Source organism: Triticum aestivum, chromosome 3A, assembly GCF_018294505.1.
Source record: "Triticum aestivum cultivar Chinese Spring chromosome 3A, IWGSC CS RefSeq v2.1, whole genome shotgun sequence".
NCBI classification, from domain to species: domain Eukaryota; kingdom Viridiplantae; phylum Streptophyta; class Magnoliopsida; order Poales; family Poaceae; genus Triticum; species Triticum aestivum.
The window spans coordinates 53,957,911-54,102,089 of record NC_057800.1 but is presented as its reverse complement, the minus strand read 5'-3'; the positions used below and the strand labels follow the sequence as shown (position 1 = coordinate 54,102,089).

General features: G+C 44.5%; 1 pseudogene; it reads right to left on the bottom strand.

The window, feature by feature from the left end:
- Positions 1–64,382: 64,382 nt before the first annotated feature.
- Positions 64,383–67,423, bottom strand: LOC123060213 (cytochrome P450 84A1-like; annotated as a pseudogene).
- Between the last annotated feature and the right edge of the window lie 76,756 nt (positions 67,424–144,179).

Here is a 144,179-nt window from a genome sequence, read left to right as displayed (position 1 = left end):
TCTCGGGCAATGAACTATGGAAGCAAGTTCTGAAACAATAGTTCATCACTAAACCAAGGAGAGGATGAAGAGGTGGCTTATGGAGTTGGCAACAACTCATCGAGATTACTAAAAGGATGGATTCCGACAATTATGTGAACAAGGGGATAACATTGTCAGATCAAGTGATATAATGATGTATGCTCGAGGAAAGCATACACAACCGATCATTGGTTGAAAATTGCACCCGAAATATGGGCATAGGTAGTACGATCAATGTTAGAATGGTGATTCGATATCCAATACACAAAGAATGTAAATATCATTCATTAACTTACAAGCAATAGGGTTGCTAGAAGTTTTGACTTCACACATCATAGTTAAATGGCTGGTATCCCGGTTAGAAACAACACAGGGACCAAGATAAGAACGGAGATGGTGAGAAGTATTACTATATCAATAATTCTTAAGAGGTGGTGAAATTCTCACGACATTCTTGACATAAAAGATGGTAATACTCCAATGAAAAGAACAAATGCTGGATAGAAGGATCTCAAGGTATAACACGAAACACGAACAAGTTTGTGTTGAACGGAAGGCAATAAAGTGGTCGATGATAACACGAATCATCCAGGGGCAAGGATGGTATTTCCATCATGACTTTGATTGATATCCTGGAAGAGCTCAGAATGCTGATGATGATCACGACAAATTTGCCGAGAGATTTCATGAAGATGTAATAGATCAGCGATGGCATCAAGTCAAAGGAATGATGAACCAAAAAATTATTGGGACCAAGGGTACGTCACAAACTCGAAATCAATCTTGTTGTTCAAGGCGAAATGATACGACAAGGAAGATCGACGTAAGGTTAGCTCATCATCGAAAATTGTGCTCCGGGAAGAAGGAGCAGGTAGCACAGCAAAATTTAGCACAATAATGATATAGCCGATCAGGCTAGGAATACTTGAAGAATTATTAAACTCGTAAGCAATGATAATTACTCAGAGTTATTGAATCGGAGTGCGGAATCGATTCACTTATCAGTGCTCTTGAGTGAAATAACTCAGAACCAGGGGAAATCTGAAATCGGTGAGAAGCAATACTCGATGAAGCCTCATAGGAAGCAACACAATTCTTTGATATTCTTGAGATACTGGAGGGTATTATTCGAAGGAGGATTGACATAGGGGTTGCGGGGATGTATGGTCTGCAGAAGACAAGTGTTTTCACTTATTTGAGAAATGGAATCAAGTGGAAAATATGGCCGGAACCACGATTGCCAAGGATCAATTCACAGATACCAGATGATATTATACCAAGGAAATAGTTATTATTACAAGAAGCTTCCATGATAGGATCTACATCATGTCCATGGGCATGAACACAAGTTCAAGGTCGACTCCCACTTCTTCATTGTATAACCTTCCATTCACCTCTCGCTTTTCAGAAATGACATTAGTTGTTGAAAGTTTTATCTAGTGCAATACCAGATAAGTATGACCCGGGAAATCTTTCGGGTTCACACAGATTAAGGAAGGCATAGGTTCAACCCATCGGGGCATCGTAGGAACATATACCACAACTTCAGGAGTAAATAATACAAGCTCGAAAGTAGAGCATGGTTGACAAGGCAGAGGATACAATTTACCAACGGCATTATATACCTGTGGAAAGGCTCACAAGGTTATTGAATATTAAGGACGATGTCAGATGAAATCCAATAATGGATCTGATGATCCACAACGGAGCTGATGTGAGTATCGGTACTCTACCAGAAGAAGAAAGAATGCAAGGGGATCAGATGATAGAAACAACTGACTAACTCAAAGCTCAATTGCACAGGAATTATGATTCCAAGTCAAGGGATCAGAAGCAATGCTCTGATTAGGGATGGATAAGTTGAATAGTCTTAGAGGTACAATCGTCGGCAATTTGATTGGTCGAGAACCAACTCATGTTTAAAATGACGTCTGAGCCAGAAGGATGAATTCTAGGATCCGACTGAGGATTGCAAGCATTCGCAACTTATTGAATCAATGGACTCAAAATGATAGTGACAAAGGATGCCAATAAGATTGCTTATGGGGTTAACCATAATGCAGTAAGCGAGGATTTCAAGAGCAATAAGCTGTTGAGGATTTTTGGAAGATCGAATAATATTTCGAAGACCTTTCTGAAACACATGAACAACTAGGGATGAGCGATACTTGGTAAGTGTGAAGAATTATCCATAGGGGTATTGAGGTGGGAAGGAACCGCAAGGCAGTAGGCACAAAGTAATCTTGGAACAACAACGAGTATTTCAGGGTATCTTGTAATAACAAGAGCAACTGGGACTAATGTAAGAATGGAAAGTGCATGCAGTTATCTATAAGGATAGAACAGTGGTAGGGAATTTGCAAAGGAGGTGGGTACAAGTGTCTCTGGAGAACATCGTAGAGTAACCTCGGAATCTTCTGGTGCAGCAGACGATCATCGGTAATAAGGTGCTCTCCGGGTGAAGGTGATCACGAGATCCTAATGTTAGATTTAGCAAAATTCATTTAACCCGAAGAGAAGAGAGAACAGAATCCCAGAGTAAAGACGAGGAATAAAGGATCCTAATACCACCCAATGGCGATGTGGGCCCGTAAGCCGCACATCCATGTTAGTAAAAACTTTTTCAATGACTAGACTCAACTTCGGTCAAGGAGTTTGGAAGGGGGATTCCTACAGGCAGTCGGCTCTGATACCAACTTGTGACGCCCCCGATTTGACTATACACTAATCATACATGCAAACGTGTACGATCAAGATCAGGGACTCACGGGAAGATATCACAACACAATTGTACAAATAAAATAAGTCATACAAGCATCATATTACAAGCCAAGGGCCTCGAGGGCTCGAATACAAGAGCTCGATCATAGATGAGTCAGCGGAAGCAACAATATCTGAGTACAGACATAAGTTAAACAAGTTTGCCTTAAGAAGATAACAAAAACTGGGATACAGGTCGAAAGTGGCGCAAGCCTCCTGCCTGGGATCCTCCTAAACTACTCCTGGTCGTCGTCAACGGGCTGCACGTAGTAGTAGGCACCTCCAATGTAGTAGGGGTCATCGTCGACAGTGGCGTCTGGCTCCTGGGATCCATCGTCTGGTCGCAGCAATCGAGTATAGAAAAGGGGCAAAAGGGGGACCAAAGCAACCGTGAGTACTCATCCAAAGTACCCGCAAGAAAGGAGCTACACTACATATGTATGCATTGGTATCAAATGGAAACGGGGGTATCATATGTGGACTGAACTGCAGAATGCCGGAATAAGAGGGGGATAGCTAGTCCTTTCGAAGACTATGCTTCTGGTAACCTCCATGTTGCAACAGAAGAAGAGAGTAGATGGTAAGTTCACCCAGTAACATCGCATAGCATAATCCTAACCGATGATCCTCCCCTTGTCGCCCTGTGAGAGAGTGATCACCGGTTGTATCTGGCACTTGGAAGGGTATGTTTTATTAAGTATCCGGTTCTAGTTTTCATAAGGTCAAGGTACAACTCCAAGTCGTCTTGTTACCGAAGATCACGGCTATTCAAATAGATTTACTTCCCTGCAGAGGTGCACCACATTTCCCAACACGCTCGATCCCCTTTGTCCGGACACACTTTCCTGGTCATGCCCGGCCTCGGAAGATCAACACGTCGCAGCCCTACCTAGGCACAACAGAGAGGTCGGCATGCCAGTCTAAATCCTATGGTGCAAGGGTCTGGGCCCATCACCCATTGCACAGCTGCACGTTGCGTACGCGGCCGGTGAGCAGACCTAGCAACCTCCATTACAAAGGAAGTTGCGTTACGCGGTCCAACCCGGCACGCGCTGCTCAGTCGCTGACATCACGAAGGCTTCAACTGATACCACGACGCCGAGTGCCCATAACTGTCCCTGCGTAGTTGGTTAGTGCGTATAGGCCAGTAGCCAGACTCAGATCAAATACCCAGATCTCGTTAAGCGTGTTATTTTGAAGTAACCGCGAACGTCGACCAAGGCCAGACCCACCTCTCTCCTAGGTGGTCTCAACCTGCCCTGTCGCTCCGCCTCAAAGTAACAGTCGGGGGCCATCGGGAACCTAGGCCCACCACTACCTGGGTGGAACCACCTGCCCGTTCAGCCCCCACATCAGAATCACTTGCGGGTACTCAACGAGCTGACCCGACTTTTGTCACCACCTGTATAGCATGTATATATATGTATGTATATACTCGTGATCACCTCCCGAGTGATCACGGCCCGATAGTATAGCATGGCAAACGGGCAAGAATGTAGGGCCACTGATGAAGTACTAGCAACCTATCTTAAGCATGTAGGATTGCAGGTAAGGTATCAACAGTTGTAGCGACAATGACAGGCTATGCATCAGGATAGGATTAACGGAAAGCAGTAACATGCTACACTACTCTAATGCAAGCAATAGGGAGAAGAGTGGGCGATATCTGGTGATCAAGGGGGGGCTTGCCTGGTTGCTCTGGCAAGAGAGAGGGGTCGTCTCCGATGTAGTCGAACACACAAACAACGGCAGCGGTCTCGGAGTCTACCAGAAAGAAGTAACGGAGGGGGAACACAATAAATAACAGAGCATTCAAATGTAACACAAAGCAAGATGCGACAATATGTTGTGTTAGGGGTGACCTAACGTAGGGATAGGCGATATCGGCGAAGGGGGGAAACATCCAGGAAAGTATTCCCGGTGTTTCACGTTTTCGAACAGATGAATCGGAGGGGGGAAATTGCATGTTCGCTACGCTAGAGATGCGTGGGGGACGAACGGGCTGCGTATCCGGATTCATCTCGTCGTTCTGAGCAACTTTCATGTACAAAGTTTTTCCATCCGAGCTACGGTTTATTTTATGTTGATTTTAAAATATTTAAATCATTTTTAGAATTTATTTAATTTTTAAATCAACATTATCCAGAATAGTGATTGCTGACGTCATCATGACATCATCAGTTGACCTGGTCAACCTGACAGGTGGGTCCCACCTGTCAGTGACCCATTTTAATTAAACACATTAATTAACATTAATCAGGATTAATTAGGGGTGGGCCTCACTATAATTGACTAATTAGTTAATTAATTAATTAGGTTAATTAGTTTAGTTAATTGATTAGTTTAATTAATCAAAATTAATTAAGTTAATCAATTAATTAATATTTTTATTTATTATTTATTTTAATTTTTAAATATATTTTTTTAGTAAAAATCGTTTTCGTTCACAGGGGGTGGGGCCCCCTAGTGAGTGGCCCAGAGGGCCACTGCGGGGCGGTTGCTAGCGGATGCTGGGGCGCAGCCCGATTGGCGCAGCGGGCGCGCGGGCGCCAGACAGGGCGGTGTGGGGCGCCGGCGGCCACGGCGTCGGCCAGGAGGCTGGAGTGGCGCACGGAAGAGGCGGCCATCGCAGCGAGGGGCTGCAGCAGAGGGAGCAAGGTGGCGCGGGGTGGCGCACAGGTTGGCCGGGGGCGGTACGACGCAGGGAGGCAGCGTGAGGGGGACAGCAGCGGGCGAGTGCCGGAGCGGGGAGAGCAGGGTGGTGAGGCGCAGACGGGGTACGCCGTGCGCGGCGCGGTTCAGACGAGCAGGGGGGTCGTGGCCGGGGTGTGCCCAAGGCACGACGGGCGCGCGTGGACTCTGACAGGGGGCTGCGCTGGCGAGCGGGGCTCGCGGAGGCGAGGCGCGCGTGCCTGGACGCGGCACGCGGCGAGCGAGAGCAGCGCGGTGAGCAAGGCAACAGCGGGGAGGCGCAGGCGCGGCGAGTGCGGTGCTGGCGTCGGGGGCGAGCGGAGGCTAGGGGCGCGCGAGTGCAAGCGGAGGTCGCCGGGGCGATGCGTGCGCGGGCGTGCACGGGGTGCGGCGAGCACGTGGGAGATAGGGAAGAGAGAGGAGGGGCGCATGCTCACGGTGGCCGTAGGGGAGTGGCAGTGGGGTGCGGGAGGAGGACGGAGACGACCGGGCGACGGGGAGGCGAGCGGCTGCGGCGTGTTGTCGAGGAGGAAGACGGCGAGGTTTAATGGGGAGGCTCCGGCGATGGCGTGGTGGCTCCAGGGCGAGGTGCGACGGCGGCGGGGCCGGGTGACGTGCGGCGTCAAGCACCGAGGGCGACGGGGTCGGGCAGCAGCGGCGACGAGCGGTGGGTGACGAGGCGAGGGACGAAGGAGCACAGCGGTGGCGTGCGGGTGAGCCCCGATCCCGATTGGATCGGGGGAGAGGGAGAGTGGGGGCGTTTCATGGGGGAGAGAGTGGGTGAGGTTAGGGTTGGGGTTGGGGGCTGAGGCCTAAGTAGGCCAAGGGTGTGGGCCGGCCAGCTGGGCCATTCGGCCCAGTGGAGGGGGGGGGGGCTTTTCATTTTCTTTTTGTTTTCTATTTTGTATTTTCCTTTTCTTTTATTTAATTTTCTATTTTATTTTAAGTTCCTTTTTATTTCAGTTTTATAAAAATAAACACTAGCACCTAAAATTGTATTCAGAAATATACTACTGCCACCTTAATTCTCAACCCAAAATAAAATAGTTTAATATTTTATAAAATCAACAAGCATTTATTTATTTGTTTTAACTACTGTTTTAATTATCTTAGAGCCTTTAAACATTTTATCGAAGTTTGGTTTCTCCACCATAATTACCTATGCATTATTTGGTTCACTCCGAACATTTAAATTTTAATATTTGAAAACTTTTATTGTTTGCTCGATTTTGAATTTGAATTTGAATCGGTTTCGAACTAACGCGAGATTGACAATAGTAATCGAAGTGACGTGACATCATTGGCCTAGGGTTGCTGTAGTTTAATCATCCGGGCATCACAAAGACCATCACCACGGCCTCTCCCACCACCACGGCCAAGACCGTCACCACGGCCTAGGCCTTCACCACAGCCAAGACCGTCACTACGGCCTAGGCCTTCACCACGGCCTAGGCCATCACCACGGCCTAGGCCTTCACCACGGCCAAGTCCATCCCCACGGCCTAGGCCATCACCACGGCCAAGCCTATCACCACGACCTCTACCACCACCACGGCCTCTACCACCACCACGCCCAAGACCATCACCATGGCCTCTTATAAGACCTACTTGACTCCCTCTTTGTTGCCTAGTTCCTCGTTGGCTTGTTTGACTTGGTTGGCTATCATTTGCTTGGCTTGTGCTTGCATCATTTTTCTTTGATCTTTTTCTTGGTTTGGGACAAGTTCTTGTGTTGTGTCCCCGATGACTGCAGTCCCCACAACGGGATTGCTCACGAGGCTCTTGGAATTGACCGGTGCCGTAGTCTCCACCGCCACCACGGCCCCATTCGTCCATGTCACCTCTAAGACGCTTTGTCTTACGTCTTCCCCATCTAACAACTTTCAATTCCGGGTCCGGCCATAGTTGAACTCCATGATACTCCGGCCATTGTGATTGGTCCAAGTATGGCTGAAACTGGGGAGCCCAGGTATTCTTTACCGTCATGATTGAGAACTCGGACTCCCTCACGGTAAGAGGGTGATTGACGTCCACATTCCTAACACGGGATGCGTTTAATAAGTGCCAGCATGGGAGATGAAGCAACGATGGCCTCATGCAGCTACAATCACACCGTGTTAGGGAGACCTTGAAAGCGCGGCCTCCGTGTTGGTAGCCATCGTTTGAGGTTCCTCTAGGCTCTTTCACCTCATACTTCCACTCGTTGTCATCATATAGTACAACTTCTTGGGAGTCTGCCTTTCGTGATTGAAAGTACAACCATTCTTCAACCTTTGGTGGGAAATAGTACTTGTGCTTATCCTTGTTCTCACCAGCAATCTTCTTATCCGTCTCCATTGAGTACTTTAAAAAGTATCCATTCATCTTGTCAAATGTGTATTGAACTATTGTTGTCACGGGTAATGCGTGTACACCCTTGAGCACCTTATTGAAGCATTCTGCCATATTGCTTGTCATTTGACCGTACCTTCGGCCATCTTCATCGAAAGCACGTGCCCACATATTCCTTTCGACAATGTTCTTATTGAGAAATTCAAGACCACCGGGGTCAAGTTTCTTGTGTCTGAGCAATGCATTGAACAATGTGGCAAACCGCTTGTTGGTGAAAGCGAGACAACAATCTTGAAGATCATCGGCCAACTCTTTGATACCACATGCCCTATAGAAGTTTGCACAAAAGTGCCTCATACACCATCGATGGTGCAACTTTGTATGTCCGGGAATGTCAACCACCACCGCGTTTAGAATTCCTGGATGGCGATCCGATATGACACAAATTTCCCTTTTAGTCGGTAATACCCTTGTTCTCAATTGACGTAAGAACCACTCCCAGTTATCATTGTGATCCACCTCGACCAAAGCGAAACCCAAAGGCAACACCCGGTTATTGGCATCACTTGCTATTGCAACCAATAAAGTGCCCTTGTATTGTCTGGTCAAGAATGTGCCATCAATGGCGATGACGGGCCGACAATGCTCAAAAGCCCTCACACATTGCTCAAAGGCCCAAAATGCACGGCCAAATACTCGGACGGTCCTCCCGTTATGAATCAATGTTTGGTGCCCATGAGGCTCAACCACGTGAACCATGCCTGGGTCTGTGGCGGCCATTGATACGTCCATTTTGCATCATGCTTTTATATCAATATTTATTGCATTATGGGCTGTTATTACACATCATGTCACAATACTTATGCCTATTCTCTCTTATTTTACAAGGTTTACATAAAGAGGGAGAATGCCGACAGCTGGGATTCTGGGCTGGAAAAGGAGCAAATATTAGAGACCAATTCTTCACAGCTCCAAAAGTCCTAAAACTTCACGAAAGATGTTTTCCAAATATATAAAAAATACTGAGAGCAAGAACTTCACCAGGGGGCCACACCCTGCCCACGAGGGTGGGGGGCGCGCCCTACCCCCTGGGCGCGCCCCCTACCTCGTGGGCCCCCTGGTGGCCCTCTGGTGGCCATCTTCTGCTATATGGAGTCTTTCGATGGGAAAAAAATCATAAGCCATCTTCTCGGACGAAACTCCGCCGCCACGAGGCGGAACCTTGGCGGAACCAATCTAGGGCTCTGGCGGAGATGTTCTGCCGGGGAAAGTTCCCTCCCGGAGGGGGAAATCATCGCCATCGTCATCACCAACGCTCCTCTCATCGGGAGAGGGCAATCTCCATCAACATCTTCATCAGCACCATCTCATCTCAAAACCCTAGTTCATCTCTTGTATCCAATTCTTGTCTCCAAGTCCGGGATTGGTGCTAGTAGGTTGCTAGTAGTGTTAATTACTCCTTGTAGTTGATGCTAGTTGGTTTACTTGGTGGAAGATCATATGTTTATATCCTATATGCATATTAATACCCCTTTGATTATGAACATGTTTATGCTTTGTGAGTAGTTACTTTTGTTCCTGAGGACATGGGAGAAGTCTTGCTATTAGTAGTCATGTGAATTTGGTATTCGTTCGATATTTTGATGAGATGTATGTTGTCTCTCCTCTAGTGGTGTTATGTGAACGTCGACTACATAACACTTCACCATTATTTGGGCCTAGAGGAAGGCATTGGGAAGTAATAAGTAGATGATGGGTTGCTAGAGTGACAAAAGCTTAAACCCTAGTTTATGCGTTGCTTCGTAAGGGGCTGATTTGGATCCATATGTTTCATGTTATGGTTAGGTTTACCTTAATACTTTTGTTGTAGTTGCGGATGCTTGCAATAGAGGTTAATCATAAGTGGGATGCTTGTCCAAGTAAGGGCAGTACCCAAGCACCGGTCCAACCACATACCAAATTATCAAAGTACCGAACGCGAATCATATGAACATGATGAAAACTAGCTTGACGATATTCCCATGTGTCCTTGGGAGCGCTTTAAATCATATAAGAGTTTGTCCAGGCTTGTCCTTTGCTACAAAAAGGAATGGGCCACCTTGCTGCACCTTATTGACTTTTGTTACTTGTTGCTCGTTACAAATTATCTTATCACAAAACTATCTGTTACCACTTATTTCAGTACTTGCAGAGAATACCTTGCTGGAAACCGCTTATCATTTCCTTCTACTCCTCGTTGGGTTCGACACTCTTACTTATCGAAAGGACTACGATAGATCCCTTATACTTGTGGGTCATCAAGACTCTTTTCTGGCGCCGTTGCCGGGGAGTGAAGCGCCTTTGGTAGGTGGAATTTTGTAAGGAAAAATTTATATAGTGTGCTGAAATTTACTGTCACTTGTTACCATGGAAGGTAATCCTCTGAGGGGCTTGTTCGGGGTATCTTCACCCTGACCAGTAGAGCAAAGAGTTTCTCCTCAACCTACTGAACCTACTGAAAATGAAAATGAAAATGCTTGCTTTGAAGTTCTTCCAGGTATGATAAAAAAACTGCTAGCTAATCCTTTTTTAGGAGATGGAACAAAACATCCTGATGAACATCTGATATATGTGGATGAAGTTTGTGGATTATTTAAGCTTGCTGGTGTACCCGGAGATGTTGTTAAGAAGAAGGTCTTCCCTTTATCTTTGAGGGGAGATGCATCGACATGGTATAGGCTATGTGATGATATGAGGTCTTGGAATTACAAACGATTGAAAATGGAATTTCATCAGAAGTTTTATCCTATGCATCTTGTTCATCATGATCGCAATTATATATATAATTTTTGGCCTCGCGAAGGAGAAAGCATCGCTCAAGCTTAAATCAATGCTATATTCATGCGCCAATCATGAGCTCTCAAGAGAAATGATTATTCAACAAATTTATGCTCGGCTTTCTGGTAACAATCGCACCATGCTTGATACTTCTTGTGTTGGCTCTTTTATGATGAAGACTATTGAATTCAAATGGGATTTATTGGAAAGAATTAAACGCAACTCTGAAGATTGGGACCTCGACAATGGTAAGGAGTCAGGTGTGACACCTAGTTTTGATTTTGTTAAATCTTTTATGGATGCCGATACTTTTCGTAAATGTAGCACTAAATATGGACTTGACTCTGAGATAGTAGCTTCTTTTTGTGAATCTTTTGCTGCCTATGTTGATCTCCCCAAGGAGAAGTGGTTCAAATATCATCCTCCCATAGAAGTAAAAGTAGCTGCACCTATTAAAGTTGAAGAAAAGACTATCGCCTATAATGATCCTATTGTTCCTACTTCTTATGTTGAGAAACCACCTTTCCCTGTTAGGATAAAGGATCATGCTAAAGCTTCAACTGTAGTTCGTAAAAGCAATATTAAAACATATACACCTCCTGAGCAAGTTAAAGTTGAACCTAATATTGCTATTGTTAAAAATCTCTTGTCTGATAATATAGATGGGCATGTTATTTATTTCTGTGATGAAACTGCTAGAATTGCTAAACCCCGTGATAAAGATAAACCTAGACCTGTGGTAGGCATGCCTGTTATTTCTGTTAAAATAGGAGATCATTGTTATCATGGCTTATGTGATATGGGTGCTAGTGCTAGTGCAATACCTTATTCTCTATACCAAGAAGTTATGCATGATATTGCACTTGCTGAGATGGAATATATTGATGTCACAATTAAACTTGCCAACAGAGATACTATTTCACCGATGGGAATTGTTAGAGATGTTGAAGTCTTGTGTGGGAAAACTAAATATCCTGCTGATTTTCTTGTTCTTGGTTCCCCACAAGATAGCTTTTGTCCCATTATATTTGGTAGACCCTTCTTGAACACTGTTAATGCTACCATAGATTGCAAAAGAGATGTTGTTACTATTGGTTTAGATGATATGGCTCATGAATTTAATTTTTCTAAATTTAGTAGACAACACCGTGAAGAAGAATTACCTAGTAAGGATGAAATTATTGGTCTTGCTTCTATTGCCGTACCTCCTAGTGATCCTTTAGAACAATATTTGCTAGACCATGAAAATGATATGTTTATGAATGAAAGAAGGGAATTAGATGAAGTATTCTTTAAACAGGAGCCTATTCTGAAAAACAATTTACCTGTTGAAATCCTAGGGGATCCTCCTCCACCCAAGGGTGATCTCGTGTTTGAGCTTAAATCGTTACCTGATACTCTTAAATATGCTTATCTTGATGAGAAAAAGATATATCCTGTTATTATTAGGGCTAACCTTTCAGAGCATGAGGAAGAGAGATTATTGAAAACTCTGAAGAAGCACCGCACTGCTATTGGGTATACTCTTGATGATCTTGAGGGCATTAGTCCCACTCTATGTCAACATAAAATTAATTTGGAAGAAGATGCTAAACCAGTTCGTGATTACCAATGCCGGCTAGATCCTAAAATGAAAGAAGTGGTAAGAAAGGAGATACTAAAGCTCCTTGAGGCAGGTATAATTTATCCCGTTGCTGATAGTCAATGGGTAAGCCATGTCCATTGTGTCCCTAAGAAGGGAGGTATTACTGTTGTTCCTAATGATAAAGATGAATCGATTCCTCAAAGAATTATTATAGGTTATAGGATGGTAATTGATTTCCACAAATTAAATAAGGCTACTAAAAAAGATCATTACCCCTTACCTTTTATCGATCAAATGCTAGAAAGATTGTCCAAACATACACATTTTTGCTTTCTAGATGGTTACTCTGGTTTCTCTCAAATACCCGTGTCAGCCAAAAATCAATAAAAGACTACTTTTACATGCCCTTTTGGTACTTTTGCTTATAGACGTATGCCTTTTGGTTTATGTAATGCACATGCTACCTTTCAAAGATGTATGATGGCTATATTCTCTGACTTTTCTGAAAAGATTTGTGAGGTTTTCATGGACGACTTTTCCGTCTATGGATCTTCTTTTGATGATTGCTTGAGCAACCTTGATCGAGTTTTGCAGAGATGTGAAGAAACTAATCTTGTCTTGAATTGGGAAAAGTGTCACTTTATGGTTAATGAAGGTATTGTCTTGGGGCATAAAGTTTCTGAAAGAGGTATCGAAGTTGATAAAGCCAAGGTTGATGCTATTGAAAAGATGCCATGTCCCAAGGACATCAAAGGTATAAGAAGTTTCCTTGGTCATGCCGGTTTTTATAGGAGGTTCATTAAGGACTTCTCGAAAATTTCTCGGCCTCTTACTAATTTATTACAAAAAGATATACCATTTGTTTTTTATGATGATTGTGTAGAAGCATTTGAAATACTTAAGAAAGCATTGATCTCTGCACCTATTGTTCAGCCACCTGATTGGAATTTACCCTTTGAAATAATGTGTGATGCTAGTGATTATGTTGTAGGTGCTGTTCTAGGACAAAGAGTTGATAAGAAATTAAATGTTATTCAATATGCTAGTAAAACCCTAGACAATGCTCAAAGAAATTATGCTACTACTGAAAAAGAATTCTTAGCGGTTGTATTTGCTTGTGATAAGTTCATGCCTTATATTGTTGATTCTAAAGTAACTATTCACACTGATCATGCTGCTATTAAATATCTTATGGAAAAGAAAGATGCTAAACCTAGACTTATTAGATGGGTTCTCTTGCTACAAGAATTTGATTTGCATATTGTGATAGAAAAGGAGCTGAGAACCCCGTTGCAGACAACTTGTCTAGGTTAGAAAATGTGCTTGATGACCCACTTCCTATTGATGATAGCTTTCCTGATGAGCAACTAAATGTCATAAATGCTTCTCATACTGCTCCATGGTATGATGATTATGCTAATTGCATTGTTGCTAAGTTTATACCACCTAGTTTCACATACCAGCAAAAGAAAAAGTTCTTCTATGATTTGAGGCATTACTTTTGGGATGACCCACATCTTTATAAAGAAGGAGTAGATGGTGTTATTAGACGTTGTGTACCTAAGCATGAACATGAATAGATCATACACAAGTGTCACTCCGAAGCTTATGGAGGACACCATGATGGAGATAGAACTGCACATAAGGTACTGCAATTTGGTTTTTATTGGCCTACTCTCTTCAAGGATGCCCGTAAGGTTGTCTTATCTTGTGATGAATGTCAAAGAATTGGTAATATTAGTAGATGTCAAGAAATGCATATGAATTATGCACTTGTTATTGAACCATTTGATGTTTGGGGCTTTGACTATATGGGACCTTTTCCTTCCTCTAATGGTTATACACATATTTTAGTTGCTGTTGATTATGTTACTAAGTGGGTAGAAGCTATGCCAACTAGTAGTGCTGATCATAACACTTCCATTAAAATGCTTAAAAAGTTAATTTTTTCAAGATTTGGAGTCCCTATATATTTAATGACTGATGGTGGTTCACATTTTATTCATGGTGCGTTCGGTAAAATGCTTGCTAAATATGATGTTAATCATAGAATTGCATCTCCTTATCACCCTCAGTCTAGTGGTCAAGTAGAATTGAGTAATAGAGAACTCAAATTAATTTTGCAAAAGACTGTTAATAGGTCTAGAAAGAATTGGTCCAAGAAACTTGATGATGCATTATGGGCCTATAGAACCGCATATAAAAATCCTATGGGCATGTCTCCGTATAAAATGGTCTATGGAAAAGCATGTCACTTACCTCTCGAACTAGAACACGAGGCTTATTGGGCTATTAAAGAACTTAATTATGATTTTAAACTTGCCGGTGAGAAGAGGTTATTTGATATTAGCTCACTTGATGAATGGAGAACCCAAGCCTACGAAAATGCCAAGTTGTTTAAAGAAAAAGTTAAAAGATGGCATGAAAAAAGGATACAAAAGCGTGAGTTTAATGTAGGTGATTATGTATTGCTATACAACTCTCATTTAAGATTTTTTGTAGGAAAACTTCTCCCTAAATGGGAAGGTCCTTACGTTATCGAGGAGGTCTACCGTTCCGGTGCCATAAAAATCAACAACTTCGAAGGCACAAATCCGAAGGTGGTGAACGGTCAAAGAATCAAACACTATATCTCCGGTAATCCCATAAATGTTGAAACCAATGTTATTGAAACCGTAACCCCGGAGGAATACATAAGGGACACTTTTCGGAATGTTTCAGACTCCAAAAAGGAATAGGTATGTGGTACGGTAAGTAAACCGACTCCAATACTGTTTTAAGGCAATATTTCTCTGTTTTGGAATATTTAGAAAAATAGAAAAATAAGCAGCAGTTCGGGAAGGACACGAGGGCTCCACGAGGGTGGAGGGCACGCCCTACCCTACTGGGCGCACCCCCTACCTCGTGGGCACCTCGTGTGCTCTCCGGACTCCGTTTTCGTACACGACACGTATTTTGGTCGGTAAAAATTCATTATATAGTCTCCCAGAGGTTGACTCCCGTATCACGCAATTATCTCTTGTTTGTGTTTCGAGCTGTTGCTGCTGCAGATTAGAGCAGGATGTCTTCGCAAGAGTCAGTCGGGGAGAGCCGGGTGTCTCATCCGGCACCGAGATCAACAGCAAACGATCATGTTGACCCCTTTGGGCCAGCAACGGAGGAAGAGATGGAGGCTGATTTGAAGAGGATAGATGCCATGGAAGAGGATCAAGAAGTCACTTCCCGCCTCCAAGCTGGATTCACAATGGGAGAACTGCAGAGCTCAGCTATTCCAAACTCGGTTATCCCTTCCAATGTTAGATTTCTTTCTTATGAGAATATGAAAAAGAGTGTCACTGGTTCTCCCGCAGCTATGCATCACCCTTGGGATCTGTGATAGAAGGTGTACCCAACAGTTTCCTTTGGGTATCCTATGAATACACATTTCTCCGATTTGGGTTCGAGCTTATCAGGTTGAAGCTTTTTCACATAAGCATCGCAGCCCCAAACTTTAAGAAACGACAACTTTGGTTTCTTGCCAAACCATAGTTCATAAGGCGTCGTCTCAACGGATTTTGATGGTGCCCTATTTAACGTGAATGCGGCCGTCTCTAAAGCATATCCCCAAAATGATAGCGGTAAATCTGTAAGAGACATCATAGATCGCACCATATCTAGTAAAGTACGATTACGACGTTCGGACACACCATTACGCTGTGGTGTTCCGGGGGGCGTGAGTTGCGAAACTATTCCACAGTTTTTCAAATGTACACCAAACTCGTAACTCAAATATTCTCCTCCACGATCAGATCGTAGAAACTTTATTTTCTTGTTACGATGATTTTCAACTTCACTCTGAAATTCTTTGAACTTTTCAAATGTTTCAGACTTATGCTTCATTAAGTAGATATATCCATATCTGCTCAAATCATCTGTGAAGGTGAGAAAATAACGATATCCGCCACGAGCCTCAATATTCATCGGACCACATACATCGGTATGTATGATTTCCAACAAATCTGTTGCTCTCTCCATAGTACCGGAGAACGGTGTTTTAGTCATCTTGCCCATGAGGCACGGTTCGCAAGTACAAAGTGATTCATAATCAAGTGGTTCCAAAAGTCCATTAGTATGGAGTTTCTTCATGCGTTTTACACCGATATGACCTAAACGACAGTGCCACAAATAAGTTGCACTTTCATTATCAACTCTGTATCTTTTGGTTTCAACATTATGAATATGTGTATTACTACTATCGAGATTTAGTAAGAATAGACCACTCTTCAAGGGTGCATGACCATAAAAGATATTACTCATATAAATAGAACAACCATTATTCTCTGATTTAAATGAATAACCGTCTCGCATTAAACAAGATCCAGATATAATGTTCATGCTCAACGCTGGCACCAAATAACAATTATTTAGGTCTAATATTAATCCCGAAGGTAGATGTAGAGGTAGCGTGCCGACCGCGATCACATCGACTTTGGAACCGTTTCCCACGCGCATCGTCACCTCGTCCTTTGCCAGTGCCCGCTTATTCTGTAGTCCCTGTTTCGAGTTGCAAATATTAGCAACAGAACCAGTATCAAATACCCAGGTGCTACTGCGAGCATTGGTAAGGTACACATCAATAACATGTATATCACATATACCTTTGTTCACCTTGCCATCCTTCTTATCCGCCAAATACTTGGGGCAGTTCCGCTTCCAGTGACCAGTCTGCTTGCAGTAGAAGCACTCAGTTTCAGGCTTAGGTCTAGACTTGGGTTTCTTCTCTTGAGCAGCAACTTGCTTGCCGTTCTTTTTGAAGTTCCCCTTTTTCTTCCCTTTGCCCTTTTTCTTGAAACTAGTGGTCTTGTTAACCATCAACACTTGATGCTCCTTCTTGATTTCTACCTCCGCAGCTTTTAGCATTGCGAAGAGCTCGGGAATAGTCTTGTTCATCCCTTGCATATTATAGTTCATCACGAAGCTCTTGTAGCTTGGTGGCAGTGATTGGAGAATTCTGTCAATGACGCAATCATCTGGAAGATTAACTCCCAATTGAATCAAGTGATTATTATACCCAGACATTTTGAGTATATGCTCACTGACAGAACTGTTCTCTTCCATCTTGCAGCTATAGAACTTATTGGAGACTTCATATCTCTCAATCCGGGCATTTGCTTGAAATATTAACTTCAACTCCTGGAACATCTCATATGCTCCATGACGTTCAAAACGTCGTTGAAGTCCCGATTCTAAGCCGTAAAGCATGGCACACTGAACTATCGAGTAGTCATCAGCTTTGCTCTGCCAGACATTCATAACATCTGGCGTTGCTCCAGCAGCAGGCCTGGCACCCAGCGGTGCTTCCAGGACGTAATTATTCTGTGCAGCAATGAGGATAATCCTCAAGTTACGGACCCAGTCCGTGTAATTGCTACCATCATCTTTCAACTTTGCTTTCTCAAGGAACGCATTAAAATTTAACGGAACAACAGCACGAGCCATCTATCTACAATCAACATAAACAAGCAAGATACTATTAGGGACTAAGTTCATGATAAATTTTAAGTTCAATTAATCATATTATTAAAGAACTCCCACTTAGATAGACATCCCTCTAATCCTCTAAGTGATCACGTGATCCAAATCAACTAAACCATGTCCGATCATCACGTGAGATGGAGTAGTTTCATCGGTGAACATCATTATGTTGATCATATCTACTATATGATTCACGCTCGACCTTTCGGTCTCCGTGTTCCGAGGCCATATCTGCATATGCTAGGCTCGTCAAGTTTAACCTGAGTATTCTGCGTGCGCAACTGTTTTGCACCCGTTGTATTTGAACGTAGAGCCTATCACACCCGATCATCACGTGGTGTCTCAGCACGAAGAACTTTTGCAACGGTGCATACTCAGGGAGAACACTTCTTGATAATTTAGTGAGAGATCATCTTATAATGCTACCGTCAATCAAAGCAAGATAAGATGCATAAAAAGATAAACATCACATGCAATCAATATAAGTGATATGATATGGCCATCATTATCTTGTGCTTGTGATCTCCATCTCCGAAGCACCGTCATGATCACCATCGTCACCGGCGCGACACCTTGATCTCCATCGTAGCATCGTTGTCGTCTCGCCAATCTTATGCTTCCACGACTATCACTACCGTTTAGTAATAAAGTAAAGCATTACATCGCGATTGCATTGCATACAATAAAGCGACAACCATATGGCTCCTGCCAGTTGCCGATAACTTGGTTACAAAACATGATCATCTCATACAATAAAATTCAGCATCATGCCTTGACCATATCACATCACAACATGCCCTACAAAAACAAGTTAGACGTCCTCTACTTTGTTGTTGCATGTTTTACGTGGCTGCTACGGGCTTAAGTAAGAACCAATCTCATCTACGCATCAAAACCACAACGATAGTTTGTCAAATAGACTCCGTTTTAACCTTCGCAAGGACCGGGCGTAGCCATACTTGGTTCAACTAAAGTTGGAGAGGCAGTCGCCCGCAAGCCATCTCTGTGCAAAGCACGTCGAGGGAACTGGTCTCGCGTAAGCGTACGCGTAAGGTTGGTCCGGGTCGTCTCGTCCAACAATACCGCTGAACCAAAATATGACATGCTGGTAGGCAGTATGACTTGTATCGTCCACAACTCACTTGTGTTCTACTCGTGCATATAACATCAACATCATTAACCTAGGCTCGGATGCCACTGCCCCTGCCTCCGTATATAAAGGAGGAGAGGAGGGGAGGCTGGCCGGCCAAAGAGGGAGGCGCAGGAGAGTCCTACTCCCTCTGGGAGTAGGATTCCTCCCCCCAATCCTAGTCCAACTAGGATTCCTCGGAGGGGAAGGGAGAGAGGGGGGCCGGCCACCTTCTCCTAGTCCTAATAGGACTAGGGGAGGGGAAAGAGGCGCAGCCACCTTGGGCTGCCCCTTTCTCCTTTCCACTAAGGCCCATGATGGCCCATATGGCTCCCGGGGGGTTCCGGTAACCTCCTGGTAACCCGGTAAAATCCCGATTTCACCCGGAACACTTCCAATGTCCAAACATAGGCTTCCAATATATCAATCTTTACGTCTCGACCATTTCGAGACTCCTCGTCATGTCCGTGATCACATCCGGGACTCCGAACAACCTTCGGTACATCAAAATGCATAAACTCATAATATAACTGTCATCGTAACCTTAAGCGTGCGGACCCTACGGGTTCGAGAACAATGTAGACATGACCGAGACATGTCTCTGGTCAATAACCAATAGCGGGACCTGGATGCCCATATTGGCTCCTACATATTCTACGAAGATCTTTATCGGTCAGACCGCATAACAACATACGTTGTTCCCTTTGTCATCGGTATGTTACTTGCCCGAGATTCGATCGTCGGTATCCAATACCTAGTTCAATCTCGTTAACGGCAAGTCTCTTTACTCGTTCCGTAATACATCATCTCACAACTAACATATTAGTTGTAATGCTTGCAAGGCTTATGTGATGTGTATTACCGAGAGGGCCCAGAGATACCTCTCCGACAATCGGAGTGACAAATCCTAATCTCGAAATACGCCAACCCAACATCGACCATTGGAGACACCTGTAGTACTCCTTTATAATCACCCATTTACGTTGTGACGTTTGGTAGTACCCAAAGTGTTCCTCCGGTAAACGGGAGTTGCATAATCTCATAGTCGTAGGAACATGTATAAGTCATGAAGAAAGCAATAGCAACATACTAAACGATCAGGTGCTAAGCTAATGGAATGGGTCATGTCAATCAGATCATTCTACTAATGATGTGACCTCGTTAATCAAATAACAACTCATTGTTCATGTTTAGGAAACATAACCATCTTTGATTAACGAGCTAGTCAAGTAGAGGCATACTAGTGACACTCTGTTTGTCTATGTATTCACACATGTATTATGTTTCCGGAAAATACAATTCTAGCATGAATAATAAACATTTATCATGATTATAAGGAAATAAATAATAACTTTATTATTGCCTGTAGGGCATATTTCCTTCAGTCTCCCACTTGCACTAGAGTCAATAATCTAGATTACACTGTAATGAATCTAACACCCATGGAGCTTTTGTGCTGATCATGTTTTGCTCGTGGAAGAGGCTTAGTCAACGGGTCTGCAATATTCAGATCCGTATGTATCTTGCAAATCTCTATGTCTCCCACCTGGACTAGATCCCGGATGGAGTTGAAGCGTCTCTTGATGTGTTTGGTCCTTTTGTGAAATCTGGATTCCTTTGCCAAGGCAATTGCACCAGTATTGTCACAAAAGATTTTCATTGGACCCGATGCACTAGGTATGACACCTAGATCGGATATGAACTCCTTCATCCAGACTCCTTCATTTGCTGCTTCCGAAGCAGCTATGTATTCCGCTTCACATGTAGATCCCGCTACGACGCTTTGTTTAGAACTGCACCAACTGACAGCTCCACCGTTTAATGTAAACACGTATCCGGTTTGCGATTTAGAATCGTCCGGATCAGTGTCAAAGCTTGCATCAACGTAACCTTTTACGATGAGCTCTTTGTCACTTCCATATACGAGAAACATATCCTTAGTCCTTTTCAGGTATTTCAGGATGTTCTTGACCGCTGTCCAGTGATCCATTCCTGGATTACTTTGGTACCTCCCTGCTAAACTTATAGCAAGGCACACATCAGGTCTGGTACACAGCATTGCATACATGATAGAGCCTATGGCTGATGCATAGGGAACATCTTTCATATTCTCTCTATCTTCTGCAGTGGTCGGGCATTGAGTCTTACTCAATTTCACACCTTGTAACACAGGCAAGAACCCTTTCTTTGCTTGATCCATTTTGAATTTCTTCAAAATTTTGTCAAGGTATGTGCTTTCTGAAAGTCCAATTAAGCGTCTTGATCTGTCTCTATAGATCTTAATGCCTAATATGTAAGCAGCTTCACCGAGGTCTTTCATTGAAAAACTTTTATTCAAGTATCCCTTTATGCTATCCAGAAATTCTATATCATTTCCAATCAGTAATATGTCATCCACATATAATATCAGAAATGCTACAGAGCTCCCACTCACTTTCTTGTAAATACAGGCTTCTCCAAAAGTCTGTATAAAACCAAATGCTTTGATCACACTATCAAAACGTTTATTCCAACTCCGAGAGGCTTGCACCAGTCCATAAATGGATCGCTGGAGCTTGCACACTTTGTTAGCTCCCTTTGGATCGACAAAACCTTCTGGTTGCATCATATACAACTCTTCTTCCAGGAATCCATTCAGGAATGCAGTTTTGACATCCATTTGCCAAATTTCATAATCATAAAATGCGGCAATTGCTAACATGATTCGGACGGACTTAAGCATCGCTACGGGTGAGAAGGTCTCATCGTAGTCAATTCCTTGAACTTGCCGAAAACCTTTTGCGACAAGTCGAGCTTTGTAGACAGTAACATTACCATCAGCGTCAGTCTTCTTCTTAAAGATCCATTTATTCTCAATCGCTTGCCGATCATCGGGCAAGTCAACCAAAGTCCATACTTTGTTCTCGTACATGGATCCCATCTCAGATTTCATGGCTTCTAGCCACTTTGCGGAATCTGGGCTCACCATCGCTTCTTCATAGTTCGTAGGTTCATCATGATCTAGTAGCATGACCTCCAGAACAGGATTACCGTACCACTCTGGTGCGGATCTTACTCTGGTTGATCTACGAAGTTCAGTAGTATCTTGATCTGAAGTTTCATGATCATTATCATTGGCTTCCTCACTAACTGGTGTAGGTGTCACTGAAACAGTTTTCTGTGATGAACTACTTTCCAGTAAGGGAGCAGGTACAGTTACCTCGTCAAGTTCTACTTTCCTCCCACTCACTTCTTTCGAGAGAAACTCCTTCTCTAGAAATGATCCATTCTTAGCAACAAATGTTTTGCCTTCGGATCTGTGATAGAAGGTGTACCCAACAGTTTCCTTTGGGTATCCTATGAATACACATTTCTCCGATTTGGGTTCGAGCTTATCAGGTTGAAGCTTTTTCACATAAGCATCGCAGCCCCAAACTTTAAGAAACGACAACTTTGGTTTCTTGCCAAACCATAGTTCATAAGGCGTCGTCTCAACGGATTTTGATGGTGCCCTATTTAACGTGAATGCGGCCGTCTCTAAAGCATATCCCCAAAATGATAGCGGTAAATCTGTAAGAGACATCATAGATCGCACCATATCTAGTAAAGTACGATTACGACGTTCGGACACACCATTACGCTGTGGTGTTCCGGGGGGCGTGAGTTGCGAAACTATTCCACAGTTTTTCAAATGTACACCAAACTCGTAACTCAAATATTCTCCTCCACGATCAGATCGTAGAAACTTTATTTTCTTGTTACGATGATTTTCAACTTCACTCTGAAATTCTTTGAACTTTTCAAATGTTTCAGACTTATGCTTCATTAAGTAGATATATCCATATCTGCTCAAATCATCTGTGAAGGTGAGAAAATAACGATATCCGCCACGAGCCTCAATATTCATCGGACCACATACATCGGTATGTATGATTTCCAACAAATCTGTTGCTCTCTCCATAGTACCGGAGAACGGTGTTTTAGTCATCTTGCCCATGAGGCACGGTTCGCAAGTACCAAGTGATTCATAATCAAGTGGTTCCAAAAGTCCATTAGTATGGAGTTTCTTCATGCGTTTTACACCGATATGACCTAAACGACAGTGCCACAAATAAGTTGCACTTTCATTATCAACTCTGTATCTTTTGGTTTCAACATTATGAATATGTGTATTACTACTATCGAGATTTAGTAAGAATAGACCACTCTTCAAGGGTGCATGACCATAAAAGATATTACTCATATAAATAGAACAACCATTATTCTCTGATTTAAATGAATAACCGTCTCGCATTAAACAAGATCCAGATATAATGTTCATGCTCAACGCTGGCACCAAATAACAATTATTTAGGTCTAATATTAATCCCGAAGGTAGATGTAGAGGTAGCGTGCCGACCGCGATCACATCGACTTTGGAACCGTTTCCCACGCGCATCGTCACCTCGTCCTTTGCCAGTGCCCGCTTATTCTGTAGTCCCTGTTTCGAGTTGCAAATATTAGCAACAGAACCAGTATCAAATACCCAGGTGCTACTGCGAGCATTGGTAAGGTACACATCAATAACATGTATATCACATATACCTTTGTTCACCTTGCCATCCTTCTTATCCGCCAAATACTTGGGGCAGTTCCGCTTCCAGTGACCAGTCTGCTTGCAGTAGAAGCACTCAGTTTCAGGCTTAGGTCTAGACTTGGGTTTCTTCTCTTGAGCAGCAACTTGCTTGCCGTTCTTTTTGAAGTTCCCCTTTTTCTTCCCTTTGCCCTTTTTCTTGAAACTAGTGGTCTTGTTAACCATCAACACTTGATGCTCCTTCTTGATTTCTACCTCCGCAGCTTTTAGCATTGCGAAGAGCTCGGGAATAGTCTTGTTCATCCCTTGCATATTATAGTTCATCACGAAGCTCTTGTAGCTTGGTGGCAGTGATTGGAGAATTCTGTCAATGACGCAATCATCTGGAAGATTAACTCCCAATTGAATCAAGTGATTATTATACCCAGACATTTTGAGTATATGCTCACTGACAGAACTGTTCTCTTCCATCTTGCAGCTATAGAACTTATTGGAGACTTCATATCTCTCAATCCGGGCATTTGCTTGAAATATTAACTTCAACTCCTGGAACATCTCATATGCTCCATGACGTTCAAAACGTCGTTGAAGTCCCGATTCTAAGCCGTAAAGCATGGCACACTGAACTATCGAGTAGTCATCAGCTTTGCTCTGCCAGACGTTCATAACATCTGGCGTTGCTCCAGCAGCAGGCCTGGCACCCAGCGGTGCTTCCAGGACGTAATTCTTCTGTGCAGCAATGAGGATAATCCTCAAGTTACGGACCCAGTCCGTGTAATTGCTACCATCATCTTTCAACTTTGCTTTCTCAAGGAACGCATTAAAATTTAACGGAACAACAGCACGAGCCATCTATCTACAATCAACATAAACAAGCAAGATACTATCAGGGACTAAGTTCATGATAAATTTTAAGTTCAATTAATCATATTATTAAAGAACTCCCACTTAGATAGACATCCCTCTAATCCTCTAAGTGATCACGTGATCCAAATCAACTAAACCATGTCCGATCATCACGTGAGATGGAGTAGTTTCATCGGTGAACATCATTATGTTGATCATATCTACTATATGATTCACGCTCGACCTTTCGGTCTCCGTGTTCCGAGGCCATATCTGCATATGCTAGGCTCGTCAAGTTTAACCTGAGTATTCTGCGTGCGCAACTGTTTTGCACCCGTTGTATTTGAACGTAGAGCCTATCACACCCGATCATCACGTGGTGTCTCAGCACGAAGAACTTTTGCAACGGTGCATACTCAGGGAGAACACTTCTTGATAATTTAGTGAGAGATCATCTTATAATGCTACCGTCAATCAAAGCAAGATAAGATGCATAAAAAGATAAACATCACATGCAATCAATATAAGTGATATGATATGGCCATCATTATCTTGTGCTTGTGATCTCCATCTCCGAAGCACCGTCATGATCACCATCGTCACCGGCGCGACACCTTGATCTCCATCGTAGCATCGTTGTCGTCTCGCCAATCTTATGCTTCCACGACTATCACTACCGTTTAGTAATAAAGTAAAGCATTACATCGCGATTGCATTGCATACAATAAAGCGACAACCATATGGCTCCTGCCAGTTGCCGATAACTTGGTTACAAAACATGATCATCTCATACAATAAAATTCAGCATCATGCCTTGACCATATCACATCACAACATGCCCTGCAAAAACAAGTTAGACGTCCTCTACTTTGTTGTTGCATGTTTTACGTGGCTGCTACGGGCTTAAGTAAGAACCAATCTCACCTACGCATCAAAACCACAACGATAGTTTGTCAAATAGACTCCGTTTTAACCTTCGCAAGGACCGGGCGTAGCCATACTTGGTTCAACTAAAGTTGGAGAGGCAGTCGCCCGCAAGCCATCTCTGTGCAAAGCACGTCGAGGGAACCGGTCTCGCGTAAGCGTACGCGTAAGGTTGGTCCGGGTCGTCTCGTCCAACAATACCGCTGAACCAAAATATGACATGCTGGTAGGCAGTATGACTTGTATCGTCCACAACTCACTTGTGTTCTACTCGTGCATATAACATCAACATCATTAACCTAGGCTCGGATGCCACTGTTGGGTTTCGTAGTAATTTCAAAAATTTTCCTACGCGCACACAGGATCATGTGATGCATAGCAACGAGAGGAGAGTGTTGTCTACGTACCCAACGCAGACCGACTGCGGAAGCAATGACACGACGTAGAGGAAGTAGTCGTACGTCTTCACGATCCAACCGATCAAGCACCGAAACTACGGCACCTCCGAGTTCGAGCACACGTTCAGCTCGATGACGATCCCCGGACTCCGATCCAGCAAAGTGTCGGGGAAGAGTTTCGTCAGCACGACGGCGTGGTGACGATCTTGATGAACTACAGCAGCAGGGCTTCGCCTAAACTCCGCTACAGTATTATCGAGGAATATGGTGGCAGGAGGCACCGCACACGGCTAAGGAATCGATCACGTGGATCAACTTGTGTGTTTAGAGGTGCCCCTGCCTCCGTATATAAAGGAGGAGAGGAGGGGAGGCTAGCCGGCCAAAGAGGGAGGCGCAGGAGAGTCCTACTCCCTCTGGGAGTAGGATTCCTCCCCCCAATCCTAGTCCAACTAGGATTCCTCGGAGGGGAAGGGAGAGAGGGGGGCCGGCCACCTTCTCCTAGTCCTAATAGGACTAGGGGAGGGGAAAGAGGCGCAGCCACCTTGGGCTGCCCCTTTCTCCTTTCCACTAAGGCCCATGATGGCCCATATGGCTCCCGGGGGGTTCCGGTAACCTCCCGGTAACCCGGTAAAATCCCGATTTCACCCGGAACACTTCCGATGTCCAAACATAGGCTTCCAATATATCAATCTTTACGTCTCGACCATTTCGAGACTCCTCGTCATGTCCGTGATCACATCCGGGACTCCGAACAACCTTCGGTACATCAAAATGCATAAACTCATAATATAACTGTCATCGTAACCTTAAGCGTGCGGACCCTACGGGTTCGAGAACAATGTAGACATGACCGAGACATGTCTCTGGTCAATAACCAATAGCGGGACCTGGATGCCCATATTGGCTCCTACATATTCTACGAAGATCTTTATCGGTCAGACCGCATAACAACATACGTTGTTCCCTTTGTCATCGGTATGTTACTTGCCCGAGATTCGATCGTCGGTATCCAATACCTAGTTCAATCTCGTTAACGGCAAGTCTCTTTACTCGTTCCGTAATACATCATCTCACAACTAACATATTAGTTGTAATGCTTGCAAGGCTTATGTGATGTGTATTACCGAGAGGGCCCAGAGATACCTCTCCGACAATCGGAGTGACAAATCCTAATCTCGAAATACGCCAACCCAACATCGACCATTGGAGACACCTGTAGTACTCCTTTATAATCACCCATTTACGTTGTGACGTTTGGTAGTACCCAAAGTGTTCCTCCGGTAAACGGGAGTTGCATAATCTCATAGTCGTAGGAACATGTATAAGTCATGAAGAAAGCAATAGCAACATACTAAACGATCAGGTGCTAAGCTAATGGAATGGGTCATGTCAATCAGATCATTCTACTAATGATGTGACCTCGTTAATCAAATAACAACTCATTGTTCATGGTTAGGAAACATAACCATCTTTGATTAACGAGCTAGTCAAGTAGAGGCATACTAGTGACACTCTGTTTGTCTATGTATTCACACATGTATTATGTTTCCGGAAAATACAATTCTAGCATGAATAATAAACATTTATCATGATTATAAGGAAATAAATAATAACTTTATTATTGCCTCTAGGGCATATTTCCTTCAGAGAACCCCGTTGCAGACAACTTGTCTAGGTTAGAAAATGTGCTTGATGACCCACTTCCTATTGATGATAGCTTTCCTGATGAGCAACTAAATGTCATAAATGCTTCTCATACTGCTCCATGGTATGATGATTATGCTAATTACATTGTTGCTAAGTTTATACCACCTAGTTTCACATACCAGCAAAAGAAAAAGTTCTTCTATGATTTGAGGCATTACTTTTGGGATGACCCACATCTTTATAAAGAAGGAGTAGATGGTGTTATTAGACGTTGTGTACCTAAGCATGAACATGAATAGATCATACGCAAGTGTCACTCCGAAGCTTATGGAGGACACCATGATGGAGATAGAACTGCACATAAGGTACTGCAATTTGGTTTTTATTGGCCTACTCTCTTCAAGGATGCCCGTAAGGTTGTCTTATCTTGTGATGAATGTCAAAGAATTGGTAATATTAGTAGATGTCAAGAAATGCATATGAATTATGCACTTGTTATTGAACCATTTGATGTTTGGGGCTTTGACTATATGGGACCTTTTCCTTCCTCTAATGGTTATACACATATTTTAGTTGCTGTTGATTATGTTACTAAGTGGGTAGAAGCTATGCCAACTAGTAGTGCTGATCATAACACTTCCATTAAAATGCTTAAAAAGTTAATTTTTCAAGATTTGGAGTCCCTATATATTTAATGACTGATGGTGGTTCACATTTTATTCATGGTGCGTTCGGTAAAATGCTTGCTAAATATGATGTTAATCATAGAATTGCATCTCCTTATCACCCTCAGTCTAGTGGTCAAGTAGAATTGAGTAATAGAGAACTCAAATTAATTTTGCAAAAGACTGTTAATAGGTCTAGAAAGAATTGGTCCAAGAAACTTGATGATGCATTATGGGCCTATAGAACCGCATATAAAAATCCTATGGGCATGTCTCCGTATAAAATGGTCTATGGAAAAGCATGTCACTTACCTCTCGAACTAGAACACGAGGCTTATTGGGCTATTAAAGAACTTAATTATGATTTTAAACTTGCCGGTGAGAAGAGGTTATTTGATATTAGCTCACTTGATGAATGGAGAACCCAAGCCTACGAAAATGCCAAGTTGTTTAAAGAAAAAGTTAAAAGATGGCATGAAAAAAGGATACAAAAGCGTGAGTTTAATGTAGGTGATTATGTATTGCTATACAACTCTCATTTAAGATTTTTTGTAGGAAAACTTCTCTCTAAATGGGAAGGTCCTTACGTTATCGAGGAGGTCTACCGTTCCGGTGCCATAAAAATCAACAACTTCGAAGGCACAAATCCGAAGGTGGTGAACGGTCAAAGAATCAAACACTATATCTCAGGTAATCCCATAAATGTTGAAACCAATGTTATTGAAACCGTAACCCCGGAGGAATACATAAGGGACACTTTTCGGAATGTTTCAGACTCCGAAAAGGAATAGGTATGTGGTACGGTAAGTAAACCGACTCCAAAACTGTTTTAAGGCAATATTTCTCCGTTTTGGAATATTTAGAAAAATAGAAAAATAAGCAGGCAGTCCGGGAAGGACACGAGGGCTCCACGAGGGTGGAGGGCGCGCCCTACCCTACTGGGCGCGCCCCCTACCTCGTGGGCACCTCGTGTGCTCTCCGGACTCCGTTTTCGTACACGACACGTATTTTGGTCGGTAAAAATTCATTATATAGTCTCCCAGAGGTTTTGACTCCCGTATCACGCAATTATCTCTTGTTTGTGTTTCGAGTTGTTGCTGCTGCAGATTAGAGCAGGATGTCTTCGCAAGAGTCAGTCGGGGAGAGCCGGGTGTCTCATCCGGCACCGAGATCAACAGCAAACGATCATGTTGACCCCTTTGGGCCAGCAACGGAGGAAGAGATGGAGGCTGATTTGAAGAGGATAGATGCCATGGAAGAGGATCAAGAAGTCACTTCCCGCCTCCAAGCTGGATTCACAATGGGAGAACTGCAGAGCTCAGCTATTCCAAACTCGGTTATCCCTTCCAATGTTAGATTTCTTTCTTATGAGAATATGAAAAAGAGTGTCACTGGTTCTCCCGCAGCTATGCATCACCCTTGGGTGCAGGGAGCTTTGGCTGTTACAGGAAAACTCTGAAAGGAAATAATGGACCTCAAGCAGCAAGTCAATAAGCTTGAGAGATAAGCCTTACGCCATCAACAAAAACCATCATCTTCTCCACCAAAAAGAGAATTGATATCTGGTATGGGCACTCCCCTTGGCAACTGCCAAGCTTGGGGGAGTGCCCCGTATCGTATCACCATCACTTTATCTTTACCATTTTTCTTAGTTTGATACCTTTGGGATATCTTGATCTAGTAGAATAAAAGTTTATGATGATCTAGTTTGAGTTTTGGCTTATGATCCCTCTATGTAATCGAGTCCAGTGAGCTATATAATAAAAGATTAGTGTTGAGTCAAGGACTTGATTATTTTCCATGATCCAAGTGAATAAAAGAAAAGAAAAGAAATAAAAAGGGGAACAAGAGATCATATGGATCTAATGGAGAGTAATGAGCTCACATAAAAAGCATGATGAATAAAGTTGTTGAAGGTGACAAACATAGTTTTGGTCATCGTTGCAATTAATAGGAAGTAATAAAGAAAGAGAGGTCTTCACATATAAATATACTATCTTGGACATCTTTTATGATTGTGAGCACTCATTAAAATATGACATGCTAAAGAGTTGACGTTGGACAAGGAAGACAACGTAATGGGTTATGTTTTCTTACATCTGAGATGAATTATATTGTCTTGGATCTTCCAACATGATGAGCTTGCCTTTCCCCTCATGCTAGCCAAATTCATCGCACCAAGTAGAGATACTACTTGTGCTTCCAAATACCCTTAAACCAGTTTTGCCATGAGAGTCCACCATATCTACCTATGGATTGAGTAAGATCCATCAAGTAAGTTGTCATCGGTGCAAGCAATAAAAATTGCTCTCTAAATATGTATGGATTGATTGGTGTGGAGGAAATAAGCTTTATACGATCGTGTGATATGGAAGTAATAAAAGCGACAGACTGCATAATAAAGGTCCATATCACAAGTGGCAATATAAAGTGATGTTCTTTCGCATTAAGATTTTGTGCATCCAACCATAAAAGCGCATGACAACCTCTACTACCCTCTGCGAAGGGCCTATCTTTTACTTTCATCTCCTACATTGCATAAGAGTCATGGTGATTTTCACCCTTCCTTTTTAACATTTATCCTTTGGCAAGCACAGTATGTTGGAAAGATCCTGGTATATATGGCTAATTGGATGTGAGTTTTCATGAACTATTATTGTTGACATTACCCTTGAGGTAAAACGTTGGGAGGCAAAACTATAAGCCCCTATCTTTCTCTGTGTCCGATTAAAACTCCATAACCCATAAGTATTGCTGGAGTGTCAGCAATTGTGAAAGACTATATGATAGTTGAGTATGTGGACTTGCTGAAAAGCTCTTATATATTGACTCTTTCCTATGTTATGATAAATTGCAATTGCTCCAATGACTGAGATTGTAGTTTGTTAGTTTTCAATGATGTTTACGCTTCATACTTGAAATTGTGATTGAATTATTACTCTAGCATAAGAATCATATGACAAGAATTATATAAGTTGTTGTTCTAAGAATGATCATGATGCCCTCATGTCCGTATTTTATTTTTATCGACACCTCTATCTCTAAACATGTGGACATATTTTTCGATTTCGGCTTTTCGCTTGAGGACAAGCGAGGTCTAAGCTTGGGGGAGTTGATACGTCCATTTTGCATCATGCTTTTATATCAATATTTATTGCATTATGGGCTGTTATTACACATTATGTCACAATACTTATGCCTATTCTCTCTTATTTTACAAGGTTTACATAAAGAGGGAGAATGCCGGCAGCTGGGATTCTGGGCTGGAAAAGGAGCAAATATTATAGACCTATTCTGCACAGCTCCTGTCGTGGTTCCAAGTCTGACAGTAGTGTAGGGGGGTAAGTATGGAGAGGCAAGATCTTAGCTATGGAGAAGTTGTAAGCACGCAAGGTTTACGAGTTCAGGCCCTTCTCAGAGGAAGTAATAGCCCTACGTCTTGGAGTCCGGAGGCGGTCGACTGGATTATGCGTGTATGAATTACAGGGGTGCGAACCCTTTACACTGAGGAGGGGGGTGGCTTATATAGAGTCCGCCAGACCCCTCTGACCCTCAGTTATGCAGGGTTTTAAGTACATTAAGGTCGGGCGTTACTGGTAACGCCCCTAATAAAGTGCTATGATGACCATAAAAGCTACTTAATGACCGACCGTTAGCGTGCGGAGTGACTTTAGGTCTCCTGGCCGTCGGGTGGTTGGATCTTGGTCGAGTGGTTGCTTCTTGGTCGAGTGTCTTCGAGTCCGTCGAGTGAAACACCGCCAAGTCGATTGAAATGTGATTTCTTCTGGAGGCGTCCTTGGGTAGGTCAGTTTGGACAGGTCCATGGCCCTACCCTAGGTACATAGCTTCATCATTAGCCCCCGAATGGATCGAGGTTTGAGTGGGAAAGGGTTTGAGCACATCTCCGACTCATTTTTCATGTCGTGAACATACCTTGTTTCGGATCAATGGACCAGAGTGATGACAACAACTTTCTTTCCAGTCGCCTTGATCCATTCTTAGGTTTTGTCGAGTGAGTTCTTATACTTGAAGAGTTCTGAGTGACGGTGTGGAGGAGATCTTCGGTCCGACGAGTTGTTCTGCAGCCCGCGGATTTCGTGGGATCCAAATTTCGAGAAGTGCGCGGGATGGGAGAGGCCGCAGTAAACGGATGGGATAGCGCGGAGTCGCCTCGATCCCCATGCCACCTTTTTCGCCATGTATCGCGCGCGCGATCGCCACGGGATTTGGCGGGGCCGTCCGGGCCTACCAGTCAGCCACTCGGAAGCAGCCTCATATAAGGTGTTGGGCCGGGGCTCTGTTCCGCATGCCACCATTCTCTCTCTGTTTTCTCCCGATTTCTCCGCCACCCTTGCTCCCGTCTCGTCGCCGGATCTCCGCTCGAGCTCGAACTGCCACCATGGGAAAGGACAAGACGGCAGCGTTGGAACGCGCGAAGAAGGCAACCACGAAGACGAAGGGCAAGCGGACCAACCGGGGCGGATCCTCGTCGAGGTCCGGCCTGCCGGCGGGATGGATCCAGGGCGACTGGATCCGCTCGGCAATCACGCAGGACGACCTCGACGACCTGGTGGAAGGGGGATTTATCCCCCACAAGTCGGCTCGGCTCCCGGGAGATGAAACTGAGCCGCAACCCAGAGAGGGTGAGTGCATCCTCTTAGCAACTCACATAGATCATGGGTTCTCGCTGCCTCCCCACCCTTTCTTCCGGGTTTTTTTGAACTTCTTTGGGGCTCAGCTCCACCATTTTACTCCGAATACCATAGTCTATCTGGCCGCTTTCGAATCTATGTGCGAAAACTTCTTGGGCTGTCGACCGCACTGGGGGCTCTTCAAACATATCTTCACTTGCCGTTCCCAGTCGGTCAAAAAGACCAAGTCGAGTGACGAGAGGACTCGGGTGATCCAGATATGCGATGGTCTGGGGATCCAGATGAGGAGCAAAAGTGCCTTCCCAGCGATGATCCTTCCCGACTCAGTCCGGGGCTGGCAGTCGACTTGGTTTTACTGCAAGGATCAGCCGACCCCTGGCTAGTCGACTGGGCTTCCTCCTTTCTCCTTGGCTCGAGTGGAGAAGCCTGCTCCCCTGAAGATAGTTCCAGAAGAGAAGGCGCAGGTCAAGGAGCTGGTCGAACGGGTCGTCCAGCTCGTCCGCGACGGAGTGACCGGGATGGATCTGCTGGAGGTCTTTCTCGGTCGACGCATCCAACCCCTTCAGGTGCGCGATCATCCGATGTGGATGTATTCTGGGCTCGAAGATACCACTCGGATCCACCCGGAGGAGGTCAGTGAGGATACCTTGGAGAGCTGGTTGAGAGGAATCACTGGCAACAAAGACAACCCTCGGGGATCCAGGAGGGTGATTCCATTCGACAACTCGCGTCAGCCGGAGCAGGTATGTTTCTGTAAGTAACTTTCCGACTCTCCATGTGATGTCCCGTTTGCGGTCGACTGAATGTCTTTTGATTGTTATTTTTTCAGGCCCTCATTGAAATGTACTCGATTCCCAATGGAGAGCAAGGGCAAGACTTGGAAGGTGAGGCGAGCGGCGGCGACAGTAGCGAGTGGACTTATGATGGTGAAGAGGATGGAGAAAGTGAAGACTCAAGCGACGAAGAAGAAGTTGAGTCGCCTCCTCGCAGGGAGAGGCGATCCAAACTTGCCCAAGAACGACCGGGCGTCCGTGAAAAGGCGACTGCTCAAGCTGGTCAATCTTTGAAGTGTCCTCGGATCTCTTCACCAACCCCGACCGAGAAAGCGCCCAAGCACCCCAAAGTTGCGGAGCCAAAAATTCGGAAGGCGTTGCCGAAGATTAAGATTGACATCCCCGTCGCTTCTGCGTAAGTGTCTTCCTCTGTATACACTCGACGCTCAGCATCGTTTGTTTTTCTTGTTTTAACCGGGCGAACTTTGGAACCATCAGCGCTACCACTTCTAGGACCTCAGCTTACAGGGACGATGATGAGGTGATGGAGGATGCGGTCACTTCTAATCTGGGTATGATTTCTGCCATACTGTCTTTGTTCGGTCGACTCAACTGCAATGTGCATCATTGGGTGACGTGATTTTGGCAATTGAACTTTGCATAGCTCCCAACATTATTGACCTCCCCAATGATAATGAAGAGCCCGAGAGGTCTTTGACGAGGAAGAATAGGCAAGATCCTGCAAGCGAGGCGCTACAGTCGACGCCAAGGGCGGAACCAGTCGTTCAGGACACTGGCGACGCCAATCGGGGTTCTGTTACCTTCGTCGTGCCACTGTCGAGTGCCTTGCCTTCTTCGTCGACTGCTCAGGCCCCTGTCGACCCACCTTCAGTTTTTGTGACCCATCATGTCCCAGAAGACGAAGTGAATGCTGCCAAGGAAGCTATACGTCAGGCGGGCGTCATGATGGAGAAGATGAAGATGGTGTGGGACGCTAGTTAGGCTGCCTACGACGCCAGCTCGGCTCTCCAAAGCAACATTCAGGTTAGTTGGTCGCCGCTTGTTCTGTTAGGATATGATATCTGAAGACTCTTTCCGAAAATCTTTGCATCTGTACACCCACTGGGTGCGTCGATTGAAATTTTTGAACCGGTGGGGGCACGCTGAGTGCACCCACTGGGTGTAGTCCCCGAGACTACGGTGGACTGCTGGCAGTCGACTGTAGTCGTTGTATTTTTTCGAATGTATAAACCAAACTGGTGGTTTGTCTCTTCCACTCGGTCTGGTTGAGTGGGATCAGAACCGGTGGGGGCACGTAAAGTGCACCCACTGGGTGTAGTCCCCGAGATTACGGTGAACTGTTGGCAGTCGACTGTAGTCTGAGTTCTACTTTCTCTTTTTTTTACTTCCTGGACTCGACTTCGGCGGGCCGGTCGAGTGGGATCAGAACCGGTGGGGGCACGCAAAGTGCACCCACTGGGTGTAGTCCCCGAGACTATGGTGGACTGCGGGCAGTCGACCGTGGTCTTAGTATTTATTGCCTTTGTTGTTTTTCGCTGTAAAATAACTTCTCCTCTTTGATTGCAGAAAACTTGTGATCTGGGAGCTCGCTTTGCTGATTTGGAGAAATAGCAGATCCAACTGAACCTTGACTTGGAGCTGGCCAAGACAGAGCTGCAAAAGGCTAAGGATGGTGCCAATGGTAAGACGAGTTTGTCGACTGGTTTGCCTTGGGCTTGAGTACCCTTCTGCTCTTTCTGAATCAAGCACCATTTCTTTGCAGAAAAGCTGAGAGAAGCTCTGGCAAAGAAGGACCAGGATCTGGCTGCTGCCCGAAAGGAAGCTGACGACAGAGTCGCTCTGGCCGAACAGAAGCTGGCTTCGGTCGGCCAGTTGGAAGAAGAGAATACCAGGCTGAAGTCTGCTCTGAATGACTCCAACAAGGAGTGCTCGCGCTGGAAGAAGGCGAATCTCGTTCAGGGTGAGAAAATGGAAAGCATTGCTCGCAGGAGGGATGATCTGGAGAGCTATCTGAGAAGTCTTGCCAAGAAGTTGTTCATCAAGCTTGAAGGTGCACATTCTGTTCCGACTGATTTTTTTTGTGTCGACTCAGTGTACGAAAATTGACTTATCCTTGGATCGTGAATGCAGAGTTTTGCCAGAACTTTGAAGAGGAGACTGGGCGGATCGAACCAGGTTTGGATCCAATCAACTCTCCCGTGAAAGATGAAACTGCCATGAATCTGCTCCGACTGGAATCTCGCATCGACGGTGCCGTGGACTACTTGGCTCGACTGAAGGTCGCCATGTCACGGATCGACCCGGCACTTTGGCCAGAGGCCACACTCCAAAACGATCTTGAGTCTCTGATGACTCGACTTAACGGAATCCCTGACCGAGTGCAGGAGTGGAAGAAGTCTTCTGCTCGGTGTGGCGCTGATGTGGCTCTGTCTTTGGTTCGTGTCCACTGCAAGGAGGTGCGACAAGATAAGTTGGCCGCAATCAAGGTTGCCAACACCCAAAAGCACGACTTTCGAACTTTTATGGAGACTTTCATTGCTGCCGCCACTCGGATTGCCGATGGCGTCGACCTGGACGAGTTCGTCGAGCCTGCCAGCCCTCCTCCTGCGGAGTGAACAAACTTTTATGCCCCACCTTAAATTTGCCTCGGAATGCCGAGTGCTTTTTGTAACCGTTAAACTCTTTCGGGCTGAATGCCTGAGCACTTTGACCTGTGGTCCGGACCCTTTAGGATTTATCTGAACTCGGTTTATCGTTGAATATCTTTATGAATCCCTCGTCGAGTGGAAATAGTTCTTCTTTCGAGACAAATTTTTTGTACTTGTGGCGCGGCTCCGAAGGGGAAGGTAGCAGTCGACCTGCACCTCGTTACTGCAGAGCAGGATGGAGTGCACATTGTATTTGTGGCGAAGCTCTCCAAGGAGGAGGTGGCCGTCGATCTGCAGCTTGTTACTGCAGAGCGGGATGTGTTTCGTACTTAGGCGAGTACCCGGCCGCAGCTAAGTCTTCAAACTAGAAAACTTAGGCAAGTACCGGACTGCAGCTAAGCCCCCGAGTGGGAGGACTGCTCTCTACTCGGTAGGATTTTTCAAACTTAGGCGAGTGCCTTACTGCAGCTAAGTCCTCAAGCGAGAGAACTTAGGCGAGTACTGGACTGCAGCTGAGCCTCCGAGTGGGAGGGCTGCTCTCCACTCGATAGGATTTTTTGTTTTTCAAACTTAGGCGAGTGCCTAACTGCAGCTGAGTCCTCAAGAGAGAGAACTTAGGCGAGTACTGGACTGCAGCTAAACCCCCGAGTGGGTGGGCTGCTCTCCACTCGGTAGGATTTTTTGTTTTTCAAACTTAGGCGAGTGCCTGACTGCAGCTGAGTCCTCAAGAGAGAGAACTTAGGCGAGTACTGGACTGCAGCTAAGCCCCCGAGTGGGAGGGATGCTGTCCACTCGGTTGGATTTTTTCAAACTTAGGCGAGTGCCTGACTGCAGCTAAGTCCTCAAGAGAGAGAACTTAGGCGAGTATTGGACTGCAGCTAAGCCCCCGAGTGGGAGGGCTGCTCTCCACTCGATAGGATTTTTTCAAACTTAGGCGAGTGCCTGACTGCAGCTAAGTCCTCAAGCGAGAGAACTTAGGCGAGTACTGGACTGCAGCTAAGCCCCCGAGTGGGAGGGCTGCTCTCCACTCGGTAGGATTTTTTCAAACTTAGGCGAGTGCCTGACTGCAGCTAAGTCCTCAAGCGAGAGAACTTAGGCGAGTACTGGACTGCAGCTAAGCCTCCGAGCGGGAGGGCTGCTCTCCACTCGGTAGGATTTTTTCAAACTTAGGCGAGTGCCTGACTGCAGCTAAGTCCTCAAGCGAGAGAACTTAGGCGAGTATTGGACTGTAGCTAAGCCCCCGAGTGGGAGGGCTGCTCTCCACTCGGTAGGATTTTTTCAAACTTAGGCGAGTGCCTGACTGCAGCTGAGTCCTCAAGAGAGAGAACTTAGGCGAGTACTGGACTGCAGCTAAGCCCCCGAGTGGGAGGGATGCTGTCCACTCGGTTGGATTTTTTCAAACTTAGGCGAGTGCCTGACTGCAGCTAAGTCCTCAAGAGAGAGAACTTAGGCGAGTATTGGACTGCAGCTAAGCCCCCGAGTGGGAGGGCTGCTCTCCACTCGGTAGGATTTTTTTCAAACTTAGGCGAGTGCCTGACTGCAGCTAAGTCCTCAAGCGAGAGAACTTAGGCGAGTACTGGACTGCAGCTAAGCCCCCGAGTGGGAGGGCTGCTCTCCACTCGGTAGGATTTTTTTCAAACTTAGGCGCAGCGGATTCGCAGCTAAGACTCTGAGTGGGAGGCTGGCTCGCCACTCGGTAGGAAATCGTTTTTATAAACTTAGGCGAAGCGGATTCGCAACTAAGACTCCGAGTGGGAGGCTGGCTCGCCACTCGGTAGGAAATCATTTTTATAAACTTAGGCGAAGCGGATTCGTAGCTAAGCCACCCACTGGGGGATTTCTTACATAAACAAAAACAATAATAATCACTGGGAAAATTATAATGCTCTTCTCTTTGATAAATAAACTACAGGAGTTTTTTCCTATTACATCTTATCTGAATGATAACTCAAGTATAAAAGGGGCGGAGTAGCTCTGCATTCCAGGCTCGTGGCTCATCAATCTGGCGATCGACATTGTAGAGGTGGTATGCTCCATTGTGGAGGACTCTGGTGACTATGAAGGGGCCTTCCCAAGTAGGAGCGAGCTTGTGTGGTTTCTGCTGATCCACTCGGAGGACTAAGTCTCCTTCTTGGAAGGCTCGGCTCTTCACGTTTCTGGCATGGAATCGACGCATGTCTTGCTGATAGATGGTCGATCGAATCAAGGCCATTTCTCTTTCTTCTTCTAGAAGGTCGACTGCATCCTGCCGGGCTTGTTCTGCTTCATCTTCAGAGTAGAGCTCGACTCGGGGAGCATTGTGAAACAGGTCACTCGGTAAGACTGCCTCGGCTCCGTAGACCAGAAAGAATGGGGTTCTTCCGGTCGATCGATTCGGGGTTGTTCTTAATCCCCAAAGGACTGATGGAAGCTCGTCGACCCATGCACCTGTTGCGTGCTTGAGATCGCGCATCAATCGGGGTTTCAGTCCTTTGAGAATCAGGCGTTCGCCCTTTCTGCTTGCCCATTCGACTGGGGGTGAGCGACCGAAGCATAGTCGACTCGAGTGCCCTAAGAGGCGCAAAAGGCCCTGAATTTGTCGGAATCGAAGTTTGACCCGTTGTCGGTGATGATGCTGTGTGGAACTCCATATCTGAATATCAACTCTCTGATGAAACTGATAGCGGTGCAAGCATCAAGATTCTTGATAGGCTTGGCTTCAATCCATTTGGTGAACTTGTCGACTGCTACCAGCACATGAGTGAAGCCACTCCTGCCTGGTCTCAGTGGTCCAACCATGTACAACCCCCAAACAGCGAAGGGCCAGACGAGTGGAATGGTTTTTAGGGCTGACGCGGGCTTGTGTGGCATATTGGAGTAATACTGACATCCTTCACATTTGTCGACTATCTCTTTTGCCATCTCATTGGCTCTTGGCCAGTAGAACCCCGCTCGGTATGCTTTAGCCACAATGGTCTGAGAGGACGCATGATGACCACAGGTCCCCGAGTGGATATCGTTAAGGATCATCTGACCTTCTTCTGGTGTGATACACTTCTGGCCGACCCAAGTCGCGCTTTCTCTATATAACTGTCCCTTTATGACTGTAAAGGCCTTGGATCGACAGACGATCTGTCGAGCCTCTTCTTCGTCTTCTGGGAGTTCTTTCCTTAGGATGTACGTGATGTACGGTTCTGTCCAGACGGGAGTGATAACCAAGACTTCCATGATCAGGTCGACCACAGCTGGAACTTCAACTTCACTCGGATCCATGGCGCTTTTTGGCTGCGGGGCATCTTCAGTGAAGGGATCCTCCTGGATTGATGGTGTGTGGATGTGTTCCAAAAACGCATTGCTGGGAATGGCTTCTCTTTTGGAACCTATTTTTGCCAGATCATCAGCTGCTTGATTTTTCAGTCAGGGTATGTGATGAAGCTCTAACCCCTCGAATTTCTTCTCCAGCTTTCTCACTGCATTGCAATAACCAGTCATGGCTGGACTTCTGACGTCCCATTCCTTCATCACTTGATTAACCACCAAATCTGAGTCGCCATAGACCATGAGGCGACGGACGCCGAGTGAAATGGCCATGCGCAACCCATATAAAAGTGCTTCGTATTCTGCCTCGTTGTTAGAGGAATCAAAGTGGATTTGAAGAACATATCTGAGTTTATCTCCTCTGGGGGAGACCAACACCACTCCGGCGCCAGAACCATTTAGCATCTTGGAACCGTCTAAGAACATGGTCCAATGCTCCGAGTGAACCTGAGTCGGCAGTTGCTGTTCAATCCACTCGGCGACGAAATCCGCGATTGCCTGGGACTTGATAGCTTTCTTTGCCTCAAACTTGATATCTAGAGGAAGGAGTTCAATCGCCCATTTTGCTACTCGACCAGTTGCGTCCCTGTTATGCAAGATCTCTGACAACGGAGCGTCGCTGACGACTATAACGGAATGATCAGAGAAGTAGTGGGAAACTTTCTTTGTGGTCATATAAATCCCATATACGAGCTTCTGATAATGAGGATATCTTTGCTTTGATGGGGTCAAGACTTCAGAAATATAATACACTGGGCGCTGAACTTTGAAGGTTTTCTCTTCTTCTTCCCGCTCGAGCGTAAGTACCGTACTGACGACTTGTCCTGTGGCTGCAATGTAAAGCAGCAAAGGCTCCTTGCTGATTGGGGCAGCAAGCACCGGCTGGGTGGAGAGCAGAGCTTTGAGCTCTGCGAACGCTGCGTCAGCTTCAGGAGTCCACTCAAACTTGTCAGACTTCTTCATCAATTGGTAAAGAGACAATGCCTTTTCACCGAGACGAGATATGAATCGACTTAGGGCGGCCAAGCAACCAGTAAGCTTCTGAACATCGTGCACTCGCACAGGACTTTTCATTCGGAGTATAGTACCGACTCTTTCTGGATTGGCGTCGATTCCCCGTTCGGAAATGAGAAAACCGAGTAACTTTCCGCCAGGAACCCCGAATGTGCATTTTGATGGATTAAGCTTGATATCAAACCTTCTGAGGTTGGCAAAGATTTCAGCAAGGTCAGTCAGCAGGTCGGAACCTTTCCGTGACTTGACCACAATATCATCCATGTACGCCTCCACATTCCGACTGATTTGGGTGAGCAAACACTTCTGAATCATCCTCATGAATGTGGCTCCGACATTCTTGAGGCCGAATGCCATGGTAACATAACAGAAGCGCCCGAATGGAGTGATGAAAGCTGTTTTGATCTCGTCAGGTCCATACAGACGAATCTGATGGTACCCGGAATAGGCGTCTAAAAAAGACAGTCGCTCACATCCCGCAGTCGAGTCAACTATCTGGTCGATGCGGGGGAGAGGAAAATGATCTTTCGGGCAGGCCCGATTGATATGTTTAAAGTCAATGCACATGCGAAGTGACTTGTCCTTCTTGGGGACCATGACAACATTGGCGAGCCACTCGGAGTGGTAGATTTCTTGGATGAACTCCGCCGCTAAGAGCCGAGCCACCTCTTCGCCAATGGCCTTTCTCTTCTGGACGGCGGACCGTCGGAGATGTTCCTTGACAGGTTTTACTTTTGAGTCGACTCTTAGGCGGTGCTCAGCCAGCTCCCTGGGAACACCCGGCATGTCAGAGGGCTTCCATGCAAAAATGTCCCAGTTCTCACGGAGGAACTGGATGAGCGCTTCTTCCTATTTGGAGTCGAGTGTTGTCGAGATATGAGTTGGAGCAGCGTTGGGGTCGGTCAGGTGGATGTGAGCTGTCTTCGTATCACCAGTCGACTGAAAAGCTGACTCTGTAGCGGGCTTCTTGGCTCGCAACAAATCACTTGGGTCTGCAGTCTTCTGGTATTCCTGCAACTCCACCACTGCCATCTGAGCATCAGCGATCTTCGAACCTTTCTGAAAACATTCTTCTACTTTCTTCCGATTGCCCGTAATAGCCATCACACCTTTGGGGCCAGGCATCTTCAATTTGAGGTACACGTAACATGGTCGGGCCATGAAGCGTGCATAAGCCGGCCTCCCCAAAATACACGTAACATGGTCGGGCCATGTCAACTTTTCTTTGCGGTAATTTTTGGAATCACCGAAAACCACATCAAGAGCGATCTGGCCGAGTGATTCAGCCTTCTTCCCAGGAATGACTCCATGGAAACTCATGTTGCTGGCACTGAGTCTGGACATCGGATGCCCATCCCTTTCAACGTCTCAGCATACAATATGTTCAAACCACTGCCACCATCCATCAGGACTTTGGTCAGTCGAGTGCCTTCAACAACTGGGTCGACCACCAAAGCTTGCCTCCCAGGGGTGGCGATGTGCGTTGGGTGGTCGGACTGGTCGAATGTTATGGCAGTCTGAGACCATTTCAGGTAACTAGGTGTCGCCGGAGCGACCATATTCACCTCTCGGTTAATAACTTTCAGTCGACTTTTACTTTCAACATCGGCAAAAATCATCAGAGTGGAATTGACCTGAGGGTATCCGTCGTCACTGTCATCTTTGTCCTTGACCTTGTCCGACTCCTTTTCCTTACCTTTGGGCTACTTGCCCTGGAACTGCTGGATCAAGAGTCGACACTGTCGAGTGGTATGTTTTGGGTAAATGAAATTACCCTCTTCATCTTTCTTTGTGTCGACGAGACATGGTAAGTCCAACACATCATTTCCGTCCTGGTCTTTAACCTTTTTGGGGTTCCAAGGTCCTTTAGGTTTCCCTTTAAACTTTCCTTGGATTAAAGCCAAGGCTTCCCCAGGAGCCGCTAGCTCGGCTTTCCGCTTCTGTTTCCGATTGGAATTTCCTCCGGTTTCTTGGGCGACTGACTTGAGCTTGCCACTCCTGAGTCGATCCTCATCTTCACCATTAGCTTACTTGGTGGCAATCTCCATCATCCGATTCAGGAACATATCTCCGGTTCAACCGAATTTCAAATTCAGTTCTCTGTACTTGACGCCTTCCTTGAAGGCACAAACTGCTTGGTGGTCAGGCACATTCTCCACCGAGTGATGTAACGTGATCCACCTCTGGATGTAATTCCTCAAAGTTTCATTCGGCTTCTACACGCAAGACCGCAGTTCCGTCAGCCCTGCCGGTCGCTTGCATGTGCCTTCAAATGTGGTGATGAACACTCGGGAGAGATCTTCCCAAGTGTAAATACTGCTAGGTGCTAACTGGTTCAACCACGCTCTGGCCGAGCCCTCCAACATGAGAGGCAGGTGCTTCATGGCCACTTCATCATTGCCGCCGCCAATCTGGACGGCCACTCGGTAGTCCTCAAGCCAAGTATCAGGCTTGGACTCGCCAGTGAACTTACTGACTCCAGTCGCCAACCTGAAGTTGGGAGGAATCACAGCGGCCCTGATGGCTCTACTAAAGCACTCTGGTCCCGAAACATGTACTCTGCTGCTGGTAGGTGCATCTCTGTCGTGACCTTCTCGGTGAGCCTTGTTCTTGTCGACCAAACCTTGGACGAGAATGGATCTCGCATCAAAGCCTAGCCCTCTGGGGTCGACTGGAATCCTTCGCCCACCACCATGAGGGCACCTGTCATCCTGCTGGCGAGGCACATACGACCCGCTCCTCGGGGGAGGCGTGGGCACTTGACGTCGACCGTCATGATCGACTCGGTGATCATACTGCTCATGGTTCCCATACTGGTCATGCCGGTCTCCACGTCCCTCACGCCTCGGGGGCGATCTCGGGCTGTGAGCCGACTGGACTGTGTCCGCGGCAACGGATCTGCTGTGCATCCTGTTCCGCGACTAAGAAACAGCGGAATTCTGGTCTCCTGCTGCCCGGAGTAACGCTCTGATCTGCAGCAAGCCTCTGCCAACCTCCGACTGGGAAGGCTGAATCGACTCTGTTATACGGGCCGCAGATGCTAAATTCTGAATCGGAGTTCGATATACCTGCGGGGGCGGGAAGAGCTGACGTCGACTGGATTCGGGAACCCGTTGTCGCGCATGCTCGTCGAGTGCTTGCTGGAGGTTCTCCAGTCGAGTGCGCTCGGCCAAGTTTGCCAGGCGCGCGTCTTCCAAGGCGCGAGCCTCGGGGGTTTCTCCAACGATAGGAGTGTGTAGTGCATCCACTTTCCGGTGGCGAAGTTCTTCTCTCTGCAGCGACGTGAGAGGCTCGGGAAGATACTCCTCATGGGGACGCGACGGGTCGCCTCCACCCGCGCCTCCGTCGGTACGAGGAAAACCGGGAGGACTGGGCGGTCCATCGACCATCAGAACCTCCGCCGCCAGATCGCTGCTGTCGCACTCGGATGCGGTCTCTGCGGAGCCAGTCGACAGGTCGAACAGGCCGTAGAGGGATTCATCGGGCTCGATCTCCGCGACTTGCGGGGTGGCCGACTGACGTGCCACCGCGTGTCTCACCCACCGCTGAAGTCTCGACCGACCGGAGCGCTTGCGCCGGCGGGAAACGGGGAGGGAGGACAACACAGGAGCCGACCGGTAGGGGGTCGACGGTTGCCGTAGGAGAACGCTGCGGACGCACGCGCTAAAGTGCGTTGCCCCGCGAACAGGGAGTGCGTCCACGTCGAGCGGAGCCACCTGGAGCCAAGCAAAGTCGTCGACGATGAACGTGAGCGCACCAAGACGGATCTCGCGGCCCTCCACCAAAACTCCGCCGAAAACCATGATGATTCGGGTCGGAAAAGCTCGCAACTCCTCCAACAAACGCTAAAACACCGGCCCCATGGTGGGCGCCAACTGTCGTGGTTCCAAGTCTGACAGTAGTGTAGGGGGTAAGTATGGAGAGGCAAGATCTTAGCTATGGAGAAGTTGTAAGCACGCAAGGTTTACGAGTTCAGGCCCTTCTCGGAGGAAGTAATAGCCCTACGTCTCGGAGCCTGGAGGCGGTCGACTGGATTATGCGTGTATGAATTACAGGGGTGCGAACCCTTTACACTGAGGAGGGGGGTGGCTTATATAGAGTCCGCCAGACCCCTCCGGCCCTCAGTTATGCAGGGTTTTAAGTACATTAAGGTCGGGCGTTACTGGTAACGCCCCTAATAAAGTGCTATGATGACCATAAAAGCTACTTAATGACCGACCGTTAGCATGCGGAGTGACTTTAGGTCTCCTGGCCGTTGGGTGGTTGGATCTTGGTCGAGTGGTTGCTTCTTGGTCGAGTGTCTTCGAGTCCGTCGAGTGAAACACCGCCAGGTCGATTGAAATGTGATTTCTTCTGGAGGCGTCCTTGGGTAGGTCAGTTTGGACAGGTCCATGGCCCTACCCTAGGTACATAGCTTCATCAGCTCCAAAAGTCCTAAAACTTCACGGAAGATGTTTTCCAAATATATAAAAAACTGAGAGCAAGCACTTCACCAGGGGGCCACGCCCTACCCACGAGGGTGGGGGGCGCGCCCTACCCCTGGGCGCGCCCCCTACCTCGTGGGCCCCCTGGTGGCCCTCTGGTGGCCATCTTCTGCTATATGGAGTCTTTCGATGGGGAAAAAATCATAAGCCATCTTCTCGGACGAAACTCCGCTGCCACAAGGCGGAACCTTGGTGGAACCAATCTAGGGCTCCGGCGGAGCTGTTCTACCAGGGGAACTTCCCTCCCAGAGGGGGAAATCATCGCCATCGTCATCACCAATGCTCCTCTCATCGGGAGAGGGCAATCTCCATCAACATTTTCATCAGCACCATCTCATCTCAAAACCCTAGTTCATCTCTTGTATCCAATTCTTGTCTCCAAGTCCGGGATTGGTGCTAGTAGGTTGATAGTAGTGTTAATTACTCCTTGTAGTTGATGCTAGTTGGTTTACTTGGTGGAAGATCATATGTTCAGATCCTATATGCATATTAATACCCCTCTGATTATGAACATGTTTATGCTTTGTGAGTAGTTACTTTTGTTCCTGAGGACATGGGAGAAGTCTTGCTATTAGTAGTCATGTGAATTTGGTATTCGTTCGATATTTTGATGAGATGTATGCTGTCTCTCCTCTAGTGGTGTTATGTGAACGTCGACTACATGAAACTTCACCATTATTTGGGCCTAGAGGAAGGCATTGGGAAGTAATAAGTAGATGATGGGTTGCTAGAGTGACAGAATCTTAAACCCTAGTTTATGTGTTGCTTCGTAAGGGGCCGATTTGGATCCATATGTTTCATGCTATGGTTAGGTTTACCTTAATACTTTTGTTGTAGTTGCAGATGCTTGCAATAGAGGTTAATCATAAGTGCGATGCTTGTCCAAGTAAGGGCAGTACCTAAGCACCGGTCCACCCACATACCAAATTATCAAAGTACCGAACACGAATCATATGAACGTGATGAAAACTAGCTTGACGATATTCCCATGTGTCCTCGGGAGCGCTTTACATCATATGAGAGTTTGTCCAGGCTTGTCCTTTGCTACAAAAAGGATTGGGCCACCTTGATGCACCTTATTTACTTTTGTTACTTGTTGCTCGTTAAAAATTATCTTATCACAAAACTATCTGTTACCACTTATTTCAGTACTTGCAGAGAATACCTTGCTGGAAACCGCTTATCATTTCCTTCTGCTCCTTGTTGGGTTCGACACTCTTACTTATCGAAAGGACTACGATAGATCCCCTATACTTGTGGGTCATCAGCCATAGCTAACAACAACCTAGGGAGTCGGTTGTATGCTTCCTCCCAATTGCCATACAATATCTTGAATGGGGCTTGCTTCGCCTTCCATGCCTTGCCGTACTTTACCTTGTAATGAAAGATGACTTTCACAAGGTCAATGACACTCTTGATGCTCATTATTGGAAGTGTGGATATTTGGTTGGATAACCTATAAGCAATGAACTCGTACATGAGTTGTCTGTGTTGTTGGTACACAAGCTCGCTGAGGGAGTCCTAGATTAGGGGGTGTTCGGGTAGCCAGACTATACCTTCAGCCGGACTCCTGGACTATGAAGATACAAGATTGAAGACTTCGTCCCGTGTCCGGATGGGACTTTCCTTGGCATGGAAGGCAAGCTTGGCGATGCGGATATTCAAGATCTCCTACCATTGTAACCGACTCTATGTAACCATAACCCTATCCGGTGTCTATATAAACCGGAGGGTTGTAGTCCGTAGGCAATCAACTCCATATACAACAATCATACCATAGGCTAGCTTCTAGGGTTTAGCCTCCTTGATCTCGTGGTAGATCTACTCTTGTACTACCATATCATCAATATTAATCAAGAAGGACGTAGGGTTTTACCTCCATCAAGAAGGCCCGAACCTGGGTAAAACATCGTGTTCCCTGCCTCCTGTTACCATCCGGCCTAGACGCACAGTTCGGGACCCACTACCCAAGATCCGCCGGTTTTGAAACCGACATTGGTGCTTTCATTGAGAGTTCCTCTGTGCCGTCACAATCAGGAAGGATGCCTCCTCCCGTCTTTAAAGACGGCGCCGCTGCTAAGGGAGCCTTGGTTGTTGGCCAAACCCTCCGGCTAGGTGGTTTCCTCATGACCTCCTGTTCGGCTGTTGCGCCGACGGTGACCTCTCGGGTCATCAAAAGCAACCTACACATCAGCTCGGAGCTCGTCGAGCAGCTAGATCCAATGGAGCTCTCTTCCGTAAACGAGCTCTTGGATCGCATCGCCGCCCTGGGGGTCGCTACGGATTACGACCAGGTTGGGCTTAAACCCGATCTAAGAGAAATTAACTCTCCCCAAGTCACCCACCACGTTGCCGTGGTAGAGACGCAGTGCGGCGACCCTTCATCTATTTTAAGGACTAGCTACATCTGAATTCCCGACCCCTCCAAGCCGGATACCGCGGAGGGGGAGATGTAACTCAAGACCCGAGCTTAGGATCAGGCAATAGGCCAGATTCACTGGACAACATCCAAGAATCCGAACTTCAGAGTTCGGAAACTCTTCGGCCTTCGAATCTTGGATTGGGTGAGGTTTCAGATTGAACGACACCTGCCCACCCGATCATAAGCGATCTCTCCCAAATCAGGCAGAGGCCAGAGGAAACAGTACATCATTACTGGGCCAGATTCCTCCTGGTTATGAACAGGATAAAGGATTGCCGTAGAAAGACGCAATCTCAATTTTCTGCAGTAATTGCACGGACAAGGGAATCCTTAACGCCGTAAGTCGTCGTGATATTACACGCTTCGCTGACTTGGCGTCCATAGTACAAAAATACTGTGCGATGGAAAGCGCCTGGAAAACCGAAATAAATTTTTGGGATAATCCGGCCTTGAATAGTAATCCCGTCCGAACTAAGAGGGTGCATCATCACAGGACACCCGGGATAAACACCAAAAAGCCAAAACCCTCTACAGGGCATGGAACCGTACTGGAAAGATGGCTTGATGGACCCTATAGAATTCACAGTACAGAGGACGCCACACCAACTCACAGCCTTAGAGCATGTTGGATACTCCGGCAGGTGGCCAAAATCGGCGAGGACCTCTTAATTCCGGAGGCCGCAGAAAGCCAGCCCAAGGACACCAGTACCGTTCTCACAGTCTTCGAGACTTTCGCATCAAACAATGTGCGAAAAAGAACACTCCGCAGCCTCGCCGAAGTCTATCAAGTTGCAACAATAAATCCATGGAGCGACACTGCCATTACCTTCAACGCAAGTGATGAACCTAGATTCCGAACAGCCCGAGCACCAGCCGCATTGGTCCTCAGTCCCATAGTGGACGGCTTTCGCCTCACCAAGGTGCTCATGGATGGAGGCAGCGGACTGAACCTCATTTATGAGGAAACCCTTCAAAAAATGGAAATAGACTGGAACCGCGTCGAGCGAAGCAGCACAACCTTTAGAGGAATAATCCCCAGTCGGGAAGCGCGCTGCACAGGAAAAATCACACTAGATGTGGTGTTCGGCACGCCAGATAATTACAGGTCCGAAGAAGTCACGTTTCAGGTGGCCCCGTTTAAGAGCGGATATCACGCTTTACTAGGGCGGGAAGCATTCACAATCTTCCAAGCAATACCCCATTACGGGTACATGAAGCTTAAGATGCCCGGGCCGAATGGAATTATCACTCTAGCTAGTGATCCGGACATAGCACTCCGCGCCGAAAACAAGACGGCCGCATTAGCCCTTGAGGCGCTATCCGAAGCCTTAGCGGCCGAGGAACTGACTGCGCTGCGCTCCACGGTTAACAGGGATGATGTGATACTCGATAAGAGATCCAAATCCACAACCTTCAAGCCAGCTGACGAAATAGTCAAATTCCAGGTCCATCCAACGGACCCCAATAAAACAGCTTCCATCGGGGCACGACTGAACCCTGATGCAGACGCCGCACTGCGAGAGTTCCTACGAGAGAACTGGGACATCTTCGCCTGGCACCCTTCAGACATGCCAGGGATCCCACGCAGGCTGGCCGAACACAGCTTAAATATCCTAAAAGGATTTAAACCTGTCAAACAAGCCCTTCGGCGTTTTTCCGAACCCAAGAGACAGGCTATGGGAGAGGAGCTAGCCAAGCTATTAGAGGCCGGATTCATCAGAGACATAAAACATCCGGACTGGCTAGCAAACCTGGTGATGGTACCAAAGAAGGACAAATCCTGGCGCCTGTGTGTCGATTTTAAAGACCTTAACAAGGCTTGCCCAAAGGATCCCTTCCCCCTCCCCCGTATCGATCAAATTATCGATGCCACCGCAGGACACGATTTGTTGTGTTTCCTCGACGCATACTCCGGTTACCATCAAATCAAGATGGCAGAATCAGACCAAGCTGCAACAGCATTCATCACACCATACGGCCCATTCTGCTTCAACACAATGCCCTTCGGGCTGAAAAACGCCGGCGCAACATATCAGCGCATGATCCAGACATGTCTGGCAAACCAGATCGGCAAAACAGTGGAGGCGTATGTGGATGATGTGGTCGTCAAATCAAGACATGTCGAATCCCTAGTAAACGACTTGAGGCTTACATTCGATAACCTCCGAAAATATGACATCAAGCTCAACCCAGAAAAATGCGTCTTCGGCGTTCCAGCCGGAAAGCTCTTGGGCTTCATTGTATCCGGTAGAGGAATTGAAGCAAACCCAGCCAAGATCCGAGCTTTGTCACAATTGGATGTCCCAAAGGACCTTAAACAAATACAAAAATTAACCGGGTGCGTGGCGGCTTTAAGCCGCTTCATCTCCCGCTTGGGAGAAAAGGCACTACCCCTTTATCGCCTCCTTCGGCGCACCGAACACTTCGAGTGGACGGATGCCGCCACGGCCGGACTTGATGAAATAAAAGCCATATTGGCAACAAACCCAGTCCTGGCCGCGCCAATCACCGGCGAACCAATGTTATTGTACATTGCAGCAACACACCAAGTTGTCAGCGCAGTGCTCGTTGTCGAGCGGGAAACGGACGGACACAAATTCCCCCTTCAAAGGCCGGTCTACTACGTGTCCACTGTCCTCACTCCATGCAAATCACGGTACCCGCATTATCAAAAGATTGCATATGCGGTATTCATGGCATCCCGGAAGCTACGACACTACTTTCAAGAGTGTTCCATAACAGTAGCCTCGGAAGTACCACTCAACGATATTATCAACAACCGCGATGCAACGGGCCGGATTGCAAAATGGGCCATCGAGCTTCTCCCGTTCAATATAACCTATAAGCCACGGCGAGCTATTAAATCGCAAGTTTTGGCCGACTTCGTCGCAGAATGGACGGAGGCCGAGCTCCCTAAAGAGTACGGCACATATTCAAACTGGATTATGCATTTCGACGGCTCCAAAATGTTGGCCGGACTGGGGGCTGGCGTCGTCCTGACGTCCCCCACAGGAGACACAGTCCAATATGTGCTCCAGATCATGTACACGGATTCCAACAATGCAGCCGAATATGAGGCCCTCCTACATGGTCTCCGGATAGCAGTATCCATGGGTATCCAGCGCCTAGAGGTACGCGGGGATTCAAACCTCGCGATATCCCAAATAAATGGAGACTTCGACGCCAAGGACCCAAAAATGGCAGCTTACCGCAACGCCGTCCTAAAAATGTCAGCTCGGTTCGAAGGGCTGGAGTTTCACCATATAGCCCGAGAAAACAATCAAGCAGCGGACGTCCTGGCACGCATCGGAGCAAAACGCGATGCAGTCCCCCCCAACATCTTTTTGGAAAGATTGTTCAAGCCATCCGTAGCATGGGAGGGGGAACCCGCAAATAACAGCCCGGACCCAGCCGCACCACTCGACGCCGAACAATCTGACACAATTGGAGGCTCTGCCAATGAAATTACACCTTCAGCCCACGTAATAATGGCGGTTATCGCCCCGTGGACAGAACCATTCCTAGCCTACCTTACTAGGCAGGAACTCCCGGAGGACCAAAACGAGGCCCGCTGCATAGTGCGGCGATCTAAAGCCTATAGAGTCCATGAGGGAGAGCTTTATAAGAAAAGCACTACCGGAGTCCTTCAAAGGTGCATCTCCGAAGAGGAAGGGCGGAACCTTCTGGCTGAAATTCATGCCGGACTCGGTGGTCACCACGCCGCTGCTCGGTCCCTTGTTAGCAAGGCTTTCCGTACAGGCTTTTATTGGCCGACGGCCCGGGCAGACGCTCAGGACCTAGTCCAACGATGCGCTGGTTGCCAACTTTTTGCCAACCAAAGCCATATGCCACCCACCGCACTCCAAACTATACCCATCACCTGGCCTTTTGCGGTCTGGGGGCTTGACATGGTCGGACCCCTTAAAGGTGGGACCGATAGGAAAAAATACTTACTGGTCATGGTGGATAAATTCACCAAATGGATAGAAGCCAAGCCTGTTAAAACGGCCGAATCCGGACCTGTGATAGACTTCATATCCGGGGTTGTACACCGTTATGGCGTCCCCCACAGCATCATAACCGATAACGGTACAAACTTTACCGCCGACGAGGTAAAACTCTGGTGCAAAAACATGGGCATCAAGCTCGATTATGCTTCCGTCTATCACCCACAAACCAACGGCCAGGTCGAACGTGCAAATGGTCTTATCATGAGCGGCATTAAACCCAGACTGGTGCGGTCCCTCAAGGAATCTAACACGCACTGGGTAGAGGAGCTCGACTCCGTGCTATGGGGGCTGCGGACCACGCCAAATCGCACCACCGGATACACACCATTTTTTATGGTGTACGGCGCAGAAGCAGTTCTGCCCTGCGACATAATTCATGACTCACCTAGAGTGCGCATGTACGAAGAAAGAGAAGCCGAGCTCGATCGGCAGGACAACTTGGACGCCTTGGAGGAGGAGCGTGACGTGGCAAAAGCCCGTTCCGCATTTTATCAACAGCAGGCCCGAAGATATCAAAGCAGAGAAGTACGGGCCAAAAATTACAATGTTGGCGAACTAGTTCTACGCCTGCCGGATAAGAAAAAGGACAAACTCAAGCCCAAGTGGGAAGGTCCATTCATAATCGACCAAGTCCTGACTGGTGGGGCGTACCGCCTGCGAGATGCGTCGGAACAACCGACTCGAGCCGAACCCGTGGAACGCCACCCGTCTCCGAAGATTCTATGCCTAGCGCCGGACTCTGTGTTCGTCTCCTTCCTCTGTCCATTTTTTGCATTTTTCTGTCTTACATTTCTCTCCTTCCCCTCTTTTCTTTTATAGCCCTTAAAGGCTCATCTAGTGACGCGCCACTCGCGCTCATTAAACCTGGGGGCTTCTTTAACAGAAGCTTATTTATACGGGCTTCACGCCCAACACATGCGTCAAACTTCCGCATGTACCTTTTTCTTCACCATTATATGCATCGATATGACTTAAGTTTTGGCCAAGCTGGGTTGCCTGGCTCCTGTGCTTACCCCTACGTTCCCGATTGTTCGGCTAGGCGGTAAAGGGAGCACCTCTGCGATTGTTACTGCCGGGTCAGCCGGATGTGTACCTCAGACTGGGTGAAGCCGAAAGCTAGCGTTCTTAAGGGAATATTCGGTCGGTGAAATAAAAGATGATCTTTTTACTCATTTTATGCGCCCCCAGATGCTTTTTTCTGCGTCTTTTCACGCAGTCCGGACATGCACTTTAGGGCATGCCTCCCAGCGAAAGGAACCCTAACGGAACTATTCTCTCTGGAAGATGTTTCTTACTAACCATGTAATATAACATAACTAGTTGGGCACTTGTCTGATAAAGCACTAATGACCCCTACGCCTGGTCTCCACGCATACCCCGGTTCTTATATAACCGCTATGGTATTCGGACACACTCCGGACCGTCAGGTCCCGAGGTTGAAGCGAAAAGGTCGGCAACGACAAACGATCTACAATCCGGCTAGAAGGCATTACACATGTCAATTCAAAATTACATAGTCATTCTGACTGATTGTATTCCTCTTCTATACCATCTAACAGGCTGTCTAATTTACAGTCCTGCTGGGAATACTTCGCGGCCAACTCTACTTGGCCGTATACTAAGCTTACAGGGATCTCCTTCCCGTCAGGCCCCACTGGTCCGACCTCGGCCATGTGGTTTGGGTCAGACTTCGTAAAACGGGTCTTCACCATGGCCCAGGCCTCCCTAGCGCCTTGTCGGCAGGCCGATATCTTCCACAACCGGAAGCGCCGCCGAGCTCCCTTCAGCTTCTCCGCAAGCTCTCCAAGGCCCTCGGGCACGGAGTGGGCAGGCCATAAGGCTTGGGCAATACCCCGCATCGCCTGCCGAATTCGCTCGTGCAGTTGCAAGAGTTCGGGAAGAAGGTCACCCGTAGAACCGGGCATCTCCTCTGCAGGACGACCTGTGAGCATACCTACAGACATTACTCTGTTAGTCGACTTCCTCGCCGAACTCTTTTTTCAAAGTTCGTTCAAGCACTTACTAAAAATGCCGCGTCGAAGCCGCTGATTCTCCTTCGTGGAGTCCGACAGCTGGCCACGAACATCTTTAAGTTCGACGTCCAGCTTGGTGTTGGCATCCTGAAGATCATTCTTCTCTCGCCTCACCTTTGTCAACGTACTCTCACCGGCCTTTAGCCGGCGTAAGAGTTGTTGCTTGTCCGGATCGAGTCCGGCGCCATCTGCAATATGATTTGTCAGATTTGCACCCACACCGCACAATACTAATCTTTCGAAGTGTATCTTACCTGAGGGGGTCTCTTTGGGCTCCCCTGCTGCGGCTAGTGCGGCCTCTAGTTGGGCCTTGCACTTTTCCAGCTCCTGGGACAGTACGGTATTCTTCTCTGTAAGAAGCTGCATATTAAATGATCCTTAAATCAGTTGCTCTAACTGCTTCAAGTCTCGGGGGCTACTGGCATATATATATTTAACCAAAATTTTCTTACCCGTATGTCTTTTACATACTGCTCCGTGGCTCTGGCTAAACCATTTTGAGCGGCACGGAGGTACGCATCTCCCGAATTAAAGGCATCTAAAGCCTCTTGGGAGAAACAAGCGTCGCGTAGAATTGTCCGGCGACGCCTGTGGTTCATGGCACTCTCCACTTCAGAATTTGTGGCAGACAGCCTGTCCGCATCCTCTGTCGGAGGAGCGTCCGGTGCGCGCCTTGTGCTCGCCTCCGCTTCCTGGCCAGACGTTGGAGCCTGGCTGGTGGAGGCGCGATTGGCAACCTCTCCGGATGTAGTCCGGCGAGGTCTCTTCGTTCTGAAGATAGCACGAACGTTAATATGCCCTGACAGAATAACTCCAGGGAAACAGAGGGTGCACTATACCTTTGCGCCGGCATCTCAGTCCGGACTACATTCCTTTTTGCCCCACGGGGCCCTGCGGCCCCTCGTTGGCTAGCCGCCGCAGGTTCGGCCTCCTGCCTCGGAAATCTCCCCTGCAAAACACGGCTGTCGTCAGAAACACCGGGCATACGTGAGGGTGGAATCTCTTTCAAGGGAATAGACCCCGGTTTCTGTCACCTGGGAGGCCGGGATTAACCCTGGGTAATCCGCCGTAATGGCTACCAAGGTATTGTCCTTGCTTAGCTGATGGAACACCCCGTCGATAAGCTCCACCAATATGTCCGGATCCTCTTCGGAGTCTGGATTGAGGGACCGTTCTGGGTCCTCGGGCTGTGGAGGGCGGCTGTTTATATCCTTTACCTCCTGTCGCAGTTCCTGCATTGAAGTCGTTAGACTACCTATCTAACCATGGGAGTATAAAACAAACGGGCAAGCGCAATTGTTCACTTACCCAACTTGGAGGATCATACATACTAAATCCGGCCCGCGGGTTGACGCGGAGGAATTCCTCCTTTTCTCCCTTGTACAAAGAGGATAAGATCTTTACTAAGGCGGCGGCTGAGGCCGGCCCCTTACGACCGTAATGTGTGGCGTCATCCTCCCCATTGAAATCCCACATGGGGTGGCCTCTATATTGAAGCGGCTGCACCCCCCGCATAATGCATGCGGCCATGACTCCAATCATGGTTAGTCCGGAATGAGCCAACAATCTTATCCGGCCCATCAGGTAAAGGACATCTCTGTCGCTTTCTCTCTGAGAGCTCCGCGGACGCCAGCTCAAGCGTTTCTTCAATGGAGCACTATTGAACTCAGGGAGACCGACCCGGATAGGGTCCGGTAGCGGGACGTCATCTATGTAAAACCATTCCGAAGGCCAGTCCTCGGACGCCTTCTTTGGGGTTCCGGATAGGTATCCGGTCCCGGCGATGCGCCATACTTCGGCTCCGCCCACTTGGTATATAGACCCCTCTTGAGAACGGGGCACCAGGCAGAATAACCTCTTCCACAGCGCGAAATGAGCCTCAACGCCTAAAAATAGCTCGCAAAGGGCGACGAAACCCGCAATATGCAATACGGAGGCGGGCGTGAGATTGTGCAGCTGGAGGCCGTAGAACTCCAGAAGCCCGCGGAGAAATGGATGAATTGGAAATCCCAGTCCCCTTATTAGATAGGGGACGAGGCACACCCGCTCTCCTTTAGAAGGATTGGGGGTGCTCTCCGCTTGTTTTCCGCCATTGTAGGTGGCGAGACCGGCTCGGACCGGGACCATGTATGCCTGAGGGAGAAATCCCTTGGCCTGAAGCGACACTAACTCGCTATGCGGGATGGTGCAACTCTCCCAGTCCCCGGGTTTGGGACCGGAGGGGCGAGGGGAGGAGCTGCGACGGCTGGTCATGTTGGAATGGACCTTTGCTGGAAGCGCTCTGATGATAACTCGCGGAAAGGAGAAGATGTGGTTTGGACCTAAATCCCCATCCCGTTAAATAGGCGGCTCGTTTATACGGCTAGGGGTGTGGATGTAAAAACGCCCCGGCTTTTCGCATTCGTTTGACACGTGGAAGACGGCCATTATTGGGCGTGGAAGCCGAGGAGCACTACATTACAAAAATCGGACATTATTCCTACAGGTACACAAGATTTGGAGAAGAACCCGCCTTGCAATGCCGAACAATCTGCGCGCCGGACTCGTCGTCATTGAAGCCTGGTTCGGGGGCTACTGAGGGAGTCCTGGATTAGGGGGTGTTCGGGTAGCCGGACTATACCTTCAGCCGGACTCCTGGACTATGAAGATACAAGATTGAAGACTTCGTCCCGTGTCCGGATGGGACTTTCCTTGGCGTGGAAGGCAAGCTTGGCGATGCGGATATTCAAGATCTCCTACCATTGTAACCGACTCTATGTAACCCTAACCCTATCCGGTGTCTATATAAACCGGAGGGTTGTAGTCCGTAGGCAATCAACTCCATATACAACAATCATACCATAGGCTAGCTTCTAGGGTTTAGCCTCCTTGATCTCGTGGTAGATCTACTCTTGTACTACCCATACCATCAATATTAATCAAGCAGGACGTAAGGTTTTACCTCCATCAAGAGGGCCCGAACCTGGGTAAAACATCGTGTTCCCTGCCTCCTGTTACCATCCGGCCTAGATGCATAGTTCGGGACCCACTACCCGAGATCCGCCGGTTTTGACACCGACACTCGCCATCCGCATTCTTGTGCCGGCACATGTGAGTTGGTAGACAACTCACTATGCGCCAAGTGGGACCTCCTTTCCATGGCCTTGCACGCACAATCCATGGACATCTTGGCACTTCACATTTGACCGTGTAACGCACATTGACGTCCGAGTTGGCCACTTTATGTAGACAATAATGTGTAACCGAGTAGTTGTCGAGCCACATCTTCAATTCCAAGAAGGATTGAAACTCACAACCGGGATATATCCCGTTCTTGCCGTCTTCCAAATCATGGTGAGAACTTGGCCTAGCTCCAAGAGATATGCATTTGCAACCATCCACAACGGCTTCATCCGCGAGACTAAGATCCTTGAACAATGGTGTCTTGTGATCCCGCCCGAATACCTTCTTGAATGCTTGGGCCTCCTTCGGCGTGAACCCCTCCTCATCAACTTCTTCATCGAGACCATCGTCATCCGAGTCCGATGCATATGCACGGGAAAAAGGGATGGATTGGTCCATTGTCTCTTGCACATGATATTGGTCGAGATCACCCACATTGTTGTCATGGAGATCAACTTTGTTGTCATCCTCCTCGTACTCATCATTCTCCTCTTCAAAATCTTCATTTTGGTTGTTTGGAGTCGGGCTCAATGTTGGCCAATCTTGTTGCGTGAAATGAGGTTCACTCATTTGATCTTGGTTAATGGGTGGGGGAGTGCTAGCAACCAATGGGGAGGGGTTCCGGTTCAAGTCCAAATTCAAAGTAGACTCAACCTTTTTGGAGGCAAATAACTCAAGAGCCTTGTATAGAGATTCGGCAACCGTCTCCTTGTATGCAACCCAACGTTGCTCGGAGTTCACACGCATTGTCTTCCAACATATGTGCATTCCAAAACCAACATTATGCCTTCCCTCGAACTCAACAACGTCACTTGGGTCCATCCAATTCAAATCCTTCCTCACTTGTTCCAAGAGCTCCGCATAGCTAGGACTACTCTCAAACACCGTGTCAAGCTCATCCGGGTCCGTCTCAACATTGCCTTTCAAAAAGGTCTCTTTATCCACATGATGAACATAAACACATGTTCTCCCCATCCCTATAATAATCAAAAACACACATATATCAAGTAAGTACTTCACAAAAATATTTGCACAAATACATATGCCCTAACATATATATGAATTAATAACCATAACCCCCACACAACAATTACCATAACCCTAACCATAGCATAACCCTAACACCAACATCAAACACACATAACCCTAACCCTAGCATACTATGAAAGAACCATACCAAATTAGCAAAGAAACATAACATGATTCAACACAGATTTCCAAAATCAAGCCAAAACTAGGGTTTCCCCAAACTAGCTAGATTTGAGCAAATGTGACAATTTCTATGGATGAAAACGAGGGGATCGGAGGAGATTACCTTAAGGGAGGGGTTGGCTTCGAAATCCACGGTCAAATACTCCGGATTTGCAAGATTTGAGAAGGATCTGAGAGGGGGGGGAGAGGGGAACAGAGGAGAGGCGCAAGGCTAAGGGTTTGGGTGGGGTGGGGGTGTGTGGGTGGGGGTGAGAGCGGAGAGAGGGTGGGGCCAGTCTAAGTGGCACACAGACTGTGCAACGTCTAAGAGACGAGCGCTGCACTTTTACACAGTGTGGCGCCCAAGTCTTAGGCGCTACAATGCTGTCTGTGGGGCCGCAACTGGACCAGGGATGCCACGCTGGTAGGAGGTGCGACGCCTAAGGCCGAGGCGTTGCGCAGTAGTGTGCGACGCCTAGCTGTCGGGCGCCACACGAAAGGGTCACCATTGTGAAAAAAATTCGAGAGCAGGTCAGTTTGTGATTTGATTTCGCCCTCAGGTCAAATATGTAATTTCTGCCTCAGATTCATGCATTGTGCAGTGAGCAATTCGGTTTTCGTACAGCCAGGTTTTTATTGAGGCTCATAGCCGCGTATATGGAGATTCTGATATTCTGGAAATACAAGGGTAGCTGCCCTGCCTGACGGTGCAACCCTCAACGGCAACCAAGTGCCTCACGCTGCTCCTGAAAAAAGTATGCGTGTATGTATGAGGCTTGTGTTTATATTGTGTTAAAAAAAGTGTCAAAACAAGGAGCGCCTTGAAATCCAAAGGTCACGAGTCATGACACGTGAAATGTCATCAAGTATTGACACTCTGCAGGAGCAGTGTGAAGCACGTGAAATGCCATCAAGTATCCTTGAGTGAGGACTTCGAGCCTGCGACCGTCCACCCTAACCGAAGAATGTTGTGGCTCAAGGACTCGAGGATAGAGAGATGAGCAAGATTCGTGGCACAAATCAAGAGATCCTTGCTGATGTTGCACTTGATGATACCTAACTCCTGTGCAGATTTGGGTGGCCTCGATGAGATCTCCGTCGTAAGGGCCAAGAACGCGGCACCAAGATATGCGTGGGAACGTTTTTTTTTTTTTGTTTTCTGTTAATTAATTGGACAATTTTCTTCTTAATTAATGGAGGCACGAAGGGCTTCAGTTTTTTTAAATCAATCGGACAATAGATGTATCAGCTGCAGAAAACATTGCAGTGCCGTCCAATTTGACGAGGTTGAAAATTCCATAAAGATGAAGTAGACAAGCTTTGTGCTTGAATCTTTTGACAGAGCTTTGTGCTTGATGGCATGGTTCCACAACTTCTCACATGTGCGTGCATGCTTGCGTTGCACACCCATGTGTGAGAGAGGGCTAGGCCACGCCATCACCATCAACTTGAGATACAATTCATCTTCGAGTTGAGTACAACAAATGTATATGTGCCAATTTAGCAATATGTAAATTGCTACTTCTTGAGTTTGAGTTGTTTTTTCTCTTGAAAAGAAAAGGGTGATGCAACAAAGTATAGATAAGTATTTCCCTTAGTTAGAGAACCAAGGTATTAATTCAGTAGGAGGTACAAGCAAGTCCTCAATCTATGCACATGCACAAACAATCAAACACTTGCACCCACGTGATAAAGGGGTTGTCAATCCCTTCACGATCAATCGCAAAGGTGAGATCTGATAAAGATAGATAAAACTAAAAGGTAACTAAATATTTTTGGATTTTTGGTTTATAGATCCAAAAATAAAAAATTGCAAAATAGTAGATCAAAAAGCAAATATGATGGAAAATAGATCCGGGGGCCATAGGTTTCACTAGAGAATTCTCTCATTAAGGCAAATAATACGGTGGGTAAACAAATTATTGTCGAGCAATTGATAGAAAAGCACCAAGTTATGACGATATCCAAGGCAATGATTATGCATATAGGGATCACGTCCGTGTCAAGTAGATCGAAACGATTCTGCATCTACTACTATTACTCTACACATCGACCGCTATCCAGCATGCATCTAGAGTATTAAGTTCATAACGAACGGAGTAACGCCTTAAGTAAGATGACATGACGTAGAGGGATAAACTCAAGCAATATGATAAAAACCTCATCTTTTTATCCTTGATGGCAACAATGCAATATGTGCCTCGCTACCCCTACTTTGTCACTGGGTGAGGACACCGCAAGATTGAACTCAAAACTAAGTCCCTCTCCCATTGCAAGAAATACCAATCTAGTTGGCCAAACCAAACTGAAAATTCAAAGAGAAATACAAAAGATATGAAACCATGCATATAAGAATTCAGAGAAAATTTAAATGATATTCATAGATAATCTGATCATAAATCCACAATTCATCGAATCTCGACAAACACACCGCAAAAGAAGATTACATCAGATAGATCTCCAAGAACATCGAGGAGAACATGGTATTGAGAATCAAAGAGAGAGAAGAAGCTATCTAACTACTAACTATGGACTCGTAGGTCTGAGGTAAACTACTCACGCTTCATCGGAAGGGCAATAGAGTTGATGTAGAAGCCCTCCGTGATCAAAACCCCCTCTGACAGAGTACCGAAAAAGGCCTCCAGATGGGATCTCACGAGGTCACAGTCCTACGGCGATGGAAAACTATTTTCGTGGCTTCCTCTGAGGGTTTTGGAATATATGTGAATTTATAGGCCAAGGAGGGAGGCCAGGAGGTCTCCGAGTGGCCACGAGCCATAGGGGCGCCCCCCCCCCCCCTGGCTTGTCGTCTCCTCCAGGGTCTTCTGATTTGGACTCCAAGTCTCATAGGTGTCTTCTAGTCCAAGAAAAATCATCGCGAAAGTTTTATTCCGTTTGGACTTCGTTTGATATTCCTTTTCTACGAAACTCAAAAACAAGGAAAAAACAGAAACTAGCATTGGTTAATAGGTTAGTCCCCCAAACAATATAAAATAGCATATTAATGCATATAAAACATTCAGAACAGATAATATAATAGCATGGAATAATAAAAATTTATAGATACGTTGGAGACGTATCATAAATCACATTGTTTCGTGACTTTTGATTATGTGCCGGTTTAGCAGTAGGGTGATTGTTGACTTTATAGCAAATGTCATAGTAAACTTGACGAATGTGACACAACGTTTCTCTAAATTGTGTCCAATCCCTATAAACGAATTATCGCGAAGCGTCACCTCATTGAGGCGTTGTAGTCCTATGTTAGAAGGGCCTTGGGTAGGATGGACTGTCATAGGCTCGGAGTCATGACACGACTCCTTGAAACCCTCTCCCTAACTCTCGACCGAGGTTGATCCGAGCGTCGATACGGCTCCAAGGACTTGACCCTGCAGCGTCTTGAGGGTAGGCTCCTAGATCTCTAGCGTTGATCCGAGTCGCAATGCGGCTCCTCGGACCCGATCCTAGAGCGTTTTGGAAGCAAAACTCCAAGATCTCTAGTGCCGTCCCCTTAGTTTATCGAGGTGAGTGAACCTGTTACATGCCCATAGAGGCCTTATATAGGGGGCGTGCCTCGACAAATGATTTAATGCCGCCCATGGTGGTGATATGTAGGAGGTGTAGTATGATAAAACTAGGCCCATGAGTCCATTAAAATTAGCCAAAGTTGAAGGTGTCCATAGTTAGCTTCATCCATGCATGAATGGGCCTTTTATTTTGCATTCTCTTGTGACTTATTGACAACGGCAACTTGCTTGGATTTTTGTTGTCTGTCTTGGACTTGGGTTGATTTCCCTGATCTTTCTTGACTTATGTTGACCACTTTGGGCCTTGTTGACTAGTCACAACCTATTTTTAATATATTTTTTATGTTTTACATTTTTACCTTTTGTTTTATTTTGCACTCTTGTTTATAATTTAAATAATTTTAAATATATACTATAAAAATATTTGGAAAATATTGAACAAGTATTTGAAAAATGTTAATCAAGCATTTGGAAATGTTGAACGTGTATAGAAAAACTGTTGATCATGTATTAAATAATGATGAATTCTTTGATCACGTATCTTACATTCTTAAAAAGTTGCTCCCCATTACAAGGTATTCTCTCAACATGCACACCCTCCACCTCAGCAAGCATGCCACATCAGCATTTCAGTTCCCACTACCACTATCAATCTTGCCATGTCAACAATTTTCTTACTTCTCTGTTTCAACTAATTATGCGATTTAATTTCTCTTTAAAACGGACTGATTCATCTTCGTGTTCTGTATAACAGATGAGAGATTTAAGAGGAGAGACGCATCCAATACGCAAACAGAAGAGGAGAGAAGCCCAACCGTCTGCCCCATGCTTTTCGTTCCACCTCCCTACGATTCAGTACCCAATCCTTTTAATCACAACCCATCGAGCCCTCTCGGAAACACATCGAGCCCTCACTTATCCCGTCCCAAGGGAAATCATCTACGTACGACGCGGCGGCTCCTCCGACGCGACCGCCGGTTCGGCTCGTCTCCGCGGCTTCCGGGATTATCTCAGGCAAAATACACCTTGGCGGTGTGTGCCTGCGTCCTCGAGACGGCATCCGCGGTGCCCTTGTGCTCCCCTCCATTATCTGTCTCCGTTCCGGCCAAGGTAGCTCCGGCGTGAAGTCCCCTCAGTCCACAGGACCACCGGTCTTCCACACCACCGATGCCACTCTGGGGCCCTTTGGACCTGGGCTGCGCGCGATTTGTCGCCCAGTCAGATCGTGACCACATCCGAATCAGCCTATGCATGCCTTCCTCTGCACTGAAGTCTGAAGCTCCTACATCCGATCCGTCTTGACTCCGATGTCTCTCTGGGCATTGGTACACCGGACGGGAACGTTCCATCGCCGGCCGCCCAGAATCGCAGATCGTCGATGAAGGCCTAACCTATGATGCCTCTATGTGTCGTTGCTCTGCTCCTCGGCCGCCGCCGGCTGCAACGAGCGGCAAGGAGTCGGGCTTCATCAGCGAAGACGACTTCCCCGGGACTCCATCTTCGGGGCTGGCACATCAGTTAATCAGGTGAGCATCAACGCACTTATACATTCACCTATGAGATGACGAATACCATTGGCGGCCGTTCGGATCCAGTGGAAAGGTGCTGAGGTGGACGACGTCCGGACTCCCTGTGTGAGACCTTTGCCTCTTCCTCGGGCAAGTCAGACAGCTTTGTCTCACTCAAGCGACGAGTTTTAAGCAACAACCTTTGCCTCTCACATCTTATAGCCATACCATATACTATGTAATCGTAATGCTTTGAGATCTTGGGAGTATAGTTTGCCCATCTCTCTCACTGAATAATTGTTATTTTTTTTCCACAGCTTGGTGTATTATGTCCCGCTTCTACTTTGCTGTGCACCTACGCCTCCCGATATTAGTGCATGGCTAGCTGCGGCTCTATGTTTTCTTACTAATCAAACCATCAACCTTTTGAGACTTGGATAGTTAATAGTTTGAGCAGCTTGATTTCCTACATCCTACATCCCTCTCTTTTTTAGATGTTGCATTCTTACTTCTTTCCCTGGATCGGTGCCTCGAGGTTAGGAGGGGCTTGGCTGGTCATTTTTTGCCTTTTGTAATAAATCAGTGGCATGTGCAAGGCTATAATTCTTAGGTAGCATCAGTAAAGATAAACTAAATGTGTTCTCTCAGTTATTACAACAAGCTTGGTTTCCTTCAGGCTCTTGATATGATAAGAGGGAAGGTATCCAAGTTATTGATGTTTAAGATGCAAACTTCACAGTGGGACGGTCTTCAACTTCTGCTAAATCCAATAAAGGGGACTTCTCTCAGATTCAATTTTTTTATTTAATGAATCCCTTCTTGTGTGCGAAATGCTAATCAGGGCGAACCAATTTAGAGTGACAAGTTTTGTTTACAGGATGTTCATGTCTACAGTTTCTATCTCTTAGTAAGGCCCCTCTATGGTTATGCCAGTTTTACAAGCTAGCCACATAGGTGCTAGGAGATATATGGCGTGCTTTCAACTATATCGTGGCAAACATATATGAGTTCCTATTTTATGTAGTATAAAACCGCGTAATACCCATGTAGTGTGGACAACTCTGCCTACTAATCAACAATAAAGAGATTTGTCCTGTACTAGGCGCCTTTTCATTAGCCTGTTCTAGACATTTTTTTTGCTTTGAATCTTCAACTGACAACAAAATATTCTAGATTCTCTAGATTTTTGGTATTGAATAGTTATAAATAAATCCAGTCACATTTATCTACTATGCATATTCATACAAGCTTTGCACATTTGGATAACAACTGTTTTACTTGCAGCAATGCCCATGGGGGATCATGTTCCTAAATTTTTTTCTATGTATTCTTCATGGATTTATATTTTAAAGTTCGCACTCTACTGTTTTTTTTTATTAGGAACTAATTGGTGTTCTCTTTCTAATTATACTCTTTTTATACCGCTCTGACACGTGCTCTTTTTGTTTGGTCTAGATTATCATCCTTCTCCTATGATGTTACACGTTATATTATTCGAGCATTGCTAATGCCTTTGGTTGCACCGGTTCAGTTTTCATGGTCTAGCCTTACAGCCATGTAATGAAGGACTTTTAGCTTCAATTGAGCCCAACTCTGACAACATAGTAGATGCAAATTGCATTGGCTTTTACCCATTCGGGTCACTAGCTGAGTTGAAGTATTTTTCATGCCTATCAATGTACCTTCGTTTATATGGCCACATGAAACTGCCTTGAAATAACTGATTTGCAGACTTCAATGATTCAACTTTCTGTGGGAAATCAAATTTATAGCAAGTTGTACAAGGATGTCCGCAGCAACGCGCGGGAAATCATCTAGTATGAAAAATAGCCACGCATCACACTCTGTAAGCTAAGCATTGAAGATCGAATTATCATGTTCTGTAGTATAAAAAATAGAAGGAGAAAGAAGGCAAAGAGAAAGCCACCAAACTCGTGCAGTGTCACACACGAAGACAATAGGTGCACGCATGACATCATGCCTGGTGCGTGGCATCATCATCAGCAACCAAAGAGCAGGTGAGTCGAGGCATGGGCACGACGCAGAGCCTGGTGGCGCGTGGAACAGTGAGGCCGAAGACATCACGCATGTCGAGCTCCGATGGCACCATGCCGTCGGGAAGTGCCCAGTTGAACCCATGAGCGAGCTGCGCGACAACGAGCTCCAACGAGTACAGGCCAAGCGGCGGCCAGACCCAAATGGCAGGAACTCAAAGCACCCGCCCTTGAAGTCGACCTCGGCGGCCTCCCCTTCCCCAACCATGAACCTTGAAGGTCGGAACACATCGGCGTCCTTCCACGCGCTGGCGTCACGACCGAAGGCAAAGACGTTGATCATGACGCGGGAGCCCCGGGGCACGGAGTAGCCGCCGACGACACAATCCTCAGTATTCTCATGATTGAGCAATGGGATGGGTGGGTGCAACCAGAGCGTCTCCTTGATGACGCACTTGAGGAAGGGGAGCTTATCAAGGTCCGTTTCGTCCACATTCCGATCGAGACCCACCGCGTAGGTGAGCTCCTGTTGCAGACGTCGGAGGTCGTCAGGACAATGTGTCATCTCCGCCATTGCCCACTCGATCGCCGACGCCACCGTCTCCGTCCCGCCAAACATCACGTCCTGTCATACATACATACATACATACATACATACATACATACATACATATAGACAAGCACATTTTAGTTTAAAAACATAGTACGGGTAACAAACTCATTTTAGTTTAAGAAACATAGTAGTAACAAATTCATCTTAATTTCCCTCATGTCATTATTAAAGATAAAAATATTATGTTACTTTTGAATGGTAGATCTACCTTATAATAGGCATTTTAAAGTTTTAAATCCACTCGGTCCATTGCTATGTCATGAATATGGACGCCGGTAACTGCCACACGTGTGACACAATGGATACCCGATCATACGAGTCGTGTGGTCGTATCCAGGAGACAGCCCACACGATTCTGTGTGGACGAACATTAAAACTGCCCACACGTTTGGGCGCAGCTACGATGACCCACACGACCCTTTGTGGCAACTACTCATCCCCACCCCGTGAGTGCGAACGTGTGTGTAATCAACTTTAGTTGCCATGTGCAATTAACTCTAGTTGCCATGTCGGCCATGTATCATTAAATATAGTTGCCTTGTGTAACTAATTGGAGTTGTCACGTGTGGTCAAACCATACTTGCCATGTATTATCAACCATAGTTGCCGTGTGTGATTAACTAGTTGTCACATATGCACACCTGTAGTTGTCGTATGTGGTTAAACCATAGTTGTCATGTGTGATCAATCATAGTTGCCATGTGTGACTAAATAGTTGCCACATATGCACAGCTGTAGTTGCCATTTATCACCGTGTGAGCATCATGTGGGTGAAGAGCAGTTTCGTCCACACGTTCAGGCGAGCATCATATGTCCGTTCAGACGAGGAGCGTACATATGTGTGACACTAAATAATAATATCCACACGACATTGGATGCTCAGGTGACTCTTGGCAACTGCTTCAAAATTCGTGTAAATGAATCGAACGGCATCGAATATGTCTGTGAGTGTGAGCGTGTTAATAAGTGTCAGAGCGTTATTATTTGGGATAAGTAAACAGCTTTTTCTTATCTAACACAGAAATTCTACACGGCTCTTGATGTCTAGATCTGGGAGCTAAAGTGTTGACTGAAACTTACCTAATTCTTAGAAAAATCTATCTTTGGCGCATATATGGCAGTAAATAACCGACGGAAGTTTGGATCTACTACGTACCATCATCATTGATCATGGCCTTGATGTTGTCACGGGTGAGGCGGAGCGTGTTCTGGAGGTCGTCCCCGCCGTCGCCGGCGGGCTTCTTGGTTCTCGCCTCAGGAAGGAACGCGAGCATGTCATCCACCATGTCAGCGTCGACGTCGTCGGGGTTCCTTCCCCTCTTCATGTGCTCGTCGATGATCTTGTCGATGAACTGGTCGAGCGCGGCGCGCGCGGCGCGGAGGCGCACGCTGATGCCCTGCGGGTCCGCCCAGCTGAGCCACGGGATGAAATCGCCGATGCAGAACTCGACGAAGAGCTTGGAGAACTCCTGGAGGATGTCGACGAACTCTTCCTGTCTCCCGCCGTCGCCGGCGGCTCCGGCGCCGAACGCGGCGCGGAAGGTGACGTTCTTGGCGAGGTTGAAGATGAGCTCCCCAAGGTTCACGGTCTCGCCGCCCCGCCGGGCCACGGCGCGGACGAGCGCCGCGGACTCGTCGCGCACGGCGAGCCACGTCTCCGGACGGCGCCGGCTGAAGAGCTTCATCACGCACAGCTTGCGCATCTGGCGCCAGAAGGACCCGTGGTGCGCGAACGCCATGTCGGCGCGGTCGTAGGTGAGGTAGGTGGCGGCGAGGGTAGCCGGCCGGTTGGAGAAGGCAGCGTCCTGCACCTGCAGCACCTCCTGGGCGTACTCCGGCGTCGACACGGCAAAGGCGTGGACCTTGCCGAGGCGGAGGTGGAGAAAGCCACCGTACTTCTTCGCCAGCGCTGTGAGGCCCCGGTGCGTCAGCTGGTCCATCATTGACATGTTGCCGACGATCGGCAGCGGGTTCGGCCCTGGAGGCAGCGGCGGCGCCCTGCCCCGCCGCCGCCGCTGCAGCAGCGTCACGAAGACCACCGAGGCAACGAACAGCCAGCTGAGCGGATCTTGGAGCCATTCCATGGCGATCTTGGTCAAGCCCACCATTGCTGGTACTCGAACTAGAAGCTCTAGTTCTTGTTGTTTTCTTCTTGGGGTATTCTACTGTGTGGGTTTTAGACTGGAGTAACGCTTTTCGAGTAGAGACGAGGAGAAAAGTTGAGGGTGCCGTCCTGCCGGATTTATATAACTTTTTTTCTTTGCGATGGAGGGTTTATATATTGTCGGAGCACTAGGTGAGACGAGTGAGATCTGAGAGCATCTACACCCGGACTTGCAAATTCGACCCCTATACGTCCGTGAACACGTTTGGACACGCCCGCGACTGCATTCAAATGGGTCTTCATATTTCACACCTGACATCTATATATCTTAAATTCGGGCTCTCAAATTCATGCACGTTGATCTTACAAGTCAACGTCGCACACAAATAACAAATGTTGGTACAAAGAATAGATAGTGTTTACATAAAATTTATTTTAAATGCACAACTCAAATATTAGCTTCCTGGTTCCCATTGTGGGTTCACATGTGCTTCACAAGATCATTGAGTAGCTGTGTGTGTACCTGATAATCTCGAATATTCTGATGCATCTGCAGAAAATTCATAAACTGAGCTGCATCTTGATCCTTCGGGATTTCAACCTGTTCTCCGGGTGCTTCAAAATCATTGGTTTGGTCTACACCATCACCCTCACTGTCGATAATCATATTGTGCAAAATAATATGGCTGTTATCAGCTGCCACAAAATTTCTGATTCCCACATCATTGCAGCGCTACGCACATTTCCCCAACGAGTTTGAAGCACATCAAATGCCCTCTCCACATCCTTCCTAGCCGCTTCCTGCATTGTTGCAAAGTGGTTTTGTTTATTGCCATGTGGTTCAGATATGGTCTTTGGTTCTTCACAAACGCCGCCTACTGAGGATAGATGCCATCGGCCAGATAGTATCCCATGTTATACTCTCGACCGTTGACAGTGTAGTTGCACGGTGATGATTCCCCATTGCAAAGCCTCCTAAACACTGGAGATTGTTGAAGCACGTTGATGTCATTGTGAGAACCCGGCATTCCGAAGACAGCATGCCAAATCTATAAGTCATGTGATGTCATCGCTTTTAGTATGATGGTGGCCTCTTTGGTGTGACCTTGATACATTCCCCGCAAACTTTTGGGGCAGTTTTTCCATTGCCAATGCATGCAGTCAATTGATCCGAGCATTCCTGGAAACCCCCTTGCCTCACCAATAGCCAACAACTCCTCTGTGTCCTGCGCATTTGGTTCTCTGAGATACTCAGTTCCAAACACCTCCACCATGCGCGAGCAAACTTGGCAGTAGTCTTCAGGCACGTGCTCTCCCCCATCCTGACCATCTCACCAACGACATCTGCAGCAGTACCCAGTGCAAGCATCCTCAGAGTAGCCATGCACTTCTGATTGGCAGAGAAAGAGAGTTGTCCACAGCATTCCCATGTGAGCATGAAGTAGTCATCGTGTGCCTCCACTCCCTCCGCAATGGGCCAAAACAATGATTTCTGCATGTGAAAACGACGACGGAATTATGGATCATCCAAGAAAGTAGGCTTGGGAGCAAAGTAGTCCCTGTGTAGTAGCTTTGCTCCAGACACCCTATCTCAGTTGATCACTCTTCTCCCTTTGATTGAGCCCTTGCAATTGAGAATATGCTCTAGTTGTTGGTCAATTTTATCTTGCATCCTCATGAGCATGAGCATGCCCACTTCTTCGTCCGAATCCGACGAATCAAAAAACTCATGTTGAATCATTTGATCAAGCTCCATCGGTCCATACTCCTCGTCCGACGAAGCATGGGAATCCATCATTTTCCCTAATAAAATCACAAAAATCATATCAGACAATGTGGCGAACACATCAAGCGGAAGGCGGAACCAGAGAGTTGTCCGATGTATTGCGGTGATGTCTGGGCTGGCAACGACGTCCCACACGGCGGAGGATGGGACAGAGGACTGCTCTGCCGAAGTCGGCAACATAGAGGTTAGGAACGGCTGCAGAGCACGTGCAGCGGCGGAACTGCGAGACGAACGGTGCGGAGGAGGAAGAAGAGAGGAGATAAAAAATGGATCTGGTAGGTCTGGGGGGTGGATTTGGTGTAATTTGCAATGGGATCGGGCTGTCGGGTCCGACGTGGTGGGTGTGCACTCTGGTTCATCATGGGTGGGCAACAGACATTGTATAGAAAGACTTATAATATCTTTAATCTTCTTGCTCTTCTGCTCTTCTTTAACATGATCATCTTCTCTTCTCTAATAAGTATGTTTCTTGTTGGGAAGAGTAGCAGAGACATTTGCAGTTAACTGGTCAGGTCGAGTTGTTCTCCCTTAGTATATTCTGAATCTGACAGGTCAATTCGACTTGTTCTTCTTTATTATATGTTGAAGTTATTATCTGCGAAGTATCATCACTTCTGGAGCTCTCGTATTTTGAGTAGTAGGCCACATTATATTAATGCACACACCAAATTACAACATGCATGGCATCTCTCAGAAAAATTGTAGAGATAGCACAAAGGGGTTTACAGGGAGGCAGTATTGGAATAGAATCACTTCTGCATTACAAAAATAATCTCACTTATTTTCATATTTTCATGCATGTCAGGTATTGAACATGATCAAAATGAATATGAGAATGGGCGCACGAGAGGAATATTGCGGAACAATCCACTGGCTAACAAAACTTGGCATGGTGGAGGATGGCCTATCTTATTCACCCATCAAGGTGCTTGCTCTAACTTGGCAAGGTTGTATTGGTCGCTGGTGTCTACTACGCAACTTTATTCTTGTAGACACGTGTTGGGCCTCCAAGCGCAGAGTTTTGTAGGACAGTAGCAATTTCCCCTCAAGTGGATGACCTAAGGTTTATCAATCCGTGAGAGGTGTAGGATGAAGGTGGTCTCTCTCAAACGACCCTGCAACCAAATACAAGAAATCTCTTATGTCCCAAACACACCCAATACAATGGCAAATTGTATAGGTGCACTAGTTCGGCGAAGAGATGGTAATAAAAGTGTAATATGATGGTAGAAATATATTTTTATAATCTGAATAAATAAAAACATCAAGGTAGCAAATAGTAAACGGGCACAAAAACGGTGTTGCAATGCTTAAAAACAAGGCCTAGGGTTCGTACTTTCGCTAGTGCAATCTCTCAACAATGCTAACATAGTTGGATCATATGATTATCCCTCAAAGTGTAACGAAGAATCACTCCCGAGTTCCTATTAGCGGAGAACAAAAGATAGGAATTGTTTGTAGGGTACTAAACCACCTCAAAGCTATTCTTTCCGTTCGATCTATTCAAGAGTTCGTACTAAAATAATGCAAAGCTATTTTTTCCGTTCGATCTATCCTAGAGTTCGTACTAGAATAACACCAAAGCATATTCATATTCATAATACTCAATCCACACAAATAACTACAAAGAGTGCCCCAAGATTTCTATCGGAGAAACAAGGACAAGAACATGCATCAACCCCTATGCATAGATTACCCCAATGTCACTGCGGGAATCCACAAGTTGAGTGCCAAAACATATATCAAGTGAATCAATATGATACCCCATTGTCACCATGAGTATTCAATTGCAAGACATATATCAAGTGTTCTCAAATCCATAAAAGTATTCAATCCGATAACCATGAAATCTCAAAGGGAAAAACGCAATTCATCACAACAAGATAGAGAGGGGAACATATGATCCGACTATATTAACAAAGCCCGCGATACATCAAGATTGTGACATGTCAAGAACACGAGAGAGAGAGAGAGAGAGAGAGAGATTAAACACATAGCTACTGGTACAAACCCCCGGCCCCGAGGGTGGACTACTCCCTCCTCATCGTGGTGGTCGCCGGGATGATGAAGATGGCCACCGGAGATGATTCCCCCCCCCCTCCAGAAGGGTGCCCGAATGGGTCTAGATTGGTTTTCGGTGGCTACGGAGCCCTGTGGCGGCGGAACTTCTGATCTAGGTTAACCCCCAAGGGTTTCGGAATATTTGGCAATTTATAGTGCAAAGAAGGGGTACGGGAGGCCACCAAGGTGGGCACAACCCACCTGGGCCTGGCGCGCCCTGGTGGGTTATGCCCCCCTCAGGGCACCCCCCAGGTGCAGCTCTAGCCCATTGGGTTCCTTCTGGTCCAAAAAAAATCTCCAACAAGTTTCGCGGTGTTTGGACTCCCTTTGATATTGATTTCCTGTGATGTAAAAAACAAGCAAAAACAACAACTGGCACTGGCACTGGGTCAATAGGTTAGTCCCCAAAAATGATATAAAGTTGCTATAAAATGATTGTAAAACACCCAAGAATGATAAAATAACAGCATGAATACTTCATAAATTATAGATACGTTGGAGACGTATCAACATCCCCAAGCTTAATTCCTACTCGTCCTCGAGTAGGTAAATGATAAAAGAAATAATTTATGAAGTGTGAATGCTAGCAAAGTGCATAAGTTTGATAATAATTTCAATCACTTTTCCTAGCATCATAACAACAATTCTTTCTTATGAAACTTCTCATGTTATAGTGGCAACCAATTCACATGTTAAGGTTCAAACAATGAATTCTCTTGAAACCCAACAACCTATGTTCTTAGTCACCAAGCAATTGCAATTCAACTTATTCAACAGATTTTAAGTAAGAGCTCCACATACTCAACCATCAAATGGTCTTCTATGATTGCTAACACTCACCTTGTACACATGAGCAAAATGTTTCAACCGGACACATAGAAAGATAGGGGCTTATTGTTTTGCCTCCCAACGTATTCACCTCAAGGGTGATGTCAACAATAATAACTCATGCTACCCATATTCAACTGGACATATGTGCCTAGATCTTTCCTCACCACATGATGCTTGCCAAAAGAGAAAAATAAAAAGGAATAGAGATAAGAACTTTGACTCTTTGCATAAAAGTAAATACATAAAACTAAAAGATAGGCCCTTCGCAGAGGGAAGTAGAGATTTGTAGAGGTGCCAGAGCTCAAAGAGAAAATTGAGAGATAAAAACATTTTGAGAGGCATACTTTTCCCACCAACGAAAACGACTTAGAGCTCCCAACACTTTCCATGCTAGATATATCATAGGCGGTTCCCAAACAGAAAATAAAGTTTATTCCTTTTTCCACCATAATTTCACTTTCCATGGCTAACCGTATCCACGGGTGCCCTCCATACCAACACGTTCAAAGGAATTTATTATTTGACAACATAAAGTAAATTCATTTTTCATTTCAGGACTGCGCATCTCTAATACCTTTGCCCTACTCTCGTGCAATGACAAGTGAATAAACACTCATCGTGAGAATAACACATCTAGCATGGAAAATATTGGCCACCCCTCACCGCCTCGCGAGCGGTACGAGCACACAAAAGAGAAATTTATTTTGAAAATTAGAGATGGCACATACAAATTTGCTTAGAACGAAAAAAGAATACCACATATAGGTAGGTATGGTGGACTCTTGAAAATAAGATTTGGGTTTAAGGGTTTTTGGATGCACAAATAGTATCTCTACTTGGTGCGTAATTTTTGGCTAGAAAAGATGGGGGGCAAACACCACATGTTGAAGGATCTATGACAATATAACTTCTATGTGAATATGAACAAACATAAGCCATTATGTTGTCTTCCTTGTCCAACGTCAACAATTTTTGGCATATAATATTTTGATGGGGGCTCACAATCACAAAAGATTTCCATGATAGTGTATTTATATGTGAAAGTTCTCTTCCTTATACTAATTATTCGTGAATTGCTTGTATGACCAATATTGTGATTGTCAAGCCTCAAAAGATTTCACTTTCTAAACCCAATGTGAAGCTACCACTAGGCATGATATGATTTCAACTTCATGACATTCAATTTATTCAACAATTTACTCATAGGATATAAGTGAAGCACAAGAGTAAATGACATAGGAAAGAGCTTCGTTGACGGGATGTGAATGCCGCTTACTTAGCCTCCCTGGCAACTATTTGAGGACTCTATTTTATTTAAAAACTTTCAGATCTAAGTATTTTATTAAAACAGCAAGCAAAACAAAATAAAATGACAATCCAAGGATAGCACGCATCAAGCGAAGAAGCAAAAACTTAGGCTCAACCGATACTAACCGATAATTGTTGAAGAAGAAAGGTGGGATGCCTACCGGGGCATCCCCAAGCTTAGATGCTTGAGACTTCTTGAAATATTATCTTGGGATGCCTTGGGCATCCCCAATCTTGAGCTTTTGTGTCTCCTTAATTCCTCTCATATCACGGTTTTCCTAAATCTCAAAAGCTTCATCCACACAAAACTCAACAAGAACTCGTGAGATAAGTTAGTATAAACCAATGCAAAAACCTTATCATTCTCTACTGTAGAAAATCACTAAAATTATTATTCAACATTGCATACTAAATGCCTCTGCATATTTAATACTCCTATCCGCAAATAGAATCATTAAACAAGCAAACATATGCAAACAATGCAAACATAACAGCAATCTGCCAAAACAGTACAGTCTGTAAAGAATGCAAGAGTATCAATACTTATTAAACTCCAAACATTATGAAAATTTACTAAACTGTAGAAAATTTATCAGAGCTCATTTTTCAAAAAAATTCAACATTTTATCACATTCTGACTTTTCTAGGGAATTTTTGCAACAGCGGTAAACTTTCTGTCTTCAAACAGCAACATGTATACTTGCAAAATAAGCATGGCAAAGGCTATCATTGCCACTTTTATTGAAATAAATGATGCAAAACATTATTCTAAATAACACCAAGCAAATCCTAACAAAATAAAATGATGCTCCAAGAAAAACACATATCATGTGACAAATGAAAACATAGCTCTAAGTAAGGTTACCGATAATGTTGGAGACGAAAGAGGGGGTGCCTTCCGGGGTATCCCCAAGCTTAGTTGCTTGGATCTTCCTAGAATATTTCCTTGGGGTGCCTTGGTAATCCCCAAGCTTAGGTTCTTGTCACTCCTTATTCTCCTCATATCGATATCTCACCCAAAACTTGAAAACTTCAATCACACAAAACTTAACGGAACTTTGTGAGATAGGTTTGTATGATAAAGAGCAAACCACTTCACTTTGGTAATGTCAAAGACAAGATTAATAATTGTTTACACACAATCCCTACTGTAGCATATCATTTCCACAATTTATATTGAGCAATATAAGCCATAGAAACTAGAAAACAAGCAAACTATGCATTGAAAACAGAATCTATCAAAAACAGAACAGTCTGTAGTAATCTGTACTCAAACCATACTTCTGCTACTCCAAAAATTCTGAAAAATTAGGAAAACCTGAAAAATTTGTCTATTAATCTTCTTCAAAAGAATCAGCATTTTATCACGCTTCTGTTAAAAATGAGAATTGTTTTCCTAAGCGCAGAAGTTTCTATTTTTCAGCAAGATCAAATCAACTATCACCGTAAGCCATCCCAAAGGTCTTACTTGGCACTTTATTGAAACAAAAGCAATAAAACATGATTACTACAGTAGCCTAGTCATGTGAACACACAAAAACAGTAGGTAAAAGTGTTGGGTTGTCTCCCAACAAGCGCTTTTCTTTAATGCCTTTTAGCTAGGCATGATGATTTCAATGATGCTCACATAAAAGATAAGAATTGAAACATAAAGAGAGCATCATGAATCACATGGAAAACACATTTAAGTCTAACCCACTTCCTATGCATAGGGATTTAGTGAGCAAACAATTTATGGGAGCAAGAATCAACTAGCATAGGAAGGCAAAACAAGTACAACTTCAAAACTTTCAACATAAAGAGAGGAAACTTGATATTATTGAGATGTGTAGAAGCATAAGTTCCTCCCTCATAGTAATTTTCAGTAGCATCATGAATTAATTTAACAATATAACTATCACATAAAGCATTCTTTTCATGATCTAAAAGCATCAAAAATTTATTACACTCCACATAGGCAAAATTATTCTCATGAATAGTAGTGGGAGCAAACTCAACAAAGTAACTATCATGGGATTGAAAATAAGAATCATGATGAGAAGTTTCATGCTTTCATTATTCTCTATAACATATATGTCATCACCATAATCATCATAGATATCAACTTTGTTATCATATTCCATTGAAGCCTCATCCAAAATGGTGGATTCATCACTAAATAAAGTCATGACCTCTCCAAATCCACTTTCATCATTATAATCATCATAAATAGGAGGCATGCAATCATTATAACTAATTTGCACATCAAATCTTGGGGGACTAAAAATACCATCTTCATCAAATATAGCATCCCCAAGCTTATGGCTTTGCATATCATTAGCATCACGGATATTCAAAGAATTCATACTAACAACATTGCAATCATGCTCATCATTCAAATATTTTGTGCCAAACATTTTATTGACTTCTTCTTCTAACAATTGAGCACAATTTTCCGAACTATCATTTTCAAGAAAGATATTATAAAGATGATCAATAATATGATGCAACCTCAATTCCATATATTTTTAGTTTTCTTTTTAAAAACCAAACTAGTGATAAACAAGAAACTAAAAGATTAAATTGCAAGATCTAAAGATATACCTTCATGCACTCACCTCCCCGGCAAATGGCGCCAGAAAAGAGCTTGATGTCTACTACGCAACTTTATTCTTGTAGACACATGTTGGGCCTCCAAGCGCAGAGTTTTGTAGGACAGTAGCAATTTTCCCTCAAGTGGATGATCTAAGGTTTATCAATCCGTGAGAGGTGTAGGATGAAGGTGGTCTCTCTCAGACGACCCTGCAACCAAATACAAGAAATCTCTTGTGTCCCCAACACACCCAATACAATGGCAAATTGTATAGGTGCACTAGTTCGGCGAAGAGATGGTAATATAAGTGTAAGATGATGGTAGAAATATATTTTATAATCTGAATAAATAAAAACATCAAGGTAGCAAATAGTAAACGGGCACAAAAACGGTGTTGCAATGCTTAAAAACAAGGCCTAGGGTTCGTACTTTCGCTAGTGCAATCTCTCAACAATGCTAACATAGTTGGATCATATGATTATCCCTCAAAGTGTAACGAAGAATCACTCCCGAGTTCCTATTAGCGGAGAACAAAAGATAGGAATTGTTTGTAGGGTACTAAACCACCTCAAAGCTATTCTTTCTGTTCGATCTATTCAAGAGTTCGTACTAAAATAATGCAAAGCTATTTTTCCCGTTCGATCTATCCTAGAGTTCATACTAGAATAACACCAAAGCATATTCATATTCATAATACTCAATCCACACAAAGAACTACAAACAGTGCCCCAATATTTCTACAGGAGAAACAAGGACAAGAACATGCATCAACCCCTCTGCATAGATTACCCCAATGTCATCGCGGGAATCCGCAAGTTGAGTGTGGAAACATATATCAAGTGAATCAATACGATACCCCATTGTCACCACAAGTATTCAATTGCAAGACATATATCAAGTGTTCTCAAATCCATAAAAGTATTCAATCCCATAACCACGAAATCTCAAAGGGAAAAACTCAATTCATCACAACAAGATAGAGAGGGGAAAACACCATATGATCCGACTATATTAACAAAGCCCACGATACATCAAGATCGTGACATCTCAAGAACATGAGAGAGAGAGAGAGATTAAACACATAGCTACTGATACAAACCCTCAGCCCCAAGGGTGGACTACTCCCTCCTCATCGTGGTGGTCGTCGGGATGATGAAGATGGCTACCAGAGATGATTCCCCCCTCCTCCGGTAGGGTGTCGGAACGGGTCTAGATTGGTTTTCGGTGGCTACGGAGCCCTGCGGTGGCGGAACTTCTAATCTAGGTTAACCCCCAAGGGTTTTCGAATATTTGGGAATTTATAGTGCAAAGAAGGGGTACAGGAGGCCACCGAGGTGGGCACAACCCACCTGGGCATGCCAGGGGGCCCTGGCATGCCTAGGTGGGTTGTGCCCCCCCACCCTCGGGGCACCCCCCAGGTGCAGCTCTGGCACATTGGGTTCCTTCTGGTCCAAAAAATCTCCAAGAAGTTTTGCGGTGTTTGGACTCGTGTGATATCGATTTCCTGCGATGTAAAAAACAAGAAAAAACAACAACTGGCACTTGGCACTCGGTCAATAGGTTAGTCCCAAAAAATGATATAAAGTTGCTATAAAATGATTGTAAAACACCCAAGAATGATAAAATAACAGCATGAATACTTCATAAATTATAGATACGTTGGAGACATATCAGTCGCACATATTTTGCATATGACCTCTTGCATTACTTCTACTTTGTTACACCACCATCTGCCTAGTTTAAGCATCATATATGAGTATATGCCATACCTATCCATTTTCTGTACCTATTCCATGTGTCATCATACTATATTTTTCAGTCAAATGTTCTTCTTTCGTGATAGATGTCCAAAATTAAGAGGGTGAGTGCAAATCCTCAAGGAGTACAAACTAGGTATTTGGAAAAGGTAGTGATACCTGTTAAATCAGATAGATCAGCAGCCACAGAAAACACAGGCCCAACTATACCACACTTTACCCCTACTCCACTGGCCAAACCCCTATTAGAACTGCAGAGAGCCTAGCGTCAGGTACTGTCTATGATATCAATTCAAAATTTGAACTCCTAAATTTTTGCATGTGCCTTACCTTCTCTCTTGTATGAAAACTAATTTCAGATGAATCTCCTTTCTCAAAGGATCATAGGATCTCACAACAATACTGGGCACTGCATTTCTCTTGTCAGTACCTCTTGCCATTTGTCAGCATACTTACACTCATTGTTGTTTGATTATGTAGCATCACTGTAAATGATCGCTTCCTTATCCTCCCTTTGCTTGAAATTAAGATCTATATTTACTCTTAGATAAATGTAGAATTAACACAATGGCTATGAAGTTTTGGATTGCTCATGTAAGTACCTGTTGTCATGTACTCCCTCTGTATCAAATTAATTGTTGCTCAATTTGATGTATTTAGAACTTAATAGTGCTCGATACATCCATTTGAGCAACAAGTAATAACGGGTGGTGGTAGTATTACTGTACTTGCATTACGAGATAGTTGATTGTCTAGAATTACTCTGCATCTTATCTGACTTGCCCTCCACTTTGTCCAAATTATCAGATCTACATTTACTCTTACCGAAATGTTGAATAAAGCCAATGCCACGACACACGTTGATGTCTGCATTCCTCTTGTCAGTACCTTTTGCCTTGTAACGCTATACTTAATTAATTGCTATTTGATTATGTATCATCACTCTGCATCTGAGCTTCATTGTCCTCTATTTCTTCCAGTATTATTTGATCTATATTTACTTTTTACAAAATGTAGAATAAAGGCAATGCTTATAAAGAAGTTTCTTTGGGGAATCTTCTATATCTAAATAGCTAGCCCCCACTAACTATTTCTCTCAACATGCAAGCATGCCACATCATCACACAACATGCATGATAAAAGGCCCATCCCCACTATCATAAGTCTCTCAACATGCAAGCATGTCATTTCATCATTAAACACACAGGGGAAAAAGACTCATCTCAACATGCAAACATACATAAGAGTTTTCTTATATGCTATTTATATTTAATAAACATTTTACAACTATATAATAATCGAACATAATAAATTATGTATTTTCAATTTTAGTTTTTTATATTATTACTCCAAAATATTCATGTTTCATACAACAAATCACATTTAATATGTTGCAAAATATTCTCGCAACAACGTGTGGGGTATCATCTAGTTTATTGAATTATCCTTCCATCGACATGGAGAAGGGCTTTGTCCAGCCCATGTTAACATGTAATGTAAGTTCATCCTTCTCAAGCCTTCAAACTTTGTTCTAGTATAGATTTGGATAGGCATCATTTCCTCCACTGATGTTTACTTTAGTGTTTACATCTGATTGGATGTTACAACAACTACTAGTTTTAAATTGTAGTTATAAAAACATGTTCCTTATGCATAACAGATCCATTCATTTGCTTATATAATTGTGAAACATGTTATGTGTCTCCTTGTTTCTCTTTCAGAGTCGTATCTCTTATGCCAGGCAGAGCTTTAGGGAAGATAGTGAGCCAAACCATCTTGAAGAGAGCGAGATGACCCCAAGGCCATGTCTTGATGAAGATAGTGAGTTGAAGCTACTCACCAGCAGCTGTGAGACAACCTCTGTGTAGTTGCTTCCTCAATCAGTTCAACTTCTTCAGTGTCAACTCAAAGTGGAAAGGCTTGCTTTAGCTCAGCTCTGACTTGATGTCAATGATGTAAAGAAGGCCTCAAAGGACACCCATGTGTGCTTTGTTGCTATGCAACTACGGTTAGAGGATCTATCATTGACACAACTGAGGTCTTATCAGCTTGTTCTGCTGCTTTTGGTGCACGGCCAGGGCAGGCCTAATGCCTTATGAAGTGCTCTCGGTTTTGTATATTCTTTTACCGGCGCGTTTATATGCACTGGTGGCGACCTTTGATGCCCAGTGTATGTAATCTACAGTCTCGTTGCGCTTTACTATCACCAGTAGCGAACTTTGATGCCCAATGGATGTAATATGTCGTAATTTCTTTATTGTATAGTCTAGGTTTATTCTTGGTCGGTATGCTGTAATTTAGGTCGAAAGCTTCAATGGTTCTCAATGTTGTCGGTCTTCAGGCCGGCCCGTAACTCGCTATATGTGGGCCAAAACATGGGCCTATAATCATCTTGGGCCATTATCAGGTCTAAACATATAGTAGTTTTCCGCCTTTAACAGGTCGAGTAAAGTTCTGGTGAGCTGGGCTAGAGAATACCATGGGCTTTTAGCAGGCTAAAAACTAGATTGGGCTAGCATTGAGCCGGAAAATTCACAAGCCAACACAGGCTGAAACTGCCATAGGCCCATGTTTGGCCCAAATAGAACGAGTCATTAACAGGCCATAACATATCTCGGACCCTGTTTGGCCTAATAAAATTATGGGCTTTAAGCAGGCCAGTATCAACGTGGGCTGTAGGCCCAACAGTGTCACGGCCATTAACAGATGGGCTATAAGCAGACCGGATTCAACATGGGTTGTAATTAGGCCCAACTGTTACATGGGCCATTAACAGGCCGATTAGGCCAGTTGGGCTGAAATTTATCCACGAAGACTACAGGCCGTTAAGAGGCCTAAAGTTACTTTGGACAAGAAATAGCCTAGATTTAGCATGGGCTGTTAAATGGCCTAAAGTGAAATCGGGCCATAAAACGACCCAGATGTACCACGGGTCGCTAACAGGCCAAAACTATTATCGGGCTGAACTGGTAAATGGGCATTTAACAGGCTAAAATACAAACTCCGACTTAGAATGGGTCCAAAAGAACAGTGGCCTGTTAACACGTCTGATCTGATATGGGCCGTAATTTAGCCCAAAACACGACATGCTGTGAATAGGCCTGATCTGATATGGGCCTTAATTTGACCCAAAACATGGCAGGTGTTAACGGGCCAACCCACTAGTGTCTGGAAAAATATGGTGGGCCTTTAGCTGGGCCTGCCTTTTTACCTTAAATGGACCATTGTTGGGTTGTGCCATGTGTCAAGATATCATAGGCGTCTTCCATCCATTGCAGGGATGACATCTGTCCCAACGATGAGCTCACACGTGGATCATCCACTGGTACACGTCGGTGCTATACAAATAGTTTTTAACCCCTTTCCGCGACGACATTTGGAACCGTCGCCAAGTGAGTGTGGGCGATAGGGGGGTCCTTCCCACACGACTGATACGTCCATTTTGCATCATGCTTTTATATCGATATTTATCGCATTATGGACTGTTATTTCACTTTATGTCACAATATTTACGGCTATTCTCTCTTATTTTACAAGGTTTACACAAGGAGGGAGAATGCCGACAGCTGGAATTCTGGTCTGGAAAAGGAGCAAATATTAGAGACCTATTATGCGCAACTCCAAAAGTCCTGAAACTCCACGGAACGTCTTAAAAGAAATAAAGAAAAATCCACGCCAAAGATGAAGTCCAGGGGGCCCACACCCTGCTCACGAGGGTGGGGGGCGCGCCCCCTACCTCATGGGCCCCCTAGTGGCTCTCCGATGCCCATCTTCTCCTATATGAGGTCTTTCAATGAGAAAAAAATAAGAGGGAACTTTTCGGGACGAGACTCCGCCGCCACGAGGTGGAACCTTGGCGGATCCAATCTAGAGCTCCAGCAGAGCTGTTCTGCCGGGGAAACTTCCCTCCCGGAGGGGGAAATCATCACCATCGTCATCACCAACGCTCCTCTCATCGGGAGAGGGCAATCTCCATCAACATCTTCACCAGCACTATCTCATCTCCAAACCCTAGTTGATCTCTTGTATCCAATTCTTGTCTCAAAGTCCGGGATTGGTACTAGTAGGTTGCTAGTAGTGTTGATTAATCCTTGTAGTTGATGCTAGTTGGTTTATTTGGTGGAAGATCATGTCAGATCCTATATGCATATTATCACCCCTCTGATTATGAACATGAATATGCTTTGTGAGTAATTACGTTCATTCCTGAGGACAAGGGAGAAGTCTTGCTATGAGTAGTCATGTGAATTTGGTATTCGTTTGATATTTTGATAAGATGTATGTTGTCTAGCCTCTAGTGGTGTTATGTGAACGTCGACTACATAACACTTCACCATTATTTGGGCCTAGAGGAAGGCATTGGGAAGTAATAAGTAGATGATGGGTTGCTAGAGTGACAGAAGCTTAAACCCTAGTTTATGTGTTGCTTCGTAAGGGGCTGATTTGGATCCATATGTTTCATGCTATGGTTAGGTTTACCTTAATACTTTTGTTGTAGTTGCGGATGCTTGCAATAGAGGTTAATCATAAGTGGGATGCTTGTTCAAGTAAGAACAGAACCCAAGCACCGGCCCACCCACATATCAAATTATCAAAGTATCGAACGCGAATCATATGAACGTGATGAAAACTAGCTTGACGATATTCCCATGTGTCCTCGGGAGCGCTTTTCCTATTATAAGAGTTTGTTCCGGCTTGTCCTTTGCTACAAAAGGATTGGGCCACCTTGCTGCACTTTATTTACTTTTGTTACTTGTTGCTCGTTACAATCTATCTTATCACAACACTATCTGTTACCACTTACTTCAGTACTTGTAGAGAATACCTTGCTGAAAACCGCTTATCATTTCCTTCTGCTGCTCGTTGGGTTCGACACTCTTACTTATCGAAAGGACTACGATAGATCCCCTATACTTGTGGGTCATCAAGACTCTTTTCTGGCGCCGTTGCCGGGGAGTGTAGCGCCTTTGGTAGGTGGAATTTGGTAAGGAAAAATTTATATAGTGTGCTGAAATTTACTGTCACTTGCTACTATGGAAAGTAATTCTCTGAGGGGCTTGTTCGGGGTATCTTCACCCCGTCCAGTAGAGCGAAGAGTTGCTCCTCAACCTACTGAACCTATTGAAAATGAAATTCCTTATGAGTATCCTTCGGGTATGATAGAAAAACTGCTAGCTAACCCTTTTACAGGAGATGGAACAAAGCATCCTGATGAGCACTTAATATATGTGGATGAAGTTTGTGGATTATTTAAGGTTGCAGGTATACCCGATGATGTTGCTAAGAAGAAGGTCTTCCCTTATCATTGAAGGGAGACGCATTGATATGGTATAGGCTATGTGATGATATGAGATCGTGGGACTATAAAAGATTGAAGCTGGAATTTCATCAAAAGTATTACCCTATGCATCTTGTTCATCGTGATCGCAATTATATATATATAATTTATGGCCTCGCGAAGGAGAAAGCATCGCTCAAGCTTGGGGGAGGCTTAAATCAATGTTATATTCATGCCCCAATCATGAGCTCTCGAGAGAAATAATTATGCAAAGTTTTTATGCTCGGCTTTCTCATAATAATCAAACCATGCTCGATACTTCTTGTGCTGGCTCTTTTATGATGAAGACTATTGAATTAAGATGGAATTTATTGGATAGAATTAAACGCAACTCTGAAGATTAGGACCTCAACGAAGGTAAGGAGTCAGGTATGACACCTAAGTTTGATTGTGTTAAATCTTTTATGGATACCGATATTTTCCGTAAGTTTAGCACTAAATATGGACTTGACTCTGAGATAGTAGCTTCTTTCTGTGAATCTTTTGCTACTTATGTTGATCTCCCTAAGGAGAAGTGGTTTAAATATCATCCTCCCATAGAAGTAAAAGTAGCTGCACCTATTAAAGTTGAAGAAAAGACTGTCACTTATAATGATCCTATTGTTCCTACTTCTTATATTGAGAAACCACCTTTCCCTGTTAGAATAAAGGATCATGCTAAAGCTTCAACTGTTGTTCATAAAAGCAATATTAGAACTTATACACCTCCTGAGCAAGTTAAAGTAGAACCTAATATTGCTATTGTTAAAGATCTCTTGTCTGATAATATTGATGGGCATGTTATTCAGTTCGAAGGTGAAACTGCTAGAATTGCTAAACCTTGTGCTAAAGATAAACATAGACCTGTGGTAGGCATGCCTGTTATTTCTGTTAAAATAGGAGATCATTGTTATCATGGCTTATGTGATATGGGTGCTAGTGCTAGTGTTATACCTCATGACTTATACAAAGAAATTAAGAATGAAATTGCACCTGTTGAGTTAGAAGATATTGATGTTACTATTAAACTTGCTAATAGAGATACTATTGCACCAATTGGAATTGTTAGAGATGTTGAAGTCTTGTGTGGGAAAACTAAATATCCTGCTGATTTTCTTGTTCTTACTTCTCCACAAGATAGCTTTTGTCCCATTATATTTGGTAGACCCTTCTTAAATACTGTCAATGCTACCATAGACTGCACTAAGAATATTGTTACTGTTGGCTTGGATGATATGGTTCATGAGTTTAATTTCTCTAAATTTAGTAAACAACATCGTGAGGAAGAATTACCTAGTAAGGATGAAATTATTGGTCTTGCTTCTATTGCCGTACCTCCTAGTGATCCTTTAGAACACTATTTGCTAGACCATGAAAATGATATGTTCATGAAAGAAAGAAGGGAAATAGATGAAGTATTCTTTAAACAGGAACCTATTCTGCATCACAACTTGCCTGTTGAAATTTTAGGGGATCCTCCTCCACCCAAGGGTGATCCCGTGTTTGAGCTTAAACCTTTGCCTGATAATCTTAAATATGCTTATCTTGATGAAAAGAAGATATATCCTGTTATTATTAGTGCTAACCTTTCAGAGCATGAAGAAGAAAGATTATTGAAAACTCTGAAGAAGCATCGTGCTGCTATTGGATATACTCTTGATGATCTTAAGGGCATTAGTCCCACTCTATGTCAACATAAAATAAATTTGGAAGCAGATGCCAAACCAGTTCGTGATCCTCAACGACGTCTGAATCCTAAAATGAAAGAAGTGGTAAGAAAAGAAATACTAAAGCTTCTGGAGGCAGGTATAATCTATCCCGTTGCTGATAGTGAGTGGGTAAGTCCTGTCCATTGTGTCCCTAAGAAGGGAGGTATTACTGTTGTTCCTAATGATAAAGATGAATTGATTCCACAAAGAATTATCACAGGTTATAGGATGGTAATTGATTTCCGCAAATTAAATAAAGCTACTAAGAAAGATCATTACCCCTTACCTTTTATTGATCAAATGCTAGAAAGATTATGCAAACATACACACTATTGCTTTCTAGATGGTTATTCTGGTTTCTCTCAAATACCTGTGTCGGCTAGAGATCAATCAAAGACTACTTTTACATGCCCTTTTGGTACTTTTGCTTATAGACGTATGCCTTTTGGTTTATGTAATGCACCTGCTACCTTTCAAAGATGCATGATGGCTATATTCTCTGACTTTTGTGAAAAGATTTGTGAGGTTTTCATGGACGACTTTTCCGTCTATGGTTCCTCTTTTGATGATTGCTTGAGCAATCTTGATCGAGTTTTGCAGAGATGTGAAGAAACTAATCTTGTCTTGAATTGGGAAAAGTGCCACTTTATGGTTAATGAAGGTATTGTCTTGGGGCACAAAGTTTCTGAAAGAGGTATTGAAGTTGATAAAGCCAAGGTTGATGCTATTGAAAAGATGCCATGTCCCAAGGACATCAAAGGTATAAGAAGTTTCCTTGGTCACGCCGGATTTTATAGGAGGTTCATTAAGGACTTCTCAAAAATTTCTCGGCCTCTGACTAATTTATTGCAAAAAGATATACCATTTGTCTTTGATGATGATTGTGTAGAAGCATTTGAAATACTTAAGAAAGCATTAGTCTCTGCACCTGTTGTTCAGCCACCTGATTGGAACCTACCCTTTGAAATTATGTGTGATGCTAGTGATTATGCTGTAGGTGCTGTTCTAGGGCAAAGAGTTGATAAGAAATTAAATGTTATTCATTATGCTAGTAAGACTCTAGACAATGCTCAAAGAAATTATGCTACTACTGAAAAAGAGCTTTTAGCAGTTGTATTTGCTTGTGATAAGTTCAGATCTTATATTGTTGATTCTAAAGTAACTATTCAAACTGATCATGCTGCTATTAAATATCTTATGGAAAAGAAAGATGCTAAACCTAGACTTATTAGATGGGTTCTCTTGCTACAAGAATTTGATTTGCATATTGTTGATAGAAAGGGAGCTGAGAACCCCGTTGCAGACAACCTGTCTAGGTTAGAAAATATTCTTGATGACCCACTACCTATTAATGATAGCTTTCCTGATGAACAATTAAATGTTATAAGTACTTCTCGCAGTACTCCTTGGTATGCTGATTATGCTAATTATATTGTTGCTAAGTTTATACCACCTAGCTTCACATACCAGCAAAAGAAAAAGTTTTCTATGATTTGAGACATTACTTTTGGGATGACCCACATCTTTATAAAGAAGGAGTAGATGGTGTTATTAGACGTTGTGTACCTGAGCATGAACAGGAATAGATCCTACGCAAGTGTCATTCCGAGTCTTATGGAGGACACCACGCTGGAGATAGAACTGCACATAAGGTATTGCAATCTGGTTTTTATTGGCCTACTCTCTTCAAGGATGCCCGTAAGTTTGTCTTGTCTTGTGATGAATGTCAAAGAATTGGTAATATTAGTAGACGTCAAGAAATGCCTATGAATTATTCTCTTGTTATTGAACCGTTTGATGTTTGGGGCTTTGATTATATGGGACCTTTTCCTGCCTCTAATGGATACACACATATTCTAGTTGCTGTTGATTACGTTACTAAGTGGGTAGAAGCTATTCCAACTAGTAGTGCTGATCATAACACTTCTATTAAAATGCTTAAAGAAGTTATTTTCCCGAGGTTTGGAGTCCCTAGATATTTAATGACTGATGGTGGTTCACACTTTATTCATGGTGCTTTCCGTAAAATGCTTGCTAAATATGATGTTAATCATAGAATTGCATCTCCTTATCACCCACAGTCTAGTGGTCAAGTAGAGTTGAGCAATAGAGAGCTCAAATTAATTTTGCAAAAGACTGTTAATAGGTCTAGAAAGAATTGGTCTAAGAAACTTGATGATGCATTATGGGCTTATAGAACTGCATACAAAAATCCTATGGGTATGTCTCCGTATAAAATGGTCTATGGAAAAGCATGTCACTTACCTCTCGAACTAGAACATAAGGCATATTGGGCTATTAAAGAGCTCAACTATGATTTTAAACTTGCCGGTGAAAAGAGGTTATTTGATATTAGCTCACTTGATGAATGGAGAACCCAAGCTTATGAAAATGCCAAGTTGTTTAAAGAAAAAGTTAAAAGATGGCATGACAAAAGGATACGAAAGCGTGAGTTTAATGAAGGTGATTATGTATTGCTATACAACTCTCGTTTAAGATTTTTTGCAGGAAAACTTCTCTCTAAATGGGAAGGCCCCTATGTTATCGAAGAGGTCTATCATTCCGGTGCCATCAAAATCAACGACTTCGAGGGCACAAATTCGAAGGTGGTAAATGGTCAAAGAATTAAACATTATATCTCAGGTAATCCCATAAATGTTGAGACCAATATTATTGAAACCGTAACCCCAGAAGAATACAAAGGGACACTTTCCGGAATGTTTCATACTCCAAAAAGGAATAGGCATGTGGTACGGTAAGTAAACCGACTCCAAAACAACTTTTAAGGCAATATTTCTCCGTTTTGGAATATTTAGAAAAATAGAAAAATAAGTAGCAGTCCGGGAAGGACACGAGGGCCCCACGAGGGTGGTGGGCGCGCCCCCTACCTCGTGAGCACCTCGTGTGCCTTCCGGACTCTGTTTTCTTGCACATTACGTATTTTGGTTGGTAAAAATTCATTATATATCCTCCCGAAGGTTTTGACTCCCGTATCACGCAAACCTCCTATGTTTTCGTTTCGAGCTATTTTCTGTCAGGGTTTTCCAGGCTAGGCATCATGTCGTCTCCCTCCTTCAACAATGGTGACAACAATGCTTGGCTAATGAAGATAGATCTGAAGAGGGAAGAACCCACGAAGGTCAACAAGGATGAAAGGATCAAGAAGGCCATGGAGGATCAAGCTCCAGCAGCAGAAGACACCCTTCAAATTGATCATAACCTTCTTACCCCAACTGAGATTGAAGCTTTCAAGATGAGTGAGTTAGCTCGTGTTCAAAACAAGTATCTCACACAAGAAAATATTTTGTTGAAGGAGCATCGCACTCAAGGGCATTATTCGCAAGCTAGAGGACCTCTTATGCTCGATGTGCGATTATCCGTCACCTCCACCTTCTTCACCAACCAAGGAGACATGATCACATGGGTATGGGCACTCCCCTTGGCAGCTGCCAAGCTTGGGGGAGGTGCCCCGGTATCGTATCACAATCACAACTCCTATCTTTACCCTTTTTCTTAGTTCGATCCTATTAGTAGTATCTTGATCTAGTAGAATAAAGTTTATGGCATGATCTAGTTTTAAGTTTTGCTTTATGGTCTCTCTATGTAATCGAGTCCGTGAGCTATATATAATAAAGATTAGTGTTGGGTCAAGGGCTTGATTATTTTGCCATGATCTTGGGTGAATAAAAGAAAAAAGAAAAAGAACAAAAAGAAACAAAAGGTTCATTTTGATCTTATTGAGAGTAATGACTTCACATAGAAAGAGTATGGTGATTAAAAGTTGTTGGGAGTTGGCAGACATAGCTTTGGTCATTGTTTCAATTAATAGGAAGTAATAAGGAAAGAGAGGTTTTCACATATAGATATATTATCATTGACATCTTTTATGATTGGGAGCACTCATTAAAATATGACATGCTAAAGAGTTGATGTTGGACAAGGAAGACAACGTAATGAGTTATGTATTTCTTATATCTGAGATAAAGTATGTTGTCATGGATCCTCTAACTTGTTGAGCTTGCCTTTCCCCCTCATGCTAGCCAAATTCTCAGCACCAAGTAGAAATACTACTTGTGCTTCCAAATACCCTTAAACCAGTTTTGCCATGAGAGTCCACCGTATCTACCTATGGATTGAGTAAGATCCTTCAAGTAAGTTGTCATCGGTGCAAAGCAATAAAAATTGCTCTAAATATGTATGATTGATTGGTGTGGGAGAAATAAGCTTTATACGATCTTGTGATGTGGAAGTAATAAAAGCGACGGACTGCATAATAAAGGTTCATATCACAAGGGGCAATATAAAGTGACGTTCTTTCGCATTGAGATTTTATATATCCAACCCTAAAAGCGCATGGCAACCTCTGCTTCCCTCTGTGAAGGGCCTATCCTTTATTATTATCTTCTACCTTATGCAAGAGTCATGGTGATCTTCACCTTTTCTTTTTCATTTTATCCTTTGGCAAGCTCAGCATGTTGGAAAGAACATGATATATATATATATATATATATATATATATATATATATATATATATATCTAATTGGATGTAGGGGAGCATGAACCATTATTGTTGACATTACCCTTGAGGTAAAAGGTTGTGGGGCAAAACTATAAGCCCCTATCTTTCTCTGTGTCCGATTAAAACTCCGTAACCACAAGTATCGCGTGAGTGTTAGCAATTATGGAGGACTAAATGATAGTTGAGTATGTGGACTTGCTTTTTAGCTCTGACATGGACTCTTTCCGATGTTATGATAAATTGCAATTGCTTCAATGACTGAGATTATAGTTTGTCGGAGCCCAATAAGGTTTATGATTTATACTTTTGCATTGTGAATAGATCATCACTTGAACATAAGTAATCATATGACAAAATCTATATATGTTGCTGTTATGAGAATAATCATGATGCCTTCATGTCCGTATTTTATTTTTATCGACGCCTCTACCTCTAAACATGAGGACATATTTATTGTTATCGGCTTTTCGCTTGAGGACAAGCTAGGTCTAAGCTTGGGGGAGTTGATACGTCCATTTTGCATCATGCTTTTATATCGATATTTATCACATTATGGACTGTTATTTCACTTTATGTCACAATACTTATGGCTATTCTCTCTTATTTTACAAGGTTTACATAAGGAGGGAGAATGCCGGCAGCTGGAATTCTGGTCTGGAAAAGGAGCAAATATTAGAGACCTATTCTGCGCAACTCCAAAAGTCCTGAAACTCCACGGAACGTCTTAAAAGAAATAAAGAAAAATCCACGCCAAAGATGAAGGCCAGGGGGCCCACACCCTGCTCACGAGGGTGGGGGCGCCCCCCTAGGGCGCGCCCCCTACCTCGTGGGCCCCCTGGGGGCTCTCCGATGCCCATCTTCTCCTATATGAGGTCTTTCGATGAGAAAAAAATAAGAGGAACTTTTCGGGACGAGACTCCGCCGCCACGAGGCGGAACCTTGGCGGATCCAATCTAGAGCTCCGGCAGAGCTGTTCTGCCGGGGAAACTTCCCTCCCGGAGGGGGAAATCATCACCATCGTCATCACCAACGCTCCTCTCATCGGGAGAGGGCAATCTCCATCAACATCTTCACCAGCACCATCTCATCTCCAAACCCTAGTTCATCTCTTGTATCCAATTCTTGTCTCAAAGTCCGGGATTGGTGCTAGTAGGTTGCTAGTAGTGTTGATTACTCCTTGTAGTTGATGCTAGTTGGTTTATTTGGTGGAAGATCATATGTTCAGATCCTATATGCATATTATTACCCCTCTGATTATGAACATGAATATGCTTTGTGAGTAATTACGTTCGTTCCTGAGGACAAGGGAGAAGTCTTGCTATGAGTAGTCATGTGAATTTGGTATTCGTTTGATATTTTGATAAGATGTATGTTGTCTAGCCTCTAGTGGTGTTATGTGAACGTCGACTACATAACACTTCACCATTATTTGGGCCTAGAGGAAGGCATTGGGAAGTAATAAGTAGATGATGGGTTGCTAGAGTGACAGAAGCTTAAACCCTAGTTTATGCGTTGCTTCGTAAGGGGCTGATTTGGATCCATATGTTTCATGCTATGGTTAGGTTTACCTTAATACTTTTGTTCTAGTTGCGGATGCTTGCAATAGAGGTTAATCATAAGTGGGATGCTTGTTCAAGTAAGAACAGCACTCAAGCACCGGTCCACCCACATATCAAATTATCAAAGTATCGAACGCGAATCATATGAACGTGATGAAAACTAGCTTGACGATATTCCCATGTGTCCTCGGGAGCGCTTTTCCTATTATAAGAGTGTGCTCCGGCTTGTCCTTTGCTATAAAAGGATTGGGCCACCTTGCTGCACTTTATTTACTTTTGTTACTTGTTGCTCGTTACAATCTATCTTATCACAACACTATCTGTTACCACTTATTTCAGTACTTGCAGAGAATACCTTGCTGAAAACCGCTTATCATTTCCTTCTGCTCCTTGTTGGGTTCGACACTCTTACTTATCGAAAGGACTACGATAGATCCTCTATACTTGTGGGTCATCAACGACCCAGAAACCGTCGGGGATAGGGAGCCTTGATGCATACAGTTGTCCCTATATAAGCATTTCCGGTATCTCGAATACACCAAACACTTCATCCTTGCTACTCGTTTTTGCTCGCATTGCCATCGCAGTCGGAGTTTTGTGGTTTTACCTAAAACCAGGCAGATTCTAGGCACGGGAGCTTTCCAGGCAGATTCCAGGCACGGGAGTTTTACGATGCCTGGAACATCACAAACAGTTCATGATTATAAACCGTGTATGATAGGTAGACAATCACACACATTTAGTTTTCCCGCACCGTATGTGATAGTGTCTGTTTTGGATGTTTATGGGCTTTATTATACACTTTTATATTATTTTTGGGACTAACCTATTAACCGGAGGCCTAGCACAAATTGTTGTTTTCTTGCCTATTTCAGTGTTTCAAAGAAAAGGAATATCAAACGGAGTCCAAACGGAATGAAACCTTCGGGAGAGTTATTTTTTGAATGGAAGCAATCTAGGAGACTTGGAGTAGACGTCAAGCTTCGAGGTGGCCACAAGGCAGGGAGGTGCGCCTGCCCCCTGGGGGCGCCCCCACCCTCGTGGGCCCCTCGTGGCTCCCCTGACTGACTTCTTTCACCTATATATGTCCATATACCCTAAAAACATCGAGGAGCAGAATAGATCGGGAGTTCCACCGCCAGAAGCCTTTGTAGCCACCGAAAACCAATCTAGACCCGTTCTAGCACCCTGCCGGAGGGGGGAATCCCTCTCCGGTGGCCATCTTCATCATCTCTCCATGACGAGGAGGGAGTAGTTCACCCTCGGGGCTGAGGGTATGTACCAGCAGCTATGTGTTTGATCTCTCTCTCTCTCTCTCTCTCGTGTTCTTGAGGTGGTACGATCTAGATGTATCGCGAGCTTTGCTATTATAGTTGGATCTTATGATGTTTCTCCCCCTCTACTCTCTTGTAATGGATTGAGTTTTCCCTTTGAAGTTTTCTTATCGGATTGAGTCTTTAAGGATTTGAGAACACTTGATGTATGTCTTGCATGTGCTTATCTGTGGTGACAATGGGATATCACGTGATCCACTTGATGTATGTTTTGGTGATCAACTTGCGAGTTCCGTGACCTCGTGAACTTATGCATAGGGGTTGGCACACGTTTTTGTCTTGACTCTCCGGTAGAAACTTTTGGGCACTCTTTGAAGTTCTTTTGTGTTGGTTGAATAGATGAATCTGAGATTGTGTGATGCATATCGTATAATCATACCCACGGATACTTGAGGTGACATTGGAGTATCTATGTAACATTGGGGTTTTGGTTGATTTGTGTCTTAAGGTGTTATTCTAGTACGAACTCTATGATAGATTGAACGGAAAGAATAGCTTCGTGTTATTTTACTACGGGCTCTTGAATAGATCGATCAGAAAGGATAACTTTGAGGTGGTTTCATACCCTACCATAATGTCTTCGTTTGTTCTCCGCTATTAGTGACTTTGGTGTGACTCTTTGTTGCATGTTGAGGGATAGTTATATGATCCAATTATGTTATTATTGTTGAGAGAACTTGCACTAGTGAAAGTATGAACCCTAGGCCTTGTTTCCAAGCATTGCAATACCGTTTGTGCTCACTTTTACCACTTGCTACCTTGCTGTTTTTATATTTTCAGATTACAAAAACCTATATCTACCATCCATATACCACTGTTCATTGGTTACCTTGCTGTTTAGTACCCTACAAACAATTCCTATCTTTTGTTCTCCGCTATTAGGAACTCGGGAGTGATTCTTCGTTACACTTTGAGGGATAATCATATGATCCAACTATGTTAGCATTGTTGAGAGGTTGCACTAGCGAAAGTATGAACCCTAGGCCTTGTTTTTAAGCATTGCAACACCGTTTTTGTGCCCGTTTACTATTTGCTACCTTGATGTTTTTATTTATTCAGATTATAAAAATATATTTCTACCATCATATTACACTTTTATCACCATCTTTTCGCCGAACTAGTGCACCTATACAATTTACCATTGTATTGGGTGTGTTGGGGACACAAGAGACTCTTTGTTATTTGGTTGTAGGGTTGCTTGAGAGAGACCACCTTCATCCTACGCCTCCCATGGATTGATAAACTTAGGTCATCCACTTGAGGGAAATTTGCTACTGTCCTACAAACCTCTGCACTTGGAGGCCCAACAACGTCTACAAGAAGAAGGTTGTGTAGTAGACATCATGCATGCTTGCACACGTTTCCTCTCTGTGAACCGTCTCGGATTATGGTGTATATCGCAAACGTTTGTGTTTTACCAACCATGTGTGCCGTAATGACCCGCACAACGTAATTTTGCCCTAATTTAATTGTTACTATTTAAAATTGTACCTAATTTAAACTTGAAAGTAGGTATAGCTTTATTCATATCCATCAGGTTCAAACAACCAATGCATTATTCGATTCATAGGTACATATGTTTAAGAATTACATAAGCACCAAATAAAGAATGATGAACCAGGGTTCTATACTTGTACTATTATAGGTGGTAAAGAAAGAGGCGACAGGCGTTCCAGTTGCTGAACAAGGTGAAGCGGAATGACCCTATTGTGCTCTGGAAAGGATTGATATAGTTAACTAGCGGGGCGAATAGGCAACTAACAATTTTTAGCTTTTCTTTACCAATTTAAACTTTGCATCAAAGTAGGTTGTCTAGATATGCAACTAGGTGAGCAACCTATATGATGCAACAACAATAAGTACACAAGCAAGCAAGGGATGTAACACAAGATAAGCTTGCACGATTAAAGGGATGAGATAACCAAGAGTGGAGCCAGTGAAGACGAGGATGTGTTACCGACGTTCCTTCCCTTTGAGAGAAAGTACATCTCCGTTGGAGCGGTGTGGAAGCACAATACTCCCCAAGAAGCCACTAGGGCCACCGTATTCTCCTCACACCCTCACACAATGCGAGATGCAGTGATTCCACTATTGGTGCCCTTGAAGGCGGCGACCGAACCTTTACAAACAAGGTTGGGGCAATCTCCACAACTTAATTGGAGGCTCCCAACAACACCATGAAGCTTCACCACAATGGAGTATGGCTCCGCGATTACCTCAACCGTCTAGGGTGCTCAAACACCCAAGAGTAACAAGATCCGCGAGGGATTAGTGGGGGGAATCAAATTTCTCTTGGTGGATGTGTAGATCGAGGCCTTCTCAACCAATCCCTAGGAGATCAACAAGTTTGATTGGCTAGGGAGAGAGATTGGGCGAAAATGGAGCTTAGAGCAACAATGGAGCTTGGGGGTTGAAGAGGTAAGTCAACTCGGAGAAGAAGACTCCCCTTTTATAGTGAAAGAACAAATCCAACCGTTATCCACCAACTCAGCCTGCGACGCATGGTACTACCGCACCGGAGACGCGGTACTACCCCCAGGGCCCGCGATACTACCGCAAGGCACTGCAGTACTACCGCCCATGCAGCAGTGTCCAAAACAGCCCTGATGCGATGAAGTAGAGGGCGGTAGAACCGCTGATGCGGTACTACCGCTCCCCCTTGTGGTACTACCGCAAGGCAGGGATAGTCCAGATTTGGGAAGGCACGAACATATAAAAATACATCCGTGGCAACTTCCACTGAGTTTAGATCTATGCAAAAATCTGACACGGTAGTACCGCAAGCCAAGAGCGGTACTACCGCGTAGGGCACGAATGTAAAAAATTACATCCGCCCCTACTTCCGCTCGTGCTGCTGAGCCAGACCTAAGGCCACGGTACTACCGTGTCAGAGAAGCGGTACTACCATGAGAACCTGCGGTACTACCGCGCCCATGGCCGGTACTACAGCGCCCATGGCCGGTACTACCGCAGGGGCCTGCGGTACTACCGCTCTGAGGAGCAGTACTACCGCATGCCCCAGTTTAGCATCACTAGAAGTCTTTCCTTTTGTAGAGATTTGGAGAAACGGAGGATGCTCCGAAGAGCCAAAGGAAAGGTGGTGCAAAAGGAACAAAGGAAAGGTGTACGTGTTGATTCCACCCAAACCTTTCCAATGTGGACCCCCTCTTAATAGTACGGCTTTCCTATGACTCAAACCACCGAAAAGAAACGTAGAGAAACATCATCTTCAATAGTATTCGAGGGGCACCAAATCGTCTTGTGCCTAGACATGATATATCTGAAATGCTCAATGCACACGATTAGTCCACAAAAGCATTGTCATCAATCACCAAAACTACTAAGGGATAAATATGCCCTTACAATCTCCCCATTTTTGGTGGATTGGTAACAATACGGGATTTGCACATGGGAATATAAATAAAGCATAGGCAAACCCAACATACGTAAAATATAGACGGGATCCTCCTAGATGTGTGCATGATGTCTACTACACAACCTTCTTCTTGTAGACGTTGTTGGGCCTCCAAGTGCAGAGGTTTGTAGGACAGTAGCAAATTTCCCTCAAGTGGATGACCTAAGGTTTATCAATCCGTAGGAGGCGTAGGATGAAGATGGTCTCTCTCAAGCAACCCTGCAACCAAATAACAAAGAGTCTCTTGTGTCCCCAACACACCCAATACAATGGTAAATTGTATAGGTGCACTAGTTCGGCGAAGAGATGGTGATACAAGTGGTATATGGATAGTAGATAAAGGTATTTGTAATCTGAAATTACAAAAACAGCAAGGTAACTAATGGTAAAAGTGAGCGTAAACGGTATTGCAATGCTAGGAAACAAGGCCTAGGGTTCATACTTTCACTAGTGTAAGTTCTCTCAACAGTACTAACATAATTGAATCATAAAACTATCCCTCAACGTGCAACAAAGAGTCACTCCAAAGTCACTAATAGCGGAGAACGAACGAAGAGATTATGGTAGGGTACGAAACCACCTCAAAGTTATTCTTTCCAATCAATCCGTTGGGCTATTCCTATAAGTGTCACAAACAGCCCTAGAGTTCGTACTAGAATAACACCTTAAGATACAAATCAATCAAAACCGTAATGTCCAATGTCACCTCAAGTATCCGTGGGTATGATTATACGATATGCATCACACAATCTCAGATTCATCTGTTCAACCAACACATAGAACCTCAAAGAGTGCCCCAAAGTTCTACCGGAGTATCACGACAAAAACGTGTGCCAACCCCTATGCATAGGTTCATGGGCGGAACCCGCAAGTTGATCACCAAAACATACATCAAGTGAATCACGTGGTATCCCATTGTCACCACAGATACGCACGGCAAGACATACATCAAGTGTTCTCAAATCTTAGACTCAATTCGATAAGATAACTTCAAAGGGGAAACTCAATTCATTACAAGAGAGAAGAGGGGGGGGGGAGAAACAAAGGATCCAACTATAATAGCAAAGCTCGCGATACATCAAGATCGTATCACCTCAAGAACACGAGAGAGAGAGAGATCAAACACATAGCTACTGGTACATACCCTCAGCCCCGAGGGAGAACTACTCCCTCCTCGTCATGGAGAGCACCAGGATGATGAAGATGGACACCGGAGAGGGATTGCCCCCTCCGGCAGGGTGCCGGAACGGGTCTAGATTGGCTTTCAGTGGCTACAGAGGCTTCTGGCGGCGGAACTCCCGATCTATTGTGTGTTCTGGAAGTTTTAGGGTACATGGAGTTATATAGGCGGAAGAAGTACGTCAGGGGAGCCACGAGGGCCCCACGAGGTAGGGGGCGCGCCCACCCTCGTGAGCACCTCTCGTATCTCCTGACGTGGAGTCCAAGTCTATCTGGTGGCTTTCGTTCCAAAAATAACTTCTCCAGTTGATTTCGTTCCGTTTCGACTCCGTTTGATATTCCTTTTCTTCAAAACACTAAAATAGGCATAAAACAACAAATCTGGGCTGGGCCTCCAGGTAATAGGTTAGTCCCAAAAATAATATAGAAGTGGAAAATAAAGACCAATATTTCCCAAAACAGTAGATAATATAGCATGGAGCAATCAAAAATTATAGATACGTTGGAGACGTATCAAGCATCCCCAAGCTTAATTCCTGCTCGTCCTCGAGTAGGTAAATGATAAAAAGATAATTTTTGATGTGGAATGCTAGTTGGCATAATTTCAATGTAATTGTTCTTACTTGTGATATGAATATTCAGATCCGAAAGATTCAAGACAAAAGTTCATATTGACATAAAAAATAATAATACTTCAAGCATACTAACTAAGCAATTATGTTTTCTCAAAATAACATGGCCAAAGAAATCTATCCCTACAAAATCATATAGTCTGGCTATGCTCCATCTTCACCATACAACATATTTAAATCATGCACAACCCTGATGACAAGCCAAGAAATTGTTTCATACTTTTGATGTTCTCAAACTTTTTCAATCTTCACGCAATATATGAGCGTGAGCCATGGACATAGCACTATAGGTGGAATAGAGTGGTGGTTGTGGAGAAGACAAAAAAGGAGAAGATAGTCTCACATCAACTAGGCGTATCAATGGGCTATGGAGATGCCCATCAATAGATATCAATGTGAGTGAGTAGGGATTGCCATGCAATGGATGCACTAGAGCTATAAATGTATGAAAGCTCAACAAAAGAAACTAGTGGGTGTGCATCCAACTTGCTTGCTCACGAAGACCTAGGGCACTTGAGGAGGCCCATTGTTGGAATATACAAGCCAAGTTCTATAAAGAAAAATTCCCACTAGTATATGAAAGTGACAGAACAAGAGACTCTCTAACATAAAGATCATGGTGCTACTTTGAAGCACAAGTGTAGAAAAGGGATAGTAGCATTGTCCCTTTTAATTTTTAATTTTTTATTTGGCCTTTCCTCTTTTTTATTTGGCCTTTATTTTTTATTTGGCCTTTTTATGGCCTTTCTCTTTTTTTTTCTCTTTTTTTGGGGGACAATGCTCTATTAAATGATGATCATCACACTTCTATTTATTTACAACTCAATGATACAATTCGATACTAGAACAAAGATGACTCTATATGAATGCCTCCGGCGGTGTACCGGGATATGCAATGATGCATGAGTGACATGTATGAAAGAATTATGAACGGTGGCTTTGCCACAAATACTATGTCAACTACATGATCATGCTAGCAATATGACAATGATGAATGTGTCATGATGAACAGAATGGTGGAAAGTTGCATGGAAATATATCTCGGAATGGCTATGGAAATGCCATAATAGGTAGGTTATGTGGCTGTTTTGAGGAAGGTATATGGTGGGTTTATGGTACCGGCGAAAGTTGCGCGGTACTAGAGAGGCTAGCAATGGTGGAAGGGTGAGAGCGCGTATAATCCATGGACTCAACATTAGTCATAAAGAACTCACATACTTATTGCAAAAATCTATTAGTTATCAAAACAAAGTACTACGCGCATGCTCCTAGGGGGATAGATTGGTAGGAAAAGACCATCGCTCGTCCCCGACCGCCACTCATAAGGAAGGCAATCAAAAAAATAAATCATGCTCCGACTTCACCACATAATGGTTCACCATACGTGCATGCTACGGGAATCACAAGCTTCAGCACAAGTATTTCGCAAATTCATAACCACTCAACTAGCATGACTCTAATATCACCATCTCCATATCTCAAAACAATTATCAGGTATCAAACTTCTCATAGTATTCAACACACTCATAAGAAAGTTTTTACTATTCTTGAATACCTAGCATATTAGGATTTTAAGCAAATTACCATGCTATTTAAGACTCCCAAAATAATCTAAGTGAAGCATGAGAGTTCATCTATTTCTTCAAAATAAAACTACCACCATGCTCTAAAAGATATAAGTGAAGCACTAGAGCAAACGACAAACTACTCCAAAAGATATAAGTGAAGATCAATGAGTAGTCGAATAATTGTGCAACTATGTGAAGACTCTCTAACATTTAATAATTTCAGATATTGTTACTCTATTAAAACAGCAAGCAAAGCAAAATAAAATGACATTCTAATAATGGCAAACATTACGTGAAGAAGCAAAACTTAGGATCAACCGAAACTAACCGATAATTGTTGAAGAAGAAAGGTGGGATGCCAACCGGGGCATCCCCAAGCTTAGATGCTTGAGACTTCTTGAAATATTATCTTGGGGTGCCTTGGGCATCCCCAAGCTTGAGATTTTGTGTCTCCTTAATTCCTCTCATATCACGGTCTCCCTAAATCTCAAAAGCTTCATCCACACAAAACTCAACAAGGACTCGTGAGGTAAGTTAGTATAAACCATTGCCAAAACCTTATCATACTCTACTGTAGAAAATCCCTAAATTTATTATTCAATATTGCATACTAAATGCCTCTGCATATTTAATAGTCCTATCCTCAAATAGAATCATTAAAGAAGCAAACATATGCAAACAATGCAAACATAACAGCAATCTGCCTAAACAGGACAGTCTGTAAAGAATGCAGAAACATCCATACTTACCTAGATCCAAAAATTATGAAAGAAAATTCCCACTGTACTAAATTTATCAGATCTTAATATGCAAAAGGTTTCAACATTTTATCACATTCTGACTTTTCTAGGGAATTATTGCAACAGCGGTAAACTTTCTGTTTTCAAACAGCAACGTGTGGACTTCTAAAATAGGCATAGTAAAGGCTATCAATGCCACTTTTATTGAAATAAAAGATGCAAAACATTGTTCTAAATAACAGCAAGCAAATCATAACAAAATAAATTGACGCTCCAAGCAAAACACATATCATGTGGTAAATAAAAATATAGCTCCAAGTAAAGTTACCAATAGAAGTAGACGAAAGAGGGGATGCCTTCCCGGGGATCCCCAAGCTTAGGATCTTGGTTGTCCTTTAATATTACCTTGTGGTTCCTTGGGCATCCCCAAGCTTAAGATCTTTCCACTCCTTATTCCATAGTCCATCGAATCCTTACCCAAAACTTGAAAACTTCACAACACAAAACTTAACAGAAAACTCGTAAGCTCCGTTAGTATAAGAAAATAAATCACCACTTCAAGGTACTGTAATGAACTCATTCTTTATTTATATTGGTGTTAAACCTACTGTATTACAACTTCTCTATGGTTTATAAACTCTTTTACTAGCCATATATTCATCAAAATAAGTAAACAACACATGAAAAACAGAATCTGTCAAAAACAGAACAGTCTGTAGTAATCTGGATCAAACGTATACTTCTGGAACTCATAAAATTCTCAAATAAATTGCTGGACCATAGTAATTTATATATTAATAATGTAAAAAAATAATTAACTAAATATAACTCCCCAAATAAAAATGGCAGCAATTCTCGTGAGCGCTAAAGTTTCTGTTTTTTTTACAGCATGATCAACAAGACTTCCCCCAAGTCTTCCCAAAGGTTCTACTTGGCACAAACACTAATTAAAAGCATAAAAGCACATCTAAACAGAGTCTAGATAAATTATTTATAAATAAACAGGAGCAAAAATCAAGGAACGAAAATAAAGTTGGGTTGCCTCCCAACAAGCGCTATCGTTTAATGCCCCTAGCTAGGCATGATGATTTCAATGATGCTCACATAAAGGATGAGAATTGAAACATAAAGAGAGCATCATGAAGAATATGACTAGAACATTTAAGTCTAACCCACTTCCTATGAATTGGGATTTTGTGAGCAAACAAATTATGGGAACAAGAATCAACTTGCATAGGAAGGTAAAACAAGCATAACTTCAAAACTTTAAGCACATAGAGAGGAAACTTGATATTATTGCAACTCCTACAAGCATATATTCCTCCCTCATAATAATTTTCAGTAGCATCACGAATGAATTTAACAATATAACCAGTACCTAAAGCATTCTTTTCATGATCTACAAGCATAGAAAATTTATTACTCCCCACATAAGCAAAATTCTTCTTATTCGGAATAGTGGGAGTATCATAGGGAACTTGAATACTATAAATTGTTTCCACATTAAAAGAGTAATGTTCAGAGAAGGGGTAATCATAACCATGACAAGTTTTATAAATATAATCACTACTTTTTATAGCATAAGTATTATCACAATAATCATCATAAGTAGGATGCATGCTATCATCATTATAAACTTGCAGATCAAAACTTGGGAGACTAAAAATATCATCTTCATTAATCATAGCTTCCCCAAGCTTGGGACAAACATTAATTGCAGCAAATATATTCTCAAATATGTCATCCTCATCAAACATAGCTTCCCCAAGCTTGGGCCTTTTCATATCATAAGCATAATCACTCTCATCATTAATAATATGGATAGCACCAATAGTATAGCAATTATCATATTCTTCCAAGCAAGTGCCGAAAAGATTTTCAAGATCATAAGAAGTATCATTATCTTCCTCAATTATATTTTCATGAGGCACAATAGTAATTGGAGCAGCATTATTTGGGAGAGATATTTTTTTACCTCTCTTCCTTTTTCTTTTCTTCTTCTTCGGCACGTCATGTGTGGGTTCAATCCTCTTTTTGGAGCTCCTTATTAATGAGATTCGTTGAATAGGAGGCTCCTCCTCGTTACCTGATTCATCATAAGAAATGATAGGAGGGTATTGGGAAGTCTCTTCCCTTTCATTAGTATTCTATTCATATTCTATTTGTTTTCTTTTCTTTATGTAGTTGGCCATATAAGGATTTTCAATACAATTCACCGCACAATACATATAAATTTTCTCTAGATCAAAATCAAGAAATCTATCAAGATTAAACTTTGGAATACCCTCAGTTATACGTTTCATTTCTTCATACCCCAAAAGAAGGCTAAGATCTTTATGATGCTCAAGGGTGATCAAATTATCACAATATTTGGACACGACTTGATCATGAAACAAATAGCATTGGAGCTTTAAATGACCATGTTCATTGCAAAGTTCACAAGGAGCACGAAAAATATTGAATCTTTCAGCACATACATCTAGCTCTTCTTGCAACAATTTGGTTTCTAAGTACTTATGCCTCTTGCAATATCTATCTTCCCTATTTGGTGTGTACTTGCAAACCCAGTCTACTCCACAAAAATTGACATGTTTATAGGAGGTATTTTCATCATAACTAGTGCAATCATCATTAGCATCATGGATACTCAAAGAATTCATACTAACAACATTACAATCATGCTCATCATTCAAATATTTAGTGCCAAACATTTTAGAGATCTCTTCTTCTAGCACTTGAGCACAATTATCCTTTCCATCATACTCACGACAGATATTAAAAAGGTGAAGCGTATGAGACAAACTCAATTCCATTTTTTATAGTTTTCTTTTATAAACTAAACTAGTGATAAAACAAGAAACTAAAAGACTAGGCTACAAGATCTAAAGATATACCTTCAAGCGCTAACCTCCCCAGCAACGGCCCAGAAAAGAGCTTGATGTCTACTACACAACCTTCTTCTTGTAGATGTTGTTGGGCCTCCAAGTGCAGAGGTTTGTAGGACAGTAGCAAATTTCCCTCAAGTGGATGACCTAAGGTTTATCAATCCGTAGGAGGCGTAGGATGAAGATGGTCTCTCTCAAGCAACCCTGCAACCAAATAACAAAGAGTCTCTTGTGTCCCCAACACACCCAATACAATGGTAAATTGTATAGGTGCACTAGTTCAGCGAAGAGATGATGATACAAGTGGTATATGGATAGTAGATAAAGGTATTTGTAATCTGAAATTACAAAAACAGCAAGGTAACTAATGGTAAAACTGAGCATAAACGGTATTGCAATGCTAGGAAACAAGGCCTAGGGTTCATACTTTCACTAGTGTAAGTCCTCTCAACAGTACTAACATAATTGGATCATAAAACTATCCCTCAACATGCAACAAAGAGTCACTCCAAAGTCACTAATAGCGGAGAACGAACGAAGAGATTATGGTAGGGTACGAAACCACCTCAAAGTTATTCTTTCCAATCAATCCGTTGGGCTATTCCTATAAGTGTCACAAACAGCCCTAGAGTTCGTACTAGAATAACACCTTAAGACACAAATCAATCAAAACCCTAATGTCACCTAGATACTCCAATGTCACCTCAAGTATCCGTGGGTATGATTATACGATATGCATCACACAATCTCAGAATCATCTATTCAACCAACACATAGAACCTCAAAGAGTGCCCCAAAGTTCTACCAGAGAATCACGATGAAAACGTGTGCCAACCCCTATGCATAGGTTCATGGGCGGAACCCGCAAGATGATCACCAAAACATACATCAAGTGAATCACGTGGTATCCCATTGTCACCACAGATACGCACGGCAAGACATACATCAAGTGTTCTCAAATCTTTAAAGACTCAATCCGATAAGATAACTTCAAAGGGGAAACTCAATTCATTACAAGAGATAAGAGGGGGAGGAGAAACATAGGATCCAACTATAATAGCAAAGCTCGCGATACATCAAGATCGTATCACCTCAAGAACACGAGAGAGAGAGAGAGATCAAACACATAGCTACTGGTACATACCCTCAGCCCCGAGGGAGAACTACTCCCTCCTCGTCATGGAGAGCATCGGGATGGTGAAGATGGACACCGGAGAGGGATTGCCCCCTCTGACAGGGTGCCGGAACGGGTCTAGATTGGCTTTCGGTGGCTACGGAGGCTTCTGGTGGTGGAACTCCCGATCTATTGTGTGTTCTGGAAGTTTTAGGGTACGTGGAGTTATATAGGCGAAAGAAGTATGTCAGGGGAGCCACGAGGGCCCCACGAGGCAGGGGGCGTGCCCTAGGGGGGGGGGCGCCCCCCACCCTCGTGAGCACCTCCCGTATCTCCTGACGTGGAGTCCAAGTCTATCCGGTGGCTTTCGTTCCAAAAATAACTTCTCCACTTGATTTCGTTCCGTTTCGACTCCGTTTGATATTCGTTTTCTTCAAAACACTGAAATAGGCATAAAACTGCAAATCTGGGCTGGGCCTCCGGTTAATAGGTTAGTCCCAAAAATAATATAAAAGTGGAAAATAAAGCCCAATATTGCCCAAAACAGTAGATAATATAGCATGGAGCAATCAAAAATTATAGATACATTGGAGACGTATCAGTGCACTCTGGAGATGTGCTTTGGACTACACGGCACACATACTAGGATCAACACCCCCCCTATATTTTATAGGCGAGGCAAATCTTGCAAATGAGTAACTAATAATAACAGAGAGGCAAGATAATACATATGAGCATAAATTAACTAGCACAAGATAGCATAAGCTCACGGGCTACTAAGAAGGAAAGACTATAAGATACGATAGAGTGCATATGTCTTACACCATATGATAAGGGAACACGACTAACACGACTCATGACAAACCAAACCAAAGCAAACGAGGTCCAACAGAACAAAAGCAAACACGACACACGACTCACAAATCCCTACACTCTCTCCCCCTTTGGCATCGAGACACCAAAAAGGCAGAGAGGACACCTACGACACAGGTGGTAGCTCAAGCTGGAGCAATCACTCGTCACGCTCCTCGTCGGCGTCGGCAACGGGGATGGTCTCCTCCTCAGACTCGGTCCACTAGTAAGCCTGCTTCGCCATCCATTCTCCCTCTGGAGTGATGTGCTTCTCGGACCCACTGGATATCTCCTCGCCAAACATCCTCAAGATCCTCTTGCCGCGGCGGTGACTCTCCTTGGAAGCAACATGGGTCCTGTACTGCCCCTTGGCTTGCATACAGAACAAAGTCTTCATCTTGGCCTTCAGCTTCTTATCCCATGAGGGCTCAGAAGAGGGAGGAGCATACCCAGCAGAGTTGTCCTCATCCGCTTCCTCCTCCTCAATCTCATCCTCATCTACGTCCATCTGAGCAGTCGCTGCCTCAGCACGGTAGTGGTGTTAGCCCACTTAGGCTTGACGCGGAGCTTGATGGGATCGTGACGGTTCCAGTCGGGGGCCTCAAACTCAACATTGGGATAGAGCTTCTCCCAAGTCTTCGAGATCAGGTGAAACATGTAAGGACCATAGATGGGTACCTTACGGTTTAACACCGCAAACCGTAGCTCACACCACATGATATGTGAGACATCAAGTGGTTGCGTCTGAACACGACGCGCCTCCTCACATATGAGAATCATATCCACGAGATAGGCATGTACCTTATCCTTGTCACCAATACGTGGGAAGAGGGTGTTGCGGAAGATCCAATACATGATGTCAAGGAATGGGTTCAGCACCCATGCCTTCTTGCCATTGGGAAGCTGCTTCTCAACATAGTATGGATGGAGCTTGTTCTTGTTGGTGGACTCGGAGTTGGCATGAGGGCGAACACCAACGGGCTTGTTGAGCCCCTCATCATGAACCTGTAGCAGATCCATGAAGTCCTTCCACTTGGTGGTCAGTTGTTGTCCATCTGTCATCCACGTCAAGGTCCGTTCCTCATCAGTATGGAAGTGGACTGAGGCAAAGAACCAAGACACAATCTCAGGGTCAAAGTCCAGGTGGAACGTGATCAAGTCCTCAATGCCAAACTGCTCCACCAGGTCCAAGGCCTCACCAAAATAGGTGCGGTGCTTATCCTGCCTCATATGATGCATGTCAATCCAGTGCACGTCCACGTAGATGTTCTGCTTGGCCTTGATCACATCCAGATAGATAAGATTCTGCTGCTTAGTCCAGAACAACTCATTCCCTCTGAAGTTTGCACGTGGATTCACATAGGGGTCGATCTTCCTTCGAGTGACAAACTCAGCTAGTGGCATCTCATCCATGCCCATTGTTGGCTCCTTGGTCTTGGTTGCGGTTGACTTGGTTCTGCGTTGGGGGGCATTGGAGCCCTCTGGAGTTTCATCTTGGTTGCTCAGATGCTTCGAGCCCATGTCGTGAACGGGGTTCGAACAACGGACATTGGAACCGGAGCCACCACCTATGACACACAACACAAGAACACGCAAGAAAATCGAGAAGGATCAATGCAAATACCACAACAAAACAAATGAAACAAGTAGAAATAACATTGGGTAGTTGCTATAGGGAAGGTTCGGACTCAATGGTAGTAACGCACAAGTGTGCGGAACTAAAATTTTACTACCGCTCCTGGAGCGGTAGTAAAATTTTACTTCCGCACCTCGCGCGGTAGTATCGTATGAGGTGAACACGTCTGGAGTGATAGTACCGCTCGGGTTCATACCCGAAACGAAAAACTGATCTGAGAACATCCGTGCCTAAGGAACGGTACTACGGTTGATCAAACCTACCAATTAGCAACATACCAAATAGCATCTCTATGCATCACTACTCTTCTCCATCCTACTCTTGCAAAGATTTGGCCTAAAATCTCAAGAACAACATGCATCTCCCCAAAAACCTAGAGACAAAACAACAAGACAAGGAGAGAGGGATTTGGGGAGAAACCTTATTCCATGGCAAGAGGACGTGGTGGGGAACGATCCCACCGAACGGAATGCGAGGAGAGTGGCCGGAGACAGAGATCCGGCGAGGTTCTCCGGCGTCGTTCTTGAGCAGGAGAGAGAGAGAGACTACGTGGGGAAGATGAGTTGAATGGGTATGGGGGAGTTGGAACTCCCCCTGCCTGCTCTTAACCCCCACGCGCTCGCTACTGTGCGGTAGTACCGCCCGGGCAGAAGTACCGCACATGGCGCGGTAGTACCGCTCTTCTAGCGGGAGTAAAAAATTAATGTTGTGCTGGTTGCGGTAGTACCGTGCACAGCTCCTGCGGTAGTACTGTGGCAAGCCACGATAGTACCGTGAACCCAAGAAAATGCACGTCTCACAAACAAGAGAGGAAAACAGCCTTTGCAATGCAACCTTCAAGCGAACGGACACACCAATGAGCTAACACACGAGGCAACTCAAACACAAGCTTGGCACAAAGAAGGGAAGGCAAAAGACAACAAGCACCAACCGCGAGACACAACCTCTCCAAAGAGAGGGTGGTGGCCGGAGCCACCTATGTTTGAATTAATTGGTATGGCACCGCGAAGAATTATCCTTGGGCCCATGACCAAAACTCGTCTTTGAAGAACAAGTACCATCAAGAATGGCGAATGTGAAAGAGTTGATCAATTTATGCATAATTGGGGGAGGGAGAGTTCATTGAGAGAACAACACTCCCCCTATGTCAATGCCTACACCTAAACAAGATAACAAGTTGAGTATGGTGCGGTGAGCAAGGGTTCAAGCAACATTGCTCAAATCAATGATATTTAGCTCATGCCTTAACTCACGAAATCTTGCTTCATCCAAAGGCTTCGTGAAGATATCTGCAAGGTTATCATGAGTGTTGATATAGTTGAGCTCGATCTCCCCTCGCCTAATATGATCCCGGATGAAGTGATACTGAATCTCAATATGCTTCGTCTTGAAGTGTTGCACCGGGTTGAGAGAAATCTTGATGGCACTTTCATTGTCAGACCAAAGAGTCACTTTGTCACAAATGACACCGTAATCCTTTAAAGTTTGCCTCATCCATAGAAGTTTGTGCAACAACTACCGGCGGCCACATACTCCACTTCAGTGGACTAGAGAGGCACACAACTTTGCTTCTTGGAAGACCAACTCACCAAAGAGCAACCAAGGAATTGACACCCTCCGGAAGTTGACTTCCTATCCACTTTGTCTCCCGCCCAATCGGAGTACGAATAGCCTACAAGGTTTAAGTTTGCTCCTCTTGGGTACCATAAGCCAAAGTTTGGGGTATGAGCCAAATATCAAAAGATTCGCTTGACCGCCACAAAGTGACTTTCCTTAGGTGCGACTTGAAACCATGCACAAATTCCCACACTCAACATGATATCCAGTCTAGATGCACAAAGGTAAATCAAGGAGCCAATCATGGAGCGATATACCTTTTGATCCACCGCTTTACCATTGGGGTCTATGTAAAGTTGGCATTTGACGAGCATTGGAGTGGAAGCCGGCTTGACTTCACTTAGCTTGAATCTCTTGAGCATGTCTTGAGTGTATTTGTCTTGGTTGATGTCGTGGAATTGTCACGATAGATGTCCTTTTGCAAGGACTTGGTCGTGGAGCCATCGCAACTAGGAAGCTTAAAGGGGTTAATCGGGACAAGGACACGCGAGGTTTATACTAGTTCAGCCCCTTACGGTGAAGGAAGGCCTACGTCTAGTTGGGTTGGAATTGCTTGAGGTTTCGATGACCAGGGAGCGAGATACACTATGCCTGGTTCTCGATCAGTTGTTTCTCCCCCTAAGCCGCTGGCGGGTCGTCCCCTTATATACACGGGTTGACGCCCTGCGGCCTACAGAGTTCCGGCCGGCTCATAAACAGTGTCCGGCTCGGCGACTAGTTACTTCTACCTTACAGTACAAGTTATACCATCATGGCGGTTTATCTTTACGGGCCTCAGAGTCGCCTGTGGGCCTTTAAGCCTTTTAGTGAACCACCATCTTCATGCCTTGGTCTTGGGCTTCTGATGAACCTCTATTTGCGTAACCCGACCTCTCCTGGATGGCTTACACAAATAGTCATATCCCCAACATTAGGCCCCAGATTGATTTGAACCGGTTCATGTCAATCTTTGAAAACCTTATGAACTGGCCTTTAGTCTTCTGTCTTGCGTGAAAATTGTAACCCGCCGTGAAGTCATCCTCTGGCTCCAGGTTAAATCATCATGATGTCATCTTCAATAAAACTTATATTTTAATTCATCATATCTTCAACGGATCTTTGCCTTTACTGACCCTCCCAAAAATCAAGGCGTTGGGGCCGCTGGATAATGATGTCTTGGTCTCCTTGTTTCTCGCGCCGTCTCAGTCGGTCCTCCTTGTAAATAGGCGCGACCTAGGTCTTTTTCATTTCCTCCGTTCGTCTTCTTCCTCGCACTCCCTCTTCTGCCGCTCGAGCTCCACCGCCGCCACCATCGGAAACCTCGTCTTCACCGACTCAGGCCACTGCATCACCCTGTTTTTTGACCAGAGAACAACAGCAACCCTCCGCAGTTCTTCCACATCGGTGAGTTCTCTTTCCCCTCTTTCTCAGATCTACATTAGTACTGTCTTGAGTTCGTCGACGTTCATCGTCGCCCGACGCAACCTCCATTAGTTCTTACCTCTAATACCTTGTTCAGATCGTAAAAACCACATAGAACTGCTGCGGAGGATGTTGTGTGCTTATTCTGTATGAAAACAGATCTCATTTCCTTGTTTTGGAAGCCCTCCTTGAGTATATGAACTTCCCTGTACTGTTTTAGGTCTAGAAATTTTTTCCTTTCCAGAGCATCGTTTGATCCAAAATAATAATTGCAATTTGTGAAACCTGTTTGCTCCACACTTAGCCAAAAACTGTGTCTGTTGACTCTTGTTTCAGCCATAGTAGTCCGTATAGCCGGTTTAAGATAATACCGGCTGTCAGCACCACTTGCCTCTGGCGACTTAAGAAAACCTTAATCATCTTTAATACCTGCAGCTGTTAAACATTATCACATAGTTACCTGTATGTCATTAGGCCCCTTCTTAAGCCGCCATCTTAAATAACCCAATAATGTTTATTCTCCGGGTTATAATAAACCGGAAAATTTCCTTTATCTTGTTGTAGGCTTCAATTTACCCAATGGCACCCAAAGCTGTTAAACCTCCGGTTACCTGCAACTGGGTCCCATCCATTGTTACAGAGAGAAAACTGTCCGAGTTTGTAAAGTCTGGCCATCTACCCAAGAAGGATGTCATGTCTTATCGTGCTCCTGACCCGTCTGAAGAGAAACCTCAACCCAAGGAAGGGGAGGTGATCATTTTTACCGATCACATGAGCCGGGGATTTGCTCCTCCCGGTTCAAAATTCTTTAGAGACGTTTTGCACTTCTTTGACTTAAGACCTCAAGACATCGGGCCCAATTCCGTGTCAAATATCTGCAACTTCCAAGTTTTCTGTGAGGTCTACCTTGGAGAAGAACCCAACCTACTTTTGTTTAGGGAATTGTTCTATTTGAACCGGCAGAATGAGCGGGCCAACGGGCCCAGTCTGGAGCTTGGTGGCATATCGATTCAAAGGCGGAGAGACTGCCTGTTCCCTTATGCTGAATTGCCGAGTCATCCAAAGGACTGGAACCAGACATGGTTCTACTACCAAGATACTTCTCCGGCTGGTGAAAACCCGCTGCCCGGCTTTCGTGCATTGCGCCTTGAACCTACTCACCCGCTGCCGGATAAGTTGACTGCTATTGAACGTCTGCCACTCACCCCAAGATCAAGAAGATTAAAGCTCTTTTAGGGAACGGCTTAGATGGCATTGACCTGGTCCGAGTTTGGGTTGCTTGGAGAATAATTCCGTTAAGCCGCCGCCCCGGCTTAATGTGTAATTATTCAGGCGAGAAAGATGACCCTCAGCGTCATAGTCCTGACGACTTACCAGATGACGTAGTGGAAGCTACAACTCAGTCTTTGTTGAAAGAGGGCATAGTGAATAGTAATGCTTTCGGCTTACTACCTTTTTGCAAGAAGAACCCGACCCCTGCAGTAAGTTTCCAGCCGTCAGGTTATTTTTTTACCATGTTATACTGTATTCTTACGCATAACCCTTTATAACCTTTTACAGGCAAATGATAACTTCTGGAAAATCCAATATGATCATGAGGCGGCCAAGAAAGCCAGGGCGGCCAAGAGAGCCGAAAGGAAAACCGCCAAGCCCACCACTTCAAGGAAAAGGAAGCCAAGCGCTTCTGAGCTGTTTCAGCTTAATGATTCTGATGATAATGAAGAAGAGGTAACTTTTTAATTTCCCTTTCTCCTTTATCACTACCTTACTGATATTAACCTTCTTTCAGGAAGACACAGGCAACAGCCAACCTGTCGAGGAAGAGGTAACTATAATCACCTCTGACTCCGAGCTTCGGCCGCATTAGAAAATTCGAAGAGTAACCCGGAAAGTAAGATTTTCACACCCTTTGGCTTACCAAGATCCTGACTTTCTTTTGAAGCAACAGCAATTTGAAAACCGGAGGCAGACCCGGACCAGCAAGGATGCAGAGCTATCCTCCGGCTTGCCTGACACAACCCGGAAGCGTCGGACTGAGGTTATCTCCAACTTATACCCTTTTTTACCTTTGGCGGGTCTAATCCGTCAACCTCTCAATTCCTCTGACTCCAATTACCAGGATACCTCTCCTTCATCCGGCGAGTCCATGCAATCAAACATGCCGGCTTTTAAGACTGCCCATGGGTAATATCAATTTATTCACCTTATGTTTTTCTTTCTTCATGTTTCTTTACTTATTTCTCTGCTTTGCCCACAGCGTGCAGGTTAAGCCCAGGAAGAAAACCAAGAAGGATAAACCGGCCCAAACCCCTGTGGTGACTGAACCAGAACAGGGTATAGCTGCTCCCGACTCTTCCACACATCAACCGCCGCCTGAGCCGGCTCAAGACATTGCAGCACCAACTTCTGACCCGCCTGCTGAAGATATTCTTGATGGTTCTGTTAACCCGGAGGCACCTAGCCCAGTCAAAACGGCTGACCCAGAAGTGGAATTTCTCAAGGCTCAATTCGTTGAGCCGGCCAGGCCCACCGTCCTTGCCAAATGCTCGGCTAAAGAGGAGTTGCTAGAAAGCCGTAAGGCCAAGATGGATATCACCGACTATACTCATTTGAGTATTGGAGAGATCGTCTCGGGCTATATCAACCAGGTGCAAAACAGCCGTGACCTGGAAATTGACATGGTGAAGCAAATACAGCAAAAATTTGAGGTATGACTTATGCTTCCTTACTTTCAATCATACTTACTGTACCAGCCCCCAAGTCTATTGCTTATGAATAAATATGTTGTAGACTTAGAAAAATTGTTAGAGCTGCTTGCCCGGCTTAAAGAAAAATATTTAAACCGGATGTAACACAATACCTTTAACTTGCGATACACATTAGCCCCCAAGTGCCAAGTATCTTTGCTTGCAAAGTATTTGGGACTTAATATCCAGGACCGGCTTAATAATTTAGAAAGCTTCGGTATACATTAGCCCCCAAGTGTCAAGTATCTTTGCTTGCAAAGTGCTTGGGACTTAATATTATTTACCGTAATCTTGACTACTATCCGGTGCAATGCAGGCCACCATAAGTCAATTTGAATCGGAGATTGCTGACCTGAAGAACCGCCTGGCAGCCCAGGAGATTGAAATTCAAAAGGCTAACTCCAAATTTGAATTCAGCATCTCTGAACAAGAGAAGCTGAAGAAAATTTTTGAGTCGGAGAAGAAAATTTGGACTGACGAAAAGGCCGGACTGGTGACCCGGGCCGAGATAGCAGAGGCGTCGCTGGCAAATGCAACAACCAAACTGACCGGCTTACAACGCCAGATATCTTGGATGGTCTCAGCGATCTTTGGTAAGTTATCTTAAGCAAGCATTAAATATTGTAAACATTCCTTCAATTGTTACCTGAGGTTTACCTTATACTTACCAATACAGGCCCTAGGAGCACAAACCTCAAGCAAAATATGCTGATCAAATTGAAGGCGGTGTATACTCTAGTAGAGCAACTGTACATCGGGTCACAACGTGCCTTGGCCATTGTAGCCTTATCAAATGATGTACCCGACCTCTTGCAAGATGTGTTACAACGGCTTGCTGTACTTCCTCAGCGGATTCAAGAGTTGAGACGGCCCAAGCAAGAGCCGGAGCAATAGCCGAGTCGAGCCAAAGCCTGGTTACCAGAGCTAGACCCGACCGACATCGTTCTTGGGTATCCAAGTTTAAAGGAGGATGGCACTCCGTTTGATGAAAAGGATTTCACCACCTGCGTGAGGGATATACGCCCTGTGGCCACTCAAATTGGAAACGACACTGACCTCACCAAGTATCAGCTGGGTTATGACAAGGAGAATCGGAGAATCCCCACGCCGCATTATGACGATGTCAGCTTGATCCCTCCAATCCGTAAGCACACCTTTGCCCCTGAAGTCGACCCAACCGGTTTAGTAGATGATGAAGCTGAGTTTGAGGCCTTGAGTGGCATTGACTGGGCCTCATCATCCTTCCAGGACAAAGCAGCCGGCGGAGAGGCGGAGAAGGATAACCCGGAGGCTTCAAGTCAACCCCAAGAGTAGATTGCCAGGCGCCACCTGCTTATGTCGTTGTAGAAAAACAATGCCGCATCATTCAGACTCGGGGAGTCTTGTAACAGAGTAGAAAATACTTTGAGTTTTGCTATGCCTTTGCGCATGCTTATGGCCCTTAATACTTGCATGAGCCGCCGTCACTATGCACTTTGTAGTTTATATGAATCTGTTATGTCCTTTGCAGAAATGTCTTGCACTGCCCTGTGATGCTTACGGCTGCTTTTCCGGCTTATATAAGCCAACCCCTGAGGGTAAGTTTAACTCCTGAAAATTGGCACATAAAAGTTCACCTGGTACTTAACAACCTGATGTAACCAATTTTAATCCTGGAGGATTGCAATGTACTCCATTGTATTTTCAAGAGGGTCGCAAGATATCCAATGTTGATACTTGTAAAATATGATGAACAAAAAGGGTTTCTGATTCGAATACGATCAGTGAACCGTTCCAAAGGGGTTGAGCTAAGATTCGGATACGATCTGTTAGCCCCCAGTGGCTGTGGCGATGCCGATCAAGTGGGTATCGACAGCTATGTTCTCTTTGGTTCGAATACGACCTATGTTTGAACAGGAAGCCCCCAAGTGACCATAAGAGTTGTTTAATGACGCTGATTCGAATACGATCCACGTCAGACCCAAAGGGGTTAAGCTATGATTCAAATATGATCAAGAAGCCCCCAAGTGGGTTTGGCAGTATGCCGATCAAGTGGGTATCGACAGCTATGTTCTCTTTGGTTCGAATACGACCTATGTTTGAACAGGAAGCCCCCAAGTGATCACGGCTAGATTCAGATATGATCATAAGCCGGACCAAAGGAAAGCCGGATTCAGATATGATCCGCTTCTCCTTAGTTATCTCCACCACCTGACAAAGAAAACACATAAACCTTTTTTGGGAGTGGAAAAAAGGACAGAGGTCCTGCTTTATTGCTTTATGTAATATACATAGTATAAATATATACACATTAGAGCCGATGGCTCAAGTATAATAAGGCCGAAGATGAGCGATATTCCACGGCCGACGGGTCTCCTCCTCCGACTTACGTGAGTCTTTGTGCTCCCGAACGTCGATAAGGTAGTATGATCCGTTGTTCAGATTCTTGCTGACCACAAAGGGTCCTTCCCAAGGAGGGGATAGCTTGTGCATGTCAGATTGATCCTGGATGAGTCGGAGCACTAAGTCGCCTTCCTGAAAGGTTCTGGACCTAACCCGGCGGCTGTGGTAGCGGCGCAGGTCTTGCTGGTAAATCGCCGAGCGGGCTATTGCCAAGTCTCGCTCTTCATCCAACAGGTCAAGTGCGTCTTGCCGAGCTTTTTCGTTGTCTTCCTCAACATAAGCCGCCACACGGGGTGAGTCATGACGGATGTCACTTGGCAGGACCGCCTCTGCTCCATACACCATAAAGAAAGGCGTGTAACCCGTAGATCTGTTAGGTGTAGTATTGATGCTCCAAAGTACAGAAGGTAACTCCTCCACCCAACAACCCGGCGTCCGCTGCAAGGGGACCAAGAGCCGGGGCTTGATACCCCTCAAGATTTCTTGATTAGCTCGTTCTGCTTGACCATTGGATTGAGGGTGAGCCACAGCTGAAACGTCAAGCCGGATATGCTCTCGTTGACAGAACTCTTCCATAGCTCCTTTGGAGAGGTTAGTGCCATTATCAGTTATGATGCTGTGTGGAAAACCAAAGCGAAAAATCACCTTTTTCATAAACTGGACCGCCGTGGCTGCATCACACTTACTGACTGGCTCCGCCTCCACCCACTTTGTGAACTTGTCAACCGCCACCAAGAGGTGCGTCTTTTTATCCTTAGACCTTTTGAAAGGCCCGACCATATCAAGCCCCCAGACTGCAAACGGCCAAGTAATTGGAATCATCCTTAATTCTTGAGCCGGCACATGGGCTCGTCGTGAGAATTTCTGACATCCGTCACATTTACTGACCAGGTCTTCTGCATTAGCATGAGCCGTCAGCCAATATAACCCATGACGGAAAGCTTTGGCCACAAGAGATTTTGAGCCGGCGTGATGACCACAATCGCCTTCATGAATCTCACGAAGGATCTCCTGACCCTCTGTAGGTGACACGCAACGTTGAAATGCTCCAGTGACGCTGCAATGATGTAACTCGCCATTGACAATTGTCATGGACTTGGACCGCCGGGCGATTTGTCTTGCCAAGGTCTCATCTTCAGGCAACTCTCCCCGGGTCATGTAAGCCAAATAAGGCACTGTCCAATCCAGGATAACATGGAGAGCCGCCATCAGCTGTGCCTCCGGGTCTGGTATTGCCAGATCTTCCTCTGTAGGTAACTTAACAGAAGGATTATTCAAAACATCAAGAAAGGTGTTAGGCGGCACCGGCTTACGCTGAGATCCCAGCCGGCTTAAGGCATCAGCCGCCTCATTCTTCCTTCGATCAATGTGTTCCACCACATAACCCTTGAAATGTCAAGCCACAGCATCGACTTCACGACGGTAAGCCGCCATAAGGGGATCTTTAGAGTCCCACTTGCCTGACACCTGTTGAGCCACAAGGTCTGAGTCTCCCAAGCATCTTACCCGGCTCAAGTTCATCTCTTTGGCCATCCGGAGACCATGGAGTAGGGCCTCGTACTCAGCTGCATTGTTAGTACAAGGAAACATAAGCCGGAGCACATAACAAAATTTGTCACCTCGAGGGGAAGTTAACACGACTCCAGCCCCCGAGCCTTCCAACTGTCTGGACCCATCAAAGTGAATAGTCCAATAAGTGTTATCGGGCTTCTCCTCAGGTGCCTGTAGCTCTGTCCAGTCGTTGATGAAATCCACCAAAGCTTGAGACTTAATGGCAGTGCGTGGTACGTACTTCAGACCATGAGGCCCGAGCTCGATGGCCCACTTGGCGACTCGTCCTGTAGCCTCTCTGTTCTGAATAATGTCTCCCAAGGGGGCAGAACTTACCACAGTGATAGGGTGACCTTGGAAGTATTGCTTCAGCTTCCGGCTTGCCATGAACACCCCGTAAACAAGTTTCTGCCAATGAGGATATCTTTGTTTTGACTCGATGAGTACCTCACTGACATAATAAACCGGCCGTTGAACCGGATGTTCCTTACCAGCCTCCTTGCGCTCTACCACAATTGCCACACTGACGGCTCGTGAATTAGCAGCCACATATAACAGCAAAGGCTCTTTGTCAATGGGAGCTGCAAGAACTGGCGGCTCAGATAACTGCCTCTTCAAATCCTCAAAAGCAGCATTAGCAGCATTACTCCAGACAAAGGTGTCTGCCTTCTTCATCAGTTGGTACAGCGGTAGGGCCTTCTCACCTAACCGGCTTATGAACCGGCTTAAAGCGGCAACACGACCCGCCAGTCGCTGAACATCATTGATACATGCCGGTTTAGCCAAAGAAGTGATTGCCTTAATCTTCTCCGGATTAGCCTCGATGCCCCTGTTTGAGACCAAGAATCCCAAAAGCTTGCCTGCAGGCACACCAAATACACACTTCTCCGGGTTAAGCATCATTTTGTAAACCCGGAGATTGTCAAAGGTTTCTCTGAGATCAGATATCAAGGTTTCCGCCTCTCTGGATTTCACCACTATGTCATCCACATAAGCATGAACATTGCGCCCAATCTGATTGTGGAGACAATTCTGTACACACCGTTGATAAGTCGCCTGGGCACTCTTGAGCCCAAAAGGCATAGACACATAGCAGAAGGCTCCAAACGGAGTGATGAAAGCCGTCTTCTCCTGGTCCTTAACTGCCATCTTGATCTGATGATAACCAGAGTAAGCATCCAAAAAGCTCAAACGCGCACAACCCGCCGTAGCATCAATGATTTGATCAATACGGGGGAGAGCGAAAGGATCAGCCGGACAAGCCTTATTTAAGTCCGTGTAATCCACACACATCCGCCAGGTGCCGTTTTTCTTGAGCACGAGCACCGGGTTAGCCAACCACTCCGGGTGAAAAACTTCGACAATGAACCCAGCCGCCAAGAGCCGGGCGACCTCTTCTCCTATAGCTTTTCGTCGTTCCTCATTGAATCGCCGCAGAAACTGCCTGACCGGCTTATACTTCGGATCAATATTAAGAGTGTGCTCAGCGAGTCCTCTCGGTACACCCGGCATGTCAGAAGGCTTCCATGCAAAGATGTCCCGGTTCTCACGGATGAACTCGATGAGCGCGCTTTCCTATTTAGGATCCAAGTTGGCACTGATGCTGAATTGCTTAGACGAATCGCCCGGAGTAAAATCAACAAGCTTAGTCTCTGCAGCCGATTTAAACTTCATGGCCGGGTCATGCTCCGTAGTCGGCTTCTTGAGGGAGGTCATATCCGCCGGGTCAACGTTATCTTGATAAAATTTGAGCTCCTCTGCTGCACAGACAGACTCGGCATAAGCCGCATCGCCTTCTTCGCATTCCAGGGCCACCTTTCAGCTTCCATGCACAGTGATGGTACCCTTGTAACCCGGCATCTTGAGCTGTAAATAAACATAACACGGCCGCGCCATGAACTTGGCATAAGCCGGCCGCCCGAACAAAGCGTGATATGGACTCTTGATTTTTACCACTTCAAAAGTTAACTTTTCCGCCCTAGAATCATGCTCGTCTCCAAAGGCCACCTCTAGCTCAATCTTACCCACAGGATACGCCGACTTACCAGGCACCACTCCATGCAAGACGGTGTTGGAAGTCTTTAAATTCTTGTCAGTTAAGCCCATGCGCCAAAAGGTCTCGTAATAGAGGATGTTGATGCTGCTACCTCCATCCATGAGCACCTTAGTAAATTTATAACCACCAACCTGCGGTGCCACTACCAGGGCCAGTTGACCCGGATTATCAACCCGGGGAGGGTGATCCTCCCTGCTCCAGACAATAGGTTGTTCCGACCACCTCAAGTAACGAGGGACTGCCGGCTCAACAGAATTCACCACCCTCCTATGAACTTTCTGATCACGTTTACACAAACTTGTGGTGAACACGTGATACTGCCCACTGTTTAGCTGTTTTGGATGGCTCTGATAACCCGACTGCTGCTGCTGCTGACCTCCTTGACCAGACTGTTGTTGATTATAACCACCCTGGCTTCCCTGAAAACCGGATCCTGAACCGCCGCCCGGGCCATGAAAGCCGCCAGCTCCTGAGCCGCCTCCTGGGCCTTGATTGCCATCAAACGTATTAGAATTCTTGAAAGCCTTCATGATTGCGCAATCCTTCCATAAATGAGTCGCTGGTTGTTCCCGGGTGCCGTGTTTCGGGCAGGGCTCATTGAGTAGTTGCTCAAGAGACGGACCTGACCCGCCAAACTGAGGGGGTGGCTTTCCTTTGCGCTTCTGATTGTTACCCTGTGCATTGGCCACAAATTCCGGGTTACCGTCCGCCTTACGCTTATTGCCTCCTTGACTCGCCGGGTTATGCTGCTGACCCTTTCCATTACCGTTCTTCTTTCCCTTCCCTGTCTTTTCCTCATCAGACGCGGGATCCTTGGTACTATCAGAATCGGCATACTTGACTAAAGCCGCCATCAGCGTCCCCATATCGTTGCAATCATGCTTAAGGCGCCCTAGTTTCTGTCTCAGAGGCTCAAAGCGGCAATTCTTCTCCAGCATGAGAACTGTTGAGCCGGCATCCATCTTGTCAGACGAATGTATTATATCTTTGACCCGACGCACCCAATGAGTCGTAGATTCACCTTCCTCCTGCTTACAATTTTTCAGGTCCACAATCGACATAGACTGCTTGCAAGTGTCCTTGAAGTTCTGGATGAAACGGGCCTTTAGCTTCGCCCATGAACTAATGGAATTGGGTGGAAAACCCTTTAACCAAGAACGGGCCGTTCCGTCCAACATCATGGTGAAGTATTTGGCCATCGCTTCATCACTAACCTCCAGCAGCTCCATGGCCATCTCGTAACTTTCAATCCACGCCCCAGGCTGTACATCGGCCGTATAATTCGGCACCTTTCGAGGTCCCTTGAAATCCTTGGGCAGACGTACATTACGTAGAGCCGGTACCAGACAAGGAACTCCTCGGTTCTAGTAGCAACACCCGCCTCAACGGAAGTCGTCGGGTAAGCCGGTGAGTCCTGTTGGGCTGCTAGCTGAGCCGCCCGCTCATCCTCCTGACGTATCCGCTCCTGAACCGGGTTATACCCGCCGGGCTGGTTCCGGCACTGAGCGCTACTTGACAAGGCCTCTGACTCCATGTGTCTACTGTAACTCGGGCTCCGGTTTTGACGAGGCGGAGCTAACCAGGGCGGAGGAGTTGAGTGAATCCTGTCCCGGCTGTAGGAGTAGGTCTCTTGCTGAGCCAGGGCTGTTTGGACAAGTTCCCTGATCCTCCGGGTTTCCACCGCTGTCGGATCATCACCATCTACTGGGAGAGCCGCCAAACATGCTGATGCTGCGATTAAGTTCTCCATCGGGTTGGAGAAGTGACCCTGTGGTATTGGTACGTAATGGGGCGGTGCCATATTGCCGTGAAGAGGCGCCGTCACCGGAGGCTGGACTAGGCCTCCCGCTCCGGATGTCATAAACTGATTTGCACCTGGCGGGCTACTTGGACCGGCCCCGGGTGTGGCAAAGAGATTCCGAGGATCATAAATCTGAGGTAAACGGGACTGAGTTTTCTGATGTCTCCTCCTCATTACCTCATTAGATGCGTTCAAGCTCAACGTGAGCTGAAAGGCCTCTGCCTGAAGTTGTTGCGCCCGTACGTCCAAAGTCGCCCGTTCTGTGGCTAATCTAGTATCTTCAGCTGCTAAGGTTTCCTTGGCCCGGGCGATCTCATCGTGAACCTGTGCCACCTCTGCCTCATGCCCAGATTGGTTCGCATGGACGACTGTAGCAGTTAACAAGGCCGTAAGTTTATCCATGAGATCCATCAGCACCTGAGCCGGTGAGCGCACAAGGCCTCCTGCCCCGGCTGCTCCTAACTCGGACATTATCGCCGCTGAGGCCGTAGAATTTTGGCCAGGTTGAGTACCAGCCATGAAGACTCCTGGCCAGTTTGGCGACTCTGAGGGGTCCGGAATAGTGCTGCCATCGGAACAGCCCCCAAGCACACCATCTTGAACTTGATACATCGAATCTGTCGAGCCGGCGGACGAATCACCATCAGAGAGGACGGCCGGCTCACCATCACCTTCAGATCCTTCAGAAAGTTCACCTTTATGGATGCAACCCACAAAGGCACGCTTCACGACGGGTTGAGCTCGGGCGGGTTTCACACGCTGAGCCGTATCGACGAGGTCGGTGCAGCTGTCCGGCTCAGGGCCCGGCTCACCAATCCGGCCGATGAAGACGTGAATTCCGCCAAAGGGGACCCGGTACCCGTACTCAATTGAGCCGGCGTCGGGGCCCTAGCCTTCGTCGCCGATGTAGATCCTGCCGCGACAACTCTTGGTCATCCGGCCAACTGCGTATCCCTTGAGCCCTTCGAAGCTGCCCTTCAAGAACTCAAATCTACCGTGCGCTGGCCCCACGGTGGGCGCCAACTGTCATGGAATTGTCACGACAGATGTTCTTTTGCAAGGACTTAGTCGTGGAGCCATCGCAACTAGGAAGCTTAAAGGGGTTAATCGGGACAAGGACACGCGAGGTTTATACTAGTTCAGCCCCTTACGGTGAAGGAAGGCCTACGTCTAGTTGGGTTGGAATTGCTTGAGGTTTCGATGACCATGGAGCGAGATATGCTATGCCTGGTTCTCGATCAGTTGTTTCTCCCCCTAAGCCGCTGGCGGGTCGTCCCCTTATATACACGGGTTGACGCCCTGCGGCCTACAGAGTCCCGGCCGGCTCATAAACAGTGTCCGGCTCGGCGACTAGTTACTTCTACCTTACAGTACAAGTTATACCATCATGGCGGTTTATCTTTACGGGCCTCAGAGTCGCCTGTGGGCCTTTAAGCCTTTTAGTGAACCGCCATCTTCATGCCTTAGTCTTGGGCTTCTGATGAACCTCTATTTGCGTAACCCGGCCTCTCCTGGATGGCTTACACAAATAGTCATATCCCCAATAGTTGATGAAGGTTCCTTCTCTTTGTTGCTTGATTTCGAACCCGAGAAAGAACTTCAACTCTCCATCATGGACATCATGAACTTTGAGGTCATGAGAGCGGCAAATTCCTCATTGAAAGCTTTGTTAGGAGAACCAAATATAATATCATCAACATATAGTTGGCACACAAACAACTCCCCTTTGACCTTCTTAGTAAAAAGAGTGGGGTCGATTTTCCCAATTTCAAACCCATGATCTTGCAACAACTCGGTAAGGTGGTCATACCACGCACATGGGGCTTGTTTAAGGCCGTAGAGTGCCTTATCGAGTTGGTACACATGATCCGGAAAATAGGGATCCTCGAACCCGGGGGGTTGTTTGACATACACCAACTCATTAATAGGACCATTAAGAAAAGCACTCTTCACATCCATTTGTTGCAACTTGAAGTTATGATGAGAAGCATAAGCAATCAACAAACAAATAGATTCAAGGTGAGCAACGGGAGCGAAGGTTTCACCGTAGTCAATACCCTCGACTTGGGAGTAGCCTTGTGCTACCAAGCAAGCCTTGTTACGGACAATAATCCCATGAGCATCTTGCTTGTTCTTGAATATCCACTTGGTTCCAATGACATTATGGTTCCCCGTTGGCCTTGGCACCAATCTCCACACCTTGTTGTGCTCGAAGTTGTTGAGTTCTTCATGAATTGCATTAAGCCAATCCGGATCTTTGAGCGCCTCATAGACCTTTTGGGGTTCAACACAAGAGACAAACGCGTGATGTTCACAATAGTTTGCCAATTGTCTGCAAGTGCTTACCCCCTTTCGAATGCTTCCAAGCACATTTGTCATGAGATGACCCTTGGTAGAGAGCTTGGATGCAATATTGGCGGCACGACGCTCCAATTCCTCCTCATGAGTGAGTTGAGGTGCGGTTACTTGATCATCTTGAGCATCGTCTTGAGCTTGTTCTTGATCTTGAGCTTGCTCTTGACATTGAACTTGCTCGGAGGAGAGAACTTGACCTTGGGCATCACTTGGTGGTTCAACACCATCTTGAGGTTGACCTTGCCCTTGGTCTTGTTCATGAGGTCGAGGGCCTTCACTTTCTTCTTCGGAAGAGTGTGGGCCTTGGGTTGGTGATGGTTCCACTTGAGTGGAATATTGTCCTTCTCCTTCGGCCACAAGGGGTTCCTCAATGGGTAGGATAAAACCAACACCCATTCTTCTTATGGCTTGGGGAGGAATTTCATCACCTACATCACAAGTGCCACTTTTCTCCACTTGGGAGCCATTATTCTCATCAAACTCCACGTTACACGTCTCCTCAATAAGTCTCGTGGACTTATTGAGGACACGGTAAGCACGAGAGTTTGTAGCAAAGCCAACAAATATGCCCTCATAAGCGCTAGCCTTGAATTTAGACAAGCGAACACCTTTCTTGAGGATGAAACACTTACACCGAACACCCGAAAGTACTTGAGGTTGGGCTTGTTACCGGTGAGTATCTCATATGGGGTCTTGTTCAAGCCTTTGCAGAGATAGAGCCGATTGGATGCATGACACGCAGTGTTGATGGCTTCGGCCCAAAAGTTGTATGGGGACTTGAACTCCGCCATCATGGTCCTTGCCGCATCCATCAACGTCCGGTTCTTCCTCTCCGCTGCACCATTTTGTTGAGGGGTGTAAGGTACAAAATATTGATGTTTGATTCCCTCATCACTAAGAAACTCATCCAAGGTGTAGTTCTTGAACTCGATGCCGTTGGCACTTCTTATTGTCAAGATCTTTGCATTGTGTTAATGATACGTCTCCGACGTATCTAATTTTCCAAACACTTTTGCCCTTGTTTTGGACTCTAACTTGCATGATTTGAACGGAACTAACCCGGACTGATGTTGTTTTCAGCAGAATTGTCATGGTGTTATTTTTGTGCAGAAACAAAAGTTCTCGGAATGACCTGAAAATCAACGGAGATTATTTTTGGAATATATAAAAAAATACTAGAAGAAAGATCCATGTCAAGGGGCCCATACCCTATCCACGAGGGTGGGGGGCGTGCCCCCTGCCTCGTGGGCCCCCTGATGCTCCACCGACGTCCACCTTGACTCCATATATTCACTTTATGGGAGAAAACAATCAGAGAGAAGGATTCATCATATTTTACGATACGGAGCCGCCGCCAAGCCCTAAACTCTCTCGGAAGGGCTGATCTGGAGTCTGTTCGGGGCTCCGGGGGAATCCGTCGCCATCGTCATCATCAACCTCCCTCCATCACCAATTTCATGATGCTCACCGCCGTGCGTGAGTAATTCCATCATAGGCTTGCTGGACGGTGATGGGTTGGATGAGATTTATCATGTAATCGAGTTAGTTTTGTTAGGGTTTGATCCCTAGTATCCACTATGTTCTGAGATTGATGTTGCTATGACTTTGCTATGCTTAATGCTTGTCACTAGGGCCCCAGTGCCATGATTTCAGATCTGAACCTATTATTTTTTTTCATCAATACATGAGAGTTCTTGATCCTATCTTGCAAGTCTATAGTCACCTATTATGTGTTATGATCCGTTAACCCCGAAGTGACAATAATCGAGATACTTACCGGTGATGACCGTAGTTTGAGGAGTTCATGTATTCACTAGGTGTTAATGCTTTGGTTCGGTACTCTATTAAAAGGAGGCCTTAATATCCCTTAGTTTCCAATAGGACCCCGCTGCCACGGGATGATAGGACAAAAGATGTCATGCAAGTTCTTTTTCATAAGCACGTATGACTATATTCGAAATACATGCCTATATTACATTGATGAACTCGAGCTAGTTCTGTGTCACCCTATGTTATGATTGTTACATGATCGATCGTATCCGGCATAATTCTCCATCACAGATCCAATGCCTACGAGCTTTTCGTATATTGTTCTTCGCTTATTTACTTTTCCGCTGCTACTGTTACAATCACTACAAAACCCAAAAATATTAATTTTTCCACCATTACCATTACTATCATAATACTTTGCTAGTAATACCTTGCTGCAGATATTAAGTTGCTAGGTGTGGTTGAATTGACAACTCAGCTGCAAATAATTGAGAATATTCTTTGGCTCCCCTTGTGTCGAATCAATAAATTTGGGTTGAATACTCTGCCCTCGAAAACTGTTGCGATCCCCTATACTTGTGGGTTATCAGTTGACGTTGAGCTTCATTTGCAAAGTCAATGACGGTTTGTTGGGTCTCACTCTTCCTCTTGAAGAAGTACACCCAAGTGTATCTTGAATAGTCATCCACAATAACCAAGCAATACTTTCTACCCCCAAGGCTATAAAAGGATGGAGGCCCAAAGAGATCCAAGTGAAGGAGACTTTGCAAAGATCTCATATTGACATGGGCTAAACGGTGATGCCAAAGCCATCCCACGTCAACTTTAGCCATTAGGCATGTCGCGGTCTTAGTGGGTTGCTCCGAAAAGTTAATCACATAGAGACTGTTCTCGACATGCCCAACAAAGGCTACTTTAAGAGTCTTGCTCCACAAGAGGGCCACGGTATCAATATCAAAGAAAGTGGCAAAGCCCATGATTGCAAGTTGACGAACAGAAAGTAAATTTTATGCAGGGGACTCAACAAGCATGGCCTTCTCGATTGTGAGATCATGAGAAATGACAACCTTGCCAGGCCCCAATACCTTAGAGGATGAGGCATCACCCCACACTCGACATTGGTGGGCATAGATGGAATCTTTTGCATGTCCACCACCAAGTCCTTGATTCCGGTCATATGATTAGTGGCTCCACTATCGAGCAACCACGATCCCCCACCGGAAGCAAACACCTACAAGAGATCAATGCTTGGTTTTAGGTACCCATTTTGTAATGGGCCCTTTGATGTTAGTGACAAGGGTCTTAGGAACCCAAATAGACCATTCAATGTACTCATAAGGAGAACCAACAAATTTATCATAAACATGTCCATCACTAGCATGGCATATCACATAGGAAGGGTTAAAGTCGACGACTTTGTTGGAAGGGGTGGCATTGCCCTTCTTGACACCACCACCCTTCACATTGTTCTTCTTCTCCTTAGAGGCGCCCTCTCCCTCTTTGACAAAAGTTTGCATGAGAGGAGGAGGTCGTTTGGCCTTGTCATTCTTCTTCTTGTTCTTGGACTTGGGTGTGAACCCAATCCCTTCCTTGGCCACAACTTCCTTTTGATTGCTCAAAACATCGTTGAGGTTCTTCTCACCTTGTATGCATGACACAATGCCTTTCTCAAGTTGCTCCTTCAACTTTGCATTCTCCTCAACAAGATGCACATGCTCACAACAAGGGTTAGTAGCATTTGCATTATCAATTAAAACCATATGAGGAAAAGTGGCTTTCTCCTTGGTTAGCCTCACTTGGAGTTGATCATGAGACTCTTTAAGATTAGCATGAGTACTATTCAAGTCCTTGTGAGCCTTGTCAAGTATATCAAACTCCTCCTTAAGTCTAGCAAGATCAACACCAAGTTTCGCCTTCTCGGAGTTTAGCACATGAGACACAACAAGAGCATGATCAAGATCTTTCTTTAATTTAGCATGGTCATCATTGTGTGACTCCTCAAGAGCCAAGCGATGACCACGCTCTTCCTCAAGAGCATTAGAGAGATCTGATATCTCATCGGCATAGTCACAACTATGCCCCTCCATCTTAGAGATGGTGTCTTCGTGAGCCTTGATCATGTCATTGGCTTCACCAAGTTGTTCCAAGAGAGCAACGAAGTGCTTCCTGGATTTACCCTTAAGCTTACTCATAAAATACTCAAACTCATTTTCCTCCACGTTGGACCCCCCACTTTCATGAATGCAATCCATAAAAGAAGGATGAGTAATGACGGAAGTTTTGATGTTGAGGGTTACCTTGTTGGTGGCTTTAGCCATGAGGCACTTGGCGGTGATGTTCTCATTGGGTGAGTCGAAGAGGGACACCCGTGGGGTTGTCGCAATGGCCACAGGGGCCATGGCAACTGATGTCTACTACACAAGCTTCTTCTTGTCAACGTTGTTGGGCCTCCAAGTGCACAGGTTTGTAGGACAGTAGCAAATTCCCCTCAAGTGGATGACCTAAGGTTTATCAATCCATGGGAGGCGTACGATGAAGATGGTCTCTCTAAAACAACCCTGCAACCAAATAACAAAGAGTCTCTTGTGTCCCCAACACACCCAATAGAGTGGTAAATTGTATAGGTGCACTAGTTCGGTGAAGAGATGGTGATAAAAGTGCAATATGGATAGTAGATAATGGTTTATGTAATCTGAAAATAGAAAAACAGCAAGGTGACTAATGATAAAAGTGAGCATAAATGGTATTGCAATGCGTTGAAACAAGGCCTAGGGTTCATACTTTCACTAGTGCAAGTTCTCTCAACAATAATAACATAATTGGATCACATAACTATCCCTCAACATGCAACAAAGAGTCACTCCAAAGTCACTAATAGCGGAGAACAAACGAATAGATTATTGTAGGGTACGAAACCACCTCAAAGTTATCGTTTCTAATCGATCTATTCAAGAGTCCATAGTAAAATAACATGAAGTTATTCTTTCCGTTCAATCTATCATAGAGTTCGTACTTGAATAACACCATAAGACACAAATCAACCAAAACCCTAATGTCACTTAGATACTCCAATGTCACCTCAAGTATCCGTGGGTATGATTATACGATATGCATCACACAATCTCAGATTTATCTATTCAACCAACACAAATTACTTCAAAGAGTGCCCCAAAGTTTCTACCGAAGATTCAAGACGAAAACGTGTGCTAACCCCTATGCATAGGTTCATGGGCGGAACCCGCAAGTTGATCACCAAAACATACATCAAGTGGATCACGTGATATCCCATTGTCACCACAGATAAGCACGGCAAGACATACATCAAGTGTTCTCAAATCCTCAAAGATTCAATCCGATAAGATAACTTCAAAGGGAAAACTCAATCCAATACAAGAGAGTAGAGGGGGAGAAACATCATAAGATCCAACTATAATAGCAAAGCTCGCGATACATCAAGATCGTACCACCTCAAGAACATGATAGAGAGGGAGATCAAACACAAAGCTACTGGTACATACCCTCAGCCTCGAGGGTGAACTACTCCCTCCTCGTCATGGAGAGCACCGAGATGATGAAGATGGCCACCGGAGAGGGATTCCCCTCCGGCAGGGTGCCGGAACGAGTCTATATTGGTTTTTGGTTGCTACGGAGGCTTCTGGCGGCGGAACTCCTGATCTATTCTGCTCCCCGAAGTTTTTAGGGTATGTGGGTATATATAGGAGGAAGAAGTACGTCGGTGGATCTCCGGGCTGTCCACGAGGCAGGGGGGCATGCCCCCACCCTTGTGGGCAGCCCGGGACTCTTCTGGTCCATCTCCGATACTCAGTGGGCTTCTTCTGGTCCAAAAATAAGTTTCTTGAAGTTTCAGGTCAATTGGACTCCGTTTGATTTTCCTTTTCTGCGATACTCTAAAACAAGGAAAAAGCATAAACCGGCACTGGGCTCTAGGTTAATAGGTTAGTCCCAAAAATCATATAAATAGCATATAAATGCATATAAAACATCCAAGGTTGATAATATAATAGCATGGAACAATCAAAAAGTATAGATACGTTGGAGACGTATCAGCATCCCCAAGCTTAATTCTTGCTCGTCCTCGAGTAGGTAAATGATAAAAGCAGAATTTTTGATGTGGAATGCTACCTAACATATTTATCCATGTAATTCTCTTTATTGTGGTAACAATATTCAGATCCATAAGATTCAAGACAAAAGTTTAATATTGACATAAAATTAATAATACTTCAAGCATACTAACTAAGCAATCATGTCTTCTCAAAATAACATGGCCAAAGAAATTTCATCCCTACAAAATCATATAGTTTGGTCATGCTCCATTTTTGTCACACAAGAATGCTCTCATCATGCACAACCCCGATGACAAGCCAAGCAATTGTTTCATACTTTAGTAATCTCAAACGTTTTTCAACTTTCACGCAATACATGAGCGTGAGCCATGGATATAGCACTATGGGTGGAATAGAATATAATGAGGGGGTTATGTGGAGAATACAAAAAGGGAGAAAGTCTCACAACAACGCGGCTAATCAACAGGCTATGGATATGCCCATCAATTGATGTTAATGTAAGGAGTAGGGATTGCCATGCAACGGATGCACTAGAGCTATAAATGCATGAAAGCTCAACAAAAGAAACTAAGTGGGTGTGCATCCAACTTGCTTGCTCACGAAGACCTAGGGCATTTGAGGAAGCCCATTGTTGGAATATACAAGCCAAGTTCTATAATGAAAAATTCCCACTAGTATATGAAAGTGACAAAACAAGAGACTCTCTATCATGAAAATCATGGTGCTACTTTGAAGCACAAGTGTGGAAAAAAGGATAGTAGCATTGTCCCTTTTTTTGGGGCCTTACTTTTTTTGGCCTTTCTCTTTTTTGGGGACAATACTCTATGAATGATGATCATCACACTTCTATTTATTTACAACTCAATGATTACAACTCGATACTAGAACAAAGTATGACTCTATATGAATGCCTCCGGCGGTATACCAGGATAGCAATGAATCAAGAGTGACATGTATGAAAAATTATGAATGGTGGATTTGCCGCAAATACGATGTCAACTACATGATTATGCAAAGCAATATGACAATGATGAACGTGTCATGATAAACGGAACGGTGGAAGGTTGCATGGCAATATATCTCGGAATGGCTATGGAAATGCCATAATAGGTAGATATGGTGGCTGTTTTGAGGAATATATAAGGAGGTTTATGTGTGAAAGAGTGTATCATATCATGGGGTTTGGATGCACCGGTGATGTTTGCACCAACTCTTGATGTGAGAAAGGGCAATGCACGGTACCGAAGAGGCTAGCAATGATGGAAGGGTAAGAGTGCGTATAATCCATGGACTTGACATTAGTCATAAAGAACTCATATACTTATTGCAAAAATCTACAAGTCATCAAAAACTAAGCACTACACGCATGCTCCTAGGGGGTAGATTGGTAGGAAAAGACCATCGCTCGTCCCCGATCGCCACTCATAAGGAAGACAATCAAAGAACACCTCATGTTTCAAAGTTGTTACATAAAGTTTACCATACGTGCATGCTACAGGACTTGCAAACTTCAACACAAGTATTTCTCAATTTCAAAACTACTCAACTAGCACAACTTTAATATCACTACCTCCATATCTCAAAACAATCATCAATCATCAAACTTCTCTTAGTATTCAGCACACTCATAAGAAAGGTTTTTTTACTAGTCTCGAATACTTAGCATATTAGGATTAATTTCCCAATTTAAGCAAATTACCATGCTGTTTAAGACTCTCAAAATAATATAAGTGAAGCATGAGAGAATAATAGTTTCTATAAAACAAATCCACCACTGTGCTCTAAAAGATATAAGTGAAGCACTAGAGCAAAAACTATATAGCTCAAAAGATATAAGTGAAGCGCATAGAGTATTCTAATAAATTCCGAATCATGTGTGTTTCTCTCAAAAGGTGTGTACAACAAAGATGATTGTGGTAAACTAACAAATAAAGACTCAAATAATACAATACACTCCAAGAAAAACACATATCATGTGGTGAATAAAAATATAGCTCCAAGTAAAGTTACCAATGGAAATAGACGAAAGAGGGGATGCCTTCCGGGGCATCCCCTAGCTTAGGCTTTTGGGTGTCCTTGAATTTTACCTTGGGGTTCCATGGGCATCCCAAAGCTTAGGCTATTTCCACTCCTTGTTCCATAATCCATCAAAACTTAACCAAAATCTTGAAAACTTCACAACACAAAACTCAAAATAGAAAATCTCGTGAGCTCCATTAGTGAAAGAAAACAAAACACCACTTCAAGGTACTGTAATTAACTCATTATTTATTTATATCGGTGTTAAACCTACTGTATTAAAACGTATATATGTTTTATAAACTATTTTACTAGCCATAGATTCATCAAAATAAGCAAACAACACACGAAAAACAGAATCTGTCAAAAACAGAACAGTCTGTAGTAATCTGTAGCTAACGCAAGTTCTGGAACCCCAAAAATTCTAAAATAAACTGATGGACATGAGGAATTTATCTATTAATCATCTGCAAAAATAATTAACTAAATATCACTTTACAAATAAAAATGGCAGCAATTCTCGTGAGCGCTAAAGTTTCTGTTTTTTACAGCAAGATTAAAAAGACTTTCCCCAAGTCTTCCCAACGGTTCTTCTTGGCACAAACACTAATTAAAAGCATAAAACCACATCTAAACAGATTATACATGAATTATTTATTACTAAACAGGAGCAAAAAGCAAGGAACAAAAATAAAATTGGGTTGCCTACCAACAAGCGCTAACATTTAACGCCCCTAGCTAGGCATGATGATTTCAACGATGCTCACATAAAATATAAGAATTGTAACATAAAGAGAGCATCATGAAGAATATGACTAGCACATTTAAGTCTAACCCACTTCCTATGCATAGGGATTTTGTGTGCAAACAACTTGCATAGGAAAGCAAAACAAGCATAACTTCAAGATTTTAAGCACATGGAGAGGAAACTTGATATTATTGCAACTCCTACAAGCATATATTCCTCCCTCATAATAATTTTCAGTAGCATCATGAATGGATTCAACAATATAACTATCATATAAAGCATTCTTTTCATGATCTACAAGCATAGAAACTTTACTCCTCTCCACATAAGCAAAATTCTTCTCATGAATAGTAGTGGGAGGAAACTCAACAAAATAACTATCATGTGAGGCATAATCCAATTGAAAATTAAAATCATGATGACAAATTTCATGGTTATCATTATTATTTATAGCATACGTGTCATCACAATAATCATCATAGATAGGAGGGATGCTTTCATCATAATAAATTTGCTCATCAAAACTTGGGGGACAAAAAATATCATCTTTATCAAACATAGCATCCCCAAGCTTGTGGCTTTGCATATCATTAGCATCATGGATATTCAAAGAATTTATACTAACAACATTGCAATCATGCTCATCATCCAAAGATTTAGTGCCAAACATTTTAATACATTCTTCTTCTAACACTTTGGCACAATTATTGGAATCTTTATTTTCACGAAAGACATTAAAGAGATGAAGCATATGAGGCAACCTTAATTCCATTTTTTTGTAGTTTACTTTTATAGGCTAAACTAGTGATAAAACAAGAAACAAAAAGATTCGATTGCAAGATCTAAAGATATACCTTCAAGCGCTAACCTCCCCGGCAACGGCGCTAGAAAAGAGCTTGATGTTTACTACACAACCTTCTTCTTGTAGACATTGTTGGGCCTCCAAGTGCAGAGGTTTGTAGGACAGTAGCAAATTTCCCTCAAGTGGATGACCTAAGGTTTATCAATCCATGGGAGGCGTAGGATGAAGATGGTCTCTCTCAAACAACCCTGCAACCAAATAACAAAGAGTCTCTTGTGTCCCCAACACACCCAATACAATGGTAAATTGTATAGGTGCACTAGTTCGGCGAAGAGATGGTGATACAAGTGCAATATGGATAGTAGATAATGGTTTTTGTAATCTGAAAATATAAAAACAGCAAGGTAACTAATGATAAAGGTGAGCACAAACGGTATTGCAATGCGTTGAAACAAGGCCTAGGGTTCATACTTTCACTAGTGCAAGTTCTCTCAACAATAATAACATAATTGGATCACATAACTATCCCTCAACATGCAACAAAGAGTCACTCCAAAGTCACTAATAGCGGAGAACAAACGAATAGATTATTGTAGGGTACGAAACCACCTCAAAGTTATCCTTTCTGATCGATCTATTCAAGAGTCCGTAGTAAAATAACATGAAGCTATTCTTTCCGTCCAATCTATCATAGGGTTCGTACTAGAATAACACCTTAAGACACAAATCAACCAAAACCCTAATGTCACCTAGATACTCCAATGTCACCTCAAGTATCCGTGGGTATGATTATACGATATGCATCACACAATCTCAGATTCATCTATTCAACCAACACAAAGTACTTCAAAGAGTGCCCCAAAGTTTCTATCGGAGAGTCAAGACGAAAACGTGTGCCAACCCCTATGCATAGGTTCATGGGCGGAACCCGCAAGTTGATCACCAAAACATACATCAAGTGGATCACGTGATATCCCATTGTCACCACAGATAAGCACGGCAAGAAATACAGCAAGTGTTCTCAAATCCTCAAAAAAACTCAATCTGATAAGATAACTTCAAAGGGAAAACTCAATCCAATACACGAGAGTAGAGGGGGAGAAACATCATAAGATCCAACTATAATAGCAAAGCTCGCGATACATCAAGATCGTACCACCTCAAGAACACGAGAGAGAGAGAGAGAGATCAAACACATAGCTACTGGTACATACCCTCAGCCCCGAGGGTGAACTACTCCCTCCTCGTCACGGAGAGCGCCGGGATGATGAAGATGGCCACCGGAGAGGGATTCCCCCTATGGTAGGGTGCCGGAACGGGTCTAGATTGGTTTTTGGTGGCTACAGAACTCCCGATCTATTCTTCTCCCCGAAGTTTTTAGGGTATATGGGTATATATATGAGGAAGAAGTACGTCGGTGGATCCCCGGGCTGTCCACGAGGCAGGGGTGCGCCCAGGGGGGTGGGCACAACCCCACCCTCGTGGGCATCCCGGGACTCTTCTGGTCCATCTCCGATACTCCGTGGGCTTCTTCTGGTCCAAAAATAAGTTTCGTGAAGTTTCAGGTCAATTGGACTCTGTTTGATTTTCCTTTTCTGTGATACTCTAAAACAAGGAAAAACAGAAACTGGCACTGGGCTCTAAGTTAATAGGTTAGTCCCAAAAATCATATAAAATGGCATATAAATGCATATAAAACATCCAAGGTTGATAATATAATAGCATGGAACAATCAAAAATTATAGATACATTGAAGACGTATCAGCAACCGTCTCACCGTCTTCATCATCATCATACTCATTGTACTCTTCTTGTGCCACCAATCCCTTGGGAGGAGCCGTCTTGGTGAAGTGGTTCTTGTTGGGGAAAGACTTGGCCTTGTCCTTCCGGATGAGCTTGCCACCATTGTCTTCCCTCTTCTCATATGGGCACTCCGCAACAAAGTGGCTCACATTGCCACAATTGTAGCAAGTCCTCACACATTGCTTGCCCTTAGCGCCACTTGAGTTGCTCTTGTTGAAGTTGGGCCTTGAGTTCTTCTTGCTCCAAAATTTTCTTGAAGCGAGAGCCATGTGCTCATGATAATCATATTTTGTATCCTCAGGGTTGCTCTCCTCTTCTTCCTCTTCCTCCTCTTCTTCCACACTAGTCGTGGCTTTCAAGGCAAGGTTGGGCTTCTTTGCTCTTTGAGAACGGAACACTACATTATCGGCGGTCTTGTCCAAGATACTCATTGCCATAAACTCATCCAACACTTCACTTGAGGACAAGGTGTGGAAGTCCGGCCTTTGACAGATGACGGAGGACATGGCCTTATGGTAAGGCATCATGGCTTTGAGAAATTTCCGCTTGATCCAATTGTCATTTGTATCCTTGCTCCCATGATCTCGGAGTGAGACCGCGAGCGTGGTTAGTCTCCGGTAGAGCTCACGAGGTTCTTCACCTTCATTCATAGCAAATTCATCAGCTTCATCTTGCACCACTTCATAGTTTGAGCGTTGAATGCTTGCGCTTCCCTTGTAAAGGGAAACAACATGGTGCCATGATTCCTTTGCCATGGTGAATGGTTGGAGATGTGCGATATCTTCGGGAGGGATTGCATCTTGGATGATGAAGAGAGCATTCTCGTTGCATTGATGATCCATGGCTTCTCTTGGGGTGAAGTTGCTTGGGTCATGCATATAGAAACCTTGCTCAATGATTCTCCAAAGGTTAGTATTAACATGATTTAAATGACGTTTAAAGCAATAGACCCAAGCGTCAAAATCCTCATTATTCACAATCTTAGGAGGAGAACCAGCATGATTTAAATGAGTGGAGGGAATTGGTCCTCCATAGGTATGTGGAGGTTCCACATGGGCAAAGATGCCATTACCACTTTTACCACTAGACAAAGGAACTTTATCACTAGAAGCTTCCCCCTTGTCGGAGTTAGCATCCGTCACCTTGTTTGTGGGATCGACCACTTCCAACGGTGCGGTGGAAAATTTAAGACCATTAAGAAAGTTTTTAAGCACACCTTTGACCTCGGCCGTCATGGAGGTTTTAAATGTGTCCAAGGCCACATTGAGCTCCTCACATGAGACTGAGGTTCCCCCATCGGCCGTAGACAAGGACGGAATCACACTAGGGTGCTCCTCCTCATCGTCTACGGTGTCAACCATACTCTTCGAACGGCAAAGTCCTTAATAAAGAGACGAGGCTCTAATACCAATTGAAAGGATCAATATAGTTGACTAGAAGGGGGTGAATAGGCAACTAACAATTTTTAGCTTTTCTTTACCAATTTAAACTTTGCATCAAGGTAGGTTGTCTAGATATGCAACTAGGTGAGCAACCTATATGATGCAACAACAATAAGTACACAAGCAAGCAAGGGATGTAACACAAGATAAGCTTGCACGAGTAAAGGGATGAGATAACCAAGAGTGGAGCCAGTGAAGACGAGGATGTGTTACCGAAGTTCCTTCCCTTTGAGAGGAAGTATGTCTCCGTTGGAGTGGTGGGGAGGCACAATGCTCCCCAAGAAGCCACTAGGGCCACCGCATAACATTTAAAAACAAGCAAATATTCATTCAAACTGGTATTGTGCAGGTCTATAGTACACTAGTTATTGTTAAAAAATGAAAAGGCATGTTAACTGCAATATCCTTAACAGCAACCAAATATCGTAATTCATAGTGGTATTGTTGAAACTGTTATTAATGAAATTGAACTGCACGACAAATAGTTGCACATATAGAGCATCACATTGTGAAGAACTGAAATAAACAAGTCATAAGGACATCTCTAGGCGATCCTTAAAAAGTTAAAGGACTAAAACCCTTAGTGGATATATATATACTCCGGCAATTTTTGGCCTTTTCTAGTCAATCCCCTAAACTTAAGGTTGTAAACTTCAATTTGATCAAGTTCAAAGCAGGTTCAACCGAAAGTAGCATGCATTCAAACATAAACATAGATAGTTTTGCATAATTGAACATAAAACATAAATTTAAACTAAGCTAAACTACTTTTGGTCGAAGTAGAGGCCGAGCCAATCCTTCCTCGTCATGTACGGTGTGCCGCAAGCCGGGTCCGGGCCGGTACCGTCGTCGGGGTCATTGGGGAAGGCACTCCTCCACTCGTCGATGTCGATCTCCTCGTCCTCAGGGCCCACCTCGATGCCCTCCGTGCCACCGCCTTCGACCTTGCCATCGGAGGAGAGCGCGATAACCTCATCGCCCTCCGTGCTGCCGTCCTCGCCGCCTTAGACCTCGTCATCGGAGGAGAGCGCGATAACCTCACCGCCCTCCGCGCCGGCAAAGATCACCCGCTCCGCCTCCACGAGCTCCGGGTCCTGCCGGCCTCGGCCTCGAGGCACTCCCACGTGTCGTGGTCCTCCCACGCCATAGCCGACCTCACCACCCTAGCTCCGGTGGAACGAGGTTGACAGGACGTGTGTTGAAGGGGAAATTGAGCCTAGCCGCCGCGCCGTGGTAGCGGACCTGCCAGTGGTTGTACTCCATGGCCGCGAGCTTGGCCGTGTGGAAGCTACCGAGCCACCGGCGGGTGTGGGTCACCCAATATGTAATATCAGCGACCCACACCCCCTGCCGCCGCTGCCGGACCCCGAGGTAGGACCTCGTCGGCTGTCAGGTCCGAGGGGGATGGGGAACTCCTCGAACCGGCGTAGGGGCGCGGCGGTGGGTGGATCGGGGGATCGGCGACGATGGATCGAGCCCGCGGAGGATGACGGGGACACCTCAGCGACCACCTCGACAGCGTCGGGCGAAAAGGCCGCGATAAACCTCTTTTTGGCCATTTTCTCCTCGAGCTCCCCGGCACACAGGCAGAGGTTGAGGATGGAGGCGCCGGTGATGGCGGCGACCTACCAATGGTTTCGAGGGTTGTGTGCGTCTATGTGAGCGGAGGTTTTGGGGGGGGTGTGGAGGGGGCGGGGGCAAGGTGGTGTTTGAGGAAATACTGCGGCAACTGGAAATTTTACTAGGTGAGAGTAACAAGGCGGACGTACTGAAATTTTGGATCAAGGGCGAGTAGATATTTTTGAGATTATGAGGGATGCGGAGGCGGGAGTAAAATGCCGGGGCTACTGAAAATTTGAATCAAGGGACTGAAGCAGAGCGGGAGTAACAGACATCGCACACGGTCCACATATACTAATCGTGTGCTATCAAACATTAAAACCTTCCGGCCGGTAGATATTTTCGAAATTACGAGGCAGTAATATTTTCGAGATTGCGAGGGATGCAGAGGCAGGAGTATTTGGGGAGCGAGCTAGTGTGCTTGACACACCGGCTGTGGACTGTAGTCGACGCACCTTCTCACGTAAGCCATAGGCGTACTATACACCGACAGTGCTCCAAGATATTTTGTACTACATCTCACACGGTTTGTGATAATAAACTGTGTGGGATCTACTTGATTTGAATTACATAATGGGGTCACAGTGGCAATGGACGTTGTCTGAATTGCTAGACCTTTTATCTGCAGTGAACATGCAACTATATGTGTGTCGTAAAAGAATTGGAATTATTCAGGGTTCGTTTGGACATTTTATACATTAAACTGGTTTTCTAGCCATTTCAGGTGCACAATTCAAAATTAAACTACATGCACATGCTCTAGTGCATATAAATTGGTTGAAAAATCAAATATGTGTCCTTGAGTGCATGCTTAGGTCCCATGCAAGAAATGGGAATGAATTTCACACACCAAGGCACTGTTGATTGCCGGCAAAACATTGAGATACCTGGTTTTTAAATTATAGTAAATCCAAAACTCGTCCAAAATTCATGAAACATGGCATGGTATCATGGAGCGGCATCAACATGTTGTGGTAAAAATTTTGTCCCATTTGGGGACAGGTTTGGGTATAAGCTTCTCACAACAAGCGTGATGGTTTCGGTATGGAACGTGCCACCTTTGGAGACGAAACATTATCTGTTGCCTCTTCTTTCTTTCAAAAAATTTCTAGTGCCAAAATAGAACAACAGGAGTGTTGTGTTAAGTTTTGGAATTTTTCGGGGTTCATTTGGAAATTTTTATACATTAACTAGGTTTTCTAGGTATTTTATGTGCATAATTCAAATTTGAAATACATGCACATGCTCCAGTGCATACAAATTGGTTGAAAAATCAAATACGTGTCCTTGGGTGCATGCTTAGGTCCCATGCAAGAAATGGGAATGAATTTCAAACACCAGAGCATTGTTGATTGCCGGCAAAATGCTGAGATATCTGGTTTTTAAATTCTAGTAAATCCAAAACTCGTCTGAAATTCATGAAACTTAGCATGCTATCATGGAGCGGCATCAACATGCCGTGGTAAAAATTTTGTCCCATTTGGGGCAGGTTTGGGTATAAGCTTCTCACAAACCAGAGCTTCTCACAACAAGCGTGATGGTTTCGGTAGGGAACGTGCCACCTTTGGGGACGGAATGATATCCGTTGCCTCTTATTGCTTTCAAAAAAATCTAGTGTCAACATAGAACAACAGGAGTGTTGTGTTTAATCTTGGAATTTTTCGGGGTTTGTTTGGCCTTTTTTGTACATTAACTGGGTTTTCTAGGCATTTTATGTGCATAATTCAAATTTGAACTACAAGCACATGCTCCAGTGCACCAAAGTTGGCTGAAAATCACATGTGTGTCCTAGGGTGCGTGCTTAGGTCCCATGCAAGAAATGGGAATGAATTTCAAACACCAGGGCACTATTGATTGCCGGCAAAATGTTGAGATACCTGGTTTTTAAATTCTAGTAAATCCAAAACTCGTCTGAAATTCATGAAACTTGGCATGCTATCATGCAGCGGCATCAACATGCCATGGTAAAAAATTTGTCCCATTTGGGGCAGGTTTGGGTATAAGCTTCTCACAACAAGCGTGATAGTTTCTGTAGGGAACATGCCACCTTTGGGGACGGAACGATATCCGTTGCCTCTTATTGCTTTCAAAAAAATTCCAGTGTCAACATAGAACAACAGGAGTATTGTGTTTAATCTTGCAATTTTTTGGGGTTCGTTTGGCCTTTTTATACATTAATTGGTTTCTGGGCATTTTATGAGCATAATTCAAATTTGAACTACAAGCACATGCTCCAGTGCACCAAAGTTGGCTGAAAATCACATGTGTGTCCTAGGGTGCATGCTTAGGTCCCATGCAAGAAATGGGAATGAATTTCAAACACCAGGGCACTATTGATTGCCGGCAAAATGTTGAGATACCTGGTTTTTAAATTCTAGTAAATCCAAAACTCGTCTAAAATTCATGAAACTTGGCATGCTATCATGGAGCGGCATCAACATGCCATGGTAAAAAATTTGTCCCATTTGGGGCAGGTTTGGGTATAAGCTTCTCACAACAAGCGTGATGGTTTTGGTAGGGAACGTGCCACCTTTGGGGACAAAGCGATATCCGTTGCCTCTTATTGCTTTCAAAAAATTTCTAGTGTCAACATAGAACAACAGGAGTGTTGTATTTAATCTTGGAATTTTTCGGGGTTCGTTTGGCCTTTTTGTACATTAACTGGGTTTTCTAGGCATTTTATGTGCATAATTCAAATTTGAACTACAAGCACATGCTCCGGTGCACGAAAGTTGGTTGAAAAATCACATGTGTGTCCTTGGGTGAATTTCTAGGTCCCATGCAAGAGATGGGAATGAAATTCAAACACCATGGCATTGTTGATTGCCGGCAAAACGTTGAGATGCCTGGTTTTTAAATTCTAGTAAATCCAAAACTCGTCTAAAATTCATGAAACTTGGCATGCTATCATGAGCGGCATCAACATGTCGTGGTAAAAAAATTGTCCCATTTGGGGCAGGTTTGGGTATATGCTTCTCACAACCTAGAGCTTCTCACAACAAGCGTGATGGTTTCGGTAGGGAACGTGCCACCTTTGGGGATGAAACGATATCCGTTGCCTCTTATTGCTTTCAAAAAATTTCTAGTGTCAACATAGAACAACAGGAGTGTTGTGTTTAATCTTGGAATTTTTCAGGGTTCGTTTGGCCTTTTTTGTACATTAATTGGGTTTCTGGGCATTTAATGTGCATAATTCAAATTTTAACTACAAGCACATGCTCTAGTGCACCAAAGTTGGTTGAAAAATCACATGTGTGTACTTGGGTGAATTTCTAGGTCCCATGCAAGAAATGGGAATGAAATTCAAACACCAGGGCACTGTTGATTGCCGGGAAACGTTAATATGCCTAGTTTTTAAATTCTAGTAAATCCAAAACTCGTCTGAAATTCATGAAACTTGGCATGCTATCATGGAGCGGCATCAACATGACGTGGTAAAAAAATCCCATTGGGAGCAGGTTTGGGTATAAGCTTCTCACAGACCAGAGCTTCTCACAACAAGCGTGATGGTTTCGGTAGGGAACATGCCACCTTTGGGGACGGAACGATATCCGTTGCCTCTTATTGCTTTCAAAAAAATTCCAGTGTCAACATAGAACAACAGGAGTATTGTGTTTAATCTTGCAATTTTTTGGGGTTCGTTTGGCCTTTTTATACATTAATTGGTTTCTGGGCATTTTATGCGCATAATTCAAATTTGAACTACAAGCACATGCTCCAGTGCACCAAAGTTGGTTGAAAAATCACATGTGTGCCCTTGGGTGAATTTCAAGGTCCCATGCAAGAAATGGGAATGAAATTCAAACACCAGGGAACTGTTTATTGCCGGCAAAACGTGGAGATGCCTGGTTTTTAATTTCTAGTAAATCCAAAACTCGTCTGAAATTCATGAAACTTGGCATGCTATCATGGAGTGGCATCAACATGCCGTGGTAAGAAATTTGTCCCATTTGGGGCAGGTTTGGGTATAAGCTTCTCACAACAAGCATGATGGTTTCGGTAGAGAACGTGCCACCTTTGGGGACGGAACGATATCCGTTGCCTCTTATTGCTTTCAAAAAATTTCTAGTGCCAACATAGAACAACTGGAGTGTTGTGTTAAGTTTTGCAATTTTTCAGGGTTCTTTTGGGCATTTTTTACATTAACTGGGTTTTCTAGGCATTTTATGTGCATAATTCAAATGTGAAATACATGCACATGCTCAAGTGCATATAAATTAGTTGAAAAATAAATTATATGTCCTTGGGTGCATGCTTAGGTCCCATGCAAGAAATGGGAATGAATTTCAAACACCAGGACATCGTTGATTGCCGGTAAAACGTTGAGATACTTTGTTTTTAAATTCTAGTAAATCTAAAACTCGTCTGAAGTTCATGAAACTTGGCATGCTATCATGGAATGGCACCCGACATGCTGTGGTATTTTTTGTGTCCATTTTGAGAGAAGGCACACTCGAATAATGATAGCCAACAAAGGCATTTTGAAAAAATAGTTGCCACTTTAATATCTAACGTTTGTATAATTCAAACCGTGTGCATTCTGTTAACCATTCACGTGACGCCTGCTACCTCTTGAGCATGCATTGGTTTTCCCTTGAAGAGGAATGGGTGATGCAGCAAAGTAGCGTAAGTATTTTACTCAGTTTTTGAGAACCAAGGTATCAATCCAGTAGGAGACAACGGACAAGTCACCTAGTACCTGCACAAACAATCAAGAACCTCGCAACCAACGCGATAAAGGGGTTGTCAATCCCTTCACGGTCACTCGCAAAAGTGATATCTGATAGAGATAGTAAAATAAATATTTTTGGTATTTTTGTTACATAGATTGGAAAGTAAAGATTCCAAAATAGTAAACGGGATGCGATATAAATAAAATAGATGCAATATAATAAGAAAGAGACCCGAGGCCATAGGTTTCACTAGTGGCTTCTCTCAAGATAGCATGTATTACGGTGGGTGAACAAATTAATGTTGAGAAATTGATAGAAAAGCGCATAGTTATGAAGATATCTAAGGCAATGGTCATGAATATAGGCATCACGTCCGTGTCAAGTAGATTGAAACGATTCTGCATCTACTACTATTACTCCACACATCGACCGCTATCCAGCAGGCATCTAGAGTATTAAGTTCATAAGAATAGAGTAACGCTTTAAGCAAGATGACATGATGTAGAGGGATAAACTCAAGCAATATGATATAAACCCCATCTTTTTATCCTCGATGGCAACAATGCAATACGTGACTGGCTGCCCCTACTGTCACTGGGAAAGGACACCGCAAGAATGAACCCAAAGCTAAGCACTTCTCCCATTGCAAGAAAGATCAATCTAGTCGGCCAAACTAAACCGATAATTCGAAGAGACTTGCAAAGATATAAAATCATGCATATAAGAATTCAGAGAAGAACCAAATAATATTCATAGATAATCTTGTTCATAAACCCACAATTCATCGGATCTCGGCCAACACACCGCAAAAGAGTATTACATCGAATAGATCTCCAAGAACATCGATGAGAACTTTGTATTGAGAATCAAAGAGAGAGAAGAAGCCATCTAGCTAATAACTATGGACCCGAAGGTCTGTGGTAAACTACTCACGCTTCATCGGAGAGGCTATGGTGTTGATGTAGAAGCCCTCCGTCATCGATTCCCCCTCCGGCAGATCGCCAGAAAAGACCCTCAGATGGGATCTCACGGGTACAGAAGGTTGCGCTGGTGGAAAAGTGGTTTTGTGGCTCTCTGCGATCGATCTAGGGTATAAGAGTATATATAGGCGAAAGAAGTACGTCGGTGGAGCTACGAGGGGCCCACATGGGTGGGGGCGCGCCTACCCCCTTGGGCACTCCCTCCTGCCTTGTGGCCACCTCGTGGCATTCCAGACTTCAACTCCAAGTCTTCTGCTTTGCTTTTGGTCCAAGAAAGATCATCGCAAAGGTTTCATTCCGTTTGGTATTCCTTTTTTGCGAAACTCTAAAATAGGCAAAAAAACAAAACTGGCATTGGGCCTCCGGTTAATAGGTTAGTCCCAAAAATAATATAAAAGAGCATATTAAAGCCCATTAAACATCCAAAACAAATAATATAATAGCATGGAGCAATCAAAAATTATAGATACGTTGGACACGTATCAAGCATCCCCAAGCTTAATTCCTGCTCGTCCTCGAGTAGGTAAATGATAAAAACGGAATTTTTGATGTGGAATGCTACCTATCATAATTATCAATGTAATTTTCTTTATTGTGGCATGAATGTTTAGATCTGAAAGATTCAAGACAAAAGTTTAATATTGACATAAAAATAATAATACTTCAAGCATACTAACAAAGTAATCATGTCTTCTCAAAATAACATGGCCAAAGAAAGCTATCCCTACAAAATCATATAGTCTGGCTATGCTCTATCTTCATCACACAAAATATTTAATCATGCACAACCCCGATGACAAGCCAAGCAATTGTTTCATACTTTTGATGTTCTCAAACTTTTTCAATCTTCGCGCAATACATGAGCGTGAGCCATGGACATAGCACTATAGGTGGAATAGAATGGTGGTTGTGGAGAAGACAAAATGGAGAAGATAGTCTCACATCAACTAGGCGTATCAACGGGCTATGGAGATGCCCATCAATAGATATCAATGTAAGTGAGTAGGGATTGCCATGCAACGGATGCACTAGAGCTATAAGTGTATGAAAGCTCAAAAAGAAACTAAGTGGGTGTGCATCCAACTCGCTTGCTCACGAAGACCTAGGGCATTTTGAGGAAGCCCATCATTGGAATATACAAGCCAAGTTCTATAATGAAAAATTCCCACTAGTATATGGAAGTGACAACATAGGAGACTCTCTATCATGAAGATCATGGTGCTACTTTGAAGCATAAGTGTGGAAAAAGGATAGTAGCATTGTCCCTTCTCTCTTTTTCTCTCATTTTTTTATTTGGGTCTTTCCTCTTTTTTATGGCCTCTTTTTTCTTTTCTTTTTTGTCTGGAGTCTCATCCCGACTTGTGGGGGAATCATAGTCTCCATCATCCTTTCCTCACATGGGACAATGCTCTAATAATGATGATCATCACACTTTTATTTACTTACAACTCAAGAATTACAACTTGATACTTAGAAAAAAATATGACTCTATGTGAATGCCTCCGATGGTGTACAGGGATGTGCAATGAATCAAGAGTGACATGTATGAAAGAATTATGAAGGTGTCTTTGCCACAAATACGATGTCAACTACATGATCATGCAAAGCAATATGACAATGATAAAGCGTGTCATAATAAACGGAACGGTGGAAAGTTGCATGGCAATATATCTCGGAATGGCTATGGAAATGCCATAATAGGTGGCTGTTTTGAGGAATTTAAATGGTGGGTTTATGGTACCGGCGAAATTTGCGTGGTACTAGAGAGGCTAGCAACAGTGGAAGGGTGAGAGTGCGTATAATCCATGGACTCAACATTAGTCATAAAGAACTCACATACTTGTTGCAAAAATCTATTAGTTATCGAAACGAAGTACTACGTGCATGCTCCTAGGGGGATAGATTGGTAGGAAAAGACCATCGCTCATCCCCGACCGCCACTCATAAGGAAGACAATCAAAAAATAAATCATGCTCCGACTTCATCACATAATGGTTCACCATACGTGCATGCTACAGGAATCACAAACTTTAACATAAGTATCTCTCAAATTCGCAACTACTCAACTAGCATGACTCTAATATCACCATCTTCATATCTCAAAACAATCGTAAGGAATCAAACTTCTCATAGTATTCAAAGCACTTTATATGAAAGTTTTTATTATACCCATCTTGGATGCCCATCATATTAGGACTAATTTTATAGCCAAAGCA